The sequence below is a fragment of the Equus caballus genome, chromosome 21 (assembly GCF_041296265.1).
Source record: "Equus caballus isolate H_3958 breed thoroughbred chromosome 21, TB-T2T, whole genome shotgun sequence".
Lineage (NCBI taxonomy): Eukaryota > Metazoa > Chordata > Mammalia > Perissodactyla > Equidae > Equus > Equus caballus.
In genome coordinates, this window is record NC_091704.1 from 11,393,568 (window position 1) to 11,537,746 (window position 144,179).

Here is a 144,179-nt window from a genome sequence, read left to right on the forward strand (position 1 = left end):
GCATGTCCTATAAAATTCTGGAAAGACATCCGGAGTTCTTTGGTGGCAGCCTGGCCCCCTGTGCTCCAGAAAGGCAGTGGATTTTAAAGATTACCCATTGTCCTAAATGGTCGTGTGAGGGTGCACTGCGTTTTTTTCTGAAGCTGATTCTCATTCCAACTCCCCTCCCCATCGGCCTTGTCAGGCACCTGTGATAAAGATGAACTGAACGACTCATTGTGAGGTATATACATGCATGCAACCAACACCATATAACCTTACATATGTCAGCGCTGTTCTTTGTGCTTCTCATCAGTAATTCACTTAATCCTCCCAGCAACCCTCTGTTGAAGGCACTCTTTCTTATCTTCCCCATTTTACAGATGGGGAAACTGAGACTGAGGTTAAACGACTCACTCAAGGTCCAGCAGGTAGGAGCAGTGCAGTCCGAATTTGAACTTGGGCCGTGGTTCCAGAATCTGCTCTTAACCATGACTTTTTGTTTATAAGTCAGTAAAGGAGAGCACCGAGCAGGGGGACAGGGGACAGCATTTCTCCTGGCTGGCTTCACGTAGACGAGGCTGGAAAAGCTGCATTGGTACAGGTAGCCCAGACTAGACAAGGAAACTGAGTCAGTGCTGTCCAAGTCGTGACGTGAAACCATTTCGACCTGCACTGGTTCTAATCGCACTCCAGCTATAACACTTGGTCATCTCCTCTTTTCCTTTTTGGTGGTTGGCGTGGGGCAGGGGCTGGCTAAATGTTATAGATTTTGTTTCTTATTGTAGTTTTTTCCTTCTTGCATTAGGCTTATTTACTCTCTTGTTCTCTATTGAGTTACTGAATTCAGTTTTCCTGAGATGCCCTGAAAGTGTGAGATCACACATAAGTAGGAAGTGGCCCCTGGGTCAGACCCAGAGCCCCTGTGCATCCCCTGTCTGGACTCTGCCATGTGAGTGAGCCCCAGAAGAAGCAAGCACGCCTGTTCCGTGACATCAGCTGCTGAGATGAGGACTTGGTGCCCAACACTCCGTCTTCCCGTCCAACTCAAGAGCTAATCCTGTGCCTACATCTGAAGAGTGTTTTGCTCCGAGGCCATGCCATGGATTCTCTAGTTGGCTGCACTGTGTGAACTGCAGCTTCCTCTTACTGGCTCTTTAGTAATAGAGATGAGGGATGCCCTGCCGCACTGATGAGTACGTCATAAAGTTCCTAAGTCAAATAACTGAGTCTGGCCTATCACCAGGCCCATCAGCCATCCAGAAGACAGTCTCAGAATGGACTCAGATTACATGAGAGTTTGAAATATGATAAAGGTAGCAGTATAAATCAGTGGAGAGAAGATGATGTACTCAAATAAATAGTGTGGGGAAAACTAGTTAGACATATAGAAAACAAATTGGATTTAATGACTCCTTATGCCAAAATCCAGATTAACTACTTACATGTAAAAACTGAAATAAAAATGACAGAAGAAAATGTGAGAGGATTTATTAAAACAATCTCAAAATGAAGACGTTCTTTTCAAAATTTAAGACTAGGACCCCAAATCACAAAAGACTGCCAAAATCGACTACGTCAAAATTTTAAAATCCTGCCAGCAGAAAACTATAGAAGCTAAAAGACAAAAGAAAAATTGAGATAAAATATTTTCAACACATATGACAAAGTTCCTATAAATCAGTAATAAGAAGTATTAAAAAAGTAAGGGCATAGGGGACCAGCCCTGGTGGCCTAGTGGTTAAGTTTGGCATGCTCTGCTTCAGCGGCCTGGGTTCGGTTCCCAGGCGTGGACATACACTGCTCTGTTAGTGGCCATGCTGTGCTGGTGGCCCCCATACTAAAAAATAGAGGAAGATTGGCATGGATGGTAGCTCAGGGTGAATCTTCCTCAGCAAAAAAATAAATAAGGGTATAGAGAGATGGTTCACAAAAACCAAATGCTTTTATAATTATTTGAAAAGATAAAAACCTCATTTCTAATAAAAGAAATGTAAATTAAAACTCCAGTATACCATTTCTCATCTACCAAATTAATGAAGATAAAAACTGTAATTACTCACTTGTTGGTGAGGGTATGGGGAAATGGGCACATTTGTGCAATTTTCATAGTAGGATAAATGGGCACTTTATTTGGAGTATCTATCAAAACATGTACAAATATTTTTAACGGGGAAAAATGGACCTCCTGAAAGTAATTCTGCTTACAATGGAGAAAAAAATTTCATGGAAAGCAGATTTGATTAGGAAGTTACTTTGAAAAATAACAATAATAGTTAATGAAAATAAGATTATCCTATATATGCTAAGTTGTTAGACTGCAGGTATCTACTCTTTTTAGGAAAAAAAGGAATTGAGGTTCTGGTATGATGTTTGTATAACATGATATGGTCATCTTTTCTTCCTAATGGACTTTGGCAGCACTTTCACAGAGAAGACCATTTTTGTAGAAGATTAGGGCTTCGTGGCTTTGCCAAGGGGCCACCCTTAATCCTTATTTTTTCATTTTCTCTCCTTTGAAATGCTTCTCTAGGCATCAGCCCTGATTCTCTCTTCAATTGCTAACTGCTTTAACTCTGCCTAATCTCCTAATCTCTGTTAGAGAGATTCTTCAATTTCACTTCCCTTAACTTCATGAAATCTCGTATCCTGGCAAGATTTACAATTCTTCTTTATAAGTGATTTACTTTATATTGTCCTTGTTTGATAAGAGACTGCCTGGAAAGAGAGTCAGTCAACGGAGATGGAGCAGGGACAAGACGGGTGGGGAGAAACAATAGTGTTCAGTGGGGAGGGATGTTTCAGAGGGACTAATTTCATAAATGGGCAGTTCATTAGTGAATATTTGAATGGTTAATGGCTGTCTTTAGCTGCCCTATACATCCGTCAATAGGGGACTTGTTCCGTACATTATGGCACAATGGAATGCTCTGCAGCTGTTAATAAAAAGGAGACGCGCTAGATGTCTTAATATAGATCCATCTCCAGAACACACAGGCATCTTCCCTTTAAACGCTGCATATTGGGGCCGCGTGCTTACCAAGAAATGAGAGGGCTCACTCAGTGAAAGCTGAAAGGTTTCCTTACAGCATGACGCCTGCGAGACAGGTCCCAGCACAGTACACTGGCCAGGGCTCCATTCTCTTCAAATGCCCTGGGGTTGCTTCCTGCCCACATCATATGCCTCCAGGCCACTGTGCATGTAACTGTTGGGCACCTCCTGCCAGATGCAGTGTTGCCCTTGGAATGCTCAGGGCCTTAATCAGGCCCTAATGAGCTGCCCATCCCTGCATCGGCTGATGGAAAGCTCACTGATTAACACCCAGCATGACATTCCTTAGTCTTCTTACCCTCCTGCCCCACCACATCCATGCCTCTTTCAGGTGGCCTAGGGCCCTGTGTTCACCAGAAATGGAACCAACGCCAGAAAGACTAGAGCTACACAAGCACCATCCCATTCGGGGCAAGCCCAGCCCAGTGGGCTTAGAGCAGAGACCATGTTCCTTCAAGTATCCTGGAAGCTCAACCACAAGAAAGCAACACTTCAGCTACAGCGTGCCTTGCTGTCACCTGTTAATGCATGTACACATCCATATGGGTGTGCGCACAAAACACCGTGAAATAAAAATGCCTCTCAGATGTACTGCCCTATAATGAATCAATATTGTCTGGGCAGCTCAAAAAGAAGTATGGCATACCTATTTATTAAGTCCAAAAAGGCAAACTGCAGATAAATATATACAATATGTTACCACTTGTGTGAAAAGGAGTATATATAAGTATACACACAGACATATTTGTTCATATAAAACACTCTGGAAAATATAATAGGCAACTGTTAACAGTGATAACCTTCTGGGAAGGAGATTTTGGAATTAGGGGTTGGGGTGGGACAGTCTGATTTTCCCCATATTCCCTTTTGTACTCTGAGTTTGTTTTACTGTGTGCATGTAAAGGCTACCTTACTATTATTGTTTTAAAGCACATTCTAATATGTAGAGAACGGTGTGCTGCAGAGCATGCAGATGTTCTGCCAGGCTGTGAATGAGCGGCCCTCCACGCGGGGCCGGGGCGGCCGGTGAGAGGCGGCTCCCGCCGCATGGTGGTGTGGGCTCTGGTTCATGTCACTCCAAGGAGCAGGGGCTGCTCCGGCACAAAGAAGTTTTTGACAGGGAGAGGCAAAGCGGGAGTGAGAGCAGGCTCTAGGCAGGCTCCCAGGGAGCCCCTCCTCTCAATGAGAAGGGGTGCCCTCCACCCATCTGCGATCAACAAGGCTCTCCTAGGAAATGAAACGTTACGTATGTTTTGTCACTGCAGAATTTCTAGAGGAGTGATTTTTAATGAAATGTACTGGTACAGCATGTTCTCACTGCTGTGTCTCATTAAATATTTAAGTTTTTAGGTAACATTTTTCCACTTTCAAATAATCTTTGATTTTGATTAGTGCAACAATGACAGCACTTAATATATTTTTCAATTGATTTGCCTCATGTTGCTATTAATTTAACTGTTTTCTAATGCATATTCACGTTCTAAACCCTTTTTGCAAACTCTACCTCAGAGCCCGGTTTTCCTGCGCGCTTTACATTGTCAAAGCTCCGCTCGGGGGAGGGCAGGTTATCTTCACTTCTGAAACAGCACTGCTTTGGGAGCTGGCTGGGCCCTGGGTATTCTGGGGAAGTGACACAATGTTGACCTAGGAGGGGGCCCTGATCCCTCCCCAGTGGAGCACCAGCTCCATGGAGAGGGAACGGAGGGGAAGATGAGGCTGGTGGGACTTGGGACATGCCACACCCAGCCTCTCCAGGGGCTCTGCCCTGGGCATCCCCATCCCCCACCTGGGCATGGGGAGGCCTGGCCACGCCGCTGGCAGAGAAGCTGGGTGGGAAGAAGCAGGCCGAGCACCCGCCACTGTAAGAGGAAACGAAGAGAAACAGCTCTAGTCAGCCCCAGAAGCGAGGCCTGGAAAAACTCTGCAGCTGGAGCTAACACAAAGGACTTTTCAGACCCTGTAGCCAAGGTGCCCAGTGAGCGTTTTTTTTTACAGCTATTAGGGTAACAAGCCTTTCCAAAGGCCAGCAGTTGGCGAGGGTTTCCAGGAAGCTGGTCTGGCACCAGGCTAGGATTGGAGCAACTTTAACGAGTTAACTTCAGAAGGAAGGAATCATCAGGAAAGGTTTAAGGTTCAACAAACTTTTTGAATTATTTTGCAAAAAGTTCTGGCTTTCAAATTCAAAGGCATGTTTTGCCAGGACTGTGTTAAGCCAGAGCCTATTTCAAAGGCAACGCAGCCCGCACGTTTCTGATTCATTCACTCTAGGTATTTGTCTTAACTCCTCCGGACGGGCTTTGCAAGTGCCATCCAGTGCCGGGAAACACTGGGGTCACCTTACACACCTCGTCAAACACCCCTCCACCCACATGCCTCTCCCTCTGCCAGCCCCCGTGCCGTGTGTGCACGCGCACACACACGCGCACACCTTCCTCAAGCAGGAAGCTGCTCTCTGCCAAGAGCGAATGGAATTCAGATTTCCAGAGGGTGCCCTTGGCCTCCAGCTCCACAGCCGCATGCTGAAGAAAGGTTCTAGTGTGTGTGGTGGGGGCTGAGAGAGAGGGGCCTCCATCTCTGCTCACGTCTATCTGGGCCCCAAGAAAAACCCACCACTGGCTGTGCTCTCCTCAGCCACACCCGGCCTCAGTCACATTCCTTCCCTTCCTGAGCCCACACTGGGTGGCCCCAGCAAACCAGCTTCCACACCCCCCTCCCCATCAGCGGCGAGACCTAGGCCAGGCCCTCGGGGGGGCAGCCAGCAAGTACAGATGAGAGGCCGCACCCCAGGCCCGAAGCAGCCGGAAACCACTGAGGGGCCCACAGGGCTGGGTATCCCACCCATGGGAGAAGACTACACTCCCCGTTCAGCACACCCTGGGACTGAGCTCACTATAGGAAGTCCCTCTTCATATCCAACCCTCACTCTCCTTGCTGCAGCACTGGTGGGCCTGTGGCAAAGACTGACACTACTGTTCCCCACCAGCGTTCCCTACCAGCAGGTCCCCACATACTAGCAAGAAGGATTGCCCCCCGCCCCCGCCCCCCGGGCTTCCAAGCCGAGATCTGCATCCTTGGGAGTTAAACATTTACAGGCAGAGGGGCCAACACCAACCTGGTAAATGAGAGAAGTTCGTGATCAGCCACGCACGGTGGATAGGCTGGTCACGCTTAGCTTCTCTTTGGCCCAAGTCATTGGGTCCTTGCACCTGTGTGGCCAGGTAGTGACAGGCAAAGAGAATGCTCCTTCTGCAGGGCATCAGGTCAATGAGGACTGTGCTGGGTAGGAGCATTTATGGCATTTCAGGTGCTCAGCAATCAGGGAGCCCTGGCACCAAGCTAGGATGCATCTGCCAGGGCTCAGGGCCCAGGCAGAGTAGCCACTGCTAAACGAAGGCCAAGCTACACCCCACTGTCAGATGGTTCCTTTTGTTTGTTCATGAGACTGTTTTCAAAAGTGGTGGCTCCTGGTGGCCTGCATTTCTGCCCAGGGAGAAGGTTGTGGCTTTGCAGCCTGGGCCTGGAGTCTCCAGTTTGGCTTCTGGCCCTGCTCAGGGCTACTCTGACCCTCCTGCTTGGGTTGGGATTGGTAGTCCCCCTGCCCTGGTCTTGCTCACTGGGGTCTCCTGACTGAGTACCATGAGGTCCTGCTGTGACAATAGGCCAACTTCACTGCCCCTTCTGGCCAGTCCTGACCCCATGTTTTGGTGTTCATGCAATGCCTCAATTCCATCAGCCTTTCCTTCCAGGCATTGCCTGCATAGGACTCAACTGGGGAACACTGTTATTCCCTGTCCCTGGGGAGGGCCTGCATGTGGGAGAAGCAGCATGATAAGGAGCAGGGTGTGGCCAGGCCCAGGGCCTCGAGGAGGTACCTGTGCTGCTCTCCTAGCAGTTCGGTGACTGGGCATGGTGCTCAGGGAAGTGTCCCAGTAAGCCACCAGGATTCGGGTCACTTGGCCCAGACCTGATGAAGGGGCGGTCTGGGCCTGGTGCAGGGGAGAGCATTGGCCTGCTAGAGAAGACAGGCCCTGCTGAGACAGCAAAAGAGCACAGGATTTAAAGTCAGGAGCCTGGGGCCTGGCCCTGGCGCTGCCCACAGCTAGCGTGTCCTCTGGGTAAGGTCCTCTTGTCTCTGGTCTTGGGGCTCCCATTTCCCAGTCTATCCATCTCCTGACACCTACAGGGATATTTTCCCAGCCCAAACCCAGGCCAGGTGGTCTGATGAAGTCTACTTCCTGGTGCCGGAGACAGGCAGGCTCCCAGGTACTGCCACGGACTGTGGGGATCACTGGGGAGAACATCTCAAGTGAAGCCCTCTGAGCCCCTGGGGACGGTCTCACGCTGCCCCCACACACATACACATACACACCAGCCCAAGCTTAATCAAGCTGGAGCCAGTTTTTCTGAGCATTGCTCCATCCAAGTCCATCCCTATCTCGTGACCATGGCCCCCCTGCTCTTATGTATTTCTGATAAATGACTCATATCCAGGATATGTAAAGATAGAAATAACTACAAATCAATAAGAAGAGACAACCCAAAATAAAACAGGCAGAAGATGTAGGCATTTTACAAAGGACAACATCCAACTAAATAATAATAACATGGGAAAGGGTTCAACTGTCTTAGCCATCAGGTTACTGCAAATTAAAATCATAATTTGATGCCACTAGACAGCCATCAGCACGGCTAAAAAGAAATGATGGAAAATGCCAAGTGTCATTGAGGACATGGAGGCCAGAATCCGCTATGCTGCTGGTGGGAGGGAAAATGGGCCCACCTACTTTGGGAACTAAAAGTGAACATGGCCATCCCGCGACCCGGCAGGTCCACACCTAGGCATATCCTCACCAGAAATGCAGCCCATTTGTTCACCAAAAAGCCTGTACAGAATATTCCTCACACTGATGATAACAACCCCACACTGGAAACTGTCCAAGTGGCCACCGACAGTAGAACGAATAAACAAAGTGTAGGCCGTTCACACGGTGGAGTGCCAGCTGGCAGGGGAGAGAGAACTGCTCTCCTCAGCCATACGCTAGTCTCATAGGAAGTCAGACATGCAGGTGTGTGCCTGTGCGAGTCCATCTATAGAAAGTTCAAGAACGGGCGAAGCTGAATCCTGCTGCTAGAAGCCAGGACAGTGGTTACCCCTGGGCATCACTGACAGGAAGCGGGAGCACAAGGCCTTCCTGAGAGGCTCTGCTGTCTCACTTGGGTGCTGGTTGCATGAGTCCTAGGGGGTGAAATGCATTGAGCTGTACACTTGAGACCTGTGTACGTGTTTGTATGTACTTCATGCTTCAACAAAGAAGTTGAAAACATAAAGCTCTATATACGAGGACAATCCTTTCTAAGCCTAACTTGAGAGATGGACAGTGTGGGCCTGGAGAGGGGCTGGGTCTGGCCCCCAACTCTCCCTAACCCCTGCTCAGGGGACCTGTGCCTCTGGCCTGCGGACCAGGCTGCCTCAGGGCTCAGTCTCCTCTTCTAGGTTTAGGCAGAGCACACACGGGAGCTGTGTGGGACCACCCCCCAACCACCAGAAGTGTCTCCATAGCAACACCAGTGCAATTTGTGAAGTCATTTTGTCCTCCAGCCACCTCTAGTGTATGGACGTTGTCCTCTGCCTAACATCCTCCAACACTGTTGCCAGGTCCAGGCCATTCTCACTGAGGATGTGTGCACAGTGGAGAGGGCTGAGCCCGGGTCCCAACAACGCCTGGGCCTGGGGTTATTGTGATGGCTGCTGAGGAAGTAAGGAGCCTGCTAGTTTTCCTCTGGGCCTTCTACCTAGACAGCAGGCCCACTCCCTGGAGCAGTGGCCCCACGAGGCCAGCCGCCTCCTCCTCACATGCTCAGATGGAGGAAGTGAGGCTCCCCGAGGTTAGGGGGCCTCTGGGGGCTGGTTCGCAGCTGGGCCAGTGCAGGCTGGGACCCAGATTGAGGGCATCCGATTCCCAGTCCCGTCTCTTTCCCACTGAGCCACTCCGCCTCGCTTTTAATTTAATTAGGAGAACATTTAATCCCCCCGTGCATTTCAGAGATGGGTTTGAGCCTGGCTGGGACTGTGAGGCTCTGACAGGGAGCCTGTGACTCATGCAGCTTCGCATAGCCCTCCCGGGCGGGCTCCCATGGGGCTTCCTTGGCACCTCGTGCAGACAGAGGTGGTCTGCAGCTCCAAAGAAGACGGGACAATGGTCTGGAAAGACAAACTGGTCTCATCTGTTCCTGGCAAGCCCCCTCCCTTGTCCCCCTGGACACTGGCCCCAGAATGGCCTCTCCATCCTTTCCCACCAAGGTTTGCAGGGTGAGAAACAAAGTGAGGAGCTCAGGCTCTTGCAGGGGTACAGTGCCTGGTGCCTCCTTGGGTCCGGGGGGTGGGCTGCAGTGGGCCCTGGGTATGTCTGAAATGTCCTAGGCAAAGCTGGTCTCATCAAAAGAGCTAGCCCTGGGTCCACGGAGCCAAGAGCGGGGCTGAGCTTTGTGACATTTGCCCCCATTTCCAGAAGGCATGGGGCCGGCCCTGGCCTCGCTGACAAACGCAGAATTCAGGAGACATTAGTAGTGATGTGGATGAAAGCCAGGCCACAGCGGCCTCGCTGGAAAAGAGAAACTTGAACGTTTTGGCGTGAGATTCTGCAGGGTCCAGGAGAAAGTGGAAGACATGGAAATTCTAATTAACGCACACAGGGCTGGTTTTGCTCAAGGATCTACAGGCTGTCATGTTGCAGGAGGCCCGCAAGCACATGCTTGCTGGGGAGGTGCTCACGGTCACCTGGTGGGGGCCCTGCAGTGCCCTAGCCTCGGCCCTGCCTCCCATGCCTGCCTTTCCTGGAAGGCCCCTGGCCCTTCCCGGGCCCATCTCAGTGGACAGGGTGCTGCCCTACACTCTCCGCCTGCAGAGCAGAATGGGGAGTGGCTAATAAACATGAGCTGAGTCTCGCCCATCCAAGATGCCATGACAGAAGAGATGGAGGGGACCAGGGACCAACTCTTCTGGGGGGACCCTTTTGGGAAACCATAGGCTGCTGTGCTCATGGAGGGCCTGGCCTCTTGCACCATCTGTCTTGGGCATCCATGTGCAACTGATGGGGCAGATGTGAATTCCAAGCCAGTCCTCGCTGACTCTGCAGCTGGGGAGGGGACTTCATGGAAATGGCTGCAATCTCCCAAGGTTGCTGGGAGAAGGGTACCCAGGCCACTTCCGCTAACAGCCCAGAGCTCAGAACCACAGATCCTCATGCCGAGGCCAGTTCTAACCCTGCCATCCCAGGCCCTGTGTGCTAGCACCCATGCCGAGCTTGCTTCATGTCCCCCTTGGGAGGGACTGGCCAGGCTTTGGCTGGGGGGATCCTGTCTGCCTTGGGCAGGAGCAGCAGTCTTAGAGCTCCTTTTGGCCTGGGACTTTATGGATGCTGGCGAGGGAGAGGTGGAGAGGAGCCACACACTCCCTGCTCCCTAGGAGCTGAGGGCCAGGCAGGGAGACAGACCCCCAAAAAGGGTCCCAGGCGCCGTATTGAAGGCTCAGGGAGCTGGTACCGAGGGCCTCTAGAGCTGGAGGAGGATGCGGCTGCCTGGCCCGCAGGCATCCTGGCTGAGGCAGGGATGCCTTAGCAGACATCGGAAAGATGAGTAGGAATCTGATGGCTGCAATGAGTGACAAGGGCGTTCCAGATAGGGACACCATGTTCAAGGCAAGGGATGCACAAATGGGTGGATGCCCCCCCCACCCCACCACCACTATCCTGCCAGTGACTCTCCGTGGGCAGAAGACTGTGGGTGAAGCAGGATCCCCGGAACTCATCTCAGCTCTTATTGGGGTACAGGGCTCTCCTCCCCTGGTGGGGAGCTCCCTTGGTCCCCCATACTGTACTCTATATGCCCTGTTTCTACCTTACACTTGCCCCTTGGAAGCCCTGTGGCAAGGCTCTGGGTAGGGAGGACAGAGCGCAGGGAGCTTGAGGCAGACGGGCTCCCTTCTGGCCCTGCTGGACCCAGAAGACTATCTCCCTGAAAGCTGTGTGGGAAGCTGCATGTGCCAGAGCTGGGTGAGGGCCCTGGGACTGCACAGGGACACTGGGATTTGCCTACAGAGCTGGCGTGGCTGAAGCCACCGTCTCCCCAGCCTACTGCACCCTGGCCCCTGCTCGCTGGCGGCTCCCTAGTTTTGCACCATGCTTGCTTGCAGACCCCGGGCCCCCCACCCCTCACTCCACCAATGGCCAACAGGCCCCGGAAAAAGGAGCTTCGCCCAGCCCCAGGGACCTTCCCGTCATCAAGGCTGCAGCGACCTCACCTCCCTGGGGCCCTGCGGGCAGGGAGAGCTTGAGATGGAAACAAAATGTGTCTTTATTTATGCTTTTAATTTGAATTCTGGAACTGGCCCAACGTGGTAATACATTTAACATCAGTAAAATGCTGAAGAAAAATGGATCTGTTTTTCAGTAACTGCCTCCCACCCACTCTGCCCCCTGCAAGACCCCCATGCACATCCCTGTCCCTTGCACACACACATCAGGGCGTGCACCTCTCTTCCTCTCTTGGGGTCCACAGAGCTGGGCTGCTCGTGGGAGCCGTGTCACTGAGCAGCTGGAGCCGAGTTTAATTAGGGGCATCAATCACCAGGTCGGCCATGCAGGAGGCAGAGGAATGCGGCCCCAGCGTAGGCACAAAGGCCTGGCCTGCCTTCCCGCCCCAAAGGTCGGTGCAGCCTTGAGTAAACACAGTGCCCACCGGGGCTACCTCCTCCTCCAGCCATGGTAGTGGGCCCTCTGCTCAGCCTGTAGCCCTGGGGGCAGCTGGGTTCTGAGGCCCTGACACCACTTTCATTGGCCTGCATCCTACCGTTCCGACCAGAGCTCCTCAAGGGACGGTACCCCAACTACTGAGGACGCAGGCTTACAGATCCCCTGCCATCTCAGCCTTGACTCTGCCCTGACCAGACCACAGTGCCTCCAGGTGGCCCCTCAACTGAAATCTCAGTCTCTCTGCTCCCAGCCACAACCAAAGACCCCTCATCCGTGCACCACGCCTGGGCTCCTTCCTACCTTGCTCACATCCGCTGCTTCTGGACGGGTCTGCACTGGGAAAGACGTTCGCAGGTTAGGGTGGGAACCCAGTCAGGTGAAGACTGGTGTTTTGGCCTTACCTAGGCCCAGCCAGCGCTGGAGGTGACAGAAGACACTCCTTTCCTCTAATCAACTGGCCAAAGTGTGGGAATGCTGGCCTAAGAAGTCCCATAGCAGGCTCTCTGGATGAGGATGCAGCAGGCCCACTGCAAGCAGAGAGCTTGGGGCGTTTCAGGTCTGATGGCCTCTGTCTCATAGGAGGAGGACAAGAAGTGGCCAAGCGCCCCTGACGATGCAGCTACACTGGCTTGCGTTCCCTCCTGGGGCTCCCTGGGCAGATGGGAAGCCTCTGGCCCCAAGAAGCTTGGTGTGTGCCAGCGTGGACAGCCCTCACCTCAAAAGGGGTGACTGCCCAAAGCAGCGGTGGGCCATCTCAGACTCCAGTCTTTCACCACCCTCACCCTGGGCCTCAGAGCCCAGGGAGCTGATGAGGCCTGACTGCTCGGCTGGATGGGTGGTGGGTGACAACCCTGTCCTCCCGGGGTGCAACTCCTTGTATCTACAATCTGGGGGCTGGGCCACGGCTGAGAGAATGACAGAAAATGAGCTCTGACAGGAGAGAGGCCAGGAAGACAAGAAGGGGCAGGCTGAGGCCTGGGTGGTGTCCAACCACACGAGGGTTGTAGTTCTCAGCGGGCTCTTGAGTGCCCTTGCTCTGAGCAGGCACTGCCACCTGTGTTGCACACAATACCAGCTACAAAACTCCAACTTTTGCCACTTTGGGGTCTCTTCATGCCCTGGACTCTGTACAGGCCTCAGCCAAAGTGGTAAGCTGGCGTCTGCCTTCAGGCGCTGACACGTACCTGCACAACCCGCTGCTGCTCACACCTCTGCACTGCCCATTTATCAAGTAAGCCTGGCAGGTCATCTCCAGGACGGACCCAGAGTTCAGAGCCCCATTCCTTGGGGTAACTCAGAAGCCTGCTCTGGTGCTGAGTCCACGAGGACAAGTCACCCCTGCTTCCCAGTGATCCGGTTGGCTCCCACCAAGACCTGTGAACACTTCTTATGTACACCCTGCCAACCACGGGGTGCTGCCAACCTCTCTGTGAGCCTGGGGGACCTGGAAAGATGGCGAGCGGGTCCTGTCTGGTCAGAATACCACCTCGAGACAACCCTATCCTTCCCTCATTCTGCTACCTGACTCTACCAGTCCTCAGGTCACATGAGCAGCCAGGAGACCCTGTAATTCGGGTCCCAACTTCCTCAGTTACCTACCAAGCAAAAGCCACACCTGGCTGTCAGCAACAGCAGCAGGCCTAGGGCCTCACTCTGACACAGGCACACATGGTTCAGGACAACCTCAAGACCCCTAGAAAGCCTGGAGAGCCTGACACCCTTTAGGGAGCTGTCTGTAGAGAGAAGGAAAGAGTGCCGGCAAGTGCCCCTGGGAAGGGCTGAGAGTGCCGCTTACACATCCCGGAACAGAAAGACTTCTCGGGATCCCCAGTGGGGTGGCAGCCAGAATGGGCCCGCATGCCCTGCTGACCCCGCCACAGGCTATCACCGCTGGGTGCCCTGGCAGGGAGTACCGAGTCACATGTCACAGGGGAATCACACCACGGCCGGGCCCCGGGAATTGGCCTGGCGATGCCGTGACGGGGGGAGGACAGGCATGCATCCCAGGCCAGCTGTGCCTCCGGGGAAGGCCAACTGGAAGGTGCAGAAAATCAGCCATTTCCTCCACCTGAAGGAGCCCCTGAGGACAGCAGCGGCAACTGGCAGACAGCACTCGGCATCTGCCCCGTGGCTTGGGCCAGGGTTCCACGGGGAAGTGCTGAAAAACAAAGTCATCTCTTTTTGGGGGGCGTGGGAGGGGGCTAGGGGAGAGAAAAACAATCTTCTCAGACGCTCGAAGCACGAAAACAAGTGGAAAATGATCAGTCTGGTTTTCCATAAGTCAAAACAAGAGGATCATGTTCCCAGACTCGGCGGGAAATGCCCCTGCTCCCCTCCTCGCCTGGTGCCCAGGCACTGGGGCCAGCCCATGGTGGCTGGTAGCCCCAGGTTGCTGAGGGCAGGCAGCAAGTGGTGGGTGCTGGGTGAGTAGACCCAAGTCCCACCATTGAGCCCTTTGAGCCCTATACCCCTCTGCCCATCATCCACGGGCAAGTGGGCACTCACTGTGACACGTGGGTGATGGGAGCCAGCAGCGTCTCCCCTTCCAGGTCCAGGTCCTCAGCAAAGCTGTTGGTTCTCATGAAATGGGCCGTGCTCACTTCTAGCAGTGTGGGGCTCTTCTTCACTGCGGGGAAAGTTGTGGCCATGTTAGGCGTCTGGAAGGCTTGATGGCAAAGGGGCTCAGGGCTGGCTAGAGCTGGACTCAGGTGCCCACCCCAACCTGCCAACCTGGCCATGGGACAGACCTGTATACCATGACCCTCCCCACAGATGGACAAGATGCCCACTCGCAGGGCCAGGTGAGGAGTAGAGATGGTGCACGAAGCCTCAGTGCCGAGGATCTGGGCAGGCTAAGATGACCCCCACGTGCCTGAGGCCTCAATGGCTGAAGAGCAGTTGAGGGCCAGTGATGCCTCCTCAGAGTGAGGACTGTGCCTGGGCTGAGCTCAGCTGTCCAGGTGTCTCTCCAGGTTCACACTTGACATTTCAGGTCAAGAATAAAGCTACTGACCAGCATAAGTCTGGTAAGAGAAACTGATTCCCACCACCAGGCCATCACTCATGTGGACAGAGGGTTTGCGACGCCCCAGTGAAGACCCAGGGTGGTAGGACTACTGCCTACAAGGAATCACAAGCCCGGGAGGGTGGGACAGCCACAGAGCTCCTGGCCCCTCACTCAGGCCACGATGCCACATCCACCACCCACACCCCAAGGGAGGCACAGGAACCACCCCAACAGCTGCTGTAACATTCAGATTCCTGGGCCCACCCTCAGCAATCTGACGCTGGTGCTCAGCGGTGACTAAGAATATGTTTTAGTCCCCTGATTATCAATCTGAACTTTTTTTTCATATAAAAGTTTTATTGTTAAGTATTAAGTACTTGTAAAAAGTGAAACAACTCAAAGATTTACGAAGGCCTTCCTCTGCGGTCACCAGTGTTAACTGCCACCTGGATTCCTAGCTCATCCCTCTCTGCTCATCATAGCAGCTGACACCAGGTAGGACTTGCTTTTATGCACATGTGATGGCTCTGTTCTTGTCACTTTGTTCCTGTCACTCTACAACATGCTCATCTCATTTTTCTACAGGTATACAGACATGGACCTAAGTCTTATTTTAATAGTTGTGTAGAAGTCCGTAGTTTAGATCTCCCACAGTTCTCTCAACCATTCCATGTTTGATGGACACTCAGGCTCCATTAGCTTTAAGCCACTGCTTTAAGATGACGCACCACCCATCTTTATGAAAACCTGACACTGCGGCAGGTGAGCGAGTGCTTCCCTGGTAATTTTAATAGATGTTGCTGGATTGTTTTCCCAAGAATGTAGCAATTCAGATTCCACCAGCAGCGTGTGAATGTGCCAGCTTCCCCACATCCATGACCTAACCAGCTGTTGGCAGCCTTTGCAGGGCCCGCCAAGCGTGGATGAAGACTGGGATGCTGTTTTTCCTTCTGCGCTGAACGCCTTTTATGGCTCAGAGGCTGTTTGGATTTCCTCCTATGGAATTGTCTGTTCATATCATTTGCTCATTTTTGCTTGTCGATTTGTAGGAATTTTTTGTATATTAGAGATGTTACCCCTGTGTCACATGAGGCCCAGATCTCCTCCCCAGGCTATCTTTGTTATTTTAACCTTAATTATTTGGTTGTTTCTATCATAGAAATGTTTTCTGTTTTTAAACTGACACCTATTTTTTTGCATTTTTAAAAAGGAAGGTTTTCTCATCCCAAAGTAATACAACTGTCTCTTAAATTTAGTTGTAATATAAATTTGTGAATGTGTGTGTGTAAATTTTAAAACATTTACCATTTCTGCCTAATATTGTGGGAGATCATCAACAATCAGAAGATGAAAGTGTAAAAGGTATTGTATACAATCTTACTAAAAAAACTAAAGTAAAACAAACTATAAAATTTCGAAGAAAACATAGAAGAAAATCTCTGGACCTTGGATTTGGCAATGAGTTTTGATGTACGACACCAAAGGCTCAGTCCTTAAGGGGAAAAAAAATTGAAAAATTGGACTTTATCAAAATTAAAAGCATTTGTTCTACAAAAGACACTGCTGAGGGAATGAAAAGACAAGCCTCTGAGTTGGAGAAAATGTTTATACGGCACCTCTCTGGTCAAGGACTTGAATCCAGAATATATAAAGAACTCTTGCAACTTGACAACAAGAAAGCCAATGACCCAATTTTAAGAAGGGATTACAAGTAAGCACGTGAAGAGATGCTCAATTCAATCAACATCAATTATTAGAGAAATGCTATTGAAATCCACAATGAGCTACCACTACACCCATATAGAATGGCTAAAATTAAAAAGTGGTGTCGATTTTAGATATTTGGAAAAAATAAAGTTAGAGCCTTACTTCTCAGCTTACATTAAAAAAAAACAAAAGAAAAAAACGTTGAAGCCTGATAACATCAAACACAAGGATGCAGAGCAACTGGAACTCTCACATGTTTGCTGGTGGGAGTGCAAAATGTGCAGCCATGTGGGGAAAGAGTGGCAGTTTCTCATAAAGTTAAACATACACTTACCATGTGACCCAGTGGTCCCTCCCATATATTTACCCAAGTGAACTGAAAATTTATGTTCACAAAAATCTGTACATAAATACGTATAGCAACTTCACTCAAATTCCCAAAACCTGAAAACAACCAAGATGTACTTCAATAGGTGAGTGGATAAACAAACTGTGGTACATCTATACAATGGAATACCATCCAGCAATCAAAAGAAATGAGCTAAGGAGTCATGCAACAATATGGATGAATCTCAAATGCATTTTGCTAAGCAGTGAGAGAAGCCAGATGCAAAAGGCTACATATTATATGACATTCTAGAAAAGGCAAAACTACAGGGACATAAAACAGGTCAATGGCTGCTAGTGTTTAGGGGAGGGGGAGTACTTGACTTCAAAAGGGTTGCATGAGGGAACTTTCAGAGCTATGGAACGTCTCTGTATAATGCTGTGGTGGTGGATATGTGACCTCAGGGATTTGTCAAAACTCACAGAACTGTACATCTCCAGGAGCGAATTTTACTGTGGACAAACTAAAAAAAATCAAGAGGCCGTTGGAGGATCCTAGGATGGAGAGTAGACTGACGAGTGAATTCTGGGTTAACGAATGTGTGACAGTGCTGAAAGGGGAGGGGAAGAAGGAGCTGGCCTACAAAGCCTCAGTAACAATCTTTTGACCAGACACGGTATGGCTAAAGTTAACAAACTATCATAAACCCACTATTGTAGTTGGTAGGTTTGTTTCTCATAGGGGTACTACATGTTCATGCGGGTTAAACAAATAAATCATAGATAATGGGAGCCAGGTTTCTCACTGCTACAGAAAACAAGTAACAGACTGAGTTGGGGGGTATGAATAAACTCTGTGATCAGAAACAGCATATGAATTCATATTTAGCTTAATGTAGACACAGAAATAAATATAGATATGTGTGTATACTCAGGTTATGTACATACATATATTTCCTAGCTCTGTCCACTGACAGACCCTAGAAGTAGTGACAACCCTGGAGCAATGGGCACACCCAGTGCCCAGATCCTGGCTTCTAAATACCATTCTCAATCCAATGGCCAAAGCTAGGATAATGTGAGCAACAAAATAAATAATAATAGCATTGGATTATAGCTCAAAAAAGAAATATTCCTGAGTCCATACTGATTCAGGTTAACAAATAAATAATTGGAGGAGCAGGACCAATCTTCCTTACGGAAGAATTCCAAATAATAATTGTAGAAAGAAGGAGAAAAATAGAAAACCACCATGAGGACACCACAGTGATATTTGCTGCAGGCAAGATCCCTGGATCAGTGCTAAAATTAGTAGGTGAAACTTTAACAGGTAATTTCAAAGTTTCTCCCCTCAAATATTTATTCATTGCTATGTTGGTTTTAACATAGGTACACCAATTCTTTGATACTCTCTCTTGCTGGAGGTAGACTATAACTCTCCTCCCCTTGAATGTCAGCTGGACTCAGTGACTTGCTTCTTACGACTAGACCATGGAAAGGAAAAAAGTAACTTGATGGTGGTGGAACCTAGCTGACATCGCCTTAACCAAGCGTGTCAAGGTTAACATCACCAGTGACGAACCATGTTGATGTCATGTACCCTGATCCAATGCAGTGAGAAAAGCACCTCACTTCTGTGGCATTCTTCCCCCAAACCCATAACCCCAATCTAATCCTGAGAAAATATCAGACAAGCCCAAATCGAGAGACATTGACACCTGACTAGTATTCCTCAAAAGTGTCAAGGTCATGAAAAACAAGGAAAGATTGAGAAGCTGTCAGATCAGAGGAAACTAAGGAGACCTGCTGACTAAATGTGATGATGGATCCTACAAGAGAAAAAGGATATTAGCAGTTAAATTGGGGAAATCCAGATAAGTTAATTAAACTGTAGCTTACCTAATAGTCTTGACACAATGTTAATTTCTTAGTTTTGATAATTGTACCATGGTTAAATAAGATGCTAATGTTAGGGGAAGCTGGTGAAAGGTATATGGGGACTCTCTGTACTATTTTTGCCTCTTTTGTAAGTCAAAAAGTTATTTTTAAGTAAAAAGTGAAAAAAACCTGTGTACAATAGTACAAAAAAAATCCTTAGTATGTAATTAAGAAGATGCAAGAAGTCTAAGGAGAAATGATAAAATCTTAATGAGAGACATTTAAGAATACATAAATAAATGGAGAAATATGCTTTTGTTCCATTGACTAGAAAACTGAATATTGAAAAGATTGTCCCCAAATCTTAATAAAAATCCCAAGGTTTCTGTATTGGAACCTTGGACAAGCTGATTCTAAAATTGATCTGGAAGTGCAGAAAGCCAAGAATCAACAATATTCTTGAAGAACAACAAGGTGGAAGAACTCACTCTCCCAGCCACCAGTACTTGTTACGAAGCATTGGTCATTCAGACGTTGTGGTGCTGATGCAGAGAGAGACACACACACCAAGGGGATAGGATTGAATGTCCGGAAATAGCCCACACACATTTGGATGCTTGCTGTGTATCAGACGGGGCCTGCAGATGGTGGGAAGAGGATGTTCAGGGTCAGTTGGCTGTCCACATGGGAAAGACAGTACATTGGACCCTTACCTCACACCATACACCAAAAATTCACTCTTGACATTCCACGCAACTGAAGACTAATGAAGAGAAGCAAAACTATAAAGCTTTTATGCTTGAATCTAAAAGAATGCCTTTGTGACCTCAGGGTTTGGAAGGATTTTCTAAAACTTAAGCAATAACCATAAAGGAAAAGACTGCTTAATTTGACTACGTTAAAATTAAGAGCTAATCATCAAATGACACCTTAAAGAGTGAAAAGACAACCACAGAAGAATAGTATCCACAAAATATAAAGAACTCATACAAATCAATAAGAAGAATATAAACAACTTGGTGAAAAACGGACAACAGACAAACAGGCACATTACAAAAGAGGAATCCAAATGGCCGATGACTACGTGGAAAGGTGTTGTGCCTGACTAGTAATCAGAGAGATGTAAATAAACTCAGGGAGCTCACAGCCCATCGGGGCGAGGGGCAGACTTCCAGCAGGAAACCGCACAGACATTACTTAGTCACACCCGGGAGAAGGGCTCGGAGTGAAGGGCTCTCTGCCCGTGACAGTCTCAGAAAGCACAGGAAAGTAGCCGGTAAGCCTTGAAGAATGCATGCACATTCAAAGGCTCACAGGTCTGGGACCTGGCGGGAGCATTTACTGTCCCCATTTTAGAGATTCGGGGCAGAGATTCAAGTACCCTGGGTTATATTATACAGTTGTCAAGTGACAGAGCTAAGACTTCGTCCAGGATTCAAATGTTCTTTCAAGAAAAAGGAAAGGAAAAAGAACACAAATACATATTTTTATGTCTGCATCACTTGTATACAGAAGGAAGGAATGGTGGAGTGGTGACTGGAAAGCAGGGCTGCTTTCCAAACACCCGAGATGACAAGTGCCATCTCTAAAGCCCATGAGCCAAGGGTGAGCCACCTGACCCCTGAGAAAGGCTCAGCCTGGCCTTTTAGGAAATTAAAATGTGCATATCGGTTGGCTGCCCAGAGCGGGTGGGGCCTGCACCTGCCAGAGAAGAATGTGTGCTGTTTGGTTTAATCCTGGGAACGGCACATGGGGCCCCACAGCAAAGGGTGAAGAGAGGGGCTCCGCAGGTTTGTTTTTACAAATTAACAGGAAAGGCGCTGCTCTGCCCAGCTTCTGTGTCGGAGGGTGGGGGTCTGCCTCCTCCACCACGGGCAGGTGGTGAGCAGGGCTACAAAGCCCCTCCCTTCGCTCACCTGCAGTCACAGTCTGGTCAGGGACCTGCAGGAAGCTGCAGGGACTGCTGGATGGGGATTTAGATCCTTGGCCAACACAGTGGTACACTGCTTCCTTCAGGCAAGGGCTTTGGGGTAAATGCTGTGTCTCAAGAGACCCAACTTGTCACCCCCACCAAGGAGCCTGAGGTTGGTGTTTCACAAAGATGTGAAAAGACAATCAACAGCCCTGGCCTCCCAGCTGCATGGCAGGCCGAGCCCATGGTGGACTCGACAGGGCAGCTCATCTGGACACTGGGCCCCAAGGAGGGCAGCAGAGCCACGCCAGGTGAGCCATCCAGAGTGCCAGACCTCGGGGAAAAAAGAGCACTATGTCCTGGCGACAGTGAAGTCACACTTTCATAAGACAGTCCCAGTTTTCGATGCTTTAATTCCTTGGCTGCCTTTGCCTTGTCAAGGCCAGAATCTGGGCCTAAGTGTTCAGGGCAGAACAAAACAATTTTGTTTTCTAGGAAAATGGGAGGTCTGGGATGGCGAACACAGCCTCTGGCGTGGCGACTACCACAGCTGGCGACACTGGCTGCCAAGTCTCACCCTCTCTCCAGAGAGCAGGAACCAAACAGCACAGCATCTTCCATTCCAGCCAGAGGCCCTGCTTGATAGGGTGATTTTAATTTTCTTTAGAAAAATACACGCACAGAAAAATGACTAGAAGGAAATAGATCAAAATATTAACTGTGTTTGTCTTTGGGTGAAGAGACCGGGGGTGATTTTCTTTTCTTTCCTTATCATTTCCCTATTTTCTATCTTGGATGTTCCCTTTCCAAGTCAGGAAACAATAATTTGTGGCAGTCTCCCATATCTGTGCCTCACTCTCCATCCCACGGCCCTGCACGTCGTGTCCTGGAGTTACCAGAGTCTGTCGGAGCATCCTGCATCCCTCCGGCCAGCCTGCAGCAGTCCACGTGGCTGCAGAGAGCCTTCTCTCGCCACAAACGTCCTCAAGGCCCTCCACTCCCAGGAGCGCCTGGTCTCACTTACTTTGGTTCCTTATCCAGCCCCTGCCCCCTGCCCATTCCAGTCCCTCGCTCTCACAGCAAGGCCAGCTCATCCCCAGCACTGGGACACACTTGGCTGCCCTGAAATGCAGGAAGGGAAATCCCATTTCTCCACCTTCTGCTTCAACTGTGACCTCATTTCATTTTCACAGCAGCCCTTTGGAGTGGCAGCTTTGATCCCCATTTCTGGATGAGCAAACTAAGGTTCAGAAAGGCTATAAATCATGACCCTGGTCACACAGACTAGGCCAGGACTCCAGCACTAAGTCAAAGTTGCTGTAAGGCCCCCGCCCCCCCACCCTCACCCCCCCTTGCCCTCTGCCCTTTGCCCTGGGAGAGTCTCTCCGGTTTCTGGGCCCTCCCTGGTAACTTCACCCGGCCCACCCTGCCTCGTGACTGATTAAAATCCTGTCTAATCTCCCAGGTGTAACCCAAGTCCTCCACACAGCTTTCCAAGGCTCTGCAGATTTCCCCCGCCCCTGGATGGGTGCAGGGCTTATTATGTGTGCCTGCCCTCAGGTCTATGCCAGATCCCCAGCACGGGGGCCTCGCCTTCCACCTCCCCCATGTCCCTCCAGGGCCTGGCACAGGCACGTTGCCTGAGCCAGCTCACCCCACAGGGATAAACAGAAGCTTCCCATGTCCTTCCCAAGTCAGAGCCCCTTCCCTGGCTGCCCCCCCACCCCCGAGAAATCCACCCAGCTCTTGGCAGACTTGCCAAAGCCCTGCAGATCCTGCACCGTGAACGAGAACCCCCTCCCCAGGGCATCCGGACAGCTGCAGCCAGGCCCTGCGTGACATTGCTGAGCTGCGGCCCCAGGCCTATGCCAGCTGCCCATGCCCGGCTCACAGTCCCCAAGCCAGCATGGCCACACTGCCACCTGTGTCTCCACTCAGAGGCGAGAAGTAAGGGACATGGACAGAAAGTGTAAAAGCCATTCCCACAACAGCTGCCAGGAGCAGGGCAAAGAGTGGAGTGAAAATGTATGGTCACAGCTGGCACCCAGTTCCGCTCAGGAAAATACCTTGTTTGAGTGGACACCTGTTGTTTTTGCCTGTCCAGCAGCCAGGCTTGGCTTCTGGGAACAGTTTCTCGAATCTTCCTGAGAGGGTACAGCCTTCCCCCATCAGAGGCTGCAGGGTTCAGGTACCCACTGGCCGTTCCCAGAGGGGGCCTGTGGCCCAGGCCTTGGACATCAGAGGCAGGTCTGAGGACGGCTCATACCCTGCTTGGGGCCAGTGTGAGCCTGGCCTCAGGCTCTGGCAGGAATGATGGGCAAAGAGAGGGCCTCTTTCTGTTGGGTTTGCAGAGCTGGCAGCCATCTTGCCTCCTTTGGAAAGTGGCTTTCTGAGGACAAAGCCATCCCAGGGGCCAAGAGGGAGAGGGAGAGGGGGAGGGGAGCAGAAGAGAGAACAAGGCGGGCTGGGGGAGAGTGAGAGCAAGCAAGCAAGGTCATCCCAGCCTGGAGTCCTGCTGTGCCTGAAACAGCTGGGTCCAGATGTGTGAGCTAAAAAAAAAAAAGTCTCCTTTTTGCTTCAGCTAGTTTGATTTGGGGTTCCATCATTTGTCACCGAGAGAGTCTTTAGGAATGTGTGTGACAAACTTGGGGGTGAGGCATGAGCCTGAGGGAATGGGTCTGGGGCGACAGGGTTACACAAGAGCTGAACTACTCGAATTTCCCTCCCTGCGCTTTGGGGAGCACAGGGCAGAGGACGAAAGCTGATGGGAAAGAAGTTATCTCTGCAACCCGCCAGGGAGCTCTTGGGGAGCGGCTCCCTAAAGCTGGTGACCTGCTTTCTGCTGTGATGCCAACCCCCTCTCCACACCTTGGGGTAAGAGGATGTTTGAAGCAAGCTGCAAAACATGCTGGATCTCAGCCAGTCAACAGCCTGCAGAGTAGACTTGACACGAGCACAAGCAACAGTGATGTGATGGTCAGTGGTGACCTTGGGAATCCTGACCAATCCACACCGCCAGAGATGAGGGCACTAAGGACCCTCAGCCCCAGTGCTGCCCCTCACATTGGGGCTTACAGGGTTCAGAAAATGCAAATCTGAGAGGGAACGGAAATGGTTCTGTGGGCCCAAGGGTTGGGTCCAAATAGCGGGGGCGCTGAGGAGGACAAGCAGTGACAGAGCCAGGACAGGATCAACCCTGAGTGAGTGCAGGAAACGGAAAGGGAGCAACACAGCCACCCACACAAATCGGGCGACCCTCCGGGGTCTCCATGCTCCAGGAAGTCACTGTCCAGGTCTCCCAAGACACAGTTCCAGGGGACGGTTCCCGGCAGCAAGAGCAGCCCCAGGAAATGTTAATATACAGTGGAATCTGGGTTAAGCACTGTCTTCTCCAAGAGTTGAGCTCACAGGACATTCCCAAGAAACCTCTGGAGAGGTGGGGAGGAAAGTTTCTGGAGGTCTTTGGATGAAGAAAACAAAAAAGTGGCCTTGATTTTCAAGGCGAAATTACAGAGGAAGAAAAAAATGTTTTTAATCTAATTAAGAACGATCTTTTCACCTTCAACACAACATCACGGAAATGTGCCAGTTCTTAACTTCACACAATAATCAAAGCAATTAGTGAGGGAGAACCCTTGGAAAGCAGTGCAGATGTTCTCAGAATGTTTAATGGGGAAATGAGTTGCAGGCCTCGTTCTCAGCATCCGGCTCCAGGCCCTGGCCACCAAAGCCAGACATCTGCTTGGGCCCCACCCCCCAGGCCCCGAGGGCGCGGGCTCGAGAAACACAGGTCCCTTCCCAGGCTGCCTCCAAGCCAGGCCAGATCCGGGGCTGAGAGGCTCCCATGGCTCCCCAAGCTGGAGCCTGGACACAGTCAGAGCCACCCCAGAGCTGGGGGGAGGCTTAACGTCAAAATTATGTTAACAACTGATTGTCAAAAATAATCAGCTCAGCCTGGCTCCCCCACCCCGTCCCTGCTGGTTACAGGAGTGCTGGGAGGCAAGGAGAGGGCAAGGGGCCCGGAGGGGAGCTCTCAGCTATGACACCCCCAGTTTGCATAGACACCACTTTGTGAAAAGACAAGGTGGCATCTGTCTGGCACGGCCCTGTAGGCCCCATTCCAATGCTGCTGGCCTCTTAATGGGCCCAGGAGTCAAACTGTTTGGACATGAGGAATTTCCAATAATCAGAGGAAATATGGAGAAAAGAGGACGACACTACTTAGGAAATCGCCTGTTCCAGAGAGCAGAGGGAAGAATGGCTGTGTTAACTGGCTGTGGAAGAGACTGAGACTGCGGGTGGGTCAGGCAGCTCAGCAAAGCACCTCAGGGTTGTATGGCAGGCACAGGGGACACAGAGGTAAAGAACACATTGTCCCTGTTCTCAAGGAGACGCAGGCAGCACAGGGGCCTCACCCATGTGCCCTCAGCACTCACGTTCCATACGCACCAAAGGCTTCTTAATGCAAACCTTACCAGATGCTTTTGTGAGCACTATCTCTGACCTCAGGGCTCTGCTCAGCAGCACACAGGGACAGGCCAGAAAGGATGCAGAGTGAATCCCCTGAGGGGCAGCCTCAGCAGTGGGAGATAAATACCCTAACTCCCTTAGCAGCTGGTGGAACGACTCTGAGGACGTCTCTATACAGCTTCTCAGCTGCCTGCCATGGAGTTCTTCCTCAACAAGTGACCTGCACAGGGATTCCCAAATTGGGCTCTGTGTCCAGTGAAACTGACTCAAGACAGTGTGACAGGAAGCCGCTGGAACATTTTAAGGAGGAGAACAGCAAGGTCTACTTTCTATTTAAAGAATTCTCTCTGGCTACTGTGCGAAGAATGGAGGAAAAGAGGCAGGAGTGGGAACAGATCAGGGAAGAGGGAAGGGCAACAAGCGAGGCAGAGAACTGGTAGTGGCTTTGACTAGGGAGGTGGCTGGAGAGAAGGCAAGGAGGGGGCAAAGTCCAGAAGGGTGACAAGACCTGCTGATGGATTAGACAGAAGCACTAAGAAAAAGGCATCCTTTTAGAAGATTTCCAGCCAGGTTTAGAGAACAATGGCATGCTGCTCCCCATCCCCTCTGGTTTCAAATTTCCCTACTCACCTCCTCCAAAACATAAACCCAAGAAGAAGTGCAAATAAAAGTGTAGACAACCTATGCCTTCAGCACCACTAGGAAACAGAATACCGTGGCCTTCAAATTACCTGTAAATGGCAAAATGAACCCAATTCCAACCGTGCTCTAGCCACCTGCCCACCACTGCAAGCCTCTGAATGCAGTCAGGAGATGAGGCTTAAGATGCCCTGTCAACAAATGTGAGAAAGTGAGTGACCTCAGCCAAAATGGTGGACTAGGTACATCTGAGGGCCTTTCCCTTCACAGAAACATTGAAAGATCAAGCAAAACCTTTGAAGTGACTCCAGAATCAACTTCGTCAGAACTCCAGAAAGCAGGCAAAGGTTTAAAGCAAGCAAGTGAACACCAAACCAAGAAACAGGCAAATGAAAAATTGTAGGAGAGCTCTGTGGCGTTTTTATTGTCCTTGCAATACTTTCTTCCCTAGCTCAGTGGCAGTCTTGAAGACGGCAGCCCACATTCCTACTTTGGGGCCCTGCTCCCTGGTTCTGGAGGGAGCAGAGCAGATCTCATTTTCAAAGAACTGTGTTCTGTATCATCTGGGGGTTGCCTAAAGGACTGACACAAGGTGATTGCCTTTGTTTCCTCTAACATGGAACTCACTCAGGGTGAAAAATGGTGGACATTCCTTGAAAATACTATAAGGGGGTCAAACAAATCATGGCTACCTGTGGAAAAAGGATACAGTTTGAGGCATACAATAGAGCACAAAGTCTGGAAGGAAAAGCTGGGGAGAGAGTTTCTTCAGGAAATCAGGCCATTCAAAAGCACCTGTGTATACTGAGGAATTGAGAAAACCAAGAGCACGCACAGGGCAGGATGCACCCTCAGAAAAGTCCTGAGCACACACTAAGCTTTCACCTCTGACTGATCTCTGCCCACCTCAGACAGGAAGAGTTGCAGACAGCCTGGCCAAGTCTTAAAGGATTGTCCCAGCACAGAGCTAACCTGCAAAGATTGGGAGAGTTCTGTTACTTTTTTTTTTCCCTCCCTCTCCTTCTCCCTTTTTGTATTCCTGGCACTCAAGAAAATCTCTGTCAAAACACCAGCTGAACACAAGCTAGAGGAACAATAACTTCAGAGACCACACATGACAAAGAATATGGATTTCACAAAAATAGTTTAGAAGTCACTAAACAAACAGCTTCAACTCACATCAAGAAAAAAAAAATCCTGAGAAGGGAAAAGAATCAGATGTCTAGAGTTACTACATATAATATCCAAAATATCCAGTTTTCAACAAAAAAAATTATGAGGCATGTAAAGCTTCATGTAAAAAAACTATGAAGCATGTAAAGAAACAAGAAAAAGTATGGCCCATTCATAGAGGAAATTAACAGAAACTGTCCCTGAGGAAGCACAGACATTGAATACCAGACGGAGACTTTAAATCAACTTTGTTAAATATGCTGAAAGAACTAAAGGAAATCATCAACAAAGAACTAAAGGAAACCAGGAGAACAATGTATGAATACATAGAGAATATCAGTAAAGATACAAATTGTAAAAATGAATTAAACAGAAATTCTGGAACTGAAAAGTATAATGACTGAAATGAAAAACTCACTAGAGGGTTTTATTAGCATATTTGAGTGGGCAGAAGAATCAGTGAGCTTGAAGAGAGATCAGTTGAAATTATCCAGTCTCATGAGCAGAAGGAAAAAAGGACAAAGGAAAAATGAATAGACCTTGAGGGACCTGTGAGATACCATCAAGCTTAACAACATACTCATAATGGGAATCCCAGAAGGAGAGGTGAGAGAAAGAGGCGGGAAGAATATTTGAAGAAATGAAGCCAACAACTTCCCAAATTTGATGAAAGATGAGTCTATGCCTCCAAGAAGTTCAATGAACTCCAAGAAAGACATCATAAATCAAATTGTTGAAAAAGACAGAATCATGAAAGGAGTGAGAGAAGTGACTCATCGTATACAGGGATACTCAATAAGATTAACATCAGATTTCTCATCAGAAAGGATGGAGGCCAGAGGAAGTAGGATCGAATTTTTAAAGTGCTAAAAGAGGGGAAAAAAACTTGTGAGTCAAGAATTCTATATCTAGCAAAATTATCTTTCAACAATGAAGGAGAAATTAAGACATTCCCAGATAAACAAAAGCTGAGGGACTTTATTGCCTGTAGACCTGCCCTATAAAATTCACTAAAGAGAGTCTTTCAGGCTGAAATGAAAGGACACGGAGAAAGTAACCAAAGCTATACCAAGAAACAAAGAATTCCAGAAAAGCTAACTCCATAGGTAAATATAGAAGCCAGTATTCTTGTACTTTTAGTTTGCAACTCCTCTTTATTTCCTATGTGACTTAAAAGACAAATGCATAAAACAATTATACATCTGTGTTATTGGGAATACAATACACAGACTGTACAATACATATAAAGATATAATTTGTGACTATAACAACTTGAGGGAGATGGAACTATACAGGAGCTGACTTTTTGTATGCTATTGAAGCTACGCTAGTGTCAGTTCAAACTAGATTTATAAATTTAGGATGTTAAATGTAACATTCAAGGTAACCACTAAGAAAATACCTAAAATACATACACAAAAGGAATTGAGAAGAGAATCATTATTATATACCAACAAAAAATTGGTTAAACACAAAAGAAGGCAGTAAAGGAGGAAATGAGGAACAAAGAAGGTATAAGACGTACAGAAAACAAAAAGCAAAATGGCAGACATCCTTCCTTATCAGTAATCACTTCGAATGTAAATGGATTAAATTCTCCAATCAAAAGACAGAAATTGGCAGAATGGATTAAAAAAAAATTACCATAAAAAATACCATCTAGGTTTGTGAAAGTACATTCTGATGCACAACAATGAAATCGTCCAACGATGTATTTCTCAGAACATATCCCTGTTGTTAAGCAACACGTGACTGCATATACATCAAACAACAGAACCTCAAAATATAAGGAGCAAACATTGACAGAACTGGAGGGAGAAATTAACAGTTCTACAATGATAGTTGGAGATTTCAATACCCTACACTCAGTAACATGATACAACAACCAGACGGAAGATAAATAAGGAAACAGAAGACTTGAACAATACTATAAAACCAACTAGACCTAACAAACTCATATAGAAAATTCCACCCAACAACAGCAGAATGCACGTTCTTCTCAAGTGCACATGGAATATTGTCCAGGATAGATCACATGTTAGGCCATAAAGCAGTCTCATGAAGTTTTTTTGAATTAAAATCATACAAAGTATCTTCTCCAACCAAAATGGAATGAGGGTAGAAATCAATAATAGGAAACTCAAAAATCAACAAATACATGGAAATTAAACAACACACTCTTTAAAAACTAATGAGGGGCCAGCCCCAGAGGCCTAGTGGTTAAGTTTGGCACACTCTGCTTTGGTGGCCCAGGTTCAGTTGCTGGGTGCAGACCTACACCATTCTGCTAGCAGCCATGCTGTGCTCGCGGCCCACATACTAAAAAATAGAGGAAGATTGGCACAGACGTTAGCTCAGGGTGAATCTTACTCAGCAAACAAATAAATAAAATTAATGAGTCAAAGAAGTCATCACAAGGAAAATTAGAAAATACTTTGAGATGGAAAGAAAATGAAAACATAGCAAACTTAGGGGATGCAAAGAAAACAACACTCATAGAGAAAACTATAGTTATAAATTCCTACATAAAGAAAGAAGAAAGATCTCCAATAACCTAACTTTATAGTTTAAGGAACTAGAAAAAGAAAAGTAAACTAAACCCAAACTTAGCAGAAAAAAGGAAATAATAAATGTGAAAATGGAGAAATGAGTGGAACAGAAAAACAATAGAGAAAATAAACTAAACCAAATTATCTATTTTTGAAAAGATCAACAAAACTGACAAACCTTTAGCTAGATGGTCTAAGAAAAAACTAGAGAATATGCAAATAGATATCATACGTGAAAGTGGGGACATTACAATCGACCTTACAGAAATAAAAAGAATTATAAGAGAAGACTATGAAAAATTGTACTCCAACAAATTAGATAACCTAGATGAAATGGACAAATTCTTCAAAACTCATGAACTACAAAAATTGACTCAAGAAGAAATAGAAATTTTGAACAGACATATAACAAGTAAAAACTTTGAATCAGTTATCAAAAAACTCGAAGAGAAGTCCAGGACCTGATGGCTTCACTGGTGAATTATACCAAACATTTAAAGAAGAATTAACATCAGTACTTCTCACAGTCTGACAACAACAACAACAACAACAACAACAACAAAAAACAGAGGAAGAGAGAACACTTTGCAACGTATTCTTTGAGGTGAGTATTACTCTGATATCAAAGCCAGACAAACATGCGCATGAAAAGAAAGCTAGATACCAATATCCCTTACAGATGCAAAAAGCCTCAAGAAAATACTAGTAAACCAAATCCAGTAGCATATTAAAAGAATTATAAACCATGAGCCAGTGGGTTTTATCTCAGGAATGGAAGGGTGGTCCAAAATTTTTAAAAAATTAATTAATGTAATAAATCACATTAATAGAATTATCCCAATTGACACAGAAAATGCATTCAACAAAATCCAACAATCTTTCAGGATAAAAATACTCACAAAATTAGGAAAAGAATGAACCTTCCTCAACATGATAAAGAGCATTTATGAAAAACCCATTGCTAACATCATATTCAATAGTGAAAAGAATAAAACCTTTTACCCTAAAACCAGGAAGAAGACAAGGATGCCTCTGTTTTTCACCTCTGGTTTTCAACAGTGTACTGAAGTTTCAGCCATAGCAATTAGACAAATAAATAAAAAGCATCCAAATTGGAAAAGAAGACGTAAAACTACTTTTATTCACAGATATCATGATCTTATATATAGAAAATCCCAAAGAAGTGACAAAAAAACTACTAGAGCTAATAAACAAGTTCAGCAGTGTTGCAGGGCACATGTTCAACGCACAAAGATCATTTCTGTTTGTATACACCAGCAATGAACAATCTGAGAAGGAAAATTTTTAAAAATTTCATTTACAATAGCATCAAGATGAATAAAGTACCTAAGAATAAATTTAACGAAGGAGGTGAAAGACTTCTATGCTAAATACTACAAAACACTGCTGGGGCCCAGCCGGGCCCAGCCTGGCCCTGTTGCCAGGTGGTTAAAGTTCCATGTGCTCTGCTTCGGCAGCCTGGGGTCATGGGTTTGGATCCTGGGCATGGACCTACTCCACTCACCAACCATGCTGTGGAGGTGTCCCATATACAAAAAAAAAAAAAAAAATAGAGGAAGATTGGCATAGATGTTAGCTCAGGGTTAATCTTCCTCAAGCAAAAAGAAACAAAAAAGAGGCTTGACAACAGGTGTTAGCTCAGGGCAGATCTTCCTCAGCAAATAAATAAATAAATAAAATCAAAAAGAAACCACTGCTGACAGAAATTAAACACCTAAATAAATACAATGACATCTTTTGTTCACGGATTGGAAGACTTAACATTGTTAAGATGACAATATTGCCCAGTGATCCATAGATGGAATGCAATTCCTATCAAAATTCTAACGGCCTTTTTCGCAGAAATGGCAAAGTTGATCCTAAAATGTTTATGGAATTGCAAGGGCCCCAAATAGCTAAAACAATATTGAAAAAGAACAAAGTTGAAAGACACATGCTTTCCAATTTCAAAACTTACACAGAGGTATAGTAATCAAAACAACGTGATACTGGCATAAGGATAGACACATAGACCAATGGAATTAAATAGAGAACCTAGAACTAAACCCTCACATTTATGGTCAATTGATTTTCAACAAGGGCGCCAAGACCATTCAATGGGGAAAGAACAGTCTCTTCAACAAATGGTGCTGGGACAGCTGGATAGCCACAGGCAATAGAGTGAAGTTGGATCCACACCTCACACCATATACAAAAGTTATCTCAAAATGGACCAGCAACCTAAATGTAAGACCTAAAGCTATACATTTCTTAGAAGAAACCATAGGAGTAAATCTTTATGACCTTGGATTTGGCAATAAATTGTTAGATATGTGAACAACAAACAACATTGTGAATGCACTAAATGCCACTGAATTGACTTTGAAATGATTAGTTATGTTATGTAATTTCACCTTATTAAAAAAACGTGGAGGCACAGAAGACTTAAACGAAGCAGAGCTATAATCACCCCATAAAAAGAAAGTCCAGCGTTAAGTGTCAAAACAGAGAACATAATGGAGATCAGGAATAGGCAGTTGGTAGCACCAGCTACAGTGAAGGATCTTGAAGTGACTGGGATTAGAGGTGGCAGCCTTAGAGAATCACTTCCTGGGGAGGCTCAGACATATAGAGAAGTGGCATAGCAGTGAAGGTAAAGAAGGTAATCAGGGGGGAAATGAAAGAATCCTGCAGGAATTAAAGAAAAACAAGATGTACCAATTTCCTCAGACACACCCGCAACAGTACTATCTGGAAAAGAAACTGCCTAAAAGAGGACAAACCTGACAGAAGAGAGCATTCTTGAACCAGGAACTCTGACCACTAAGTACAGAATTTAAGTAAGCAGACTACATCCATATGATACTACTGCGACAAAAAGAAGAAAAACTTTTCTGATATGAAAATTCTTCTCCACAAGCCAACCATAAAGCTAGAGGAAACTATAAACAATATTCCAGACTGAATTAAATATCCTCAACATTTGGGATATGAAAACATACCTCGAATCAGTAATAAAAAACACTTAGAAAAGAAACACACACACAAAAATTAAAAACAAAAGAAGAAATGACAAGAGGTAATTGAACTGAAGACAGAAATAGAATAAAAGCATGAAAACAGATAATTAAAATGAGATAAAGATAGAAATAAAAAGAGTCAGAGTAAGCATGGTTGAAATGGCAGATGGGCAAAGGAGGTCCAACATGCATATAACTGAAGTCTCTTAAGAAGAAAAAAATAATACAACATAAATAATATCTTAAGCCATATATATACAATAAATTCTAACTCTTACATTGAAAGAACCCACAGGGTACCAAGGAAATTGATCTGGAAAAATCAACTCTGAGACATTTCCTAGTAAAACTATTAGACTTTAAAAATAAAGAAGAAATCCTTAGGGTCTCCAAGCAAAAAGATGAAATAACTTACAAAGGTAAAAGAATTATCCTGCCAATAGACTTATGAAAAACAATACACAAAACAAGACAGCAGTGGAGCAAAATTTTCAAGAAACTTAAGAAGTACGAACCAAAGATTTTATATCCAGTCAAGCTGACATTCATGAATCAAAGTGATAGAAAAGCAGTTTTACATATTTACAAAATATTGTATGTATGAGCCCTTGTTCAGCAACTCTTAGAGAATGAGCATCATCCAACAATGAGAAGACTGGGAAAGCTTAGCAAAACAACTGATGGTGAACATTTTGTATATTTAATTATAGAACTAGATGAAGACCCAGATAGAATCATGGCTGAATAATATATAAACATAACATGTCCTGACAAAATAGAAAGAATACAAATATGAGGGGAAAAGGAAGAGAGAATGAGAAAGTATATTGTAAGTATGTATTAGATATAGTATATAGAGAGTCTGACATATACATAAGAGATAGGAATCCACTGATACAATTAAAAGTGGCACACCAATTAGTATAAGGTCAAGTAAGCAAAAAGGGGATTAAACCACAACAAAATTAGTAATGCAAAGGAAACCACTAGTAAAAAATATAATAAACATTCTTAAGTACCAAAATAATTTATGAAAAAGCAAAGCAGACACACAGAATAGACCAGCAACATCGGTGTGATGCAACACAGGTAATATTTACAATATGTGATAATATAAAGGAACAGATAACACGTGTCAGTTATATTAATAAATGTGAGTAAAAAGTACGCATCTTAAAAAATATATTCAAACCGGCTCATAAAACAAAATCCAATTCTATGCAGTAAAAAAAAAATCCGACATCTAAAATTCAGTGATTGAAATGACTGAAAAACACAGGAATGGATAAAGATTTGCCAGGGAAATGTAAACACCAAGAAATGAGGGGTTATGATTCTGATATTTAAAAAAGTAGACAATACTAAAAAAGCATTAAATGAGACAAGAATACTTTAATAATGCTAAAAGCCACATTTCATAATGGAGTTAAAACAATTATGAATAACTATGCAACAAATACCACAGCAACCACCTATATAAAACAAACTACTGGATATGCAGGGGAAAATATAAACACATTAATAATAGGAGAGTCTAACATTCCACTTTCATGTGAGAGACAAAGCGGACCAAAAAATAAGCAAGGATATAAAAGATTTGAAGAACATAATCCATAAAGTAGATCTTTTGCATATATATAGAACACTACAACATGAGAATAGAGACTATTCCTTCTTGAGCACACATTTATAGGTCTAAAAGTATATATCAATAAAAAATAAAAATACACAAATTACCAACTCAAAAAGCTAGAAAAAGCACAGTAAATGAAAAGAGAATACAAGGCAGGAAATAAAGATAAAAGCAGAAATTAATGAGGCAGGAAACAGTAAAATGGAAGACTAAATTAATAAAATAAAAATCCTGGTTATTTACAGCAGAAAAACCCAAAACAGACAAACTACTAACTAATCTAAGGAGAAAAGAGAGAAAACACAAACATGAAAGAAGTGACAAGAGAAAGTAACTATTACTGTGGAGGAAATTTGAAAAATCATAATAGATTACTTAGTACACTTCTATGCAAAAAATTTGCAAAACCCAGATGAAATAGATAATTTCCTTGCAAAATACAGTTTATCTAAAATTAATCTCAGTAGAAATAGAAAGCCTGGACACACCAATTTCCAAAAAGTAAATAAAAATATTTTCAAGAAACCATCCTAAAAGAAAGCACCGTATCCAGTACATTTCACAGAGGATTTCTACCAAAACCTTTTAGAGGCCAGAGAGTTCTAATTTTACATATATTGTTTCACAGCACAGAAAATGAAGGAATTATTCCAAATACTTTTTATAAGCAGGTGTAACACTGATATAAAAAACCTGATAAAAATAGAACATAAACAGTAAATAAAAGACCAATATTATTTATGAATGCTGATGGAAAAATTCTAAATCTTTCCCCCATATTAATAAGTTAAAGAAGAAACATGAGTCCTCCAAGAATTTATCAACTACTCCTAATAAAACTCTTGTGAAAATACAAGTGAATAGGTACTTCCTTGATATAACTACACAAATATTAGAAGAAAACAGGACTGAATTCCTCTATAAACTAAGCATAGGAAAAAGGCTTCCTAACTATGACTAAAAATGTAGGTGTGATAGGAGATCAATAAATTTGACTACAGATATATTAAAATAAACCTCTTGCATAGAAAAATACTTTAAGCAAAATCAAATGACAAAATGGAAGGAAATCTTTGCAACACATGTTACCAACAGAAAGCTAATGGCTATGATATACACAAAACTTTTAAAAATTGAGGGAGTAAAGGACTAAAATGACTGTAGAAATATAGGCAAAAGATATAAACAGACAGTTTAGGAAATGATATCTAAAAATGAACCATAAACTTATGAAAAGATTGCCGTTTCATTCATAAAAAGATAAATACAAGCTAATGCTAAACTGAGATACCATTTTTCACCTATTAGAGCAAGAAAAATTCAAAATCTTAATAACATACTCCAGTAAGGCTGTGTTGAAACAGTCTCACACTATTGGTGTGAATGCAAAATGGCACTGTCCCAATGGAGGGGAATTTGACAATATTTAACAAAACTAAATGTGTATTTATTTCAACCTGGCAATCCCAGTTTTAGGAATCCCACTTTTAGGAATTTAGGAATTCAACAATATGCAAAAATATGCATAAGATTATTCAGTGCAGTATTATTTGCAATTACAAAATATTAGAAACTAACCAAAGCACTGGCCACAGAATGGTGAGCACAGCTGCCCTCCAAAAACTACCTACACATATAAGCACGGGAGACTGGTTGAAAAGACTGCAGTACGTACACACTGAGGAACACCATGCAACTGTAAGAAAGAATGAGAAAGCTCTCCATGAATGAATATTCAGTGATTCCTAGGAGATGCTGTTAGGTGAGAAAAGCAAAATACAAAAGGGCACATAGAGAATGCTACATTTGTGTGTGTGTAATAAACAAGGGGAAATGAGAAAATAACTATATATGTTTCATAACGTACACACCACACACAATTCATACACTATCATACACAAATAAAACAGAAAATACTGTAATTGGTTACCTATGAGAGGTAGGCAGAATTAGGATGGAAGGGTTACAAGAGGGAGGCATATTTCAGTAGACCTTTCTGTGTAATTTTGATTCTGGAAGTATATTAGTGTTCTATATATACAAAAAGTAAAATTAAATCAGCAAGATGTAGGACACCTCTGGAATGGTGGAATGAGGACTTTGGAAAAACTGCTCCCTAAAAAACAATGATAAAACTGGACAAAAGTGTCAAAAAAACCCACTCCATTTAAGAACTTCAGAAATTAACCAAAGGCATATAACAAATTGAAAAGTGCTTATTCAAGAAAACGCTAAACTTTGGTAAGAACAGCTGGGTCTGTGGCGATTTAACTGGGGGCTGTTCCCATCCCCCCACCTAAGCTCAGTGGCACAGTAGCCTTGAGGACCTTCAGCCTCAGTGCCAACAAAGAGGGCTAACCTGATTTGGAGCTCCACGGAAAACCCTCTGCACTATGTCAAACAATAGTGATCTTAGTGGCAAATAATTGGGGAAGACCAACATCACAGCTACTGAAGGCTGCAGTACTGGTTTGGGCAAGCAATAGACGAGCAAAAATTTCAGAAGGGATTCTTGAGATCTGGAAGACTGCACACACTCTCAAGAGAGACCAGAAAAGACCCCTGTATATACTTATCCTTGGCTGACTGTGAGACCCTGAGCAAGCAGAAAGGAAAAGCCAGAAAAGATTTATAAACTGCTGAAATTTGAATGAATATCTCAGCTCATACACAGATCACCTCAGCAAATGGTAGAAGCCTCATTGGCTCAAGATATTTAAACAAAACTTCTGACCGATCAGCCTGACTGCTAGGCTATGCTGATCCAGGAATGACACCAAGGAAGCTAGGCTTAGAAACAAAAACAGGAACAATAATTTTTTAAAAACTGAGCAGAGACATTAGTTGACATACATTGCAGGAGACAAACTGAGGAATCAGTACAGGCAAGGTATAAACAAATCAACAAACAAAAAACCCAGCAACGACAATCACCCCTGGTTAGGGAGAAGAATCACAATCCAGAGTGCCTGCATTATACAAAATTATCTGTTTTTAATCAAAAATTTTGAGACAGACAAAGGAACATGGAGTGTAACTCTTAAATAGGAATAAAGAGCATTCAATAGAAATGATCTCTGAGGGGGCCCAAATGTCAGCCTCCTAGGCCAAGACTTCAAAGCAGCTATTGTAAATATGTTCAAAAAACTAAAAGAAACCACGTTTAAAGAATGAAATGAAAGTAACATGACAATGACTCATCAAATGGAGACTATCAATAAAGAAATATGAATTATAAAATAAACTAAATAGAAATTATGGAGTTAAAAAGTACAATAACTTAGATGAAAAACTAGAAGGGATAAACAGTGGATTTGAGCCAGCAGAAGAAAGAATCACTGAACTTGAAGACAGAACCAGAAAAATGATTCATTCTGAAGAACATTAAAGAGAAAGAATGCAGAAAATGGAACAAAGCCTCTGAGGCCTGTTGGATACCATAAGAATAACAACCTTGTGTAATTGAGTCCCTGGAAGGAGAGGAGAGAAAGGGGCAGACAAGATTATTTGAAGAGATAATTTCCTGAAGCAGATTGTTCTCAGTTAAGATGCTTATTTTAATTCCCAGATTATATTATTATGAAAAATAAGAAAAAGAATCTAACAAAGGAATTAGAATGGTATACTAAAACACCTATACAATGCAACAGAAGGCAGTAAAGGAGGAAGAGAAGAACAAAAGAGACTTGAGACATAGAAAATGAATTCAAATGTTGAATTATTTGACAAGGACTTTAAATAAGTCAGCATAAAAATGCTTTAATAGAAATTATAATTTTCTTGACACAAATGAAAAAATCTTAGCAAAGAATGAGAAGCTATTAAAAAATGAAAATTATAGGACTGAAAAATACACTAACTGAAAATAAAAAAGCTCGCTGGCTGGACTCAATTGTAGAGTGGGGATGACAGAAGATAGAATCAGTGAACTTGAGGGTAGATCAATGGAACTAACTCAATCTGAATAACAGAAAATAGAATGCAAATAAGAAGTGAAAAGAGTCTCAGGGACCTGTTTGACAATAGCAAAAGAGCTAACATTTGTATCATTGGAGTCCCAAAGGAGAGGAGAGTGAGGGAAAAAATTGCATTCAAAGAAATAATGGCTGAAAACTCCCCAAATTTGGTGAAAGATAGAATCCTACAGATTCAAGAAGTGAATGCAAAAGCATAAATCCCAAAAACATCTATTATCAAGATAACACTATAAATTTCTGAAAACTAAAGCTGAAAAAATTTTGAAAGAAGAGAAATGATGCATTACTGATAGAGGACCACTAATTTGAATGACAGGGGATTTCTCATTGAAAACCATGGAAACCAGAAAGAAGTGGCATAACATTTTTCAAATACTTAAAGAAAAGAATTGTCAACTGTGAATTCTATAACCAGCAAAAATAGACTTCAGGAATGAAGGGGAAATAGACATTCTCAGATGAAAAGAATTTGTTGCTAGCAAACCCACCCTTAAAGAACAGCAAAAGAAAAGTTTACTATCTAATGAGAGGCTCAATGGATGAGGAGGAAATACTTAAAGACAATTGTATTTTAAAAGTGGTGAGGAGAAAAGAAACTAAATGGAAGTAGGTTTCAACACTTCACTCATAAAAGTAAAGCACTGAGACCAGTAGATTACAATAAGTTACATATTTATGTTGTAATATCTAGGGTAGTTACTAAGAAGATGACACAAAACTACTTACTCAAAAACACAGCAGACATCAAAAGGATAATACGGGAATGCTTCAGACAGTTCTGCACACATAAGTTTGACAACTTAGATGAAATGGGCCCATTCCTCAAAAAAGACAAACTACAACAACTCACCCAGTAAGAAATAGATACGCTTTATAGCCCTATAACTATTAAAGAGATTAAATTTGTCATTTAAAAATTCCCAAGTAGGAATCTGCAGGCCTAAATGGTTCCACCGGAGATTTCTCTCAAACTTTTAGAGGAGAATTAATGATAATGCCAAACAATCTCTTCCAAAGAAACAGAAGAGGAGGGACTACTTTCCAAGTCATTTTATGAAGACAGAGTCCCCTGATGACACCACCAAAGACGTTACAAAAAGAGAAAATTGCATGCCAATATCCATCATGGATAGAGATGCAAAAATCCTTTTAAGATATTAGCAAGGCATCATGTTCCCTGAATTCAAACTATATTACAAAGCTATAGAAATTGAAACAGTATAGTATTGGCATAAAGACAGACATATAGATCAACAGAACAGAACAAAGAGCCCAGACACATATGGTCAATTAATTTACGACAAAGGAGCCAAGAGCATACAATGGAGAAAAGACAGTCTTCAGTAAATGGTGTTGGAATATTGGACAGCCATATGCAAAAGAATGAAAGCCAACCACCATATCTTACACCATATACAAAAATTAACTCTAAAGACTTGAGTGTAAGACCTGAAACCATAAAACTCCTAGAAGAAAAACAGGTGGTAAGCTCTTTGGCATCGGTCTTGGCGATGAGCTTTTGAATCTGACACCAAACTAAACACCAAACAAAACAAACTACACAACAGACTACATCAAATTAAAAAGCTTCTGCACGGCAAAGGAAACCATCAACAAAATGAAAAGGCAAGCTAATGAATGAGAGAAAATATTTGCAACTCATATATCTGAAAGGGGGCTAATATGCAAAATATATGCAGAACTCATCCAACTCAATCACAAAAAACAGTCAGATTTAAAAATGGGCAGAAGATCTGAACAGACATTTTTCCAAAGAAAACATACAGCTGGACAAGAGGCACATGAAAAGATGCTCAACATCACTAATCAGCAGGGAAATGCAAATCAAAACCACACTGAGATATCACCTCACACCTGTTACAATGCCCATCACCAAAAAGACAAGCGATAAGAAATGCTGGCATGGATGTGGAGAAAAGGGAACCCTTGTGCACTGTTGGTGGGAAGGTAAATTGGTGCAGCCACTATGGAAAACGGTAGAGTGGTTCATCAAGAAATTAAAAATTGAACTACCATATAATCCAGCAATTCCACTTCTGGGTATTTATCCAAAGAAAATGAAAACATTAACTCAAAAAGATATCTGCGTTCCCATGTTCATTGCAACATTATTTACAATAGCCAACATATGGAAACAACCTAAGTGTCTGTCAATGGCTGAACGGATAAAGAAATTGTGGTATATATATACAATGGAATATTAGCCATAAAAAAAGAATGAAATCGTGCCATTTGCGACAACATGGATGGACCTCGAGAGCATTATGCTAAGTGAAATAAGTCATATGGAGAAAGACAAATACTGTATGATCTCTCTTATACGTGGCATCTAAAAAACAAAACAAAACCAAAAATACCAAGTCCATAGATACAGATAACAGATTGGTAGTTGGTGGTTGTCAGAAATGGGGGGGGGTGGGGGTGGGAGAAATGGGCAAAGGGGATCAAAAGATAAAAAATAAAATAAGAATAAATACACAAAAGACAAAGTATTCATCCAGGAGATACATCCAACTAACAGGAATTCTAGAGAGGACAGAGAAAATAAAGAGAAGGAAATTAATAAATAAAACAGTGATTTCTTAGAGTAGAGATGTGTCTTCAGATTAATAGGGCTCACTCATCAGGGGTCCAGCAAAACAGATGGGGGATAAAACATCCCAGTCTGGGCTGATCACTGTGACATTTCAAAATAGTAGGTATTAATTTTTTTTAAATGTAAGTTTTTAGAGGTAGGGAAAACAGGTTGCCAACAAAGGAATGAGAATATTAGCACCCTCCTCCCCAAAATAAAATATAATCAAATAGAATTCAGCAATTTATGAAAGAATTATACACCAGGGCCAGTGAGATTTATCCTAGGAATGCAAAATTAGTTCAGTATTCAAAATTATTCAATGTAATGCACCATATTAATAAGTAAATAATAGAAATCACATGATCATATTAATTGATGCACAAAATGCATTTGACTAAATCCAATGCCTTTTCATAATAAAAACTCTCAGGGAAAGTAGAAATAAAAGGGAACATCCTCAATTTGATAAATACTGTCTACCAAAGAAAACCTATATGTAACATTATACTTTATGGTAAAAGATGAATTATTTTCCCTTAAGATTCAGAAGAAGAGAATGTTGTTCACTCATCATTCTTATTCAACATACTCCTGGAAGTTATAGCCACTGCAATAACACAAGAAAAGTGAACGAAAGGCATACATATTGGAAAAGAAAAAATAAAAATGTCTCTATTTGAAGATGACGTTATAGTAGAAATGCTGAAACCCAAAGACAAGGAGAAAATCTTGAAAGTAGCAAGAGAAAAAAAGGGAACCCCAACAAAATTAACAAGTTCAAAAAGCGTTAATGAAGAATCTTACACTCAGAAAGATGTGATTTTTCAAAGGAAGGCAAAGTAAAGACGTTCCCAGATAAAACAAAACAGAGAATTTCTTGTTAGCACACCCACTTTATAAGAGCTACTGAAGGAAATTTTTCAGGCAGAAAGCAAGTTATTCACACATAGAAAACAAAAAGTACACATAAGGGTAATTATGTAATTATTCAAGAAAATATAAATGCATATTTCTTCTAACTGAATCAGAAAACAATTGTATAGAACAATATCTAGTTGTACTGTTAGGCCTGTACCATATAGAAATGTAACATATTTGCCAATACCAACTCAAAGGAGGTTGATTGTTGCGAGCTGTAATGAGCTAAGGAAATGCCAAGAGTTAGTCATTTGGATCCAAAGGAACAAAGGAAGAGGATCAAAAATGTTAAATAAGGAGGTTAATAAAACTAACACTATAAATATATATTTGCTTTCCTTTCTATAAATACATATTTATATATATGTGTAAAAATTAAAAATTATTTATATATACAGTTATATAATAATTTTTACCATGTATTGTTAGGTTTATAACATACATAGATATGTTTAACAATATTACCACAGAAATGGGTAAAACAGAATAAAGCAATATAGGAGTAACTTTTCTGTCTCTAACTGGGATTAGGTTAGTGTAAATCTGAAGTAGATTCTGACAAGATGTAGATGATAACTACAAGAACCACCACTAAGGAGATAACTCAAATAGCCAAAAATAACTAAAGAAACTTAAAATTTATATCACTAAATGCAAAAGGAAGCAGTAAAGGAGAAACAGAGGAACAAAAAATACATGAAACAGCAGACAAAACGTAAAACCGCAAACATAAATCCAACTATATCAATAACATAATATGTGAATGGATTAAGCAATGAAAAGGCAGAGCTTATCAGACTGGATAAAAACATAAGATCCAAACTATAGGCTGTCTACAGGAAGCATACTTTAGATTTAAAGATAGAAACAGATTGAAATTAAAAGGGTGGAAAAAGATAGGTCATGCAAACAGTAACCATAAGACACTTGGAGTGCTATGCTAAAAGAAGACAAAGTAGACTTTAAATAAAAAATGTTACTAGTGTTAAAGAGGGACATTTTATAATGATAAAAAGTCGATTTGTCAGAAGATAATAACAAGTGGAAACATATATGCACCTGACAATGGAACACTGAGACACATGAAGCAAAGACTCACAGGCTTGGACAGAGAGCCAAAAGAATAGTTGGAGACTTCAACAGCCCATTTTCAATAACGTATAGAAGAAATAGGCAGGTCAGTAAGGAAATAGAAGATATGGACAATACTATCAACCAACTAGACCCAACAGATATTTCTAGAACCCCGCAGGCAACAATCATAGAATATACAGTCTTTTCAAGTGCACACGGAACATTCCCAAAGATGGACCATACGCTATATCAGAAAACAAAGCTCAATAAATTTTAAAGGATTGTTCTAATTCAGAGTATGTTTTCTGAGAACAATGGAATGCAAGCACAAATCAATAACAGAAAGAAATTTGGGGAACATATAAATATGTGGAATTTAAACAACATACTCTTAAACAACCAATGAGTCAAAGAAGAATTCACAAGGAAAATTGGAAAATACTTTGAGATGAATGAAAAAGAAGGCACAATATATCAGAACTTCTGGGATACAGTTAAATCAGTGCTAAAAGGGAATTTTATGGCTGCAAATGCCCACATTAAAAAAGAAAATCAACCTCAAATCAATAACCTAACTCTGCACCTTAGGAAGTTAGAAGAAAAAAAACAAACCTAAAACAAGCAGAAGAAATGAAATACTAGAAACTCGAGTGGAAACTAATGAAATAGAGAATGGTAAAATAATAAAGTCAATAAAATCAAAACTTGGTTATTTGAAAAGATCAACAAATTTGACAGACTTTTAGCTATATTGATGAGATAGAGGGGGGACTCAAATTACTAAAATTAGAAATGAAAGAGAGAACTTTACAGCTGACCTTATAGAAATAAAAAGGATTATAAGGAATGCTATGAACAATTTTATGCCAATAAATTATACAACATATAAAAAATGGAAAAATTCATAGAAAGTCAAAAACTACTAAAACCGAGTCAGAAATAAGTAGAAAATTTGAATAGACCTATAACAAATAAAGAGATTTAATTCGTAATCAAAACACTACCCACAAATAAAATCCCAGTGGGCCTAGATGGCTTCATTGGTGAATTCTACCAAAATTGAAAAAAAAATACCTATTAATTCTTTACCAACTCTTCCAAAAAGATAAATAAATAAATAAATAGAAGAGGAGCAAACACTTCCCAACACATTCTATGAGGCCAGTATTATCTTGCTACCAAAACCAGAAAAAGACATAAGAAGAAAAGAGAACTCAGACCAACTCTTATGAAATAAATGCCAAATGACCAACAAAATACTAGCAAATAAAATCCAGCAATAGACAAAAAGGATTATACACTATGACCAAGTGGGATTTACTCCAGGAATGCAAGGTTGCATTAACATCTGAAAATCAATTAATCTGATGCACCATATCAATAAAATAAAGGACAAAAACAAGATTATCAGTAGAAGAAAAGAGAGAGAAAAAGCATTTGATAAAATTCGACACCATTCCATGACGAAAAAAGCATTCAAGTATAGTACGAATAGAAAGAAACTTTCTCAGCCTGATAAAGGGCATCTATTAAAAAAAAACCACAGCTAACATCATACTTAATGGTGAAAGACTGAATGATTTCCTCTCAAGATCAGGAACAAGACAAAGATGACTACTATACCAGTTCGATTTGACATTGTATTGGAGGTTCTACCCAGGACAATTAGGCAAGAAAAAGAAAGAAAAGGCATTCAGTTTGGAAAGAAAGAAGTAAAACTATTTCTATTCACAGATGACATGATTTTATGTACAGGAAATCTCAGGAATCCACTAAGAAACTATTATAACTAATAAACGAGTTCAACAAGGTTGCAGGATATAAGATCAGTATGCAAAACTCAATTGTATTTCTACACACTTTCAATGACCAATCAGAAAATGAAATTAACGATTCCATTTACCATAACATCAAAAAAGAATAAAGCACAACAGTGTGAATGTACTTAACGCCACAGACATGTACACTTAAAAATGGTTAAAATGATAAATTTTATTTTATATACACCTTACCGCAATAAAGGAAGAAAAAATACTCGGGAGTAAATTTAACAAAAGAAATGCAAAATGTATACTCTGAAAACCACAAAACATCATTGAAAGAAAAGGTCTAAATAAATGAAAGATATCCCATGTTCATGAATTGGAAGACAATATTGTTAAGATGGCGGTACTCCCTGAATTGATCTACACATTGAACACAATCCTTATCAGAATCCCAGCTGGCTTCCTTATAGAAGTTGACTAGCTGAGTCTAAAATTCATTTGGAAATTCAAATGACCCAGAATAGTGAACAATCTTGAGAAAGAATGAAGTTGGATGATTAACACTTCCTGATTTCAAAACTTATTACAGAGTAACAGTATTCAAGATAGCATCGTATTGGCATAAGACAAGACATACAGATCAATGGAATAGGAGGAGAGTCTAAAAAATAAAGCTTTACATCTTTGGTCAATTGATTTTTGACAAGGATGCCAAGAGCCTTCAATGGGGAAAGAACAGTCTTCTAAACCAATGGTGCTGGAACAACACACAAAGAATAAAGTTGCACCACTCCCTCACACCATTTATAAAATCAACTCAAAATGGATCAGAGACCTAAATATAACAGACAATACTATGTAAAGCTCTTGGAAGAAAACGGATAAATCTTCATGACCATGGATCTGGCAGTGCTTTCTAAGATACAGCACCAAAACCACAAGCACCAAAAGAAAAAATAGGTATATTGGTCTTTATCAAAATTAAAAGCTTTTCTGCTTCAAAGGACATTAGAAAGAGAGTAAAAAGACAACCTATAGTTGGGAGAAAATATTTGCAAATCACGTATGTGGCAAGGGACTTGTGGCTAGAATATATGAAGGACTCTTACAACTCAAAACCAAAAAGACAAATCTCCCAATTTTTAAAAATGGATGAAGGATCTGAATAGACATATCTTTAAAAAAAAAGACACACAAATGGTCAATAAGCACATGGAAAGATGCTTAACATCGTTAGTCAGGAAATCCACACCACAATGAGATTCCACTTAACGCACACTAAGATGGCTATAATAATAACTTTTAAAAGACAGATAATAACAAGGATCGGTGAGGATACGGAGAAAATGTACAGTGCTCATCCATTGCTAGAGGGAATATAAATGGCACACTCACTTTGGAAAACAGTTTGTTAGTTTCTCAAAAATTAAACATAGTGTTATGACTTGACTCGGCATTCCTCTGCCAAATATTTACCCAAGAGAAATAACATCATATATCCACGCAAAAACTTGTATACAAATGTTCGTAGCAGCATTATTCATAATAGTCAAGGGGTTGAAGCAACCTAAATGCTCATTAACTGATGAATGGATAAATAAAACATGCTATATCCATACAATGGAATATTATTCAGGTATAAAAAGAAATGAAGTACTTTTACATACTACAACATGGATGAATCTTGTAAACATTATGCTAAGTGAAGGAAATCAGTCACAAAGGAGCACATATTGTATGATTTCATTTTTATGAAATGTCCAGAATAGGCAAATCCTTTGAGACAGAAAGTAGGTAAGTGTTTGCCTAGGTCTTAAGGGGATAGAATGAGGGGTGGGGAGGTAATGTTTCAAGGGTACTGGGTTTCTTTTCTGGGTGATGACACTTCTAACACTGATTGTGGTGATGGTTGCACAACTTTGGGAATATATTAAAAACTACTGAATTGTATACTTTAAATGGGTGAATTGTATGGTACATGAATTTTATCTGAACAGTTATCAAAAAACTATGAGAAAATATTCAGGTCTAGGGTTAGGCAAAGAGTTCTTAGACCTGACATCAAAAGTACAATCCCTAAAAAGGATAAATTGGATTTCATCAAAATTAAAAATATTTGCTTTGTGAAGGAACCTGTTAAGAGGATGAAAAGGAAAGCTACAGAGTGGTTGAAATATTTGCAAACCACATATCTGACTTAGGACTAGCATCTAGAATATAGATAGACTTCTCAAAACTTAATAGTTAAAGGGGCTGGCCCCGTGGCTGAGTGGTTAAGTTCGTGCGCTCCGCTGCAGGCAGCCCAGTGTTTCGTTGGTTCAAATCCTGGGCGCGGACATGGCACTGCTCATCAAACCACGCTGAGGCAGCTTCCCACATGCCACAACTAGAAGGACCCACAATGAAGAATATACAACTATGTGCTAGGGGGCTTTGGGGAGAAAAATGAAAAAAATAAAATCTTCAAAAAAAAAAAACTTAATAGTTAAAAAAAAAATCCAGTTGGGAGGCTGGCCCCATCGCCTAGTGGTTAAGTTTCGTGTGCTCTGCTTCAGTGGCCCGGTTCGGCTCCTGGGTGTGGACCTACACCACTCATTGGCACTCATGCTGTGGCGGTGACCCACATACAAAATAGAGGAGGATTAGCAACAGATGTTAGCTGTGGGCGACTCTTCCTCGGGGAAAAAGAAAATCCAACTGGAAAATGGGCAAATGATGTGAAGGAACATTTCACTGAATAGGAAATACAAATGGTAAATAAGCATATGAAAAGATGTTCAATGTCACTAGCCATTGGGAAAACGCAAATTAAGACCACAGTGAGATATTGCTACAAACCTATGAGAATAGTTAAATTAAAAATAGTGTCAACACTGGATGCTGGCAAGGACACAGAAACTGGATTGTTCCTACACTGCTGGGGAGAACATCAAATGGCAAAGCCACTTGGGAAAAGTTTTGCAGTTTCTTAAAAAACTAAACATACAACTACCACGCAACTCAGCAGTAATACTCTTGGGCTTTTATCCAAGAGAAATTAAAAATTATGTTCACACAAAAACTGGTACATGGATGTTCTTACCAGCTGTATCTGTGCACAATCATGTGCCGAATAACAACATTTTGGTCAATGAGGGACCACACATACGACAGTGGTCCCATAAGATTAGTACCATAGAGCCTAGGTGTGTAGTAGGCCACAGCATCTGGGTTTGTGTAAGTACACTCTGTGATGTTCACACAATGATGAAATCACCTAACAGTGCATTTCTCAGAATGTATCCCCATCATGAAATGAAACGATGCATGACTGCATCAGCTTCGTATTGCTGCTGTAACAAATTACCACAAACTTAGTGGCTTAAAACAACACAGATTTCTTTTTTTATAGTTCTGGAGGCCAGAAGTCTGAAATGAATCTTATGGGACTAAAAGTCACTGGCAGGGCTGACTCCTTGTGGAGGCTGGAGGAGAGCATCTGTTTCCTTGCCTTTTCTTCTGGGAGCCACCGGCACTTCTTAGCTCAAGACCCATTCGTCGCACAGCATTGAATTTTCTCCCCCTGCTTCCAATGTAACACCACCTTTCTCTTCTAAAGTCACATCTCCCTCTGCCTCCTTCTTCTAAGGACACTTCTGATGACCTGGGCCCGCCTGGATAATCCAGGATCATGTCTCTATCTCAAGAGCCTCAATTTAAGGATCTGCAGAGTCTCCTTTGCCATTTAAGGTGATAGTCACAGTTCTAGGAATTAGGACCTGAATACTCTGGGGGCCATTATCCAGCCTACCACAATCTATAATAACCCCAAATTGGAAACACCCCAGATTTTCTTCAGTGGGTGAATGGCTAAACAAACTGTGGTACATCAATATCATGGAATTCTACTCAGCTATAAAGATGAGTGAACTACGAATACAAAAAACAATTTGAACGAATCTTAAGAGACTTAGTCTTAAGAGACTAAGTCAAAAGAGACGATCCCAAACGTCATGTGCTGTGTGATTGCATTTATATAACATTCCTGAAATGACAGTTACAGAACTGGAGAACAGATTAGTGGTTTCAAGGGATTAAGGAGGGACGGGAGTGGGAGGAAAGTGGGTGTGTCTATAAGAGAGCTAACACCAGGGACCCTTGTGGAGATGGAAATGTTCTGTATCTTGGCTGCCTCGATGTCGCTCGCTATCCTAGTTTTTACTGTGGAGTTTCAGAAGATGTTACCACAGGCAGAAACTATGTAAAAGGTGCATGGGATCTCTCTGTATTATTTCTTATGCTTGCATGTGAATGTCTGAAAACACAAAGTTTAATGTTTAAAAATGGGTAAAAGAACTGAATATACATTTCATCAAGAAGATATATAATTGGCCAATAAGCACATGAAAAAGTTCTGAGCAGCATGAATCACTGGGGGAATGCAAATCAAAACCAGTAGGGCGAAGCCCCTAATAGGATGGCTGTAACAAGGGAGACAGACAATAACAAATATTGGTAAGGATATGGAGAAATGGGAACCCCCACAGATTGCTGGGCGGGGTGAGGGGGGGAATGGAAAATGGCGCATCCATTCCGGAAAACAGTGGCCGTTCCTCAAGAAGTTCAACAGAGAGTTACCATTTGACTCAGCAATTCTCCTCCTAGGTATCTGTTCGAGAGGAATGAAGGCATGTGTTCACACAAAGTCTTGCACGTGAATATTCATAGCCGCATTATTTATAATAGCCAAAAGGTGGAAATAATGCAGATATCCTTTAACTGATGAATGGATAAACAAAGTGCTATATCCACACAATGGAATACTTTTTAGCAATAAAAAAGAACGAAATACTTTCATTTGGTATGACTTGGATGAACCTCAAAAATATGCTTAAAGAAGCCAGAGAGAAAAGATTACATTTTATGATTCTGTTTATACGAATTGTCCAGAGAAGGCAAAGCTATGGAGACCACTAGAGAGTAGATCAGTGGTTGCTGGGGGCTGGAAGTGGGAACAGGGATTAACTATAAACGGGCACGATGGATCTAATGCTGGGGTGGGGGGTATTCTAAACCTAGATTGTGGTAATGATTCCACAAGTTAGTAAACTGCTAAAATTACACTGAAAATGGATGAATTTTATGGTATGTAAATTATACCTCAATAAAGTGGCGTTTTAAAAAACAAGTTAAAAATGAAATGTACCCAACTAATTTTCAAATGAGTAACATAACCACATTGAAAGGAGAGAGAGGGAGAGAAGGAGAAAATCACTAATGCAAGTAATTGGAGACTCTAGCTAGTATTTGACTGTATACCCTCAGTCTCGAGTAGGGTGAGACCGAGAATTACAAACAAATCTTGGACTCTTTTCAGTAGGTTTGATTTTGTAGTGATAAGGACGAAGCAATTAAGAAAAGTATTTTAGATGCACTGTAGACAGCAGTGAGGCTGTGCGCTGATGTGGCTGGGAACCAAGCATCTCGTTGTGGACGAAGGGACTCCCAAAGAAGGAAGAACCCAGTGCCGTGGGGGCGAACTAGACATGGGTGTGAACTCAGGAGTTCTGGTGGGAATATATTTCTGTGTGTGTGCGTCTGTGTGTCCGTGTGTATGTATGTAAGTACAGTGTGAATTTACATGTGCATATATATGCATATATTTCCTTAGCTCCATGCACAGAAAGGGCCTAGAAGAAAAGAGACCTAGTGGCAATGAGCAGACCCAGTGACCAGACTTTGGTTTCTAATGATTTCATTCCCCATTAAAAGGAACCAGTACTCAGAAAATTGGCTCATTCGAGGGCTGGGGCAGAGTGGGTATAAAATGAGCCTGAATCTTGTTATTCCAGAACATAAAGAAATGCTTAAAAAAATAAACAAATAAGCGAGCATGTCACAAATACACAGAAGCCAGCTTAAAGGGGCTTTCACTGGCCACATCTGGGACAATTTGAATATCAAAGTAATTAAGGACGGTAAAAACTTATAATAAAAAATTCAGTAGCCTATGCATATAGATAATAAATTCCATGGAAATAAATCACTGGGAGAGAAAGAAGGCCTTTATCACAGTAGAATGTTGAGATATTTTCTCTTGGAATACCATTCTAGCTGGACGGCATTTTTTTCCCAGTACTTTTGTGGAAGGGGTCTGGAGTTGGAAAGCCATTTTGCAACCACTAATAAAATCTGGTTCCAGAAAGCCTCTAAATCTGGGAGACATTTTTTGATAAGGAGCAGGATATTTGCATGGCCTTAAAGTATCTCTCCCAGACTGTTTATTGGTTACAAGGCAAAACAAAGTAACTGCTCAGTGGAGCAAAAGGACAGTGCCTCCACTGGGTGATTAAAGTAACAGCACCAATTAGGGGCAGATGGCATCATGTGCCTCGAGTCGTGATACCCCAAGAGGTACAGAGTGTTCCAGTTGGGAATGCACACCTGAATCTAACCACCAGGAAACAGAAGACAAACTCCCCCCTCCACCGCCCAGGAGGTGGTGGGAACGTATCCTTCAAAATGTCAATGTCAATGTCATAAAAGATAGACATTGGAAATGTTCCAGATTAAAGGAGGCTAAAGAGATGACAACAAAAGGCAATACTGACCCTGGAATGGATCCTGCATTGGAGGAAGAAAAGCTCCAAAGGACATTGCCATGTCAACTGGCAAAACTGGAATATAGATGGTGGATTAGGTAAATGGACTGGATCAACATTTAATTGCAGAGGTTAACCATGTTGTAGCTTTAAAGAGTACTTTTATTTCTAGGAAATACAGAGCAAAACCTTTAGGGGCAAAGGGCTATAAAGTGTGCAATTTACTTTCAAATGGTTCAGAAAAAAAGTGTTGCGTGAATATACATATAGAAAAGGGGTACAAATTATAAAATAAATGAAGCAGAATGTTAACAATCAGTGAACCGAATCTTAGTCAAGGGTATTTGAGTGTTTTCTACCTCATTCTTGCAGTTTTTCTGTAGTTCAAAATTATTTCCACATAAACAGCTTTTTAAAAAACTCTAAGTGATCACTTCAGTCCAGTGGTTCTCAACTAGGGGTAATTTTACCCCCAGGGTACTTTTAGCAATATCTAGAGACATTTTGGGTGTCATAACCAAGGGGATAGTGCTGCTGGCTCCCTGGCAGAGACCAAGGATGCTGCTAAACATCCCACAATGCATATAATAGCCCCCTCATCAAAGACTGATCTTGCCCCGAATATTGATAGTGCTGCAGTGGAGAAACACTGCCCCACCCCGCTGACAAGGTGGAAAATGGCTCTGCTGACGGTGGCTGGCAGGGATGTCATGAAGGGAGCCCTGCCTGTGGGAAAGCAAGTTCAGACTGCCCTGGAGAAAAGCAGCTTGGCAACATCCACTGAAATTAATAACGCACCTCATACCTGTGTTACAGGCTGAGTGGTGATTTCATTTTCGTACTTGGACACAAAGAAGATCTTCATTTAAAACAAAGGAGAGATTGGGGCTGGCCCCGTGGCCGAGTGGTTAAGTTTACGTGCTCTGCTGCAGGCGGCCCAGTGTTTCGTTAGTTTGAATCCTGGGCACAGACATGGCAATGCTCATCAAACCACGCTGAGGCAGCGTCTCACATGCCACAACTAGAAGAACCCACAACAAAGAATATACAACTATGTACTGGGGGGCTTTGGGGAGAAAAAGGAAAAAAATGAAATCTTAAAAAAAAAAAGAGGAGAGATTTCACAGGCCACATCCTCTTACTGTAAGCTTGTTAAATTAGAAATAAATAACAGTGATAAAAAATGTACTGCTCAAAAATGAAGAAAATATTTCTTACACGAACCCTAGATTAAAGAGAAAATAAAAATACAAAGTAAAAACCATCCAGAAAGCAATGAAAAGGAACATATTTCATTGTAAGATTTATGTGTCACAGCTAACGCTACAATCAGAGGAAAATTTATAACCTTTAAAACGTCTTTTAGAAGAAAGACTTTAAATAAACGAACTAAGTTTTACTCTTAATTAAATTAAGAAAATGAAGAAAGTTAACCAGGAAGAGGGAGTTAATAGTCATAAAAGCCCCCGTTGGTGAAATAGAAAACAAAAACAGCAAAAAGGTAGTTTTCTGATAAGATAATAAAAGCATAATAAATAAAATGAAATAGATAAATCTTTCATGAGCTTAAGAAAAAAAGAGAAAGCTATAAAAGCTCAGGCAAGAAAAAAAGAGAGGCAGTGACGGAAGACATTAAACCACTAAAGGAGAAAATTAGTTTCGACCAAGCGGTGACATAAATGAAACCCTGGCGGAATTAAATAGCAATGAATAAATTACCCCCAAAGAGGCAGTAAATTTACTTAGAACAAATTACCATAAAACAGACTAAGAGGAGATTAAAGTTCTTTAAAACACGTACCAGCCCCAGATAGTTTAACCACTTAGTTCTAACATTTAACTTTTAAAGAGAAGATCAATCCAATGTTCTTCGAAGTGTTCCGGCACACAGGACAAGGCAGACAGATCTCCCTTTTGTAAAATGTATTTGCGCCCACATCACGGCAGCTTTCCCACTCTTCTGAACCTGAGACACTGTTATTTCTAGAATCAGATATCCCGGATGTCTTTCATCAGCACCAAGAGGACAGTTTCACAGTTTTAACGACTGGTTCAATGGATATGCGATACTTTCTTTAAGGAGAGCTCCACTGATGGATATGTCCGTGGTTTACCATATTTTGCTATTTAACAATTGCAGAAATCAGTATCCTCATAATGGATCATTTTGCAAATGTGCACTGTCAGTGTAGAATAAGTTTCTGGAAGGGTTGAAGGGCATATGCTTCTTAATTTTCATTGAAATTGTCTCATGCGTCTCCGCAGAGGTTGCATCAATTTATTCTCCCAACAGCAATCACTGAAGTGGAGGGTTTCCCTGTACACGCGCGCCCATAGAGTGTCATCAAACGCTTTAAAATTCAATAATCAGAGAAGTAAAAAAGTCCCATTGCTTTAACTTGCATTTCTCTCATCATAATCAGGGTTATCTGCATCTTTTCATGCTTAAAAATTCTTGGCATTTCCTTTTGTGAGAACTGTTTTTATACCTTTTTTCCTTTTATCTTTATGATTTACAAGAGCTTCTTAATACATCGATGAAATTAGGCCTATGTCTGTGATATAAGTAGCAACAATTTTCCCCAGGTTATGATTTTTTTAAATGATTTTTGGTATTTTTTTGCTATGTGAAATGTTTTTATTTTACATATGTTTTCATGGAGGCGTAATTGACCTATAATAAATGCACACGTTGAAAGTATACAATTTGGTAACTTGTGACACGTGAGGAAACCATCGCCACAATGAAGATGACGAGCATATCCAATGCCCCCAAAAGATCCTTGTGCCTTTTGCACTCCTCCTCCCGACGCTGTCCCCACACTTCCCCACCTCAAGGGAACCAGTGATCTTTTTGTCACTCTAGATTGGTCTACATTTTCTAGAGTTTTATATAAATAGAATAAGACAGTATGTACTCCTTTTTTGTCTGGTTTCTTTCACTCATCATAATTATTTTGAGATTCATCAAGGCTGTTGTGTGTATTAATAGCTTATTCCTTTTTTTATTTTTGAGTAGTATTCCATTGTATGGATACACTACAACTTTAAAAAAATTTATTCAAATATTGATGGGCATTTGGTTGTTCCCAGTTTTCATTAAACAGCTATGAACATTCCATGCACAAGTGTCAGTATGTGCATTTGCTCTTAATTCTCCTGGACAAATACCTAGGAATAGAATGGCTGGGTAACATGGCAGGTCTATACTTAACACTTTAAGAAACTGCCAAACTGTTTTCCACTGTTCTGCATTCCCATCAGGAGTGTATGAGAGTTCCATTTCCTCCACATCCTTGTCAGCACTTAGTATGGTTAATCTTCTTAATTTTAGCCAATATAATAATTGTGCAGTAGTATCTCGTTGTTTTAATTTGCATTTCCCTAATCACTAGTGATGTTGAGCATCTTTTTACGTGCTTAACCACATAACCACATATCTTCTTTGATGAAGTGTCTGTTCAAACCTTTTGCCCTCTTTTTATTTTTTAAAGATTGGCACCTGAGCTAACAACTTGCCAATGTTTTTGTGTTTTTTTTTTTTTTTTTTTTGCTTTTTTTTCCTCCCGAAATCCACCCCCCAGCAGTTAGCTGTATACTTATAGTTGTGGGTCCTTCTAGTTGTGGCGTGTGGGATGCTGCCTCAACATGGCCTGATGAGCGGTGCCACGTCCGTGCCCAGGATCCAAACCAGCGAAACCCTGGGCCACTGAAGCGGAGCGTGCGAACTTAACCGCTCGGCCACGGGGCCGGCCCCCTGCCCATTTTTCATTTGTTGTTTGTCTTCTTCTTATTCAGTTGTAAGTGTCCCTCATATATTCTGGGTACAAGTCCTTTATCATATGTAAGATTTGAAAATATTTTCTCCCAATTGCTGGTTTGTCTTCTCATTCTTTTAATCATGTCTTTCAAAGAGAAGGTTGTAATTTTCATAAGTCTAATCTATTTATTCTTATTACGGCTTGTGCTTTTGGTGTCAGGTCTAGAAAATCTTTAATTCAAAGTCGCAGACATTTTCTCCTATGTTTTCTTCTATAAGTTTTAGGCTTTAAATTTAGGTCTATCATAAATTTTGAGTTAATTTACATATATTATGCAAGCTGTAGCTCCATGTTCATTTTCTGGTATATGGATATCCAGTTGTTCCAACACTACTTGTTGAAAAGACTATCCTTCACCAAGTTCTCTTTGCACCTTGTCAAAAATCAGCTGTCCCTGAGTATGCAGGTCTGTCTGGACTCTCTATTTTGTTCTGTTGATCTCTTTGCTTATTTTTATGCTCATACCATGCTGCTAGTGCTATCCTCCAACTTTGTTCATTTTCAGAGTTGTCTGGTATTCTAGGTTGTTTCATTTCCTATGAATTTCAGAATCAGCTCGTTAATTTCTCCAGCACGCCTGCTGGGATCCTGACTGACGCTACATTCAATTTAGAGATCCACATCGAGTCTTGTGATGCGCCATGGGCCCCTCTCCGTTTATTTAGACCTTCTCTAATTTCTCTCAGCAATGTTTTGTAGTTTCAGGGTACAACCCACATCTTTTGTCAGATTAATCTCTAAGTATTTCATATTTGTAACGCTACTGTAAGTGGTATTTTTAAAATGCCAATTTCAGATTATTTGCTGCTAGAACATAGAAATAGAATTTACTTTTGCATATTGATCTTGTATCTGCCAATTATATTATCAATAATCATTTAAATCCTTTAAATATATATTATAGGATCCGATATGAAGTGTTTCTGCTATTATTTTTCTAAATTTTCTGTAATTTGAGATTTTATTTCCTCTTTGACAGAGGAAGAGTTACGAACCAGGAACGTCAACCAAAACAGTAAAGTGCTGACTCCAGTTCCGACAAAACCAGAAACGTGTCCCCACTGTAGTTCCAAAATAGTCCACAGGTCCTTCCTAATGCAGCAAGTCAAGAACATGAAGCCACTGGCATTAATATTTGACTAGACGCAACAAAAAATCAATTTAAAAAGAATTTCAAATGCTTTGTGGTAACAATCACGTAACAAGTGAAAAAGCAGGAATAGTACTGAACGATTGGGGTGGAACCAACCCGGGTGTGTATGTTCATTAAAACTAAGGTGGGGGGGACATATGTCAAAACCCTAACAGGTGCTCCCTCTGGGCGGTAAGACAACAGGCAACTGTTCTTTCTTCATTATTCTCTTCTGGATGTTTCATGTGCTCTATGAGAAACATATACAACTTCCCTAATCAGAGAAAAAGTGTCTTTCAAAATTTGAGAGTGGACAAATTGAAGAGGTGAGCAGTGGTGGAAAGTCCGCTGGGCAAAGGTTACCAGGTGGAAAAGCCACCTGTGGGTGGGGACAGGGCCTGGTTAGTAGGGCAGAGGTGTGAGCTCGAAATGTGAGGCAGGACCAGGTCTCACGAGACTCAGAGAGACTTCCGGACAGTGGCCTGGAGGGGATGGGGAATTCCTAGGGTCTGAGCAGCGCCACAGCCTGCCTGGACCTCTGTGTGAGGTAGACACATTTGTTAAGCTGTTCACTGGCCGCACAGAGCAGAATAGGGGGAGGCAGTGAGGAGGGTACAGTGATATCCTCCTGAGTGGAGGCCCGAAGGCTGGAAGAGAACCAAAGCCACGGGGGTGGAAAGGAAGGGACAGGAGTGAGCAGTTGGGGGCGGGGGGCAGCATCAAGAAGGTTCTGATCCAGGAGCTCAGGAAACAAACGAGGAGCCTGGTCCAGCCTGTCCTCCTGCTCCGCCGCATCCCTGCACCCACACAAGGAATCCCAGGCCCTCAGCCTGCAAGACCTTGTGGGGGCCGCTTCCCCAGGACCCTGAGACTGGCATGACTGATGTTTGGCACCCAGGATGGTCACCAGACGTTATAATCAGAAGTCGTCTCCAGAGCCTGGGCCAACCTCACACCCTGAGACCAGAGCAGGGGTAGAGATGCCAGGAGGGCGCCTGGGACCCTGCTCTTGTCCCGAACAAGGAAACTTTGACCCGGGTGAGACCAAGGACGTCACAGAAGCCCTGCTCTGGCTTCCCTGCGACCCGGTGCTGGACCCCACACTCTAGGTCCCCAGTGCCAATCCAAGGGCCACCCTGCTTCAGGGTAACCTGGGGGGCTCGTTACAGACGCACATTCATGGGCCTCCCCAAAGGCACTGTGGCTCAAAATCTCGGGTAGGCTTCTGAGTCTGTGTTAAAAGTAAAATTCTCCAGGTGATTCGGGGGACCCCCAGGAAAGTTCCAACCTGCAACACCGCTGCCTGGCCATCTGCCAATGGGGAGCTCGTGGCTGCCCTTGTTTTCCTGCCACTAAGCTGAGGACTTTTGTTTCTGGCAACAAGTGGACCTGATGCCATGAAAAGCCTCTCCCTACAAGTTCCCTGAGAGGCTTGCTGAGACGAAAGAAACGTCCCTCCACGGCACCAATGCGCTGGCCTGGCAGGGAGGGGTCCCCACGGGCCAGGGAGGAAGCAGCTGCAGCAAACAGACTGTGCTGGTCTTGACACGCAGGCGCTCCTGGGAGTTTGCCCCCCTGAGGAGACGCAGTGTGGACTTTATTGGCCCCCAAGAAGAAGAGGCAGGGCCTGGAACCAGCACGAGGCAAGAATCGGTAACTGAGGCTCCCTTTATAAACCTGGGCCCCTAGAAAGGCTGAGCCAATAGTAGCCCCAAATCAAACAAGGAAAACCCGTGCATTGGCTACGGAGGAAAAAAGGAAATTCACTAGTCTTGGCCTATTTTTTGGGAGATAAGTCAAAAGTCTCCTCTTCGTATGTGTAGCTTAGGCTCATTCTTACAAGAGGTTGGGTTTGTATTTATGCTAGACAGTTGTCTAGAAAATCCAAAGCTATAAACCAACACCACAGAGGTTCTGGATTGGTTCACTGGGTCACCCTGTACAAGCAAAGGGACAACTTCTCCAGAGAACCTGGTCCCCTCCATCAGGGCACACAGGAACCCCACAGATAACAACCGCCACCACAACCTAAGCTTACAAACCCACAAGAAAACAAGCCACCATGAGCAAGAGTCAGGAGAAGCCATGGTGAGCAGAGTTAGACTCTGAGAACCACAGATGGTGAAGCTATAAGACAGAGGCGATGAAATAAGCATGTTCAAAGGACCTAAAAATTCAAAGTTGTAATGTAAATTATGAGGAAGACACAAGATGCTAAGATCAAGCAGATTAACCCCACATACAAGTACAAACAGAAATGAAAAAAATAAGTGGTAATTGAAATTAAAATCTCAATGGATGGAGTAACCATTGGATTAGATACATCTGAAGTTAATAAACCAGAAAGAAGCCACTGAGGATGCAGCACAGGGAGATGGAGATGGAAAATACTGGAGACAGCCAAAGAGGGCAGAACAAGATGGCCAAGTCGAAGCTTCTAGGAGAGACTAGAGCGATTAGGGGAGGCAATATTTTTAACAATCCATGACATGATGGGGTTGATCTTCCACACGATGAAAGATATAAACCCTCAGATTCAGAAATCACAACAAATTGCAGGCAGAATAAATAAAAATAATTCACCTTGATTCACTGTAGAGAAATGACAGAATATCAAAGTCAAAGAGAAGGTATTCAGAGTCGCCAGAGGGGCGAGGATGCCCTACTTGTCAGTTATCTCCACAGTGCACAGAAGCCAGGAGACCATGGAATATCTCCCGAGTGTTCAGAGAAAATACATATCTCAATCTATAACCTTCTCCCCAACTAAACCATCATCTGAGAGCACAGGCAGAATCCAAACATTCTAGACAAACAAATACTGAGCTGCCTATCGACGAACCTTCACTGAAGAAAGCAAAGGCTTCAGGAAGAAGGAGCTTAAATCCAAACTGTGAGACGGAAAATTGGCAAATCTGTTGGTAAGTATAAGCAAGTCTCAACTGTATACAACAACAACAAGTGACTAATTCAGAGGATTGCTGGGAAAGGTGAAACCCAAACACAGGACAGCAATGGCCCATGAAATGGGAGAGGCAAGAGGCCATGGGGTTTAGAGCACGCCGGGCCCCAGTGAGTTTCAGGGGCCATGGATCAACTGCGGATGGCAGTCAGCGGAGCATTCAGGAGAGAATCCTGTGGGACCCACCAACAATGCAGAATCAGCACGCACAGCCTTGAAAGGGGGAAGAGGCTAAAGGCAAGGCCGGGTGGGGTGGGCAGCACAGAGAGTGAGCTGCAGGTGGCCGCTGCAGAGCACCCCGTGAGTGGGCTCACAAGAGCTCACCGACGTGAGTGGTGAGTGGGAGCAACAGACCCCCAGTGCAGGCTGGGGCCTCTGTGCATTGGATGCATGTTGCCCCAGCACTTGGGCTTTTGGCACGTCATTCTCTGAACTTCATTGTTTCCCTGAAATGTTTTGTGATGACAGTAAATGGCCTCTCTCTTTCCCCAGTAGCCTATCTTAAACTCCGCTTTGCCCTCCGTTGTTGTACCCGGGGTCTCCGAGTCCCCAGATTCCACCTCCCGCTGGTTTCTAGCTCCTCTTCCTCCCCAGGGTCCCAATGTGACAATATCACTTCAGGTCCTGGACTGGCCTGCCACCATGTCCTGCCCATGGTCCCTGACCTCCCCCATCTCTGCTCCCCCAGGGGAGCAGTATAGCTCACCCACAGCCACTCCTGCTCCGTGGACTTCTGAGATCTGGCCCATTCAACGCCTGTGGGCTCCTGGTCACTCCACACACCCGAGACCTCGAGTCAGGAGCCAGGATGACCCAGACAGCACTGAGTGCGCCGGGAGCCCACATGGGCCTCTCCGTGAGGCAGCAAGGTCAGCACCCACTTTACAGATGAGGTTGCCTAGCCACCGTGTGGAGATGCGCAGAGAGCAGCTGGCCCCCTCCGCGCCTCTGTCCAAGCTGCTCTGCTGCTCATGCCCTTCCTTTCCCTCCCCAGCACTGGTACTCAGCCCTAATGTCACCTCCTCCAAGAAGCCTTCCTAGGCCTGACCAGGCCAAGCCAGGTGCCCATCCCTCAGAGGCCCACACTCCCTGCCACACTGCCGCTTCGCCCATCTTCCTCCTGGGATGGCAAGGACACCCTGCCACCCCACAGGACCTCACTCAGGCCCTGCACAGAGCAGGCCCTCATGAACAGTCACTGGTGAGCCAAGACAGGGTGAGCAATGGAAGGACTAGGACTTGCAAGAGGATAGAAACTGTGAAGGGGGCGCTCCTGCTGCCTGTGCCATCCCTCCCCGTGAGCAAGTCCTCCAGCTGCCAGTTACATTTTCCTGGAACATGGGGATCCATCCAGGAATTGCAGCGGCTCAGACAGGCTCTGGAACCCGTCAGGAATGAGAGTGGGCAGCTCTGCCTCAGACACTGGGCCTGAGGGTCACAAGACAGAAGCCCAGAGACACCGTGAGCTTGAGACACAGAGAGAAACCACCGAGGTTGGCGAGAGGCGGGCAGCGGGCGTTGTGCATAGGATGCGTTGCTGTGGGCACTGTGGACAAGCACTGTGCTGGGATGGGGATGACTCCTGCCTAACAGGCCCCTTCACGCACCCAGAAAGTGCTCCCTGGCGAGGTTCAGCTTCGAGGCCTGGGTCTGGCCTGATGGTGGAATTCAGCATGGCTGTCGTGCCCCACCACATGGGAACTGGGGCTGCAGGCCTTTCCCAGTGATGGCATCTGCCCTGGGATTAGCACCCTGTCTCCCCACACCAGGGCTCTCAAGGGCCTCTGGGCGAGGAGGACTCAGGAGTATCAGGTAACCCACGGGGCGGGGGCCACTCTGAATCCCTGGGGGCCAGGGCGACAGCTCAGGCTCCAGAAAGCCAGTGGCTCCGGGCTGGGCTGACTTATCGAGTTGGCAGGAAAGGAAAAACTCCTCCGTGCGGGAGCATTCCACAAAAGGCGCCTGACTCTCCCTGCACTTGTGCCTCATTAACATTCCGCAGATGTCACTAAGGACTCAACACCAACAGGCTGAATGGACAGCATCATTTAGGGCTGCTCCGTATTCAGCAAACAGCAAATGATGCTTCTCCCCACGCCCGACCTGCCCATTAGCATTTGCAGAAAGCCCCCATTTGCATTGCGACAATGGTCTGCCCCTGAATCCGGAGTTGTGGGGGCACTGGGCATTTGTTGGCACAATTGTCCTTTGTGCCCACTCTAGTGGCCAGGCGGGGAGCACGTCCCAGGGGCTCACCAGTGATGTGGCCGGGTCAGAGCCAAATCTCAATGGCATGTGATGAGGCCACGGGTAGCCCAGCACCCAGTGAGGTGGGTGCTCAGGCTCGATCTTGCCCAGCCAACTCCCAAGGAGGATGTCCACCAGTAGCCCCAAGAAGCAGGGAGTGGCTGCAACCCCTCTCCAGAATGCTTTCCGCCCTTCTGCCAGGGCACAGTGACCAGACGCAGGACCCATCATGGGTCAGCCGCCTGCAAACCAAGAGCTTGGCGGGCCAGGCGCCAGCTGCCCATAAGCACAAAGGGTCAGGAACAACATGAACTTGTCATCCTCTGCTGTGCTTGAGACAGTGACATTATCCTCACAACTACGAATAAGCTGGAATGTTCTGGTGGGTGCTGGAACATTCTGCTGGGTGCTGGGAAGAGGTCCAAGAGAGGAGGGATGGACACAGAAATGACAGAAGAGCAAATGCACAGAGCACTGAGGAAGGGGACAGCTGCGGGCACACGCAGTGCTGGTTCTGGACCCCCGGTCCCCACTCCACCAGGAATGGGGGGTCAGCATGTATGTGCTGCTTCCTCTCTGCCAGACTTGGGGCACCAGACACACAGTATGACCAAGGCAGGGCCTGGCTCTCAGCAGCCCAGAGTCTGGAACAGAACAGGAAGAGGGGTCCCTCCAGGGTGGGGGCAGGCCTCCTGGAGGGACATGCCATGGGTGGAAGGAGCCCTAGGACTTTGACAGGCAGATGCTGGGCCAGCAGGAGCCAATGCAAGGCTTGGAACACCTGACGTCCATGGGACCATAGCAAGTGGTCTGGGAGAGCAGTGGGCATCCTTGAAACCCCAGTGGCCCTGGCCAGCCCTGGTGGGTCGGAGCTGAGGGTCCAGGCCCTGTCCCCACTCCTCATCCTATATGAAGGCTTCTTACCAGAATTGTCACAGCACTCCACCAAGAAATGGTCTGGCCTCCGCTCCTCTGAGACGAGGTCACACGTGATGTGAGGGACCATGAGAGTCCTCTCTCCGGGACTCACTCCATTGTCCTTGTCCAGTTTGAACTTTTTTTTCTTTACCTAAAAAAAAGACAATGAATTGGCGGTTCCTGGGCATCCTGTGCCAGGCCCTCCGCCGGCCCCAGAACACCCACCCAGGGGCAGCACCAGCTGGGCCCCTGCTCCAGCACCCTCACACACAGACGAGGTGGGCAGTGGCTTATGGTGCTGCCAGGGTTCCTGTGGGGCTCAGCCCAGTTGCTGCCCTGGGAGTTCATGGCCAACATGGGCAGGTGGCAGGAAACTGGCAAACATAAATATATAAGAACACACCAGGGCAGGTGGTGACAAAGGCTGTGGCCAGCAGGGGGTCAGAGCCTGTGATGAGAGGGTCAATGGGGGCCAGCAAAGACTTCTTCGAGGAGAAGACTTGAAGGAGGTGAGGGAGCAGGCCATGTGGGAATCTGGGAGAATAGTCGAGCATAGGGAACAGTGGGTTCAAAGCCTACAGAGGCAGCCAGAAACGGGCAGAAGCTGCCAGCCAACCTCATCCTTCATTCACTACTCCAGTCAAATCCAGAGTCTCTCGCCTCAAGCCTGCTGGAACTCCCCCGCACTGTGACCTCAAAACCCTCTTCCTCGAGCTGGGATGCCACCTCCGTCCCCTGCCGCCTGCCATACCCAGCACGGAAAGCCCAACATCAAGCCCCTCTCAAGAGCCTTCTCTCCAGCAGCTGGCCAGAATCCAGCCTGTCCCATTCCTGGGGGCTTCCTCTGGACCTCCCAAAGCCCCGGCCTTGGAGCAGCCAGTCCCACATGCTCCGGAGCCTGGGGACACTGGCATGGCGGGGGCCCAGCACAGGGTGTACACCCTCAGTGACTAGAATGGTGCTGACGTCCACTGTGGGCTACACTGAGCTGAAACACCAGGGTCAAGTCCTAGCCGGGAGCTGTGGCTCTCACGGCCTCCCCACCCACTAGTGAGTGCCCCCGTTCTGGTGGCAGGTGGGGGCTGGTTACCATGGCAGACTTCTTGGGCTTGGGGCTGGGGGAGAGCAGAGCGTGGCTCCGGGAGGGCTTCCGCACGTAGATCTTCCAGGTGGAGGAGTCGGGATTCTCAGCTGCGTAGCACCTCCACACCGTCTGAAACCAGCAGAAGGGAGAGGCTGTCCCCTGCTGAGCGCCGGACGGGGCCTCAGGCAGAGAAGTTGCAGCCCACCCCGAATCCTGCCCGTGCATCCCTCCTGGCAGGACAGCCAGGCATCCTGTGTGCCAGCCCCGCCTCTCCCCAGGCTCAGGGCATGGCCCCTCACCTCCCAGAGCCTATTCATGCCCTAGACAGCCTGGCTTGGCCCCTTCCTATGTCAGGCAGCTCATGGCCTGACACACTGACTGTCACTTGCAGCTCAGACACCACAGAGGGCTTCCCCTGTGAACCGCAATCCATCTGCCACCACCTCCACCCACCAGGCCCTCCTGCACTCAGGCCCCGCATAAGGCCCTGGAGATGCCTAGTTGTCTGCCTCCTCTCCAGGCATGCACGGCAAGTGCACAGGCAGGTGCAGAACTGGACAGCGGGGGTCCATCCAGTGAGGACGGGCTGCAGCAAAGAGGTTGGGGGGGCGCGACCAGGCAGAGTGTGAGGAGCAGGGCCCCTGGGGCTGGTGGGAGGAGAGACTGAATGGCCAGGAAGCAAGGCCCCTCTCAGAGACACAAGGCAGGGCCCACGGGTCCCAGCACCATCCTGCAGTTGGGAGGAGCCTCCGGATGGCACATGGGTCCATTCTAGAGGCGACTACCATGCAGGGGATGACCCAGAGGAGGAGATGCCATCGGCAGGGGACCTGAGGGGAGGCCGTGCCACATCTAGGTGGGCAGAGATGGGACAGTAGGGGGTGCCACGAGCTTCCTATGAGGATACATCCTGGGGGTCTTGTCACTGCTGGCGGCCATGGGAGTCTGAGAAGGACGAGGTAGGGACTGTGCTGGCACGCTGGCAGGGTTCCTGGGGTCAGTCATCTCACCCTTGTGATGGGAACCCAGGCAGACATGGCAGCCAGTGGGGGGCATGTGTAGCCCTCACATGCACCCAGGACAATCAGGAAAGGGCCACAGGCCCACTGCCACATCCATGCCAAGCTGCCTCCACATCCCACGGTCCCAAGCAGCCTGTGCATGTCCTACCCGCAAACACGACATCACCTGGCTGCCTCGTGCTTCCTTCCTTGGTTCACACCATGTGCGCTGACCTAGGCCCCAGCTCCAGTCTTTCTGCCGTGGGTACATCTGCACCCCCTGAACTCACCGGTAAACCTGCCTTCTAAGAGATGCTCATTCCCGAGGTGTGCGATTCCTGGGAGCAGCCCAGGGCTCCTCAGGACAGCCACCCGTGTTCCCGTCCTGCAGGCGGTCTGCCCATGGCAGGCTGGGCCGGTTTTACGGGCCTGATTTATGGTCTCCCCGAAAGGAGAAACTGTGGGGTCATAAAACTGGGCCTGAGAGGGGCCTGGCCCCTCAGCTTTATGGCGACTTTTATTTCCTTCCCGTCCAGGTATAATGTCCAGGCCCCAGACGGTGGGTTCCGGAAGGGCTTCAGAGGAGCGAGCAGAGACCCGGGCTGAGCCACGGCTCTTAGGCTGAACAACGGACAGCTGCCCACCCCTCATTGGGGCCCTGCCGGAGGCCCCTGGGGGGCATTCAGCTCTGGGTGCGCGGGGCGGGGGCCACATGTGCGCTGCTGCTGCCCCGCTAGGCAGAGGGCCCCACATCCACGGCCAGATACATGACGACGCCCATGCTCCAGAAGCCCCTGCCCGGCTGCTCCTCAGGCAGGCCCTGGGCCCACTTAGCCCCTGCAGGGGCCAGCGACTAAGACTCTCAGAGACAAGATTTTCAAATGGGTCTTGTGCGTTAGTCTTCGTTTGCATTAAAAGGGCTGCCCAGTTCTCTGGTGTGTTTTAGGAGCCTGGGGTCACAGACCAGAGCTGAGTGTCTGGGGGCTCAGGGCCACCTGCCTCCTCGCCCATCTCCAGAACCTTCCTTTCCCCACTGCTCTCAGGCTTTGCCTCCTCAGGTCCCCCAGCCCGGGAGCCTCTGGGAAGGTCTCCTTACAGCAACCTTGGGGTGAGGGGAGTGAGAAGCTGACTTGCCTGGCTCCTCACCAGGCAATGAGAGGCCTCAGGGCACATGGAGCCCCTTGCCCACCACCGAAGGCCTGGCACACTGAGCCACGGGCCCTGTGGGGGCAGCTGCTGGGTCTTCTGCAAGCTAAGCGGGCACTGTGAATGCAGAGTGCGGCCCGTGCTGTCAGATCGCTGGTCCTCACCTCCCGTCACCCAAGAGCATTGAGCCCCGTGGGTGCTGGGAGTGGCCCAGAAGGCACTGAGGCTTCACAGGCAGGGCCCTGACCCCTGTGGGGGAGGGCCACAGGGGGACCCATTGCTCCTCCCTTCCAGACTTGCCCCCATGCAGAGCAGGGGCGGCCATAGAAAGAGGAAGAAGATGAGGGAGAGAAATGACACCAAGGCTGGCCTCTGCAGCCAGGAGGTGAGGGGCCCAAAGAACCAGCCACACCAAATCCAGGACTGGCCAGGCCACCTCCTTGTCCCCCAGCCCAGCCTGCAGAATGTGACCCTCAGTGGGAGCTGCAGTGGATGGTGGTGGACTCCCCCGACTTCTGGGCCCACCCTACCAGCATTGCTGGATGGTTCCCGGCAGCAGAAGTTACGACAGGTGAGCACGTCTGTGCTGCGAATGTGGTTCTTCCATGTTCTGGAGAGATCTGAGCACACGGTCTCGGGAGCTTCATGGGTCGGTCACTTCAGGGCGGAGAGTGGTTCCTGACTGCCAGAATGGACGCTGGCTTGTATTTGCCCAGACGGACACAAGGCAACACGATGGCCATGTGGGAGGACAGCAACAAGGCCGCCGCGGTGGGTCACCTGAATGAGCGAGGCTGCCGCCGGAATCTGCCGGTTGAAGTGTTTCTGCCTCTGCTTCTGCTGCACCTTCAGGGCAAAGCCCGAGCCGAGGATCCCCTAGGAAGGGACAGAAACCAGGGCTCGGGTCACACAGGTGACCACTGGTCGGGCCTGGCCTGTAGAACGCAGGAGCTGGGGAGACAGGGTGGACACTGGGTCACTGGCTTGGGGAGGCCCGGCCCGCTTGGCACCGCAGGCCCCACAAACGAGGCTGGCACCTCTGGCTCAGTCAGTCTGCCTGGGCAGAAGGCAGCCCCATCCAAGGGGGCTGCTGCTGCCACCTCAGGATTGCCCCTGTGATAAAGAGGACTAGCTCATTGGGGAGGGAGCTCCCCACCTGCAGAGGAGATCAAGTCATATACCTACACTTGCACATGCATGTGCATATACACACACATACTATCCTATGTGATGTATTTACACATGCACATACACTACACACATATACTGGACAGCACACACATGCCTAGACACACACAATACACATATACACATATGCCATACATGTACTGCACAGAGACAGCACATATACACATCCATGATCTATAGACACACATACATATGCCAATACACACCCCATGTATACCTATGTGACACATATACACACATACACATGCACACACGTACACACACTATGTGGTCTATAACACACATGCTCATACTATGCACATACCACACATATACACGCATAACACACATGCCGACATACATACATAGTGAACTAGAGGATTCTAACACACACAGTCTATGATTTCTGGAAAGGACATGGATGGAAGCCCCTCCCAGGCAACAGCACAGGACCGCTCCCTCCCTCACCAGGCACATGGACCCCACCTCCGCGGTCATGTTGAAGCCACATTGGCACCTCCTCCCTACCCTCAGGGACCAAATAAGCTAGGCTGCACCCCACCGTCTGCCACGAAAGACCCAGCCATCACCATCAAACCATGCTAGGCTGCCTCCTACACTTGCTACAAAGGACCCCACTGGGGGTTGGGAACAGGAGGGCAGGTGGCTTCCAGAGGCCCTGTGGCAGGTGAGCTGGGTTCTGAATGTGCCGCGCCATGAGTGAGTCTGTTCACCGGGGGACCCCTAGCCAGCCCCAGAGTGTAGAGGAAAGCCAGAGAGCGGTGGAGATGCCACGCAACATGGAGCACCTACCGCCGGGAGTGCGAAGAACGAGATAGCGAAGATGGAGAAGCAGGAGGCAATGGTCTTCCCGACCCGCGTCTGGGGCACTTTGTCTCCATAGCCAATGGTGGTGACAGTGACCTGCAAGGAAGAGGGGCAGCAGTCAGCAGTCAAGGCCCCAGAAACTCAGGATGAGCATCTGTCCAGCCCGAACCCACCTCCACTCAAGACCTGCCACCTTGTGAATGGAGGCCAGGGAGACATCTCATCACCAGATGGCCAAGTGGCTTGGCCAGAGGACCAGTGCCAGAGCAGTGGACAGTTGTGTCTCCCAAACTTAACACTGCAAAGGAAGCACGTCCACCGGGCTGTGCACAGGAGCTCAGCACCAATGGAGGACCAGGGCCCGCCAGCCGGACAAGCAGGCCAGGAGGCCCACCCCATGGGAAGGCCAGGCATGGCCTCCCTGCTCCACCCGTCTGCCCCATCCCCAAGGAGGTCCACCACCCAGGCCACCGACGTCGCTCTGCGCCAGCCCTCAGAAGGCCGGAAGCTCCCACTGAGGCTGGTCCTCAACAAAATGCCAGGATGGGGATGACATGCCACTTCCTGGCGCCACTCCGGGCACCAGATGTTTCGTTTGTCCTTTTTTTTCTGAGAGAACCAGACGCAGTTCGATCCTTCTTCTCGGTGGGGGAGGTGTCCATCCAGGGTGTGGTGGGACAATGGGAGTGAGGGGCTGCTCCCACCCCGCCCCCACGCCCACACCAGGCTCGCTTCCTACTGGCATCTGAGGTTTGCTCTCTGGGGCCTCTGCCGGCTGCAAATGCCCCAGAGTCTGGGCTGTGGGGCTGCCTGCAGGGTGTTCAAGGTGCCAGCTCCGAGCCTGGCAAGGGGACTTGGGGTGGCCCAGAGTCACAGCTTATCCTGTCACACACTCACATCCACACACCAAGGCAGCAGTCACGGTGGTCCTGTGAGCAGGCAGCCTGGCTGGCACCCGCCTGCCCCATGGGCTTGCCAGCCTGGCTTCTCCTCTCCAGGGCCTCCAGTCCTGGCTAAGAACTGCCTCTGGCAGGCCCAGGAAGGTCTGTACGGTGCCCTCATTCCGTCCCCTGCCCCATGAGGCTGGCACAGGGCGTGGGGAGGCCATTTGACAGACTCTGACGGAAGACAAGGCCCAGAGAAGAAACAGTGAGTTCTACAGTGGTGACCACCCACTCACCCCAGCCCCCCAGAGCCCTGGGTCCTCGGGCCTCCCTGAGCTCTCCACCAGCCACTGAGGGCAGAGGGAGGGAGCAGAGAAGCCCAGTGGCCACAGCTGGGCAGGGACACACACATGTGCACATGGACAGAGACAGACAGGCACACACGAATCAGAATCACTTGAGCCACCCAGGAAAGGCCCGCGGGAAATGGGAGCCACGGAGGAGCCGGGCAGCAGGAAAGGGCGTGGCGCAGAAGACTGAGTTACACCAAGGGCAAGTCACTTCCTGGGGAGGTATGGCCACGTGGTGAGCTCCCATGAGCGGGGATATTACAGGCTGGCCGCTGCTGAGCCCCCCAGCCCGACCGTGCGTCTGTTTATGGTCCCCCTGCTTCTGAGAGCCATCTCCCACAAGTGCCCCCATGGAGCATTTCCCTGCCATGTCAGTGTCCCTCAAACACACATCCCACAGACAGACGCTGAGGGCACCGGGCCTCCTACTACTGGGCCTTTTAAAGGGATCCCCGAGCCTGTGCACGTGGGTGCACACTCACAAATGTGCTTCACACACGCGCGCTAAGACATGCAACAGCCTGATGTGCTCAGGCAGCAGCGTGGCACACACAATCACATGCATCTCAAACACACACAACACAACAAGGTCACATGAAGGGGGGCTGGCACACTCGTCAAGCCCAACTCTCTGGGCACGCTTAGGCCCAACAGCTTACACGCACACACAGGCATGCACCCCGGACCATGGCCTAGGCACCTGCAGGGTGCAGCAGGGGCCACGGGCAAGGCCACTGGCAGGCTGGCAGACAAAGGGGCCTGGGGAGCCCAGAGCCCCCAGAGGGCCTGCACCCCACACGTGAGGCCCGGGTGCATGGAACCAAGGCAGAGGGAGCTGCCAGCGGGGCGGGGCATCCAAGACACCACACCCAGCCCGCTCGTGGAAAGCACAGTCGTCTTTCATAAAATTATTTTATTTACATAATCATATGATGGGTTTCCTATTATTTTAACGAATGAATATAGAAACCTTTTTAAAATTTCTCAGTTTTATTTTCTAATGTGGTATCAATAGTTAAAACCCACATAAACAAAAGCTCTCTGGGGTCTTCAATAATTGTTAAGAGTGCAAAGGGGTCCCGAGACCCACAAGTTCAAGGATGGCGCCACGCGGGGAGTGAGAGGCAGGGTGGCCTCCGAGACGTGCAACCAGGGAGGCGCAGGAGGCGCTCCCACGGGGGGAGAGTTTAATGGGCGCCTGAAACTCAGGCCTCAAGACAAATAACATGTAACGTAACATTTTAAATTACCAAAATTAATGCAAAAAAACCCCCACGATGACTGGGAACCGGATGTAGGTGGGGGAGGGAAGGGGCTCACATGGAAGGCCCCGAGGGCAGAATGGAGCCTGCGCCCATCTCCCCCAGCAGACAAGAGCCCTGGAGGGGGGGACCCCCATCCGCGTCCCCTGGCCCCCATGCCTGGTCCCAAGCTGCCCAGGAGGTGCTGGCACTCCCTGCTGGCCGGGCGGTGGGCAGAAGTGGGAGAGCCCCGGGCCAGGTGTCCCCCAACCCCTCCGTGGAGGGCTAAAGCCCAGAGCTGGGAACCTCAGCCTCCCCTCTCAGACCCTGTCACAGACCCTCTTTGTCAAGTTAAAGACATCCTTTCAGCTCTTTGAGGAAATGGCCCATCCCCGCAGAGCTGTTTGTTTTTCCTGAATTCACAGACACAAGCAGCTCAGGAATGGGCTGTTTTATAGCTGCTGTGCTCAGAACTTGCCCTCGATGGCGGGCCATCCAGAATGCAGATCTGCACGTCCGTCCCCCAGGCCCACAAACTCGGGGAGACACAACCCAGCCGCTGCAGCACACACTCCCCCCGCCCGGTGCCGCCCGGGCCATGGCGCACACAGGCTGGCTCACATGAACCCATGGATGGCATCCTGCCCATGACAGGACCATGGAGGCGGGCGGGGGGGTGGGGGCAGCCAGGCCATCCTTGTCCTCCCGGGAGTGGGAGCTGGAGTATGTCCTGCACCGTTTGTGTCTCTCCTTTGTGTCTTCACTCACATTTTGAGGACAGGAGGCAGGAGAGAACCTTCCAGTTCCCCCCCACACACGTTCTGTCCTGAAAAGCTGGCACTGGCACCATTTTATTCTCTCCTTTGTAAACAGCCTTCCCTTCAAGGGAGATAAGGGCCTGCCCGGAAACCCCACCTCCACTGTGGAGGCCGTCAGCCTGCGGCCACCCCAGACCAGGCCCACCTGGAGATGTCATGGTTGTCCATCCAGAGGGAAAGGGCAAGAGGACGATGCCAACGCAGACACTTAGGGGCTCACATCACAGGTGGCACCTCTGATGGGCAAACTTGAGATGATGCCATGCGTTAGGCACCATCTTACAGAGGGGAAAACTGAGGCTGGGGGTCAGTCACTGTGCCTGAGATCTCCCCACTGGTAAGTGACCGAGCTGGCACTGAACCAAGGCCCACATGACCCCACAGGCCATGCCATGCCATGACGTCAGGAGGCCTGCAGAAGAAGCCTGAGGCTGGAGGCTGCTGCCCCGTCACAGGCCCAGGCCTTGCGCAGCCTCCGGCCACCGACCTGCCCGGACGAGGCTGCAAAGACAGAGCCAGGGAGAGGGCAGCCTTGGGGAGGAGAAGCGTGGACAGAGGGGCAGGCTGCTGAGAGGCAGGGCTGTCTCAGGGCAGCGAAGGAGGAGCAGCGGTCCTGGGCTCTTGTGCCCAGGGGACGCCCAGCCCCGGCTTGTCGTGGGGCTGCCCCAGGAGACCCCAGCCCAGCTGGTGGAAATTGGCCGTGAAGGGGGCAGACGCCGGTCCGCAGGGGCCGAGGGAGCAGCCCAGGCCAGCTTGCAAACTACGAGCAAAAACAAAAGCTGCCCCAGACCCCAAAATAAACCCACTTCCTTTCAGCAGGAAAAAGGAAATCGATGAACACAGATCCGTGCTGGCCCGGGGCTTCTCGTCCCTTGAGTTTATCTTCTCCCTCACAGCAACCTTGGATCCTGGGCCCGGTTGAGTACCGTGGCCCCGCTCAGCGTGGCTCACAGGCCCTAGCACCCCTACACGGGGATACGGACTACAAGGACTGATGAGAAGGGCCGTGCCCAGGGTCGTCCTGCAGAACCACTGGGTGGGGTCAGGACCTCCCTCACCCCTCCTCCTGAGCGGGAGCCCCAGACAGAGGCTGACATGACGCCGTGGACACCCTGGGTGCCGGCCAGGCCACGTCTACCCCGCAGAATGGCCAGGCTCAAGGACCCACATGTTGGATGCCCAGGCGACTCTGCCTTGAGAGCTCAGTTCAGATATCACCTCCTCAGGAGGCCCTCCTGGATTCCCAGGGCGGGCAGAGGAGGTCCTCCACGGACCCAGCAAATCTCTGTGTGCAGACCCCGACTGTGACTCCGAGAGCACAAGACCAGGACTGCCCAACCCCTGCTGTACCCTAGTGCCATGCAGAGCAGCCTGCAGCGACATGCCTGACATCACATCCAAAAGTAAAGAAATGTGCCCTCGTACCAAGAGCCAGCCTCGCCAAGAGGCCCGCGGCGTCCAAGGAACGTCTTCACAGCAACAGAAACAGCCGCTGCCTTCCCGGGATCACGGCCCACTCAGTGAGCCCCACAGTGGCCCTAGGAGGTTGACCTGTTGTCTCTCCCATTGTACAGATGGGGAAACTGAGGCACAGAGCAGTCATACGCTCTGCCCTGGCCCCAGAGCCAATGTGGTGGTGCAGCTGTCTTTGCACCCCAGGAAGCTGACTCCGTGGTCTGCCCTCCCCATCTCTGCCTCACTGACCTGCTCTGTCATTCATTCATGAGCCCCTGCCCTGCTGCCAGCCTTGCCCAGGCCCTGGGAAAGGGAATCAGACACACAAGGTCCCTGGGACGCTGGAGGGGCCGCTCTGTGAGGAAAGTGCTGCAGGCAGGTTGGGGGGGTGGGGAGGCAGGGGCAGAACAGGACCCTCAAGACTAGCAGGACTAAGAGTGTGATTGGATCATGGCAGCCATAAACACTTGAGTGTGAATTAGCTTGCTGTAGGGTCATCACCTGGTGTCTAGCTTTGGGGAGCACCAAGAGAACCACGGCTGGTAGCGGCCCTCTAAAATTTACTACAGCCTTTACTTTGTCCTCGTCCTCTCTGGGTGCCTGGCGCCCAAGGCTTTCTGTGTTCTCACGGACAACTCTCCAACAATCACGGAAGTAGGTACTCACACCCATTTTACAGATGAGCCCAGAGATGTTGGGTAACCTGCCCAGGGCCACATAGCTAGCTGGTCGGTGGTGAAGCTGGGACGCAGTACCACGTCTGACTCCAACCCCCAGCTCCTGACCACTACATTACCCCACTGCCTCCTGTTTCACTGCTTCCTGATGCTGACCATGTTTCTTCCCCTCAGGATGAAGCTGGAAAGTTCTTACCCTTGCTGACATGAGCTGAACCCCACCCCAGAGGAAACCAATTCTGTACACCACCCTCACGGGGCCTGCCTTGGCCATGTAAGAAATCCCCCCAGGTGTCGGTCAGTGGGCAGTAAGTACAGAGAGATGGACCTGCTTTGTGGACTCCTACTCATCCTGCAAAACCCAGCTGTAAAGGCCTTTCTCTGGCTGGGCTCCCAGAGCCTGCATTTCTCACGCCATACACTATAGTCTACAGAGGAAGGATCATACTGGGGTGGGCAGTGGCCTGGGGACAAGCAGACCCTCTGTTCTCTGCTGCCCAGCACTCCCAGGCCTTGTGCGGAGCTCCCGGCAGAGAAAGAGCCCTGGAACGGGTAGGGTCTGGGTGCTGGGGGGCTGGCCCACCATACCCAGGCCCACACAGCCTCAGTTTCCCCAGCTTCAGACGAGGTCCTGACACTGGCCCTACCCACTTGGCGGTGCTACCAGGGCTTACATAGGAATGTCTGGGAGGCCCTGTCCTCACCCAGGCCCCACTCAGCCCCTAGACCCCTCTGGCCTCCTCCTGCCAGGATGCCGTACAGCCTGGGAAGCCAGGACCCTCTGGAGTCGACGGCTAGGGAGAGAGGGGACAGGAGTCAGACTCTATTTTAGATGGTGGCTGAGACGCAGAGCCGGCTCCCAGCCTTTCACTCTCAATTCTAAATTTAGACGCAGGGGTAAACAGAGCCGGGCAGGCTTCTGATTTGAGAGACCCCCAGGCGCTAAACAGAGGAGCCCGTGTGTGCAAAACTGCCTTTCCCTCCACTCCGACTTTCATACAAACAAACGCAGTTTGTTCCAAGGGCAAAGAAAAAAGTCTTAAATCCTCCCCAAACACCTCAGCAGCCAGGTGTGGGGCGCCACATGTAGGGGAGCAGGGAGCCCTCACACCCGAATCAGGCGTCCCCACCCGGGGTGGGGGGACATCGGCCGCTGACCTGGCACCTTTGCTGGACAGAGTGGAAACTGAGGCTGTGAGAGGAGGGACCTTCTCATGAAGTCCACCTGGGCCACCCACCGTCCTGGGCTGAATGGCATCCCCCCGAAATTCTTGTCCACCTGGACCCTCAGTATACAAGCTTGTTTGGAAATAGGGCCTCTGTGGAGGTGATTAAGTTAAGGAACTCGAGTTGAGATCATCCGGGGTTACCCAGCTGGGCCCTAAATCCAACGACAAATGTCCTTATAAGAGACAGAAGATGTGGCCACAAGCCCAGGAGCACCTGGAGCCCCCAGAAGCCGGAAGAGGCAGGAAGTATGATCCCCTGGAGCCTCCAGAGGGAGTGTGGGCCTGCGACACCTCGATTTCAGGCTGTCCTCCAGAACTGGAAGAGAATACGTTTCTGTTGTTTAAAGCCCCCTAATCTGTGAGACTTCATTGCATCAGCCCCAGGAGACCCCAACACCCACTGTCCCGGGTGCCATGGACAGAACCGTTCTACGCACATCAACTCACTCATTCATTCACACAACAGACACCCACCGGCTGAGCCCAGATGCTGAGGACACCTGGGGCCACACCTATGGCACCCACAGCCCAAGGGGCTTGAGAGCGTCTCCACATGGCGGGTCCCCAGCAGGATTCGCCACCGCTCTCCAAAGGAAACCCAGTGGACGGCACTTCCCATACCCCAGCCGCCCAGACGCTCTATTTTAGGGTCCATCTCTGAGAAGCTGGGCTGGCTCCTGGCTGGCCCCTAGCCCAGGCCTGGGGAGGCGTGCAGACCCAGCAGAGATCGGATATGGCCCAGCTTCCAGCCCTCGCTCCCGTTAGGTGCCCTCTGGCAGCACCCCCCATTGAGCAGACCTCCTCCTCGGCCTGCTGAGGCCGGGGAGCCGTGGACAGTGTCGGGTAGGGGGGTGGCGTCACTCCCCCTTGGGGTGAAGGAAGCCAAGACAGAGGAGACAGAACAACTGCCGGGGCGCAGTTGCAGTTGGCAAACTGGCCCGAAGCCCCGATCGGGGCCGCCCCGGCTTGCGTTTCTTGGGCTCTGTTTGTCCGAGACACGCCAGGAACACAGCCCATAACTCAAGGCTCGGGCTGCTCCCGACCGGACAGCTGCAGGGGCAGCCGCTGCTATGAATGGGAGCCGTTTGCCCCGGAGCCCCGGCAGAGGGGGCCCAGGCGGCCCAGGGGCGCAGGGCCCGGCAGGAACAATGGCCAGGCCAGGGCCCGTGGTGACCGAGGCTGGGGCTGCAGCTGACGGCGCGGGCCGGGGCACCCGTGCCAAGCTGGGCACAAAGGGGCCGTTTTCCCGGCCGGCGGGCGGATGTTTGCACAGGTGTGGGAGTGGGAGCGCCCCGGCCGCGGCCAGGGGCAGGGAGCAGCCCGCGCCCTCAGCCCCGGGCGCCAGAGGCAGGGAGGGCAGCGCCGGCCGAGCCCGCTTATCAGCGCTGTGGCGGGCAGTGCCCCACGCGCCTCCTGCAGCGCGGCGGGTCCCTGGGAACCCTCCCGACTCTGGGTAGCCTGTTCCTACATGGGCCCTGCCTGTCGCTAGGACAGGACCCCTCCGCCAACCACGGGCAAGCTCCCTGCCGGGGACTGAGCCCGCCCACCCAAACCTGCTGGGGCCTGCCACGCCTGGGCTGCGGGGCACAAGCCTGCAGGAGGGCAGGCGGGCAGACAGAGCTGGAACCTGGGCCTTCCCCAACCCAGGAGCTTAGTCTTTGCCCTCCCTGAGCAGCCTGGCATGTTGGAAGCTTCCAGAAAACACGCTGACTCAGCCAACATCAAGAACCCCGCTGCGTGCCTGGCCTCACAGGGGTGGGGACGCAGAAACGGCAGGGGCATGTGCCTGCCCAGGGAGCCACAGAGTGGCATCCCGCCCCGCCGAAAAAAGTGGGGATGGGCCTCCCTCCTGGAGGAGGGCGGGGAGCCCCAGGAGAGAGCCTGGCCTGCCCCTTCTGGAAGGGAACGCATTGGGGACAGACACAGCTAGGGCCTGGCACAGCCGTTGTCCCCCACCCACTGCCCCTTCCACCCTGCGCTGCCCCCAAGGCCTCGGCGCTACCTCATGCAGGCTGCAACCCTCTCCTGCCCCAGCCGGAGTGAGCCTAGACATCAGCCAGCCTGCCCCCAGCTCAAAGGGACTCCCCCTCGGCCTTGCACAGCTTGTAACCAGGGCCAGTGCCCCACTGTTGTCACCCACGCCACCACTCCAGGCTCAGTTCTAGAGCGTCCTGGGGTACTAGCTCCTTGCACCCCGAGAGCATGTTGAAGGAGGTAGTGTTGCGTGTGCCCCACGGGACAGCCGGGGAGTTCCGGGGCCTGGCTGTGCCCCAGAGACAGCCCACACCCCTGCCTTCCCCTACAGCGAGCAGCCTTCCCAGGCTGCCTCAGGGCCCTGCACTTGCTGTTCCCCATCCCTGTGGGTGGTAAGCTGCCGGCCACCCTGCAGATAATTCCCAGGATCTGCCTCCTCTCCGTGAGGTCGGAGATGTGAGTGGCAGGTTTGGTGCCCTGAAAACTTGCTCCGCGGGCCCACAGTCCAGTGACGCCAGGTTCCCGCCAGCAGCGGCACCCACGTAGCACGCAGTCAGACCTCCTGCAGCTGGCTGAGGCCCCCGGACCATCCATGGCAAACCCGAGTGGTGTTCACCTTCTGCGGGATCATCTGCTTCTGCTTTCCATCCACCTCTCCTGCACAGTGGCAGCTCAGGGGAGCTAAGAGCCACCCAGCCTGGGTCCCAGCCACTTCCAAGCAGAAGCTGGGTGGTTGGTGGAGGGGGAGGGAGCACACCAGCCAGGCTCTGCCCTCAGCTCGCCCAAGGAGTCCCATCTTCGCAGCCAGGGGAGCCCCTGTGCCCCTGGTGCAGAACCCACACTTTTCTGGACTACTTTGCCTCTCAGGGCACAGCCCGCTCTGGCATTACTGCTGCCCAGGGCCAGCTACCAAATTCACAGGCATGGCGCATGTCACCACGTGGGAGACCTCCTCCATCGGAGGTCCTCCCACCTGTCCTGGGTGCCTTGTTTGAGACATAATGTCAAGCTCCTTGACACAGGGGCAGCTGTGGGGCCAGCACAGGCCCTCAGAGATGCAGGGCACACATCTGACCCCACCGTCCCACATCTGCACCCAGGGTGAAGGGCGGCCGGGGCCTCAGGGCCGGGGTACAGGCGAGGGGACAGGTAGCGGAGGACTCGGGCCCCGGTGGGGCGGGCAGAGCTGGGACCCAGCGTGAGCTGAGGCTCCAAGTGCCCCGCACCCACTCCAGCACCTCTGACTTCCCTCACAAACACAGGTTCAAAGACAAAAAGGTTAGGACGTCAAGTGTGCAGCCACCGAGGGTGCGGCCTTCTGAGTGCTGGCACTGTGCTTAGCCGCTGGCCCACCACACCTGGCCACAGCCAGCTTCAACCCCAAGCCTGCAGGAGGGGTTTTGAGCATTCGGGCAAGGAGTGCCCCTGTTGAGGCACGAAATCTTCAGAACCCAGAGCCCCCCAGCCCATGGGCAACGTCCTGCCCTCTGCTGTCTGTGGCCCTGCAGCCCCCACACTGGACAGCCCTGTCCGAAGTCCCAACTTACTACCCCCCACCAAAGGGCATCTGCATAGCTGCCAAACTCGACACGGCCCGACTCGTTCACGGCGTCCTTCTCGGCCAGGCACACGAAGTAAGAGGAGAAGATGAGGCCCAGGAAGCCAATGTACAAGGTGGTTATCAGCTCCTGGAAACAGAGCGAGCAGAGAAGGTGCCCGTCATCTGGGCTCCCGGGCATCCAGCGGCCTCTGCGAAAATGCCTGGCCAACATCACAGGCAGCGGGGGCCTGCCCAGCAGCAAGTTCCAACATTTACCAGAAAGTTCTACGTAAATTCCAGCATGTTTTACATGCAGACATCAGACTTCAAAATAACTATTTCTCACAACTCTTGTAAAAGGCCAGTGCTGGGTCCTGCCCCCAGGAGTGAGGCGGGCCCCCAGCCCTGGCCTGGACAGACGGTCTGGGCTTCACAGGCTCTGCTGCTGCGGCTCTCTGTCCTGCAAAGCCGTGGTGGGAGGAACGGCTAGGCCCTCTTGGAGGGGAGCAGGTGGGCCACCTCCACCCCCCCGGGGCTATTCTTGATCTGCCCAGTTCTAGATTTCTGAGTCTCCTGGACCTTTTTCCACCTTGCATTTCTGTCTTTTCATTTGCCCCATAGTCTCTTGTCCCCAGCTTGAAGGAACATCATTAGCCTGGCAGGCCAGGGATGCTGGCACCATTGGTATGGACAGAACGGCCCACCTGGCTTGGACTAGGGCTTGGCTGAGCCCCTGCACTGCACCCTGTCTGTCCCTATTCCAGGCCCCTGCACCTCCCCCGGACCACCCACCTGACGGTGGATGAAGACCACGGAGCCCAGCAGCCTCCAGGTGCCTCCCTGGCGGTCGACATGCAGCATTCTCAGGATCTGAAGGAATCAGATGCCCCTGCGAAAGAGAAGTCTCCATGCCCCGTCCAGACCACTCCACCCAGGCACCTCAAAGCCTGGCTCCGAACCTACCCACTCACCATTGTGCAACCCCCAACGCCCCTCACCCCCTTCCTCAAGCACAGGCTGAGGGCTAGGGGCAGACTGCTTCTGGGGGAGGCCCCGGGATCACCCCAGTTTACAGAAGAGCAGACTGAATCCTGGAAATGAACTAGTGCTCGTTCTGGGTCTGGAAGCCAGGCAGCCTAACTCAGCAGGGGCCCCAAGCCGGCCGCCCACCCCAGCACACCAGCCCGAAGCTCTCTCCCCTCCCAGCCAGGAGAGCTGCAGCCCAGCTGTACCTGATGGCTGAGGTGGCAAACACCTGCCCTTTGGAGCCCACGCAGAGGACAACCATGGAGGCCACAACCACAATGAGGTCTACGGGGGACAGTGTGACACCACCATCACCAGCCAGGCAGCTGGCTCAGGGCAAGGAGCCTGGCAGTTGGGTGGGACAGGGCCTGACAAAGGGGAGACAGAGATACCTTGGATGGGGAGACTCAGCCCTCTGTCTCGGGCACATGCAGAGCCCACCTGGCCCCAACGCCCTGGCCCCGGCTCACAGGCCACTGAGGGCAGCAGACACTGACGCCGTACTAAAGCACAGTCAAGACCCCCGCCCGTGATCAGCATCTGAGGACAGGGGACCCTGGTGTGGAGGCTGGCTCCCGTGCTGGGGGACTTGGGATGTCACCTTGCTGGCCTTGGGGTCCTGCCCCATTATAGGCAGGGTAGCCTGGGGGTCTCTCTCTCCTCACGGGTACCCTGCTTGCTGGTGCTCATGATAGGCGCCCGCCCCACAGAGCCCCCTTCCTGGGGATGGGGCCAGCCCTTGCCTGGGAACCTCGGGGTGAAGTTTCCGTGGGGGCAGGCATGACTCACCAATGATGGAAATGGGCTTCCGGGCAAAGCGCAGCCACCCCCAGATGCCCACGTACTTGCTGCGGCAGCCTGCTGACCAGAGGCGGACGGCGTACTCTGTCCCAAAGAACACCACCAGGACGATCTCCTGCGGGGCAAAGGGGCACGAGCTCACCACGCGGCCAGCCATGACACCTGTTCAGGCGGGGCTACTCCAATGGGCAGGCCCCCAATGTGGGAGCCTCTGTTGAGAGACGTCGCAAGAGCAGCCGGTCAGGGTCCTGGTCTGCATCGCCCCTCCGGAGAGGCCAGCGACCCAAGCCCAGGTTCCCTGCTGGTGGACACCAGTGAGGCCTGCTTCTCTTCAGACCAGGGCTTGACCATGCCCAAGGGGACATCCATGCCAGAGCTCAGGAGCAGCTCTGGGTCTTGTGCTCTCGTCTGGCCCCAAGAAATACGACATCTGAAGCCCACGTTCTCCAGCCAGCACTCATTTAAACCACTGAGTCCCCAGAGTGCAGGCCATACATCCCAATTAGGGGGTTGGAGAACATCTGTCCTCATGGACAATCCCTCTGTCACCTCACATGGCCACCATGCCACCAGGGACACAGTGTCCACCACTTGGCAGCCTTCAGTGGGGCGCAGGTGCAAGAGCTCCCTGGGGCAGGGGAGCTGGGTCACAGGAGAAAGCAGGGTCTCAGAGGGCGTCACAGTCCTAAAGGGAAGGGCAGGTACAATGTCACCTGTGAAATAATGCCCCCTAGAGGGCCTTCCCATGGCCCAGGCCTCCAGCAGAGACTGTTCCACAGATGAGCCCTATAGTCACGGCACTCTGGGGAGGTGAGGGGAAGCCAGAGAGCAAGGACCAACACCTGGTTTACGATGGACAGGCAGGTGGGTGGAAGGAGAGATGGAGGGACGGAGGAAGAAAGGGATGGGTAGATGGGCCAATGAGGATGGATAGCGTAAGAATTAATTCAAAAGGAAAGTGCTGTACACCAACCAATTGGATACCCGAGACGAAATGGACAAAATCTTAGAAACGCAAAACCTACCAAGACTAAATCATAAAGGAATAGACAATCTGGGGGCTGGCCCCATGGCACAGTGGTTAGGCAGCCCGAGTACGTGGGTTCAGATCCCAGGTGTGGACCTACACTACTCATCAGCTATGCTGTGGCAGCATCCCACATATAAAGTGGAGGAAATTGGCACAGATGTTAGCTCAGGCTAATCCTCCTCAAGCAAAAAAACCAAAAAAACCAATCTGAATGGACCCATAACTAATAAAGAGACTGAATCAGTAATCAAAAATCTCCCAGCAAAGAAAAGCCCAGAACCTAATGGCCTCACTGGTGAATTCTATCAAACATTTAAAGAAGAACCAATACCAATCTTTCTTAAACCTTTCCCAAAAAATTGAAAAGGAGAGAACATTTCCTAACTCGTTCTATGGGGCCAGCATGAGCCTGATACCAAAGCCAGACAAAGACATTACAAGAAAAGAAAACTACAGGCCAGTATCCATTATGAATATTGATGCAAAAATCCTTGGAGCCGGCCCCGTGGCCGAGTGGTTGCGTTCGCACGCTTCACTTCGGTGGCCCAGGGTTTCGCTGGTTCGAATCCTAGGTGCGGACATGGCACCACTCATCAGGCCACGCTGAGACAGTGTCCCACATGCCACGACTACTAGTACCCACAACTAAAAAAATATACAACTATGTACTGGGGGGATTTGGGGAGAAAAAGCAGAAAAAAAAAAAAAAAAGATTGGCAAGAGTTGTGAGCTTAGGTGCCAATCTTTAAAAAGTAAAAAAGTCCTCAACAGGATACTAGAAAACTCAATTCAGGACCATTTTAAAAGGAGTATACACCATGACCAAGTGAGATTTATTCCCGGAACGCAAAGAGGGTTCAACATACGAAAATCAATCAGTATAATACACCACATTAACAGAATGAAGGAAAAAAACCACATGATCTCAATCGATGCAGAAAAAGCATTTGACAAAATTCAATACCCTTTCATGATAAAAAAAAAAAGACCAGTAAACAAATTAGGAATAGAAAGAAATTACCTCCACATAATAAAAGCCATATATGAAAAACCCACAGTGAACATCATATCAATGGTGAAAGGCTGAAAGCTTCTCCTCTGAAGAACAAGGCTCTCACCACTTCTATCTGACATAGGACTGGAGGTTCTAGCCAGAGCAATTAGGCGAGAAAGAGAAATAAAGTCACCCAAATCACAAAGGAAGACGTAAAAGGATCTCTGTTTACAGATGATATGACCTTATGTGTAGAAAACCCTAAAGATGCCACAAAAAACGGTTCAATCTAACAAATGAATTCAGCAAAGCAGGATACAATGCCAATGCACAAAAATAAGTTGCATTTCTATATCAGTCACATTGTTTCTACAAACAATAAACAATCTGAAAAAGAAATCACAAAAACCGGGGTGGCCCCATGGTGCAGCAATTAAGTTCGCACGTTCCGCTTCTGCGGCCCAGGGTCCGCTGGTTCAGATCCCGGGTGCGGACATGGCACCGCTCATCAAGCCATGCTGTGGCAGGCGTCCCACATATAAAGTAGAGGAAGATGGGCACAGATGTTGGCTCAGGGCCAGTCTTCCTCGGGGGGGAAAAAAAGAAATTACAAAAACAATTCTGTTTAAACTAGCAACAAAAAGAATAAAATATTTATAAATTAACTAAGAAGGTGAAAGACTTGTACAATGGAAACTGAAAAATGTTGCTTAAAGACATGAAAGAAGACAAATCAGTAGAAACATATCCCATATTCATGGATTGGAAGACAGCGTTGTTCGGATGTCAACACTACCCAAAGTGATCTCAGACTCAAAGCAATTCCTCTTAAACTCAGGATGACGTGTTTTGCAGAAAAAGGAAAAAAGCCGTCTTAAATTCATATGGAATTTAAGGGACTTTGAATAGCCAAAACAGAATGTGGTGCATCCACTCAGCGGCATATTACAGAGTCTTGTAAAGGAAGGTGACTCTGCCACAAGCCACGCCGTGGATGAGCCTCGAGGACGTTGCACCGAGTGAAGTAAGCCGATCAGGCCTGCTTCCAGCCCCCTGCCCTGTCCTCCCCCCGGGAGCCTGGCCCTGGCAGGGGACTGCTGCTTCCACTGGGTGACAGTGGCAGGCCCTGCTCCCACGCCTGACCTCTGCCCTCCAGGGAGCCCACCATGAAGGGGTGGCCAGACACTGCTCGCTGGCTCCCAAGTGTCCTTAATTAGGATGAAATACTACTTATATCATCCAGCTTGTGTTTGGGGCAAGCTCAGTGGATAATGGGAGAAAATGTGGGAGAGTTCACCTCTTTCCTTTGCAAAAAAGCTCTCAGTTCATAATACTGAATCCATGCGGGGGGTGTGCATGGTTGGGGACACATGGGAGACGGCAGGAGAGCAAGGGAGTGTGGACACCTCAGGCTCTGTGGCCTCGTGGGGAGGGGGAGCACAGGGTCCTGATCCTACCTCTGTCCTCAGCTCCGAGGGCAGTGGCCTTGGCTGGGGGCTGGCTGAGCCCACCAGAGCAGGGGCCACATTCATCTGCCGAGCCCCCTCGCCCTGGGCCCAGAACTGTGCCTGCCCTGGTTGGCACTCGATATGGATCTACCGAATGAATGAATGAATGAATGAACAGATCACCAAGCAGGCTGAGAGCTCCCTGGTAACAAAGACTTTGTCCTGTTCATTTGTTTTCCCGAGAATCGGGCCCTGACACGTCTCGGCAGGTGTGACGATGATGAGCGCGGAGGTCCCAGCAGTGACAGGACGAGGATGGGGAGGGGCTGGCTTCCAGGGTTTGGCAATCATGAGAAGGGCCACAGAGCCACCAACCTCCGGGTCCCCGAAGCTGAGACATGGGCGCTGGTGTCCTTACGGAGGAGGGGTCATCTGACCACTAGTGGCCCCGAAGGGGACGAATAGCAGCCCCCGCAGAGCAGTCCCTGGAGCCTCCATCCCAGCTCTGGAGACCCAGGCGCCATGGGGCTGACAGATCACTGAGCAGCTGTTTTCTGCCTTCGGTGCCTTTGTTTATCACTTAAATACCTTCTTCAACTGCGTCCTAAGCAGGTTTGAAGCTACTTCTAACAGACCTTAGAAGAAATAATAACTCATAGGGACCGCTGTTGACGGCTGCATGTCCCCCCAAATTATCCTGGCCTCGCACTTCAGGAGAACCAGGCTGGGAGCTGAGAGCAACCCGTGCCCTCCCGGGTCCGGCACTTTGAGACCGCGGACGCCCCTTCTGGACAGCTGAAGTGTAGGAAGAATTTAAAACAACGCAAATCCCCAAATATTGTTTGGGTCTGGAATGCAGCTTGAGGCCCTGCCGGCCACGCGGGTGCTCCCGCGTCTGAGCCCCGGCCCAGGCCGGGCTGCGTTCATTGGGGTGGCACTGCGGGCACACTGGGAAGGGCAAGAAAACGCCCTGTTAGCGTCTCGAGGCCTGAGATGGGCGAATGAATGTTTGCTCGGAGATAAGATGATCTCTTCACCGTCAGCCTGGAGCACTAGGCAGGATGGCAGTTGAGTCAAGGCCACAGCGAGGACTTTGGGACTGGGCCCCGCTCGTTGGGACCCTGTAGCCCAGGCACTGCGAGGGGACAGATGTCCCGGGCAGCCTGGCCTGTCTCCATCTCTTGGAGCCATCTGTCCACCGACCTGGGCCCCGGGAGGGCTGGCAGACTGGCCTGAGGCTCTGAATCGGCAGAATTCTTTCACAAGAGGGGCCTTGGCCACCCCGGGCTGCGGGCTGCCACGGGGGCATTGACTGGGCTTGACCGTCCGTTTGTGGAGGCTGGGAGAGGAGCCGGGATAGGGCCTCAGCCAGCCTGTGGCGCCACCCCCGATTCAGGGGACAACATCCACAGTCCAAAGTGGGCTCGTGGAACGGCAGGGCCAGCCTCCAGCCTCAGTGGTCCAGACCCAGGAAGAGGGACCCCGGCTGCCCTCCACGCCCTGGGCTTTCTCTGCCCCACAGGGACAGGTCCGAGGCTCACCTGCCTTTGCAAACCAGGCCCTGAGCAAGCCCTGAAATGAACTAAAGGGGCACCACAGCCCCCCAGAGACTGCCAACTGCCGCCACCTCCCCCACGCTCCTGCTCAAGCCACCCCATGGCTCCCCACTGTCCACACAGTAGGGTCACGGTCTGAGGCCCCTTCTCATGGACTCAACCCAGCCCACCCTGAGAGCTTCCTACTGGCCCAAGGCACCACCCCCCCGATGCTCCTTCCCTGCCGCCCCCCAGTGTTCTGTGTCTGGGATATTCTTCTTCCGGTCCCTCCCCTCTACCCACCCCCTCGAGGGCCTCACGCCCTTCTCAGCCCAGCTCAGGCACCCCCAACCCGTCTGCGGAGCCACCACCCACCACACCTGTGGAGGCCAAGGACCTTCATTGGCTCCCCCACTGATAACGGAGACAGCCCAGAGGCCCCTCTCGGTGAGCAGCACGTGGTGCCTGCACCTCAGCTGGTATGTGCATGGGTCAAGGATGCAGGCCGGGAGGCTGGAACATGGACGGCGCATGGCCCTGAGTCTGCCCCGCAGAGGCAAGAAGAGGGGCCGTCAGGGATCTCTGCTGAGACCACAGTCAACCAGATGGACAAAGGGACCCCTCCCGCCCTGGCCACTGTCCCTCAGACAAAGCAAGGCCGCCTCCTGGCTGCAGCCAGCTTCACGGATGAGGGACTTCTGAGCCGGGCTGGGCACTGAGACTGGGGTACAAACTCAAGCATTTACCACCTGCCAGACGCTGGTCAGACACGCAGAGACAGGGACATCCAGGGTCCAAGCAGCCAACTAGCCCTCCACCCAAAGGCCTGAGTCCTTCCATGAGCTTTAGTCCAGGCTGACGCTGGGCTCCTCCTGTGTGTCCTACAACTTGTAGGCGCTCGGGTGGCTCTCAGCAGTGTTCTTTGCATGATTTAGAATTATTTTTAAAGACAGAGTTCCTAACAAACAACCCATTAAAAAATGGGTAAAGAACTTGAACAGGTATTTTTCCAGAGAAGACATACAAAGGGTCAACAAGCCCATGAAAAGATGCCCAACATCCTCAATGTCATGAGGAAAATGCAAATCAGCCTCAGAGAAACACTGCCTCACACCCATCAGGGCAGCTCCTATCAAAAGACAAAGTAAGTGTTGGCGAGGCTGGGAGAAACTGCACCGTTGGCGGGAACGTCAAACGGTGCAGCTGCTGTGGAAAACAGTATGGAAGTTCCTCGACAAAGTAAACGTGGAACTGCCAGCTGATGCAGCAGTCCCACCTCTGGGTCTGTCCTCAAAGGAACTGAAAGATGCGTGCCCACCCATGTTCACAACAGCTCGATTCACAACAGCCACAAGGTGGAAGCAACTCAAGTGTCCATCAACAGACGGATGTGGTCCATCCACACAGCAGAATATTACGCAGCCTTAAAAAGGAAGGAAATCCTGACACCTGCTACAGCACAGATGCCCCTCGAGGACACCATGCTCAGGGAAAGAAGCCAGACAGACACAAAAGAATAAATACGGTAGGATTCCATTTCTATCAGGACCCAGAGGAGTCAAATTCATAGAGACAGAAAGGAGCGTGGTGGCTTCCCAGGGCTGGGGGAGGGGAGGGGGTTTAGTTAATGGGGACAGAGTTTCAGTTTGGGAAGATGGAAAGTTCTGAAAATGGATGGTGGTGATGGTTGCACAATAATGTGAACGTGTTTAATGCCACCAAACTGTACACCTAAAAATGGTTAAGATGGTAAGTTTTACGTTCTGTGTATTTTACCACAATTTTAACAAAAAGAAAGCAGATTAGTGGTTGCCAGGGGCTGTGGGCGGGAGGAATGGGGAGTGACTGCTGACGGGTATGGCACTTCCTTTTCAGGTGATGACAAAGTTCTGGAAGGAGATAGAGGTGACGGCTGCACCACAATGTGAATTACTAATTGTCACTGAATTGTCCACCTGAAAATGGTGAATTTTATGTTACGTGTCTTTTACCACGACACAAACAAGTGCCGTGGGGCACGTGGCAGAAGCGCCAGGGCGCTCTCCGCCCGGGCCTCTGTCCTGGACCTTCAGGGCCAGCCCTGCCCCGCCTGTGGTGGGAGAGTCGCCCCCAGCTGTCCTTGAGCATCTCCTTCCTAACTCTCGCCCACCAGTGTTAGCTCAGCTTTGAGTGACCTAACTAAGCACAGGTAGTGGCCACAAAGGCCACGTGGGCCCCAGCCAGCTCTCCTGAGGGGACGGCATGGGGTGGAGTGCACGGGGATGGGGGGAAGGCAAGGGCCAGGCTCTGAATTCCCTGTCGCCTGGGTCCACGGCCAGCCTGACAGAGTGCACGTAGCACTGCACAGAGCTCGGTGGCCCCTCCACGGAAGGCTCTGCATGCTGACACAGAGACACTGTGGCACCATCACGCCCCATGCTCACATCCTGCTGTTCGGCAGACACACACTAGGACCCTCCTCGAACTCGACCCGGAGAAAGCTCAGGGCCACAAACAAGGGCCACCAGTCCCACAGGCACGGCGTCCTGCGCCTGCACTCGGTGTTCTGGGGTAACGGTGGGGCAAGAGCAGATCTGCAAACCCCAAGAGTCAAGGCAAAGGTTTGCAAAAGCGGGGGCTTATCTGGGGAGCTTTCTACCCTGAGCGCACAGGGGGAAAGGTTGGCGATTACTCAAACATTTCGTAACTCTGTGGAAAGATTGCTCACAGGGAAGGGTGAAGGTCGACAAGGCTGTCTTACCTGCGGTTGTGTTTTTATCAGCCAGCGAATCCTCATCCTGGGAAGACCGTCTAAAACCCAATGTGTTTGGAGGGCCAGCGCTGGCGGCATCGCATGATTTAGAAGCGCTAGGCACGGCCCTGCCGTGAATTGCTCCCATGTGACAGATAGCAAGATGGCCTGAAGGCTAACGTGCTGGGATTAGCTGTGCTCAGCCTGACGTCGGGTGGAAGAAATTTTTTCTGTTTTTTTCCTAAACAACAAATAAGTCTCTTAGATCCTTATCGTTATTATTCCAGTGGTCTCTGATGTTACTGCTCCACTATCTTTACGATAAAAAATTAATTCTAAAGAGGGTGAAAGATTAACTGCAGAGGAGTAAGCACTGAGGTTTGCGGGGTGGCGGGGCTGACTGAAAGCAGGAATCAGGGTCAAGGAAAAAAGGCATGGCAGCCTCCCTGGTGGCCCTGTGGATGCCAGACATGGCAGACTTGGGACACAGCCTGGGGGACCCTTTTTAGGAGCTCCTGGTGGCCTCGAAGGCCTCCTGGGCAAGAAGGTGCCCCTGCCTTCCCCGGTGAATGGAACTTCACCAGGCGAGAGGGGGGCCCGGAGACCTGGAGGGGTGGACGTGGGGGCCACACCAGGCTACCCATCAGGGCCAGGGGTTCGGGCGACCAGGGGCAGGGGTTTGCCCTCCTGCCATAAGCCTGGCAACCCTGTGGGCCCACCATGCTCTGGGCCAGGAGGCGTCCCCAAGGGGGCTGTGGTCTCACAGCACAGAACTTGGCTGGGGGCTCCAGAGCCAGCTGTCCCCCTCCACGTGGGACCCGAGAAGCCGCAGAAGGAGCGGGTCTGGGCATTCCCAGGAGGGTCAGCTGGCCAGAGAGCATGAAGCAGGCACGGGCCCCTCAAAGCACCCTTTGTTCAGGGGCCTGCCTGTGGCCAGCTGCTCCCAGCCGCGCACCCGTGGTGAGGGCTCATGGGCCTCCCGGTGACATGTGCTGGGCACAGCTGGGGCCCTCAGTGCAGGCTTGCTGCCTGGCCTGCACAACACCAGCCCCCACCCCAGCAGAGCTGCCCCAGCCCGGGGGAGGCGCCACAGTGTGGCGCTGCGGAGGGGCGGGAGGAGGACAGAGGCTGGGAGGAGGCAGAGGGGCCTGAGCAGGGGCGGGTCCTGTCTGCTGGGGTCCCGCTGGGGAGCTGATCCCCACCTGCCTTCCCTTAGCCGTGGGGAGCCCTCCTGCTCAGCTGCTCCCCCTTGGCCCCGAGCCCCGCTGAATGTGCAGCCCATGACACTGAAAGGGCCTGCCCCCTGCTCCCTGTGGCCCGTGGGCCAGGCCCTGCATCAGGCACCAGGAGAAGAGGGAGGGGTGGCCCTACTGCCCGGGGAAGCCCCACTCCCCAACAGGACAGCGAGATACAAGATCACCAAGCCCCCAGGGTGGTGACCAGGGTCGGCCGTGCAACCCTCCAGGCCTCAGTGTCTTTGTGTGTAAAATGGGGGTGCTGGCAGCACCCACCTCCTAGGGCAGTGAGGAGGATGGAATGAGTAGAGCTCCCTCAGGCCTGTGGAAATGCCAGTGGAAGGGTCTAAAGGACAGGGTGGTATGGGATGGCCCTAAGAGAGAAGTGGGAAGGTGGGAAGGTGGGAAGGTGGGCAGGCCTGGAGGACGGCGCCATGCAGAGGGGTGGGGAATACCAACCCTGTTGGGGCCTGCATGCCACACTCCCACCCCTGCAGGGGCCTAGGTCCTGCCCTGCCCAGACCTGTCTCAGGAACCCCACGCTGCCCTCCTGACCCCATATGATACACCCTAAGCCCTTCACCCCGCCATGCTGGACCCAAGCTGTGTCTTCCTGGCCTCCCCTCCCTCCTGCAGAGGCGGTGGGACTCATCCGAGCCCAGGGGACCTGCCCCCCACCCTTGGCTGTCTCCCTGAGGCCAGGGTCTGCCTATCCCACCTCAGAAGCCCAGCCCAGTGCTGAGGCCCAGCATGGCACCCGCCTGGCAGTCAAAGTGCCACATGGGAAACTCCAGGTGGACGAGACTCTAGCTCCTTCCACAGCTGCTGGAGGGGTACTAAGTTCCAGGAGGCTGAAGGGGCCCAGGAAGACCCACAGTACCCCTAGGGTGGACACTTCTTCCTGTATGGGTCTGGGGTCACCTGCCTGAAGTCACTGGGGCTTTGGGGTCCCCACTCCAAAGCCTCTCCCAACAGGCCAGCACCCTGAACTCCCATGAGGCCCCGTGAGTCGTAAGACCCCGAGGGACGCAGAAGCCCCCAGCCCCGAGACGAGAGCCGGGAAGGGCCAGCAGCTCAGCGTGCCAGCCCCACCTATCAAAGGCAGTCACGGGTTTCAGGGTGACCCTGGAGGCACTGGGTCCCTTGCACCCGAGAACCAGTCCCACTGGCCAGCTGTCTGGGCGGCCATTCTGCAGACCGAGCAGGAGAGGCCGGGAGGCTTGCTCCGTTGCCCTCAGGCAGCTCGAGGCCTGGCTGTAGGGCTGCCCGCTTCCCCCACCCTGGGTTCCACACTCAAGCGGCTGCCTGGGGGTGCCAGGGACATGGGGGGGTACGCTCCAGGGGCTCCTTTTTCCTTGATGGGCCAGTGCCACCCCCTGGCTGGGGTGGGGTCCCCTGTGCCACCCCTAGCCTCACAGGAGCCATGTTCAAACGTTTTGTTACAACTCTACAGGCTTAGTGGCCAACAAGGCAGGGCCATGGGCCACCCGACTAGCAGAGAAGGCACCTTCTCCATGTACGGCTTCCCAGGGCACCGCTCCGGAGGCGCGGATGGCCTTTCAGGGAGCAAGAAAAACGCAAAGACGCCCCTTGAGCAAACCCTCCCTGCAGCTGAAACTCAGGCCACCCCGCTCCGTGGAGCCTCTGGAGCTCCCCTCAGGCCTCCAGCCTCCCCCAACACCCCCAGGCCCCTCCGTCCGAAGTTCTGCAAGTAACTGCAAACTCCTAACACCTGTCACCCGCCTGTCCCCCCAGCACTGCAAAAGGGCCTGAGCCCCATGGGAATGCGTTTTGTGGGGAGACGGGGAGGGGATAAGCCAAGACAAGAGACTCGGACCACACAGCGGCTCGAGCACATTCTCCAGCCCCTTATCATCAAGGCCAAATCCTTCCCAGGATCGCAGGCTTCCGGCCCCAGCCTCAGCATAAAGGCTGCCCACCCACGGTGGGGAGGAGAGCTGGGACCCTCGGTAATTTTAACTTCACATGGACTGCCGGTGCCGTACCAAGGCCGACTAGAGTTACATGAGATGCGGGGTTTAATGAGGTGCCTCCAGCCCTGGGACCCAGCTTGCTGCAGCAGACGGCGAGCCAACGCCTTGGGGGTGCAAGCGCTGCCCACTTCCTCCCCACCTGGGGGTTCCCAAGGTCAGGAGGCGGACACGGGCTTGGCAGCCACCGACACCTGGCCAGGGAGGAGGAGGCAAATGCGGCCAGGGAGAGGGCCTGCGGGCTGACATCTCCCTCCCAGGCCGGGGCTTATCAGCAGATGCTGACGAGGCAAAGACTACACGGGCCCCAGATACCACCAGAGCACCTGGCAAAGGGCTGGCGTCCAGGAGGCATTTGACAGATATATGCCTGTGTGTGTTTATGCAACAGATAATGTATATATTTTATCTCACTATTCGCTTTTAACGAGCAAATTTCAGCCTATGTGGGAGACAACACGTGCAAACACAACGAAGTTGCTAGCAAGCAACAAGGTCAAAAAGCAGCAGGGAAATTACAAGTGTCCAGGTGGCGTGGGGGCGGGGGCAGGTCCCAAGACCACTTTCCCACCACGCAGAGGGGTCCACTTTCCATAACTCTCTGTGTAGCCTGCACACTCCGTGGTCATCTCCTCTTCCTGAGGGCGATTTACAAGAGCATTGTTTAATTTCCAAATAGTTATTAAGCCTTTTTTGTAACCTCATAATTATTTATTTCTGATTGTATTAGGTTTTGATCATGGCCAGCTACATCTCAATTTTTCGAAGCGTGCTGGGTTTTTTTACAGCCACATAAAACAATTGGTTTTATAAACGTTCCATGGGCACAGGAGATAAAACATCTTTGTCATCACAATCCTTAGTTACAGTGCTGGTTTTAAAACGTGGTCCTGACATTCCTTACCACTCCCCACACTGCATCTCGGCTCCAGGAATGCTAGACCAAAAGACAACGGCAAAATGACGCTGCCCAGTCTCCAGGCCTGTCCACTGCCTGTCTCCTGAAACCAGATGTGAGGAGGCCATGTGGCCCTGGAGAGACCTTAGGGAAGAGTACTTTGCCACTAGGTGGGTCCGCCATCCTGGAAGTGGAGCCTGCAGCCCCAGCTGACACTAGGCAGAGCAGAGATGAACGGTCCTTCCAGAGCCTGCCCACAGTGCCGGTCAGTGAGCCCCTTGTGATGGTTGTCTGAAGGTGCCAGATTAGAGAATGCTTATTATGAGGCTTTAGATAATAGAGACACTTCAGATTACTGTTAGGATCTGGAATTGCTCACAATTACAGTATGTAACTATCCGTGTCCTCATTCAGATTGTGTCTGCTACAATTGTCCTAATCTGAGAGAGGTGCATTCACATCTCCAGAGATGATTACATTTAACCCATTTTTTCTTGAATTTCCAATAACTTTCACTTTACATTTTTTGTTATGTTGTTTGATGCATAAAAGTTTACAATTACGTCTCCTCTAGAAATGGGATTGTCTCAGTGCCAACAAGAACACTGTCCATCCCACTTTTGTTTTTCCTTTTGTCTGCACTTGCTTCACAATTCTTTGGCTAACCTTTTATTTTTCAGCTGTCCAGTATCAGTCTGATTGACCAAATTCCTCTGATCAATGTATTTGTTAAAAATAAAAATCCTCCTAACTGTCTTCTGCCTTTTAATAGAGGAATTCAGGCCGTTCGCATTTAGTGTAAAATTGGATATGTCTGATTTGATTATTTTCATCTTCCTTGGTATTTGCTATTTTACTTGGTTGTTTCTTTCATTTTCCTTATAGTTGCAAAGTTGATTGACGTATTATCCATTCCCTTCTTATTCATAAATTTGGAAGTTTCACTGAATTCTTCCATGCCACCACTGTGATCCTTCAGATCTTTAAACTTCAGTTCCTTCAAACCTGCTCTGATCTAAAAATGGTTTTCACTGCAGAGTTTCCCCTACAGTTTTCTCCCCAGTATGACAGGAATTTGTGTACGACTTCATTTTCTCCCTCTCCCTTCACCCGCATCAATGGCTCTGTGGGTGAATAAAGCAATCTCCAACATCGCCTTTACAGACTTCATGAAACACTGCACCTTTTGCAAGAATGCTAACGTCACTTTGCAATCAACCAGCATACCATGGTGAGACACAGCCAGAGGGGATGGAGCAGGGGGCAGGGTGCAGCAGGCCAGGTCTTTGGGACAAGACCGATGATAGGAGATGATGTCATTAGGGGATGTTTGCAGGCCCTGATGGTTCTGCTGTCCCTGCTGCCTGTAACCACAGGCATGTGACAATCACGAGAGCTGGAGGGATCTGCCAGGCTTCAGAATCTCAAAAACTCTGGAAACTCAAGGTCAAGTTATTTGATTTTGCTTCCACATTTCAAGAGATGAAACTCTTCACTCACCTGCACTTAGGCGTGTGGAAACATCTTTCTCCCAAACAAATAAAAACAAGGAAAAATACCCATCCTTTCTTCCTTCATTTATTCATCCTGTACCCAGCATGGTGACCCCTCATCCCCCAAAACTTCTGGGCCAGCTTCCAATGCTGGGAACACCAGAGCTCAATCATTTGTCCATCTAGCTGCACCTACCAGGTGCCAGGCCTCCTGCATGCCAGGCCCTCCTGTGTGGGGTGCATACTTAATGCTAACTCCAGGGCCTGTGACAGACAGCATCCCGGACCCAGGCCCACGGCCACTTCTGCGAGCCAGGGGAGGAAGAGTGTCCTACTCAGCACAGCCCTGCCAGGAACCTGGACCTCCAGCCACTCCCAAGGCCACCTTCCTCCTGAGGACCCTGCATCACAGGTCCTGCCCTCAGGGAAAGAGCAGACGAGGCCGTAGCAGCAACTCTGTCCACATAGCCTCCTTTCTGTCCCCCACTGATCACCCCTTTCCTGCCTCGGGCCTTCATTTTTGCAGTTCTCTCTGCCCCTCAGACCCCTTCTCTCTCCTCGGGGCCAGCTCCACCACCACCTCACAGGGTCTGCTGGTCCATCCCCAGCCACCAGCGTTCTCTACCACCGAGTTCCCTTATTTTCTTTGTGGTGCTCATCAGTATTGGAAGCTACCTCGTTTCCCAGCTCACAGGACCACCATCCCCACATCCAATGGAATGCAAGGCCTGAGCCCAGGGACTTCTCCTGTCTTGCTCCAGCTGAGTCCCTGGCTCCGAGCACAGTGCCAAAGCCGGGGCCTTGGGCCATTAGTACAATAGGTAACAAGAGTCACCAAGGGCCACTCACCTCTCACTACAGAACAGGGCAGATCAGAATGATCCCCATATCACTTGCTCCACAAGCCCGTCCCCCTCCCCATGCCTCGGGCACCCTTCAGGGTCCACGTGTGTCGTCCGCCAGCCAAATTCATATGTTCAAGTCCTGACCCCCAGCACCTCAGAATGTGGCCTTATTTGGAAATAGGCTCACTGCAGATGGCATTAGTTAAGATGCAGTCACTAGGGTGGGCCCCTAATCCACTATGACTGCTGTCCTTATAAACAGGGGACATTTGAATAGACACAAACCCAGGGAGAACGCCATGTTTGGATGGAGCACTGGGGTGATGATGCCACAAGCCAAGGCATGCCACTGATCAGCAGAGAACCCCAGAAGCTGGGGAAGATGCCTGGGCCAAATGTTCCCCCATGGCCCCCAGAGGTGCCAGCCCTACCTACACCTTGACCTCAGACTTCTGGCCTGAAGGGGTAGCACTGGTGCCCGGGGGTTCCAGGTTGTCACCAAGGTGAAGCCAAGGGCTGGACAAGGGTACCTGGGGATGTCCAGACCACAGGCCCCAAAGGTTTCTCCTGGGAAGGCGTCCCACAAGCCTTCGAGAGACAGGGCCATCCTTTTTCCTTGCAGGGGAACATCGGCCTGCCCCTTCCCCACTCCATGGAAAAATCTGGACTCTGAAGATAGAACTCAAAATGCTGGAGGCAGCATTCCAGGCTGATGGCCAATAGAAGCCAAGGCCCAGGGACAGGAGAAGGTGGGTATAGGGGGAGGGGCATCCAGGGCTCCGAACCCTTTGAAAAGGCAGGTGGGGGCTTTCCAGAAAGCAGGTCCTGACACCCCCGAGCCCCACTGTGTGGCCTCAGAGCCTCACGCACACAGGAGTGGCCCTGACTGGCCACCCTGCAATTAGTGGTGGAGGAGCGGGAGGCCCAGAGAGCACCTGTGCCCGCTGCAGACACCAGGAGCCGCCCAGCAGCCAGCTTTACACGTATTTAAAGCAAATCCTCCGTCTTCCCCAGGCAGGGCTATTTCCATCTATAGGCCGGTAAATGGGGTTTATTTTCAGCGCAGGAACCCCACTGCTGAGGGCTGTTAACCTCAAGGAAGTCCCAGCCCTATGATCGCCACCCCCACGGCCGGGATGGGGAAAGGAGGGCGGAAGGGAGACAGTATTTTTATCTGCCGAGAGCCCAAGCTTCCAACAATGTCTTATTTAAGAATTTACCCAGAACTAGAAGTTTACCAAACCAAAAGAGACTTGGGGATGAAAACCCCTTCTAAGGACCTGGCTGACACGCCGAGAGGGCTCTGCCCGCCGGCGGCTGGAGTGGCATTGGCTGTGGCAGGGGCTCGAGGGCGGGAGGCGGCCGCGTGTGCGGGGCGCGTGTGTGCGGGGCGTGCGGCCCGCTCCTGCGTGCTCACTGCCAGCCACCTCGCTCCCGTTCTACACATCTAGAGATCTTCATGACAGGCGGTGAATTTAAACAGCTTTTTTTCTTTTCTTTCAGGGATGTTTTAAGGGATTGAGAGGAAATTGTGCACAGATTTTGCTGTTTTAAGAGCTAATATGTGAACAGCTTCAGAAGGATGTATGTTGTTTTAGGGCTGAAGTTTACAGAGGAAAAGTGTGGGACAAAAGCAGACCTGCCATGGGCCGGAGGGCCACCTACTTGAATTTCATCCCTTGGAGAGGGGCTGCCTTCCCAGGGGGCGAAGCTGGAAGGAAACAACGAAAGCCTGATCTTTGGGCCCCCAGGCCCCCCGACGGTGTCTTGTCACCAGAGCGCTGTGGAGGGGATGTCAGCTGCACAGTGAGCAGCAGAGGGGCCTGGGAAGGGCCTGAGCAGTTCTGGGGCCAAAGGCTGCCAGCCCGTGTCCCCTGTGAGGAGGGTCCCCTGCATTTGGAGGGCTGGGTGCAGATGCTGCAAACCCCACAGTCCCCAAACTGTCCGGGAACGACGTCCCAGCACAAGACGGTCTTGTTTCCACCTCAGGGCTGGGGCCGTGCCTCCTCGGGAACAAACACCTTCCAAGACACAGACACGCGGAAGTGATCTGAGAAGGAAGATAACCCGACTAATGAGAGAAATTGAATTTCCAATGAAAAGCTTTCCCACAGAGAAAACTCCAAGCTTGATGGCTTCACATCCTATCAAACACTGAAGGAAGAAATCGGCAATTCCACACTGACTCGTCCTGAACCAGGAAGAAGGGACGCCCCCCCACACAGTCTACCTAATGCCTAAAGAAAAGATGCCGTGAGCAGACAAACCACAGACAATGTCCCCTGTGAACACAGATGCAAAAATTCTATACTAAATTTTAGCAAATCAAATCCAACAATATGTATTTTTTTAAATGCATCATGACCGAGTGGGCTTTATATTAAGAATGCAGGGTTCGTTTACTATTTGAAAGTCAATGAGTGTAGTTCACCATATTAACAAAGTAAGAAAGGAAAACACACATAATTATCTCAATAGATGCAGCACAAGTGACAGAGTCCCACAGCCTCGCTCGATACACACTCTATTCCCAGCAAACTAGGAAGAGAACTTCCTCAGGAGATAAAGGGTGCTCCTAAAACATCACACTTATTGATGAGACCCCAAATGTCTCCCCTAAGATCAGAAATGAGAGGAGCACGAGCGCTCGCTCCTCGCTGCTAACTGTCAGCGTGGAGGTCCCAGCCAGCGAGGCGGGCAAGAACCGGAGATCAAAAGCACAGAGACTGAGAAGGAAAAGATAAAACTGGCTGTGTTTGGGACAACATAACCATCTCCACAGAAAATCCCAAAGAATCTCCTCAAAAGAAGCTTCCAGAACGAATGTTAGCAAAGCCACAGGATACAAGGTCGACATACCAGCAACAAATAATCCAAAAGTAAAAATAAGGAAACTATACCATTTCCACAGAGTCAAACCCACGAAATATTTAGTAACGACTCTCACAAATTACATGCTCTGAGAACCACAAAACACTGCTGAGTGAGATTTTAAAATATCTGAATAAGCACAGAGATATACGGTGTCCCTGGACCAGAAAACTCTATTAGTAAGACGTGTGTGATGTCTAAATTCACCTACCCTTTCACCACAGTGCTAGTCAAAATTCCAGCAGGATTTTTTTGGTAGAAATTAACAAATTGATTCTAAGATTTACATGGAAATGCAAAGGACCTAGGATTGCCAACATACTTTTGAAAATGAGCAAAATTGAGGGATTAACACAGCCTGATTTCAAGGCTTACTATAAAAGCCACATTAATCAAGACAGTGTGGAAGTGGCAGAACAGATTACAAAGCCTAGAAATAGAGCCACGCACATGGTCAACTGATTTTCATCAAAGGTGTCAAACTAATTCAATGGAAAAAAGGCACTGGAACAATTGGATAACCACATGCAAAAAAGATTTAACCTCGATCCATACCTGTCACCATATATAAAATTAAACCTGAAATGGATCACAGATCTAAATACAAAATGTAAAATGATGAAATTTCTACAGAAAACATAGAAGGAAAATCTTTGCAACCTCGGATTAGGCAAATATTTCTTAGAACACAAAAAGCATGAACCTTAAAGAAAAAAAAACACTCCGAAAAACTGGACTTCATCAAAGTTAAAAACTTCTGCTCTCTTGAAAGATACTGTTAAGAAAAAGCAAAGAGAAGCCACGGCTTGGGAAAAAAATATTTGCAAAACACAAATCTGATCATCGAAATCTATTATCTAGACATATCTAGAATACATAAACAACTCTCACAACTCAGTAATAAGACAAACGACAATTACTAAGATGGGCAAAAAGTGAACAGACGCTTCGTCAAAGATGTACGAATGGCAAACAAGCACAGGAAAAGATGCGCAACGTCATTAGTCACTAGGGAAACGCAATTAAAACCACAGAGAGACGCGGCCACACACCTATGGACTGGCTAAAATGTACAAGTCAGGCAAGATTAAGTGGTGGTGAGAATGTGGAACAACCAAAACCATCCTCCAGAGATGGGAGGAATGGACGGAACCGTGGAAAACAGTTTGCAGGTTCTTAGAAAGGTCAACACGCATCGACCACATCATCCAGCCGTCCCACTCCTGGGGACTTACCCAAGAGAAATGAAGACATACGACTACTCAAAAACCTGTATGCAATAATCAGAGCAGCTTTAATCATAACAGCCGAACACTGAAAACAGCTCAAATGTCCATCAGCCTGTGAATAGATAAACAAACTGTGGTACATTTTATCCTTTCCAATTAAAAGGAAACAAAGTACTGAACGCAAGCCACAACATGGATGAAGCTCAAATGCATTCTGCTAAGTGAAAGAAGCCAGACACAGAGGCTACATAGTGCAGGATGCCTTTCCTATGACGTTCTGGAAAAGGCAAAACTACGGGGACAGGAAACATCCGTGATTACCAGGTGCTGGGGACGCGGGGGCTGGGGGAGCTGCCAAGGGGCACTGAGGCATTTCTGGGGGTGACGGGAGTGCTCCTGGTCTTGATCGCAGTGGTGGCTATACAACTGCAAACATTCGCCAGGACTCATGGAACGGCACACCTAAAGAGGGGCGATTCCCCTGGACGAGATTCAGACTGCCGTAAAACCAGATCGAAAATAAGAAGTCAGAAAAACCATGAAACCAATCTAAGAGATGGATGAGCATATGGATCATTTTTTTTTTTTAAGTTAACATATGAAAAGGAAAGATAAGCTAAATCAAAGAGCTGGTTTGGGGAGATTTTATATAAGAAATCCCTGAGTCAGAAATCAGCCCCTGTCTGCCCACAGTGGACGCCCGGCCCTCCCAGACCCCCGAGCTCTGCACGGCCTGCCTCTCCCTGCTGACCGCAGTCCTGTGCCTCCAGGTGTCAAACGCTCCCTGTCACTGGGGACGCACGCTGCTGCACCCTGCTCAACCCCCAAGAGGTCTCCCCCACTAGCTGTTGTCTTCAGTGTTCCCCCTCTGGGAATGAGGGCAGCATGCTGTCCCTCGAGTCTTCTTGGCCACCTCGCTGTCCAGTCCCCCTCTCACACCGTGGCGCACACGGGAGATGCTCAGGAAATTGGTGCTGACGAAGCCTGAAGTCTGGCTAAAGTCTGAACCTCATGCCTGGGACCCCAACTCTATTTGCAGCCCGGTTCTGGGCTGAGTCCAGGGATGCCCGCCACCCACCCTGCAGCCAAGGGAGCCTGTCAAGGCCAGCTCCCCCTTTAAGGCTCCTTCCAGAAGCCCTGACCACCCCTACCCAGAAAGCTGTCTCCATCAGCCTCAGACTCGCTGCCCAAGCTCCATCTGCCCTGGGGGGACCTGGGCTCATGTGTAGGTTTGGGTCCCCTGGCACTCTGACCTGGGAAAGTGTGTCCCAGGCCCCTGTGCGCCAGGCACCCAGCTCACATCAGGGTCCTTCCAGCGCCTCTGCCCCCACGCACGCTGCAAGCTGCTCAGTGGGGAATGTGCAGAGCGCTGGGCCTCCTGTGGCCTTCAGAGTATGTAGGCTTCTTCTGCCTTCTGCCCACACCACTTAATCCCCAGAGCAACCTAATGAGGGGCAGGGGGGTGACAGTGAGGGTAGCCCAGATGGAAGAAGTCCAACTGTGGCATCATGAGCTCTTCCCCTGTGAAGACCCCCAACACCATGACCGAAAAGGTCCCCTCTGGGTGGGCCCCAACTGCCTGCAAGTTAGCAAGGGCAACAGGCCGAGGGGGAAGAGTGGGCCTCCAGGGATGGGAGAGGCCAGCTGTAGCCAGAGGGAAAAGGAGGAACGCGCGGTGAAGGCCAGATCGCAGGGAGGCCACATCTGGGAGGCGGGGCTGGCGGAGCCGAGCAGGGACCTTGCCTCGAGAGCCTTTGTGGGTCACAGGGAGGGGTACGGGGGTCCCTTCACAGCCGTGGGAAGCTTCCGGGGGGTTCTAAACAAGGCAGGGACCGAATCTGATTCGTCTTTTGGAGAGGCCTGTCCTGGTCGCCACGTCATGGGTGTTGGTGCAGCCGGGCCAAGGGAGGGAACAAGGTGGGTGGCCAGCATGCTCTGGACAAGGGGGAGCAGAGCCCAGAGCAGGGACAGAGTGAAGCGCAGGTCAGAGGGTCTGATCTCTGACCCCTACACAGCCAAGCGCAGACCTGTTCCCAGGAGGACTCAGGGGACACCCTCATCGTAGGGATGCTCAGTGCAAGCACAGCCCAGTTCACAGTGAAGGAGCGTGAGCACTCACGGGAAAGAGCAAGAAAAGTCACAGCTTCGGGCCACATAACCACAGACAGGTAGGGCCCAATCTGCCTCTGAGACGGGGACCTGGGCCCAGGGCCCCCAGCTTTTAGATGGCTCCCGGGGGCATCAGCTGGCAGCCCAGGCCTTTGGCCCAGGGAATCCCCGCAGGCCAGGCCCGAGCCTGCAGTGAGGGCCATGTGATGGGACAGCATGGCGCCCCTCGAGCTGTGCGCGGGGACCCCAGGGAGGAGCACGTGGCTCCTGGCTCCTCCCCACGCTAAGGTCTGAGCCAGGAGCCTCATTTCGCCAAGGCTGAAGGCAGCAGCTGTCTGCTTTTGCTGATTCTAGAGATAGTAAAAAGAGCAGTGGGGGGCCAGCCCAGTGGCATAGTGGTTAAGCTCGTGCACTCCACTTCGGCAGCCTGGAGTTCACAGTTTCGGATCCCGGGCGCAGACCTACCCACCGCTTGTCAGCCCATGCTGGGGCAGGCGTCCCATATAAAACAGAGGAAGATCGGCACAGATGTTAGCTCAGGGCCAATCTTCCTCACTGAAAAAAAAGAGCGGTGGTGGTTGGGGCTCAGAGAGGGAGGGATGAGTAGAGAATATTGAGGAGGGGCACAGAGGATCCTCAGGGCGTTGAAACTGCTTTGTGTGATCCTGTACACACCATTCCACATTTGTCAAAACCCACCGAGTATATAATCCCACTAGTGACCCCCAAGGCGAGCCGTGGACTTGAGTTCGTAGCACTGCCTCAGGTTGGTTCGTCAACTGTAACAGACGCCAGCACTAAAGCAAGAGGTTAATAACGGGGGACCCTGAGCAGATTGGGGGGCTATATGAGAACTCTCTGTACTTTCTACTCAATTTTCCTGCAAGCCTAAAAATGCTATAAAAAGTAATCTATTCATTTAAAAATTTTGACTTAAAAATGGAGTTCTGTTGGCACAGACCACGCCCACTTGCATCCACACGGTGTCTGGCCCTCTCGCTCTACACCAGTGGAGCTGGGAGCCGTGTGTGGCCTGAGAGCCTGAGACAGTGACCTTGGGCCCCCAACAGAGATGCTTGCCGACCCCAGTCTGTGCCACCGCTGGGACACACGGCGAGCGACACCACGCTCACATTCCGGTTCCAGTCTGTCCCTCCCCAGGCCTGAGGGAAGTCAGCCCCCTGCATCCTAACCAGAAAGTGGCACCAGGGTTCCCCCCTGACACCCCATAGAGTGGAGACAGAGGCACATGCTGGGTGGCACAGCAGGCAGCGGGCCAAGGCCCCTCGATTCCATCACACAGAAGGCCCAGCCAGGCCCGCAGAGGGCCCTCGCTATCGCCTAGAGCTGGCCATGTGCTGTCACTCATGTCTGTTGCCTGCCAGGTGTCCCAGACCAGCCTGTGGGAGCCTGGCCACCGCACAGATCACCTCTTGTTCTCATCCTGGGCACTCAGGGGGCAAGAGAGCCCACTCTCGGGGCCATGTGGACAGACGACAGGCCCCCAGGAGCAGTTCCTGGAAAAGCAGACAGCCCAGAGCCCTCCAGAAATGGGACCCACTGTGGCCAGGTCAGTGGGCACCACTTTGTCTCCATCAGGGTCCACCACACCCAGCCCAGCATCACGGATGGGGGACAGGGTGGTGCCTGCCCACCCTGAAGCCTCTCACAGCCTCTTGGGAACCAGCTGCCCCATCCTGGAACTGGCAACTGAGATGTCCCCTCGCCCAGGGTACAAGGGCTCAGGACATGGGTCAGACCCTGGGAGCCTCACACCAGCATCTGAGCAAACTGGTGAGCGGTGATAGAAGAGGGCACCCACGGAAGAGAGCAAGGTGTGGGTGGGGAGGGGGCACAAAGATGGGGTGAGGGTGAGAGAACCAGCAGCTTCCGGCCAGTTCAGGCTTCACCTGCACCCAGGGCTGTGGCGACCCGGCCAAAGGGCAGAGGAGGGGCAGAGGGTCCTTGTGCCTGCCATTTCAGGGACTGGCCACCACACACACACATATCGCTGAACATACAGACGAATGTGTGTGTGTGCACACAGACAAGCTCTCACGTACATGCCGGCACGGGCCAAGCTGCCTGTGATGCAGCTGGATGACCTCACCTTGAAGTGGGTCATCGTGCTCCTCCTCCCCACACAGCTGCAAACCCTTCTTTAGAAATGTTGTCCCCAAGGGATTTGTAAACTCCAGAAACGTCTTCGCAGAATTCAGCCATTTGCAGACACGTACCCGTGACCCCCCAGGACGTCAGGGTGCCCCACTGCACCCACAAGGCTGAGAAAGGGCATGTGAACTGCCACTGAAAATTCTCAGCTATACAGAGATTTTCCTTTGTTTGTTCACTATGAAGTCTTTTAAAGAGACCTAAGAATACAGCAAATGACGCGACAAAAAAAATGTGTGTTCCAACCCCACCCCTGCTTTATTTTTCTCCATTTCGCTACACTCGGTGCAGACATTTTTGGAGAAATAAAATGCGTCAGAATCAGTAAGAGCCTTCTCTGACCCATCTCCCCAGAAGGAGCCATTATTTGGGGGTGTAAATGCTTTCTACCCATGTTTCTATGCTTGCAAGATGTGCCATCAAATAAAAACACGTGTCCACGGGACGTCCAGGGCCGAGCCACCGTCCTCCATCACCAGTCGACAGCGCAGCTGCCTCCCCTCTGCTGCCCACCTCTGCTCGGCCTGTCCCCCACCCATCAGAGAAGAGGCACTTCCTGAGCCCCCGCGTCATCACAGAGTCAAAGCCATGCCCATAGCAGCCCTGAGGCCCCGCGCACCAGGCCCTGCCCTCACCCTCCCACCCTGCTCTGGGCCCCTCTTGACCCCTTCCACACACACCATGCACACACTTGCTCAGGGTCTTGATGCGTGCTATCCCCTCTGCCCCGAAGTATCTGCAAGACTCGGTCCTTCACCTTCACACTGACACCACAGTCACCTGCTCAGCGAGGCCAACTACGACCCCTAGCCTGAGGACGCCCCTCCACCACCCACATCACTTAGCACTTGTCACCCTCTGAGTACTCAGCTGTGCATCCTGGGTTTGTGCCGCCTGAAACTCATAGAAGAGGAAAGAGGAATAAGCTCGTTGTTTGCAGCACAGGACAAGGTGGGACTTGGGGCATATTGATACAAACCAATAAGCCAGGCAGTGAAGGGTTAAGTGAGAAGATAGGCATTACAGGAATCTTAAAAGGTGTAAGTACAAAGTAACTATTAGAACAAAAGGACAAGACTTCCTCAATAGCAAAACATTTTTAAAGAGCAAAGAATACATATCCTGTAGCGAAAACTCCCACAGCAAGGATGACAAATTACACAATTATAAAAGACCATGACAGAGGCGAGACCAAGAACACTGGTCAGGTTAATAAACGCAAAGGAGCTTAACTTATCCTTTAAGAGAAAAATATTTTAATTTGACTCACAAAATAAGACAACGATATGCTCCACAGAGAAACAAACTTTAAATAGAAAGACACAAATAAGTTAAAAGTAAAATGAATGAAAAAGATATACCATACTAACACTAAGGAAAAGAATTTGAAGTGGCTATATTAACATCAGACAAAGCAGATTTCAGAGCAAAGAATATTACCGGAGATAAAGAAGGCCATTTCATAATGATAACTGGGTCAATTCATCCAGAAGACATTAACAATCCTAAATATTAATGCACCGAATAACAAAGCTTCAAAATACATCGAGCAAAGACTACAAGAACTGGAAGAACGAAAAGACAGATCCACAATTACGACTGGAGATTTTGATGCTCCTCTCTCAATAATCGACAGAACAAGTAGAAAACCAGCAAGGGGACAAGAGCCTGGACGACACCATCAACCACAGTGACCTAACTGGCATTTACAGAACAGTCCTACCAACAACAACAGACTACACACTCTTTTCAACTGGAAAATGGAATATTTACAAAGAGAAACCATATGCTGGGCCATAAAACAAGTGTCAGTAAATTTTAAAAGATGCAAATCATATTAAGCATTTTCTCTGACCACCTGGGAATTAAGGTAGAAATCAATAACAGGAAGGTATCTTGAAGATCTCCAAATGTTTAGAAAGTAATACACAACTAAATAACTCCTGCATCAAAGGAGAAATCAAAAAGGAAATTAGAAAACATTTTGAATGGAATGAAAATCACATGAAACACTAAAATCTGTGGGATGTGACTAACGTGGTCTTTAGAAACAAAGGTATACCACCAAACACCGAGAGCAGAAGAGAAGAGGGCTTGCCAATCAATGACCTCAGCTTCCACCTTAAATAAACTAGAAATGAGAGCACAAACTAAGTAAGCAGAAGAAAAGAAATAAAAATCAGAGCAGAAATCAACGAAATAAAAAAAGAAAGAAAAAATTCAGCAAAATCCCAAATCAAAAGGTGATTTTTTGAGATCAGTTAAGTCGCTAAAACTCCAGCCACATTGATCATATATATGTACATATATATATATTAAAAAAGAGGCACAAATTACCAATATCAGGAACAAGAGAAGAGACATTACATATTCTACAAATGTTAAAAGAATAATAATGGAATATTATGAACAACTTTATCCCAATAAATTTAACAACTTAAGTGACATGAACAAATTTCATCAAACACACAAAATACCAAAGCTCACTCAAGAAGAAATAGATAACCTGACTATATCTCCTAAATATGTTCAAAATCTAGTTAACAACTTCTCATGAAGAGAAGTCCAGGCCGAGACAACTTTACTGATAAATTCCACCATACACATAGGGAAGAAAGCAGACTGGTTCTACACAAACTCTCCTCCTGAGGGGAGAGAGAGCACCCCCCAGCTCAGTCATGCCAGCCTTACTCTCACACCAGGAGCAAAAACATAAGAACACTATGGACAACATCTCTCATGAACTTGGATGCTAACGTTCTTAGCAAAATTTTAGCTATCTTTAGTCCAATTTATATTTAGTCCAATTTAGTCCAAAATTTAGTCCAATAATATATATATATATATATATATATATATATATATATATATATATATAAAAGGTGAAACAACAGACCATGTGGGGTTTATCCAGGAGAATGCAAGTTTAGTTTAACATTTGAAAATCAATCAATAGAATTCACCATAGGAAGAGAGTAAAGAAGAAAATAAGTATAATCATCTCAAGAGATATAGAAAAAGCGTTTGACAAAATTCAACATCCATTCATGTTAAAAAAAAAAAAAAACTCTCAGCATTAGTTTTGGAAGGGAATTTCCTCAACCTGATAAAAGGTATTTACAGAAACCTACTAACATCACACTTGATGGTGAAAGACTAAATGCGTTTCCTTCCAAGACTGGGAACAAGGCAAGGATGTTCACTCGTTCCACCGCTATTAAACAACATACTGGAGAGGCTGGCTGGCACAATCAGGTAAGAAGAATAGTAGGCATCCAGATTGGAGAGAAAGAGGTAAGACTGCCTTTATTTGCAGACACTATCACCAATGTAAAAAAAAATCAATGGAATCCACAGAAAAAGCTACTAGAGCTAAGAAGCGACTTAGAAAAGTCTCAAGATGTAAGAAAAATATATCAAAATTAATCACAGTTTAAATGCTAGCAATGAAGAATCAAAATGAACAAAGAAATTTTTAAAAAATGAAATACTTAGGTTTCTGACCACTGATGTGCAAGACGTCTACACTGAAAACTACAAAACATCTCTGACCAAAACTAAAGATCTAAATAAATGGAAAGATATACAATGTTCATGGTTCAGAAGATTCAATATTGTAAGAGATCAACTCTCTCCCAGTTGATCTCTGGGTTCGATGCTGTCCCAAACAGAGTCACACCGCGCTTCTTTACAAAAATTGTCAAGCAGCTTCTGAAGTTTATACAGAAATGGGAAGGATCTGGAATAATGAAAACAACTTGAAAGAGAAGAATAAAGTTGGAGGATTTACCTTATTTCGAGACTTCTAAAGGTACAGTGATCAAGGCAATGTGGTATTGACATAAAGACAGATTTTGGCATAAAGAGATCAATGTATCAGAATAGAGCATCCAAAAATACATCCACATTTTTATGACAGAGTTTTTAAAAAGCCATCAAGGTGATTCAATGGGTAAAAGATATTCTTTTCAACATACAGTCCTAGAATAATTGGACATTCATATAAGAAATTATAAACCTCAACCCAAAATTCACACAGTATACAAAAATTAACTTATGGACCTAAATGTAAACACTAAAATGAAACTACCAGAAGAAAGTCTTACTAATCATGTGTTTCGTAAAGATTTCTTAAAGATACCACAAAAAGCATGAGCAGCACAAAAAAGGAAAAAGCAGTAAATTTGACTTCATTAAAATTGAGAACTTCTAGTCTTTAAAAGACATTATTAAATAAATGAGAAGGAAAGCAACAGACTGTGGGAAAATATTTGTAAAACATGGATCCATGTACCTAGACTATACAAAGAACATTCGCAACTCAGTAATAAGACGACAACCAGCTCAATTTTTAAACAGGCAAAAGATTTGAAAAGATACTTCACCAAAGAAGTTACACGGAAGCCGCTTAAATTGCACATGAAAAGATCCTCAACCTCATTAGTCATTAGGAAATGAAAATTAAAACACAACGAGATACCGCTACCCACTTTTTAGAGGGGTGGGGAAATGAAAAAGACCGGCCATACCAAGTGTCAGTGAGGATGCTACGCAAGATGGTGCAGCCACTTCGGAAAACAGTTCGTCAGTTTCTTAACTAGTTAAATAAACACCTACCATATTCTCCAGCCACCGTATTCCTAGGCATTTACCCAAGAAAAAAGGAAACACAAGTCCATCCAAAGACTTGGACACAAACATATTTATAAATAGCTCAGAACTGGAAACGGCCCAAATGCCCATCAACATATGAATGAATAAACCCACAGTGACTCATCATACCGTGGAATACAACTCAGGAATTAAAAAGCATGGACTCTGACACACGCAGCAACCTCTGATGCTGAGGGACGGGAGCCAGACAGAAAGAGTACCAGCGGATGAGTCCACTTGTAGAACACTCTAGAAAATGCAAACCAATCTATCCTGACAGAAAGAGACCAGTGGTTACCTCCAGAATGGGGAGGGCAGGAGGAAGGATCTCAAGGGCACAAGGACACTTTCGGGGTGATGGGTGTGTTTGCCATCCTGATGGCGGTGACGGTCTCACGGTGTTGACACGTGTCAAGGTTTATCAGGTTGTGTGCATTAAATATGGCGGTCTATCACGCGTCAATGATACTCCAGAGAACTGGCTTTGGTTTAAGTGAGCAGAGGAAATAAGCCGGAGGCCACAGCGTCTTGTGTAGATCCAGGCACACGTGCTGCCACTGCAGACACGGGTCTGTTTGTCCGTCTCTCCCCGTTGGATTTCCACTCAGGTGCTTCAAATAAACCTCTCGTTGAGGTCACTGGCTCCCAACCCGGCACCTTGCTGTGTATGGATGGCCCTCCCACCCACCTCCCCAGCACCCCCACCCTGCCACTCCACCCTGCCAGGAAGAGGATGCCACTATCCCCCACTGTCCCTTTGGCCCTCAAGGCTGTCAGCTCTGGGCTGAGAACCTCCACCACACCGTACATGCCCACTCCCACAGCCCGGAGAGGGGCGGGAACGTGTGCGGGCCAGCCAGGCAGTCTTGGGGTCTGGACCCCACCACCTCCCAGGAGTCTCCCTCTTGTACACAACCCGGCTCTGGGCCTCAGAGAGCCAGACCCAGCACAGTGCACCTCTCAGGTCCCAAAGCAGGAACGGTGGAGCCCTGGGGGCCCCAAGCCTGCTGCCCCACTGCCACCCTTTCTCAAGTGGGGTACAGAGGCCTCCAGGGGCCCCCCGAGCCACCTTGGCTGCCCGTTTTCGTGGGGACCAGTGACGGAACCTTATGACGGGCACTGTGAACACTGGGGAGAGATGGGAAATTCTTACATACTCCCCAGATGAGAGGGCGTTGTCCCAACGTCCCAGGGCCACTACTGGTCTGACAGATATCATCATGACAAAGAAAACGACCTCGAGCCTGAGAGGAAGACAGAGACCCCGAGCATAAGGAGGGTGTGTGGGGAAAGTTCAGAGGATCTGGACAGCAGGGACCCTGAAAACAGTGAGGTCACCAGGGCGGGCGGTTGTGGTCAAGGCCAGACTTCCTCAGCAATCGCCAGGTCTGGGGACCTCAGGGCGTCAGCAACACTGAGAAATGAGGAGCCAACGGATCCCAGCCCAGTCCCCACCCTCCCCAGCCGGGCTCCGAGAACAGTCAGGGAGAAGCCACACAGGCCCAGCTCGAGGAATTGAAAATGAAATAAAGGCACGCGCCCTCCCCCAGGTACCCCCGCGAACCCTGCTCTGAATGCACAAATTCTTCTCAGCTCATCGTGCTCGGAAACTGACCAGATCATCGCCCGCCAGGAAGGGGGCAGGCTGCGCCTCTCAGCACACACTTGACATTTTGTTCTCGTCCAGGCTTCCCGTGCTGACAGTTTCTGGATTAAATGTGCAAATGGAACGTGGCCCCGAGGGGGGTCTCCCTCCTGCTGGCCCGAAGCTGTGGGCTGAGCGTGCTCGTGTGCACGTGTGCATGCAGACACGTGTACATGCCTGAACGTGCATGCCACGTGAGTGTGTCCACACGTGTGCCTCCGTGTGCGCCTGTCCCCGTGTATGTGTGTGTGTACCTCTGCTGCATCTGTGTGACTGTGTGTGCTGAGTCTGTACGTGCCTCTGTGTGCATGTCTGCGTAGGCGTGTGCCTCAGCATGCTTGCCTCTCAATTAGGCATCCAGGCTGCACCAGGCACGTTTTCCCCAACCTGCTACTTCAGCTGCCTTGACCTTGACCAAGCTGGGAAAACAGCTCGCAGCCACCCCAGCATGGTTTTCACCACAGGAAGCTTCTCTTAGCTCCGTGGTGGTTGGATCCACTTTAAAATGCAAATGTGGAGCCGGTCACCATGAGCCTCAGGCTGAGGGTCTCTGCCTGCAGCCACTACCCAAGGGGCGGTGACGCTACGAAGGCCGAGGCCCAGAGCCTGCCTTCCTTCCCAGGCACCAGGAGATACGCAGGATCCAGGACCACCACCTGCAGTAGAGGCCCATGCATTCGGGGTGGGGACCATCACCCCCAACTCCCACGACCCTAAAGATGCTAGAAGGGCTTCTGGGCCTCTTCTGCATTTACAGGTGTCACCAAGTCCTCTTGAGCCCCGCTGGGGCCAGCCCAGGGGCCAGAAGGAGCTGACGGGCAGTGGTCTGGGCACACTGGGCTGGCGTAGGTCTAGGGCATCTCCCTGGGGGACACCCACGGCTCCCTTTGCCCCGCTCGCCCACGTGGTACACCCAGCCATCACGCCAAAATACAGTGGAGGAGTCTTAGCGCCCTGCCCCGAGGTCAGCTTAGTGAGGCAGGGGCTGGGGGCCTGGGTGCACGGGAGGGCAGCCCTCATCCCCACAGGGCTGCACTGAGCCCCCTTCTTTCCGCCCTGAAGTCACACAATGACACACTTCAATGGCTGCACAGCCGGGGCCTCTGGTTTCCATTCTGCATGACCTGGGGAGGCAGAGAATGTGATTATAACCCATCTGAATGCAGTATCCTGGGGCGATTATTCTGGCACCTGCACAGCCTCCAGCCCCCGCTCAGCGACCAGCCACTCGGTCAGCTCACTCATCCGGCTGCGACAGCTGGCGGACCCCACTGCGCCGCGCCCCACGGCCACGAGGCCCTGCGGGCTCATCCTATTATCCCTGACGACTTCTCCAGGGCAGCCCTCCGGGAGCCCCCACGCAGAGTGTGGTGCCAGGCCCCCACCCGCACCCGGCGACACGGCTGCCTGCTCAGCCCAAGCCCCGTTATGTTATGTCAGCTGTTATCCCGTGCTTAAAACAAGGCACTCCAGCTGGCCGGGGTCAGACGTAAAAACGAAGCCCCAACAAAACCCAGCCCTCCAGCCAGCCTGCACCGGAGACCCCACTGAATGTGGCACTTAATGACGAGCTTCTCTCCAGCCCTCAGGCATAAAGGAAACACCTGTCCCCCGACGGCACACTCTAATCCCGCTCCATCCCGAATGCAGGAGCCCATGGGGCCCACAGCAGCGCCCCCCCCCACACAGCGTCTGACTTTTGTCCTGGGCCTCAGGGAGACATTGACAATGAGCGCGCCCAGTTTTGGCGGGCGGGGCGGCAAGAAAACCCGGGAGCTGGGCCTGGGAGCGCCGGGAAGCCATGGCCTCCTTCATGGCACACACCTTCCAGTCAGACCCACAGCGCAGAGAGACAAGCGTCATGAGGGGCCCCTCCTCTGGGGGCGGCTGCTGGGCAGCCACAATGCCCATGACGTCTCTAACTTCTTATGTAACACTCCCCGTGGTTTCTTTGACTTCATGTTTAACACTCAACCTGGCAGCCTGGGTGCATGGGAAGAGCCCCCCTCCTTGGATAGTCGTCACCTTCTTGAAAGGCAAGAGGCCCTCCTGCGTCTGGCCCTGAAGGGGCCTTCCTGCCAACACCAGAGGCTGAGCTGAGCACCCGATGGACTAGAGCCGGTGGTGCCCCTCTACCCCACCTCGCCAGCACCCTGACCGGGGCGGCTCCACCTTTGGTTACCAACCTGGAGCCCACTCGTCATGATTATGAAAAGAGGAAAGCAAAGAAAAGAGGGGGCACAGTGGCAGAGGTGGCAAATATGAGACCAGCCAGACACTTGGGAGTGTCAGGGAGACAAGCCTGGAAACTGCGCACCCCAGGTGCCAGGAGAGGCCGTGGGGCCCGCTGAGCCGGTACCTGGGTGATCCCACCCTGTGCTCCTCCTGCCCAATGGGACATGAGGCCACCCCGCAGCTCTGCCAGGCTCCCCCGGGGCCTGTGCACCAAGACAAACAGGCTGCAGCAGGGAGGGTGAGGGAACACGGCCGTGGCCGACAGAGCCATAGGGCGCGGGCCGGGGGCTCCCCCCAGGGCTCCCGGCAAAGCCCCCCGCACCCACAGGTGGTCTGAGATGCCGCATTCACCTTGTGTCCCTTGGTTTTACAGCTTGAAAACAGGAAATACCAGGGAAACAAACAGCCAGGGCCAGCCACAGGCGGCTCACAGAGCCGGGAGCCCTGCCGGCTCAGCCCTGGCTGGTCTCGGGGCCTCCTCTTGGCCATCCTGGAATCTCCCCGGGACCCGAGAGGACCCTCCTCCAGGCACAAGCCAGGGCCACCTCCCCCTTTCCCTCCGGAGGCGAGGCTGGAACCGACAGCCCCAGCGGCACCGGTGGGGGATGCGGGAGAGGTGTCTGGTGGGGGAGGGGGAACAGACGCCCCCTTCCCAGGTGACCTGGGGCTGCAGGTGGACGTGCCCCTGCCCCCCAGGACTGGGAGCACTGCGGGCCGAGCACACCCACAAGCTCCTCCATCCCAGGGGGCCTGTGTTCCTCCCTCTGCACGGGCCCCAGCGGACAGACACCGCCCCGCCGGCCGGCCGGGAGCGCGGCCCTCAGACCACTGGCTCGGGATCCGGTTACGTGTTTATTAGGGAAGTTTCCAACATTTTCCGCAGTTTCCTCTCCCTCCTGCGCAAGTCCCCCATGCCCTGTTCGAACAGACTTGATGGATAGGACAATTCTGGCCCGCAGCAGATAATGTGAGGCCCAGTGGGGGCTTCACAGAGGGCGTCTTTGTTACAGAAACGAGTCACCGTAGGACCCCTCCACACACAGGGCCCGGTGTACTCATGGAAGGTTCCGGTTGCAGCTGAGGATTCCCGTTTTCACGGCTCTGGGCTGAGGGCAGACCCCGCATGAAGGAATGTCAGCTGTCCCCCTCAGGAGCAGCTGCCTCCAGGCCAGGAACGCGGCCAGCCCAAACCCTGCAACCCCCACTGAGGATGGGGGACCTGCGGGGGGGCGGTGTAAATTACGTCACCCATGGTGGGGACAGCCTGAGCCACCGCCCTGGGCCCCACAAGCCTCAAGCCCTCGGCCTTCTCCTGCTCAGACATCCTCAGGGCCCTGGGGACTGTCCCCTTCATAAAGTGGGACAATGGCATTTGCCCGAAGCCCAGGAGGGAAACCACGAAGGGAGGAGCAAAGTCGCTCTTGGTCAAGGAGGCCAAAAACCAGTGACAACCACACACGATGACAAAAAGCCGCTCCAAACACAGGGATTCATCATGAAGCACGCCCACTGACCTGGGGTGGACAGCAGAGCGCTCAGGGGTCCGAGGGAGCAAGGGGCTGCAGTGCGTGGGCAGGCGGCGCCAGGTGGCCCAGTGTGGGGGCTCTGGACATGGTGCAGGCTGCTGGCCACAGACTCACCAAGGAGGGGCAGGGCTTTTGTTCTCAGGGGCCCCAGCCTGCACGGGGGCTCTGGCAAGTTGGCTGAGTTTCCTTGGGGGCAGTGTTTTCAAATTCTGCTTGGTAGCCCCTAAGACTCTGTTCACAAACTCACTCAGGGACCCAGACCCGGGGGGAGCTGCAGCGGCTGCCTGGGTCTCCCTACCCCTGACATGGCTTGCGGGGGTGGCCCCACACAGGCTCGCCCCCACCAGACACACACTGTCTACGCCAGTCCCTTCCTCATGGTCTGAGGAGCAGCCATGGACCCCCATGTCCACCCCAGACCCCTCCTCCTCCTGGAGGCCAGGGTCCCTCCACGCTGTCTCCCTGGGGTCGGCATCAGTGGGGCCTTGGGGCAGATGAGCAAGAGATTCCTTCTTGCAGCCTCACACGGGGCCACCCTAAGTCCTGCTGAGCAGAGCTGCAGGCCACTCGGCACCATCGGGCTGTGCAGCCAGAACCCCACACCCACTGGTTCCAGGCAGCACCGCTTGTCCCTCTACCTGCCAGAGCCACCTGGAGAGAAATCCTGCCCTTCTCATTTACCAGCACAGAAACATCCGGAATACGGTCTTCGGTTTAGGGCACTTCTTAGCTCTTAGTGTTTCTCCCTGAAACCAGCGAGGCTTGGCTTGCATGGAAAGTCAGCTCCCCAGGGGGGCAGCTGAGACCGCCACCCTGCAGAGGGACAACTAGACGCCTGAGCCAGCAACAGCCCGACTGTGGCCTAGTGGAACACGTATGTGCAAATGCAGGTGTGCAAGCAGGAGGGTGCGTGCGCCACTGCCTTCCAACGCCGGGGGTGGGGGGTCAGTCCCTCCCCCATCTTGGGCACTGGCCCCCTCTTACACAGGGCCCTGCAGTAAGGGTCCTGGGGGTGCAGACAAGAAGCCCAGGTCCTGCCCCCGAGAGCCCAACCTATTTGCACACAGACCTGGCACATGGTGCTTAATAAATATTTGCTGGCTGAACAAATGTAGGAGACAGCACCCCAAGCAAGAGTCCACCGGGGTGGGGGGGCTACATTCCGGGGCAGAACATCAGAGAAGGCCGGGGTGGGGGGAACCAATTCTCGCCACGCAGCTCTCATGTGCCGGGGACAAAGAGGCAAAGGAATTCAAGCCTCCAAAGCAGGGAGACGAGCGGAGGACGCTGAGGTCCAGGGGAGGGAGCAGGCGACACCGCGGTGGGGGGGGAGGGGAGCAGGAAGGTGTCCCACAAGCACCTCTGCAGGAGCAGGGCTCTGTTGCAAATTTAGGAGTTCACCAAGCAGGGAGGCAAAGCCTGGGTGAGCGGAGCAGTGCCAGCAGGAGTCGGCCACAGAGAAAATAAGACCTTGGGGTTTGTTAGTGGAAAACCTGGGCCACCCGCCGGTGCCTTGACCTTGGGCAGAAGTGACTTAAGTCACTCAGCCCCTCGTGAGTCGCAGCCCCTCGTGCGAGAAGGACATTGCAGAGGGCGTGCACAGGCGAGCTCTGGGTGATGGCAGCGGCCAGCCCTGACATTAACACAATCGTCTCCACCAGCATTTGAAGGATGTGGAGAGCAGACACTGGAACCGTGTGGTCTGCAGGGGCCCATGCAAATGTGAGCTGGGCTGGGGGACCGGGGACAAAGCCTGCATCTTGTTCCACAGAAATGGGGGACCCACCAAGGGTTTCTTGGGGGGGCCCCAGAGTCTCTGTGGGGCCTCACTTTGCAGCTGAGAAACTGAGGCCCAGAGAACCGGAGGGTCAGGCTCTGCGCTTGGTGGGGGGGTGGGGCGCAATCCAGCTGGCGGGAGGGCTGGGTGCCGGCGGCGGGGCTGAGGGAGCCTCAGCAGCGAGGGAGGAAGCCGCAGCGATGACCTCATCCCCCAGGCCTGCGGGCTGCGGCTCCGGGGTTTTCAACCACAGGCATCGCAGGACAATCCCCGGTCTGCTCTCCACCAGCAGGCACGGAACACCCTGGGTTCGTGTTGTGCTTTGAGTGCCTCTCTCTTTGTGTGGGATTTGCAAAAAAAAAAAAAAGGCTTCCATTTGAGAGACACCTGGGCTGGGGTAGGGTCTGTTGCTGCAGGGAGTGGCGGGGGGGGGGGTTTCTGCCACCGTGGCAGGGCGGGGAGTCACACAGAGGGGCCACCCAGACCCGGAACGCGCTCCCAGGGTGCGCGGGCACACACAGAAACGCAGGCGCAAAGCGCAAAGACGCGGACACGCACTGTCCACGCGCGCACGTGGCAATGTGCACAAGCAGTCAGGCACACAAGCACACGCGCACACACAGGGCTTCCTCTTGATTCAGGAACCGTATCGGGAGCCGTCTTGGCAACCCCAGAAGTGGCCCTTCTCCCCAGGCAGCCACAGACAAAAGCTCAGATCTCTCACATGCCTCTTAACAGTTCCGGGATGGACCCGAAGCAGAGATGAGATTCCTCCCGAAATGGCTTTTTCAGGCCCACCGAATATCCCTGGTTCAGCAGAAAGCTTAATCCCTCCGAGGCCGCCCCGGGCCTTCCTTGCACGGAGCTGAGAACAGCTTTCTGGCACCATAAAAGCCGAGCTAGGGAAAGAAATGAAGAAATATGGGTTCTCTGGGAAAAGACAGCGCTGAAGGACTTTTTTCCACCATCTAAACATCACGCTGCTCTCCGAACTCTCGCGCGGAGCCCACCTCGCCCCTCGGGGGCCCCGGCTGCGGTCTGGCTCCCGCGCTCGCTCCGCGCTCTGGGCCCGGGCCAGTGGCGCCCGCATTAGGCAGACGGCAGCGCCACCTGGTGTCCCAGGGCGCAGCGCCGGGCGCGCCCCACTCCGGGGGCTGCAAACTCCGCTTCTGAAGCCCACTCCTCATGCCCGCACCGGTCTCCCTCTGCCGGGGGTCAACACCCCCTTCCCGCAGGCCGAAACCCCCCCAGGAAGCCCCCGATTTCCGCCTGGGCCTCAAGCCCCAGGGCCTGTGTGTCCAGCCCATCCGGGAGGCTCTGAGCTGTGGGCGGGCTCCCTGCCTGTCCTGTCCACCCCCCCGACACCCACTTACTCCTCCTTCTCCTTCCCCTGGGAGGGGGTCCCCTCCTCCGGGAAGCCCTCAGCATCCCCACAGACACATCTCACTCCAAGTCCCTCTTCACCTCACACCTCCTTCCTAGCCCCACCACAAACATAATTCACACCGGCCCCTGGAGGCTGGGCCCCATGGTCGCCTCATTCCTGCTGTGACCCCAATGCCCCCTACCCCCATGGCCGTGACTCTCCAGTGGCAGCCGGACACAGCCAGCTCAAACCCACCTCGAAGGATCCGTCTCCACATGGTCAACGAGTTGGAAAGTCCTTGGAAACCCTGGCAAGGCCATCGGAAGGGTAATTCTGAGGTGGTCCTGCCTACCCCCTCCATTTTAAAGGTGGGGAAACTGAGGCTCAAGGACCACACAGCAACTGGGAGTGCCCCTTGGGAGCAGCTCTGGGCACATGGGCTCAAAGAAGGGGGTTCCAAACCTGGAGGCACCAAGCTGGGCATGCGGCGTGAGCACGGCCCTGGGCCCCTGCCTTCAGGGAGCGTGGGATGGAGTGAGGAGATGGAACACCTTGAACCCACCCACAGAGCCCCTGTCACACCCAGATTGCTGAGAAATGAGCGGGGTGCGATGGGAGGGAGGGATGGGGACCCCACAAATGGCAGGTCAGGGAGGGTGCGCCAAGGAAGTGACGACCAAGGCGAGGCCTGAAACTGGACAAGAAGCTGGTCCTGTAATATGCCAGAGAAACAGCTGGGCCACTAGGAGAGCACGTGCAAAGGCCCTGAGGCAGCAGGAGCATCCGAGGGTCAGCAAACAGTGTGCTGGAGTGGAGGGAGCGAATGAGGTAGAGGGAGGTGCGGGGGCAGGGTTCCCTGAATGTTGGCACTTTGGGGCCCGAGAGAGAGAGGCTGAGTTGGTTCCAAATGCCATAGGGAGCTTCTGAAATGATCAGATGTTTGTTTTAGAAAGCTCCCCGCCCCCAACCAATGGCCGCTGTGTAAGGAGGGCGGCTGGTGGGACATGAGGGTGGCAGGGAGATGGCTGATGTGAGAGAACCGGGGACAAGGGAGGAGGCACAGGATCTCCGCCCTCACAGGGGTGGAAAGGGAGACGGGACCGGAGCAGCAGTGGGCTCTCTGCTTGGGGTAGGGGAGCTGTTCACTGCACACTCACCCCGGGTCCTTGAGGGATAGGGAACTGGGCCCAGGACCTGCACCCCGGTGTCCCCCAGCCCATGTTGAGCCCCATCCTCAGCCTGGGAAACGGTGTGCGCAGTTCAGAGAATGGTCACCAGGTGGCAGACAAGCCTTAAAGATGTCAGGCCGGCGGGAGAGGTTGGTGCCAAGGAGGGAGACAGTGGGCAGGCGGGCAGCTGGGAAGTGACAGGGGCCCTTGGCCACCTCCCCAGCTCTGGGCCCCACTGTGCCATGAAACCTCGACGGCGAGCTCTGTCTGAACATGAGAAGGGCTTCTGGCCAGTTTGGGAGGAGAGTGCAGGCCGAACCACCAGGTCCCTAGTCCCCAGGTTGTCATGGGGGTAACCCCTCCACTGGTCTGGTTTCCACCCCCCGCGCGGGGCGTGGGATCTCACAGGTACATCAGCGGTGATTCCTGGGAGCACAGGGCAGGTCCGTGGAGGTCCCCGCCTGCCGGGCCGCTGCAAGTTTGATCCCCTCTCCATCCCACCCTCCCAGCTGCACCAGGACGTGGTGAGTCACCACCTGAACTCAGGAGCCTCGGTGCTGACAGTGCCTGGATGCAGGGCCCAGGAGGGGGCACCTGGTGCTCTTCACATCAGTCCAGGAACTAGGTGTTGTCGGAGCCACTCAAAACCCGAGGGTGAAGCTCCCAGCAGTGGAAGGACTGACTGAAGACATCCAGGGGTTATATGGGCTGAACGGTGTCCCCCTAAAATTCATGTGTTGGAGCCCAAACCCACAGCACCTCAGAATGTGACTGTTCTCGGAGAGAGGGCCTTTTAAAGGATTAAGGTAGAGAGGGGTCACTAGGATGGGCCCTGATCCAGTGTGACTGGGGTCCTTCTAAGAAGCGATCAGGGCACAGACACGCACACAGAGGGACAGCCATGTGAGGACACAGGGAGGAGACAGCATCCACACACCAAGGAGGGAGGCCTCAGCGGGAACCAGCCCTGCCCACACCTGCATCTGGGACGTCCAGCCTCCAGGACCGGGAGACACTAAATGTCTGTTATTTAAGCTGCCCAGTCTCGGGCACTTTGTTCTGGCGGCCCCAGGACACTCACACAGAGGGAGCAAGGCCAACCAGGCCCCTGGCCCCACCCAGGGCCCCAGCAGGTACACACAGCAGGAGGGCAGGCTTGGAGTCTGGGCCCCACTTGGCAGGGTCCCCCGGGCGCCTTCCAGCCACTGCCTCCTGAAGCCTCGGTCTCCAGCGGACAAGGAGCTCAGCAGCTGCTGTGAGGAGAGGACCCGAGGAGCAACTCGCAGAGTAGCCGTGCTTTATGGGGTCCAGGCTGGCGCTCGAAGCACTACATGAAATCCCAAAGCACCAGAGACGCCCGCCCCACCCCTGCTGTCCACCATCCAGCGCCTCCTTTGCTGTCTGGCCAGCGGGAAGGGCGGTCCCCACTCCAGGAAGCAGGCACAGGGCTGGCGAGGGCACCTGGGACACCCACGACAGACAAAAGCGTCAGTTCTGCCCACCGCTCACCTGCAGGGGAGATGGACCCGCCCGGCCTGCCCCATGGCCCACCCAGAGCAGGGGTTTGGGGACATTTCTCTCTAGGCCAGTGGTGGCCGACACACCACCCAAGTGCAGGATCGGCCGGCCTGCCCCATGGAGCTGCAGCTCCCGGGGCCTCAGCAGGGACCCGGCTGGCACCCTCGGCAGCTTCCACAGGTTCCCACGACCAGAGGGAGGGGTGACGCAGGCATGACCCAAAGGCGGTCCCTCTCACTAGGATGGCGGCTAGCCTACTTTTTGCCGTTAAGTCTGTCCCTGCTCTTCCATGAGAACGTATAACCTGATAGGACAGCAGAACAACACACCGGGACCCCAGGGGGTCACCCAGGGGACGTGAGAGGACCAACATCAGGACGTCCTCAGACCTGGCCATCTCCACGGATGCAGCAGAAGCACCGGACAAGAGGCAACACCGTCACGTTAAAATCAGGCCTCACGTCGGACTCAAAGGACGCCTCCCGACCTGAGCAAACACATGTCCCTCCGCCCGCCCGAGGCCGGCACGTTCCTTGCAGAGAAGCAGGAGGAGCCGCCGTGACCGACGGAGGCCGCCGCGCCAAAGCCCCACGCGCTGCAGCACGCACCTGCTGGCCGGCTCCACACCCAGAAAACCCTAAAGGCCCAGAGGAAAGACTACGGACAACGATGGCAGAGTGTAGTGACACCCCAGGCTATGCCAGGGACAGAAACCCATGGTGTTCACGTACACCAAAAACCTCCAGAAAACATAATGGAAGAGAAGATGCCATCTGTGAGGGCCACAAACAATGATTCGTAGCATTAGGAATAAACCTAATGACAACTATCGAAAGCCTGTGTTACGAAACCATAAAACCCTCCAGATGGACAGACCACCATGACCCTGGACAGGAAGACCCCACACCAGAGAGGTGCCCGTCTCCCCCAGAGCCCTTCACCAGATTCCATCCGATTTTTCCCAGGAGCCAGACAAGCTGACTGCAAAGGTCATTGGGAAGAACAATCGAACCAGACGTGCCAGGGAGCCCCTGAACACAGCCGTGCGCAGCGATCACGTCCCGCGATCACACAGACCTAGGACACACATCATCAAAGCAGCGTGGCCCTGGGGATGAGCCCAACAGACAGTGGAACAGACCTGGAGGAGCCCGGGGGAGACCCACGCGCATCTGGACAGTTGGTTGACGATAAACACAGCCCCTCGAGCCGGGGAGGAGAGCCAGACTCTGAAGGAGCGGCACTGGGTGACCGAAGGCCAGGGGCACGGAACAAGAGCGGGTCTGTTCCTCATGCCACATGCCGGGACGTTCCCAACTGCCAGCGACAATTTAAAAACACGAGAGTAACCCACACAAGCGCCGGAAGAAATCATGGGCGAGGTCCTCTATCCTCTCGGAGAGGGGAAGCTTTCCTGTAAACCGAAGTCCAGAAGCACGAAGGAAAGACAAACTGGGCCCAGAGGATCCCAGCCCAGGAGTGGGTGCAGGCGCTGCTTGTGTAGGTGGTGGGGACGTCGCAGATAAGACACAAAAATGCAGAGACAGAAAGATGCCGCCGTCCCACAGGCCCCATGCCCACAGCTGTCAGCGTTCAGGCCGCCTCCTGGGGACAGGAACAGGCCCCTGTGCCCCATCTTCTCCACAGCTTCACAGCCAGGCCACCTTTGAGGTGTCCCCACTGCACCTGGCCCAGCGTAACCAAGGCGGTGTGAGTCCTTCTCAGTGCTGGCTCCCAGGCCTTGCCAGGGCCACGCTGACCCGAGGCTGTGGGGACCCCTCCCAGGCCCTGTCGCTCGGCGCTCAAGGCTGGTTGCAGGGAGAAGAGCCCTCAGACCCCACTCTCAGAGGGAGGGGCTCGGACAAGTGGGCAGGGTCGGGGCGGGGCCGGCACTGGAAACCCCTTCTGTCCTCGAGCCACCTCTGAACACCTATTCTGGGGCCAGGGACACAGGCACGAGGGCCGAGAGCCTCGAAGGCCTGTGGAAGGAGCCATCAGGTGGCCAGGGTGGGGACACTCTGGGTGTAGGCTGTGGGCAGGGGCTGGGACATGTGCAGGGTCCGGGTACTAGCCATAATCCAAGTCAGGAGTCACCCAGACTGGAGCCACAGTGCAGGCCCCTGCTAACCCCAGTCCCAGCTCCTCGTGCCTACATCCTCCTGTCCTTCCTTCCCAGCCCAGCTGCCTCCTCCTCTAGGAAGCCCTCCCAAATCACCAGGCCCAGGTGCCTCTCATTCTGAGGCCCTGATGGTCACATCCTGGCAAGCGTGGGGGATCTCCACACCGCCAGTCCCGGGTATCAGAGCAAGCCCACAGCTGCCGGCCAGCAGGGGCGCTCCAGCACAGGGTCATCGTGCAGGCGAGAGAGGCCAGGAGACCCTCACTCCACCCACAGCCCCCACGCCTGGGACACGAGGAGGTCCAGTGTGGCTGTGACAGCTGGCTGGCCCCTCGTGCTGCTACTTACCATCCAGAAGAGGGTCCCTGTGGCCAGAGTGACATACTGCTCGTTGGTAGACAGCACGCTGAAGATGAGGCAGGCCAGGACGATGAGGAAGCTGCGAGACAGGAGGACACAGCGGTCAGCCCCATTGGTCAGCTCCTGTGGCCAGCGTGCCCCCTCTGCCCCTGCCACAGACACAAGCCCAGGTCCAGGGAGTCGAGGGGCTCACCCACCATGCCCAGCCCACCCCACCCAGCAGGACCAAGCCCCGCCCCTCCCCAGATGGAAGAACTCAAAGGGCCACCCAAACCCAAGTGTCCAGCAGCCGGTGAATGGATGCATGAGGCACAGCCCATCCACACAGCAGGTGTTGTCATTGGCAGAAAAGGAGGACGTTCTGACCATGCTGTGGTGGGTGGACCGTCAACATGGCGCCAAGAAGCCGGGCACTGAAGACATGAAATGCCCAGAACGGGAAATCCACAGGGACAGGAATCCGACTGGGGGTCACCGAGGGCCAGAGGGACAGGGAGTGACGGCCAGTGAGTATGGGGTTTCCTTTTGGGGTGATGAAAGTATTCTGAGCTTAGACAGTGGTGATGTATGCACAACCCTGTGAATGCACCGAGAATCAGTGAGGCACACACTTTATGAAGGGAGCTCTCAGGGTGGGACCACGTCTCCATACGTGACATCTAATAAGATCTGGTATCTGTTCTTACAAGTGCGTCCACAGGGCAGCCAAGGGCCCAGGGGCGACAGGAGCTCCCGGCCCCCACAGGGCACCTGGTGGTTAGAGCACCGAACCCAGCCTGCCGGGGAGGGCGGGCCGACTCCTGCTAACTGGGTTAACTCCTGCTAACCTGTTAACGGGGTGTCACCAGGGCCCCGGGCTCCCTGAGGGGCTGAAGCCTTGGAGCCTGGGCTGCTCTGACGGCTGTCTGCTCTCTCCTCCCCAGGGCCATAGCTGGAGCCCAGGAACTCAGCAAAGGGAAGGTGGTAGGATGGCCCCCAGCCCGCCTGCACACCAATACCACAGACGGCAGCTCTGACCGAGCCCCAACCATAAAGACAAAGAGCCCTTGCTTCCTGAAGGCCCCTGACCCTCCAAGGCCCTTCCCCGTCCCTAGATGTCACCGAGCCAAGCTCCCAGCCCTCCTCCTGCCTGGGGGAGAGGGACCTCTAAGGGGACATTCCAGGGTCTGCAAGCACCCTCTCAGCGGGTTCTCAGGGACAGGACAGCAGAGGAGCAACCGTGTGGCCCCAGGGACACAGGTGTGGAGAGACTGCTGGCCCATGACTCGGACCCCCTACCCAGCACCGGGAGCCCAGGCTCTCTCCCCACCCCAAGACCCTGCTTCCAGGTGGTCCAGGATGACCTCCCATATCAAGATCCTTCGCAGAATGACACTTGCAAAGCCCCTTTTGCCATGTAAGGTCACAAACAGGGTTAGGGGTCTGGACATGGGCATCTCTGGGGCCATCTTTCAGCTGACCGACAGTCCCCACTCCAACAAAACCGGCCGCACCTGTCACGTGCCCCCCGCCCCACATCACTGTCCCCAAGCCTTTATGTCCCACATGTAAAGAAAGTGAGGCCCAGGAGGGAAGGGGTCTCTTTCGGGCCAGGGCCAGGCCCCAGGGCTTCCCAGACCCCACAGCCAGGTTGTGCTCAAAAAGTTCTAAATTCTCTACGTCTTCTGCCTCCCAGAGCAGAGGCAGTAAAGAGAATGGCCTGTGGCCTCTCCTGCCCTCTCCAGGGCATCGTGGTGGCAGCTGCCTCACACCGGGCTGTAACGTGGCCATCCTTTGGGACCCAGGAAGGGAGCTCGTCTCTCTTCTCCAAGACCACAGAGTCCAGCGCGTTCTTTCTGTATTTTGGATATTAACCCCTTATCCGATATATGGTTTGCAAGGATCTTCTCCCAGGTGTTAGGTTGTGTTTTGGTCTTGTGGATGGTTTCCTTTGCAGTGCAGAAGATTTTTTTGACTTTGACGTAGTCCCATTTGTTCATTTGGTATTTTGTTTCCCTTGCCCAGTCAGACGTGTTACTTGAAAATAGGCTGCTAAGACTGATGTCAAAGAGCATCCTGCCTCTGTTTGCTTCTAGACATTGCATGGTTTCGGGTGTGACATTCAAGTAAAACCTGAGGAGGCTGCAGTTCCCCGAGAGCGAGCATAGCGGGGAACGTGCGTCCCTGTCAGCGCACCTTGCAGCTCCGCGAAGGTCCCAAGCAGCGAGTGGGCGGGGCCCCAGGAGTTCTCCCAGGAGGGTGTCCCCTGTCCCTGTCCGCAGTCCACCGCCCCGGGGGGGCGGGGCAGCGGCCTGGGAGCGTCTGGGCGGCGGCGCGCGCACGCACAGAGCGCGCGGCTGCTGGGCCGCCGTCCTGGGAGGCGTCAGCCAGCCGCGCCTGCCTGGCCAGAGCCAAGCCCCGCGGAGTCCAGCCGGACCCGCTCTGCTGCTCTCTCGTGGGCCTGGCTCGTCCGTTCCCCCGGCGTCAGTGGACGCCGCTCCATGTCCCCGCTGGGCACAGCAGCCCGGGCCCTCCACAGCCACGGCCGCTAGCCTGAGGAGGCCCTCCTTCAGCTCCCGCTCTTCCTGCACGCCGGACACGGACGACCAGGGCGCCTGCGAAGATGATGCCATCTGGGAGAGGTACCTGGGGGCGTGGGCCTGGGGGCTGGTGGGAGGCGAGCGAGTCCCTGAGGAATAGGCTTGTGCGCCAAGAGGTGCCCGACAGGTCGCGGGACAGCTGTGCGGCGCGCGGAGCAAGGGGCGGGGGGGGGGGGTCTCTCCTGCGCGTCGCAGGTTCATGGAACGGGCGGTGTGTGCCGGGCACGGGGCCAGCCTGGGGACGCGGTGCCCGGGATTCGGGCGCTGAAGCGGCCCCCGGGGACTTGGCTTCTTGGAGGGACAGACGCGAAGTCGATAAGGACACTGGTCTCGATGCGTTCTGAGGAGTGCAGGTCTCCCTCCTTTAGAGGCTACGTTCCGATGGGGTTTTCATGAAGCCTGTTGTGCCCCTGAAGCTCAGGCCGGTTCAGGGGAAGTGGCCTGTCGAGGGCCACGTGACGTTTGTGTGCAGAGCCAGTGCTTTCCAAAGCCCTTGACTGTGGGGAAGTCTAGCTGTTAGGGGTGCAGTGGGGGCTGTCCGGGGAGCATTGTGAGCACAGGTATGTGTCCCACACTTGAAAGTCTGGCAGAGAAAGCGTGAGGCTCGAGGGTGCTCCGTTCGTTCCCTCCTTCCACAGAAAGTCTGGAGAGCTGACCTTGGGACAAGTCCTTCCTTTCCTCTGGTCGGTGCGTGTTCAGTGGTCTGGACACTTGGTGAGCAAGACTGACAGGGTGTTTGACGTACTGGGCCTCAAAGCCTAGTTGGAAAGGACAGATAGGCAGCGACTAGTTACCTAGGAGATACGTAAAAAACTATTTCGTGTTGGGTGCTGAGAAATACGGCATTTACTGATAGACTTTGTGGCTTAGGCAGTGATGTTGAAGCTGAGAGCAGATGCCTACAAGAAAAGGAGGACTTGTGCGGGAGAGCGTTGGGACGGGGCAAGGGAGGAGTATGGCCTGTCAGAGGAGCTGAAAGAGTGCCCTGGAGCCTGGGGCCGCGTAGGGACTGTAGGGTGGGGAAAACAAAACTTTTCGGTTAAGGCTGGCGCTTTCTATAGGTTTTTGGAGACTAAGCGTGGTGATTCGGAGCGTGGACTCTGGAGCCAGACTCTGTCAAATGGGTCCTGGCTCTGCCACCTACGGGCTGTGTGAACTTGGGCAAGTTAGCGTACCATTCTGTGTGTCCGTTTCCTGATCTGTCAAACGGGGATGATTATCATACACACTCCATAGGTGAGTGTAAAGGTGAGAGGATATTTCATAGCCGTAAAGTACTTAGAGCAGCGTCTGGCCTGTAGTAGGCGTTAGTAGTGGTTGATTCAAGAAATGGCTAAATGCATACATAAGTATTAAAGGCTCGGAGGCTGTCCCTGGTGAAACGTGTGAACTTGAATGGATTACACCCAACTTTGTTTCCTTTCCAGCTTGCAGTTGCTACTGACCGCATCTGTAGCACCGTGGAATTCGAAATAATCTCCCTCGACTTGGCTGCTCTTGGGAAAACAATCTAATGCTGTCAAAATTATCCCAGGGAAATAAACGCCTTTTCAGTAGCATAGTAGGGTTAGGCTTATTTAATATGTATTGTTTATATTGGTTTGTTTAGTATTTGTTGGTAACCATTTTTTTTTCCTCTTTTCTGCAAAGCTGTTCGGTTAAAAAGAGCAGATTAGCTATGAAATGGTTCAGACACAGAGAAAAGTAGAGAGTCGTGTAAGCAGAGCACGCCTTTCCCTGACTCTCTGTCGAGAGCTTGTGTGATTCCAGCTGCTCTCTGCCTCAGACACGGTGCCCTCTGCGTGTGCAGTCCTGTAAACAGTGCAGGGTCTGGAACCGTGGAGAATCTAAGGCAGTCCAGTCATGCTTTGCTTAACAGTGGGGATCAGTTCTGAGGAGTGTGTCACAGTCAGGCAATCTCGAGACTGTGCAAACACCACGGAGTTCCTAAACCTAGATGGCAGAGCCTCCTACACACCTAGGCCACATGGGACTAATCTTCTGGGACCCCCGTTGTTGACTGAAACGTCCCGATGTAGGGCATGACTGAACTGCCCAACTCCAAGGGCACGGAAGTGTAGCCTGTGGGGCTTTTTCCAAGAACAGAGACGCTCAAGGCCTCCTCTGGGCCCACTGACTCCGAATCTACTGGGATAGTTCCCGGCTTTAAAGACCAGACGTAGTCCTCCTCTGCAGACCTCTCATCAAGGGTTTTCCACACTGGGTTTTCCCTCATCTGAGAAAACAGGCCAAGAGATTGTGAGGATCCATAATTAGTGTTTTAATGCACTTGGCAGGACTCAGTGTTTTTCACGTTCTGTGATACTGGGATCTGCATCTTCACTGTAATGTGTTAAACCTTTAAGTCTTGTCCAAAAGTCACGTCATTACATAGAGAATCCTTCTGTGAATTCCAGGCAGATTGCCATCATTCTGCTTCCGTCTCCTCACCTTTAAAATGGGGAGAGTAGCGGTAACCTAGCTTTGGGATGTGAGGATTAAATGAGATAGTTGGTGCAAAGCAGTTAGCACAGGATCTGGCACAAAGTGAGGCCTTTGATAAATTATTATTATTATAGTAGTTTTGATTTTCCTCCGGTCGGAATATAATTTAGTTGAAGTTAGTGACTGTGTCACAGCTGTGTCTCAGGCTGGTGTCTGCCGCCCTGAGCTAAGCCGTAAAAATCCCTAGAATAACTTTTCAAAAGCCTGTCAGCCTCTTGAGGCTCCTACACTTCTTTATTGTATTATATTTTATTGTATTTTATTTTATTTTATTGCAGTAACAGTGGCTTCTAACATCATATAGCTTTCAGATGTACGTTGTAATATATTTCGAGTTCTGTGTAGATTACATCGTGTTCACCACCCAAAAACTAATTATAGTCCGTCACCTCCCATGTGAGCCTCATCACCCCTTTTGCTCTCTCCCCTCCCCCCCTCCCCCCATGGTAACCAGCAATCCCATCTCCGTGGCTCTGTGTGTGTTTGTGATTGTTTTTATCTTCTGCTCATGAGTGAGATCACACGGTGTTTGACTTTCTCCCTCTGATTTATTTCACTTCACATAATACCCTCAGGGTCCATCCAGGTTGTCACAAATGGCCGGGTCTCATCATTTCTTATGGCCGAGTAGTATTCCATTGTGTATACGTACCACATCTTCTTTATGCATTCCTCCCTTGATGGGCACCTAGGTTGCTTCCAAGTTTTGGCTGTTGTGAATAATGCTGCAGTGAACCTAGGGGTGCACGTGTCTTTCTGCATTTGTGTCTTCGAGTTCTTTGGATGAATAGCCAGCAGTGGGATAGCCGGATCATAACGGTAGATCTATTCTTAGTTTTCTGAGGATACTCCCTACTGCTTTCCATAGTGGCTGCACCAGTCTGCGCTCCCACCAGCAGTGCAGGAGAGTTGCCGTCTCTCCACATCCTCTCCGACACTTGTCTCTTGTCTTGCTACTTAGAGCCATTCTGACCAGAGTAAGGTGACGTCTCATGGTAGTTTTCATTTGCACTTGTCTGATCGCTCATGATGTTGAGCACCTCTCCATAGGCCTGTTGGCCATCCGGATATCTTCTTTGGAGAAGTCACTGCTCGGATCTTTTGCCCGTTTTTTTAATTGGGTTGTTGATTTGTTTTGTTGTTGAGGTGTATGAGTTCTTTCTGTATTTTGGGTATTAACCCCTTATCCGACATACGGTTTGCAAGTATCTTCTCCCAGGTGTTAGGTTGCGTTTTGGTTTTGTGGATGGTTTCCTTTGCCGTGCAGAAGATTTTTTTACTTTGGTGTAGTCCCGTTTGTTCATTTTGTATTTTGTTTCCATTGCCCAGTCAGACGTGGTACTTGAACATAGGCTGCTAAGACTGATGTCAAAGGGTTTGCTTGTAGACGTTGCGTGGTTTCGGGTCTGACGTTCGAGTAAAACCCGAGGGAGGAGGCTGCAGTTCCCCGAGAGCGAGCTTGGCGGGGACCCTGCGTCCCTGTCAGCGCACCTTCCCGCTCCGAGAAGGTCCGAAGCGTGTGGGCGGGGCCCCAGGAGTTCTCCCAGGAGGGTGTCCCTGTCCCTGTCCGCAGTCCACCGCTGGAGGGGGCGGGGCAACGGCCTGGGAGCGTCTGGGCGGCGGCGCGCGCCCGCCAGGAGAGGAGCGCGCGCGCGCGGCTGCCGGGCCACCGTCGCGGGAGGCGTGGGAGGCGTCGGCGAGCCGCGCCTGCCTGGCCAGAGCCGAGCCCCGCGGAGTCCGGCCGCGCTCTGCGGCTCTCTCCCGGGCCGGGCTCGTCCGTGGACGCCGCTCCGTGTCCCCGCTGGGCACAGCAGCCCGGGCCCTCCACAGCCATGGCCGCTGGCCTGAGGTGGCCCTCCTTCAGCTCCCGCTCTTCCTGCTCGCCGGACACGGACGACCAGGGCGCCTGCGAAGATGATGCCATCTGGGAGAGGTACCTGGGGGCGTGGGCCTGGGGGCTGGTGGGAGGCGAGCGTGTTTCTGAGGAATAGGCTTGTGCGCCGAGAGGTGCCCGTCAGGTCGCGGGACAGCTGTGCGGCGCGCGGAGCGTGGGGGGGGGGGGGGTCTCTTCGTGCGCGTCACTCGTTCATGGAACGGGCGGTGTGTGCCGGGCACGGGGCCAGCCTGGGGACGCGGTGCCCGGGCGTCGGGCGCTGAAGCGGCCCCCGGGGTCTTGGCTTCTTGGAGGGACAGACGCGAAGTCGATAAGGACACTGGTCTCGATGCGTTCTGAGGAGTGCAGGTCTCCCTCCTTTAGAGGCTACGTTCCGATGGGGTTTTCATGAAGCCTGTTGTGCCCCTGAAGCTCAGGCCGGTTCAGGGGAAGTGGCCTGTCGAGGGCCACGTGACGTTTGTGTGCAGAGCCAGTGCTTTCCAAAGCCCTTGACTGTGGGGAAGTCTAGCTGTTAGGGGTGCAGTGGGGGCTGTCCGGGGAGCATTGTGAGCACAGGTATGTGTCCCACACTTGAAAGTCTGGCAGAGAAAGCGTGAGGCTCGAGGGTGCTCCGTTCGTTCCCTCCTTCCACAGAAAGTCTGGAGAGCTGACCTTGGGACAAGTCCTTCCTTTCCTCTGGTCGGTGCGTGTTCAGTGGTCTGGACACTTGGTGAGCAAGACTGACAGGGTGTTTGACGTACTGGGCCTCAAAGCCTAGTTGGAAAGGACAGATAGGCAGCGACTAGTTACCTAGGAGATACGTAAAAAACTATTTCGTGTTGGGTGCTGAGAAATACGGCATTTACTGATAGACTTTGTGGCTTAGGCAGTGATGTTGAAGCTGAGAGCAGATGCCTACAAGAAAAGGAGGACTTGTGCGGGAGAGCGTTGGGACGGGGCAAGGGAGGAGTATGGCCTGTCAGAGGAGCTGAAAGAGTGCCCTGGAGCCTGGGGCCGCGTAGGGACTGTAGGGTGGGGAAAACAAAACTTTTCGGTTAAGGCTGGCGCTTTCTATAGGTTTTTGGAGACTAAGCGTGGTGATTCGGAGCGTGGACTCTGGAGCCAGACTCTGTCAAATGGGTCCTGGCTCTGCCACCTACGGGCTGTGTGAACTTGGGCAAGTTAGCGTACCATTCTGTGTGTCCGTTTCCTGATCTGTCAAACGGGGATGATTATCATACACACTCCATAGGTGAGTGTAAAGGTGAGAGGATATTTCATAGCCGTAAAGTACTTAGAGCAGCGTCTGGCCTGTAGTAGGCGTTAGTAGTGGTTGATTCAAGAAATGGCTAAATGCATACATAAGTATTAAAGGCTCGGAGGCTGTCCCTGGTGAAACGTGTGAACTTGAATGGATTACACCCAACTTTGTTTCCTTTCCAGCTTGCAGTTGCTACTGACCGCATCTGTAGCACCGTGGAATTCGAAATAATCTCCCTCGACTTGGCTGCTCTTGGGAAAACAATCTAATGCTGTCAAAATTATCCCAGGGAAATAAACGCCTTTTCAGTAGCATAGTAGGGTTAGGCTTATTTAATATGTATTGTTTATATTGGTTTGTTTAGTATTTGTTGGTAACCATTTTTTTTTCCTCTTTTCTGCAAAGCTGTTCGGTTAAAAAGAGCAGATTAGCTATGAAATGGTTCAGACACAGAGAAAAGTAGAGAGTCGTGTAAGCAGAGCACGCCTTTCCCTGACTCTCTGTCGAGAGCTTGTGTGATTCCAGCTGCTCTCTGCCTCAGACACGGTGCCCTCTGCGTGTGCAGTCCTGTAAACAGTGCAGGGTCTGGAACCGTGGAGAATCTAAGGCAGTCCAGTCATGCTTTGCTTAACAGTGGGGATCAGTTCTGAGGAGTGTGTCACAGTCAGGCAATCTCGAGACTGTGCAAACACCACGGAGTTCCTAAACCTAGATGGCAGAGCCTCCTACACACCTAGGCCACATGGGACTAATCTTCTGGGACCCCCGTTGTTGACTGAAACGTCCCGATGTAGGGCATGACTGAACTGCCCAACTCCAAGGGCACGGAAGTGTAGCCTGTGGGGCTTTTTCCAAGAACAGAGACGCTCAAGGCCTCCTCTGGGCCCACTGACTCCGAATCTACTGGGATAGTTCCCGGCTTTAAAGACCAGACGTAGTCCTCCTCTGCAGACCTCTCATCAAGGGTTTTCCACACTGGGTTTTCCCTCATCTGAGAAAACAGGCCAAGAGATTGTGAGGATCCATAATTAGTGTTTTAATGCACTTGGCAGGACTCAGTGTTTTTCACGTTCTGTGATACTGGGATCTGCATCTTCACTGTAATGTGTTAAACCTTTAAGTCTTGTCCAAAAGTCACGTCATTACATAGAGAATCCTTCTGTGAATTCCAGGCAGATTGCCATCATTCTGCTTCCGTCTCCTCACCTTTAAAATGGGGAGAGTAGCGGTAACCTAGCTTTGGGATGTGAGGATTAAATGAGATAGTTGGTGCAAAGCAGTTAGCACAGGATCTGGCACAAAGTGAGGCCTTTGATAAATTATTATTATTATAGTAGTTTTGATTTTCCTCCGGTCGGAATATAATTTAGTTGAAGTTAGTGACTGTGTCACAGCTGTGTCTCAGGCTGGTGTCTGCCGCCCTGAGCTAAGCCGTAAAAATCCCTAGAATAACTTTTCAAAAGCCTGTCAGCCTCTTGAGGCTCCTACACTTCTTTATTGTATTATATTTTATTGTATTTTATTTTATTTTATTGCAGTAACAGTGGCTTCTAACATCATATAGCTTTCAGATGTACGTTGTAATATATTTCGAGTTCTGTGTAGATTACATCGTGTTCACCAGCCAAAAACTAATTATAGTCCGTCACCTCCCATGTGAGCCTCATCACCCCTTTTGCTCTCTCCCCTCCCCCCCTCCCCCCATGGTAACCAGCAATCCCATCTCCGTGGCTCTGTGTGTGTTTGTGATTGTTTTTATCTTCTGCTCATGAGTGAGATCACACGGTGTTTGACTTTCTCCCTCTGATTTATTTCACTTCACATAATACCCTCAGGGTCCATCCAGGTTGTCACAAATGGCCGGGTCTCATCATTTCTTATGGCCGAGTAGTATTCCATTGTGTATACGTACCACATCTTCTTTATGCATTCCTCCCTTGATGGGCACCTAGGTTGCTTCCAAGTTTTGGCTGTTGTGAATAATGCTGCAGTGAACCTAGGGGTGCACGTGTCTTTCTGCATTTGTGTCTTCGAGTTCTTTGGATGAATAGCCAGCAGTGGGATAGCCGGATCATAACGGTAGATCTATTCTTAGTTTTCTGAGGATACTCCCTACTGCTTTCCATAGTGGCTGCACCAGTCTGCGCTCCCACCAGCAGTGCAGGAGAGTTGCCGTCTCTCCACATCCTCTCCGACACTTGTCTCTTGTCTTGCTACTTAGAGCCATTCTGACCAGAGTAAGGTGACGTCTCATGGTAGTTTTCATTTGCACTTGTCTGATCGCTCATGATGTTGAGCACCTCTCCATAGGCCTGTTGGCCATCCGGATATCTTCTTTGGAGAAGTCACTGCTCGGATCTTTTGCCCGTTTTTTTAATTGGGTTGTTGATTTGTTTTGTTGTTGAGGTGTATGAGTTCTTTCTGTATTTTGGGTATTAACCCCTTATCCGACATACGGTTTGCAAGTATCTTCTCCCAGGTGTTAGGTTGCGTTTTGGTTTTGTGGATGGTTTCCTTTGCCGTGCAGAAGATTTTTTTACTTTGGTGTAGTCCCGTTTGTTCATTTTGTATTTTGTTTCCATTGCCCAGTCAGACGTGGTACTTGAACATAGGCTGCTAAGACTGATGTCAAAGGGTTTGCTTGTAGACGTTGCGTGGTTTCGGGTCTGACGTTCGAGTAAAACCCGAGGGAGGAGGCTGCAGTTCCCCGAGAGCGAGCTTGGCGGGGACCCTGCGTCCCTGTCAGCGCACCTTCCCGCTCCGAGAAGGTCCGAAGCGTGTGGGCGGGGCCCCAGGAGTTCTCCCAGGAGGGTGTCCCTGTCCCTGTCCGCAGTCCACCGCTGGAGGGGGCGGGGCAACGGCCTGGGAGCGTCTGGGCGGCGGCGCGCGCCCGCCAGGAGAGGAGCGCGCGCGCGCGGCTGCCGGGCCACCGTCGCGGGAGGCGTGGGAGGCGTCGGCGAGCCGCGCCTGCCTGGCCAGAGCCGAGCCCCGCGGAGTCCGGCCGCGCTCTGCGGCTCTCTCCCGGGCCGGGCTCGTCCGTGGACGCCGCTCCGTGTCCCCGCTGGGCACAGCAGCCCGGGCCCTCCACAGCCATGGCCGCTGGCCTGAGGTGGCCCTCCTTCAGCTCCCGCTCTTCCTGCTCGCCGGACACGGACGACCAGGGCGCCTGCGAAGATGATGCCATCTGGGAGAGGTACCTGGGGGCGTGGGCCTGGGGGCTGGTGGGAGGCGAGCGTGTTTCTGAGGAATAGGCTTGTGCGCCGAGAGGTGCCCGTCAGGTCGCGGGACAGCTGTGCGGCGCGCGGAGCGTGGGGGGGGGGGGTCTCTTCGTGCGCGTCACTCGTTCATGGAACGGGCGGTGTGTGCCGGGCACGGGGCCAGCCTGGGGACGCGGTGCCCGGGCGTCGGGCGCTGAAGCGGCCCCCGGGGTCTTGGCTTCTTGGAGGGACAGACGCGAAGTCGATAAGGACACTGGTCTCGATGCGTTCTGAGGAGTGCAGGTCTCCCTCCTTTAGAGGCTACGTTCCGATGGGGTTTTCATGAAGCCTGTTGTGCCCCTGAAGCTCAGGCCGGTTCAGGGGAAGTGGCCTGTCGAGGGCCACGTGACGTTTGTGTGCAGAGCCAGTGCTTTCCAAAGCCCTTGACTGTGGGGAAGTCTAGCTGTTAGGGGTGCAGTGGGGGCTGTCCGGGGAGCATTGTGAGCACAGGTATGTGTCCCACACTTGAAAGTCTGGCAGAGAAAGCGTGAGGCTCGAGGGTGCTCCGTTCGTTCCCTCCTTCCACAGAAAGTCTGGAGAGCTGACCTTGGGACAAGTCCTTCCTTTCCTCTGGTCGGTGCGTGTTCAGTGGTCTGGACACTTGGTGAGCAAGACTGACAGGGTGTTTGACGTACTGGGCCTCAAAGCCTAGTTGGAAAGGACAGATAGGCAGCGACTAGTTACCTAGGAGATACGTAAAAAACTATTTCGTGTTGGGTGCTGAGAAATACGGCATTTACTGATAGACTTTGTGGCTTAGGCAGTGATGTTGAAGCTGAGAGCAGATGCCTACAAGAAAAGGAGGACTTGTGCGGGAGAGCGTTGGGACGGGGCAAGGGAGGAGTATGGCCTGTCAGAGGAGCTGAAAGAGTGCCCTGGAGCCTGGGGCCGCGTAGGGACTGTAGGGTGGGGAAAACAAAACTTTTCGGTTAAGGCTGGCGCTTTCTATAGGTTTTTGGAGACTAAGCGTGGTGATTCGGAGCGTGGACTCTGGAGCCAGACTCTGTCAAATGGGTCCTGGCTCTGCCACCTACGGGCTGTGTGAACTTGGGCAAGTTAGCGTACCATTCTGTGTGTCCGTTTCCTGATCTGTCAAACGGGGATGATTATCATACACACTCCATAGGTGAGTGTAAAGGTGAGAGGATATTTCATAGCCGTAAAGTACTTAGAGCAGCGTCTGGCCTGTAGTAGGCGTTAGTAGTGGTTGATTCAAGAAATGGCTAAATGCATACATAAGTATTAAAGGCTCGGAGGCTGTCCCTGGTGAAACGTGTGAACTTGAATGGATTACACCCAACTTTGTTTCCTTTCCAGCTTGCAGTTGCTACTGACCGCATCTGTAGCACCGTGGAATTCGAAATAATCTCCCTCGACTTGGCTGCTCTTGGGAAAACAATCTAATGCTGTCAAAATTATGCCAGGGAAATAAACGCCTTTTCAGTAGCATAGTAGGGTTAGGCTTATTTAATATGTATTGTTTATATTGGTTTGTTTAGTATTTGTTGGTAACCATTTTTTTTTCCTCTTTTCTGCAAAGCTGTTCGGTTAAAAAGAGCAGATTAGCTATGAAATGGTTCAGACACAGAGAAAAGTAGAGAGTCGTGTAAGCAGAGCACGCCTTTCCCTGACTCTCTGTCGAGAGCTTGTGTGATTCCAGCTGCTCTCTGCCTCAGACACGGTGCCCTCTGCGTGTGCAGTCCTGTAAACAGTGCAGGGTCTGGAACCGTGGAGAATCTAAGGCAGTCCAGTCATGCTTTGCTTAACAGTGGGGATCAGTTCTGAGGAGTGTGTCACAGTCAGGCAATCTCGAGACTGTGCAAACACCACGGAGTTCCTAAACCTAGATGGCAGAGCCTCCTACACACCTAGGCCACATGGGACTAATCTTCTGGGACCCCCGTTGTTGACTGAAACGTCCCGATGTAGGGCATGACTGAACTGCCCAACTCCAAGGGCACGGAAGTGTAGCCTGTGGGGCTTTTTCCAAGAACAGAGACGCTCAAGGCCTCCTCTGGGCCCACTGACTCCGAATCTACTGGGATAGTTCCCGGCTTTAAAGACCAGACGTAGTCCTCCTCTGCAGACCTCTCATCAAGGGTTTTCCACACTGGGTTTTCCCTCATCTGAGAAAACAGGCCAAGAGATTGTGAGGATCCATAATTAGTGTTTTAATGCACTTGGCAGGACTCAGTGTTTTTCACGTTCTGTGATACTGGGATCTGCATCTTCACTGTAATGTGTTAAACCTTTAAGTCTTGTCCAAAAGTCACGTCATTACATAGAGAATCCTTCTGTGAATTCCAGGCAGATTGCCATCATTCTGCTTCCGTCTCCTCACCTTTAAAATGGGGAGAGTAGCGGTAACCTAGCTTTGGGATGTGAGGATTAAATGAGATAGTTGGTGCAAAGCAGTTAGCACAGGATCTGGCACAAAGTGAGGCCTTTGATAAATTATTATTATTATAGTAGTTTTGATTTTCCTCCGGTCGGAATATAATTTAGTTGAAGTTAGTGACTGTGTCACAGCTGTGTCTCAGGCTGGTGTCTGCCGCCCTGAGCTAAGCCGTAAAAATCCCTAGAATAACTTTTCAAAAGCCTGTCAGCCTCTTGAGGCTCCTACACTTCTTTATTGTATTATATTTTATTGTATTTTATTTTATTTTATTGCAGTAACAGTGGCTTCTAACATCATATAGCTTTCAGATGTACGTTGTAATATATTTCGAGTTCTGTGTAGATTACATCGTGTTCACCAGCCAAAAACTAATTATAGTCCGTCACCTCCCATGTGAGCCTCATCACCCCTTTTGCTCTCTCCCCTCCCCCCCTCCCCCCATGGTAACCAGCAATCCCATCTCCGTGGCTCTGTGTGTGTTTGTGATTGTTTTTATCTTCTGCTCATGAGTGAGATCACACGGTGTTTGACTTTCTCCCTCTGATTTATTTCACTTCACATAATACCCTCAGGGTCCATCCAGGTTGTCACAAATGGCCGGGTCTCATCATTTCTTATGGCCGAGTAGTATTCCATTGTGTATACGTACCACATCTTCTTTATGCATTCCTCCCTTGATGGGCACCTAGGTTGCTTCCAAGTTTTGGCTGTTGTGAATAATGCTGCAGTGAACCTAGGGGTGCACGTGTCTTTCTGCATTTGTGTCTTCGAGTTCTTTGGATGAATAGCCAGCAGTGGGATAGCCGGATCATAACGGTAGATCTATTCTTAGTTTTCTGAGGATACTCCCTACTGCTTTCCATAGTGGCTGCACCAGTCTGCGCTCCCACCAGCAGTGCAGGAGAGTTGCCGTCTCTCCACATCCTCTCCGACACTTGTCTCTTGTCTTGCTACTTAGAGCCATTCTGACCAGAGTAAGGTGACGTCTCATGGTAGTTTTCATTTGCACTTGTCTGATCGCTCATGATGTTGAGCACCTCTCCATAGGCCTGTTGGCCATCCGGATATCTTCTTTGGAGAAGTCACTGCTCGGATCTTTTGCCCGTTTTTTTAATTGGGTTGTTGATTTGTTTTGTTGTTGAGGTGTATGAGTTCTTTCTGTATTTTGGGTATTAACCCCTTATCCGACATACGGTTTGCAAGTATCTTCTCCCAGGTGTTAGGTTGCGTTTTGGTTTTGTGGATGGTTTCCTTTGCCGTGCAGAAGATTTTTTTACTTTGGTGTAGTCCCGTTTGTTCATTTTGTATTTTGTTTCCATTGCCCAGTCAGACGTGGTACTTGAACATAGGCTGCTAAGACTGATGTCAAAGGGTTTGCTTGTAGACGTTGCGTGGTTTCGGGTCTGACGTTCGAGTAAAACCCGAGGGAGGAGGCTGCAGTTCCCCGAGAGCGAGCTTGGCGGGGACCCTGCGTCCCTGTCAGCGCACCTTCCCGCTCCGCGAAGGTCCGAAGCGTGTGGGCGGGGCCCCAGGAGTTCTCCCAGGAGGGTGTCCCTGTCCCTGTCCGCAGTCCACCGCTGGAGGGGGCGGGGCAACGGCCTGGGAGCGTCTGGGCGGCGGCGCGCGCCCGCGAGGAGAGGAGCGCGCGCGCGCGGCTGCCGGGCCACCGTCGCGGGAGGCGTGGGAGGCGTCGGCGAGCCGCGCCTGCCTGGCCAGAGCCGAGCCCCGCGGAGTCCGGCCGCGCTCTGCGGCTCTCTCCCGGGCCGGGCTCGTCCGTGGACGCCGCTCCGTGTCCCCGCTGGGCACAGCAGCCCGGGCCCTCCACAGCCATGGCCGCTGGCCTGAGGTGGCCCTCCTTCAGCTCCCGCTCTTCCTGCTCGCCGGACACGGACGACCAGGGCGCCTGCGAAGATGATGCCATCTGGGAGAGGTACCTGGGGGCGTGGGCCTGGGGGCTGGTGGGAGGCGAGCGTGTTTCTGAGGAATAGGCTTGTGCGCCGAGAGGTGCCCGTCAGGTCGCGGGACAGCTGTGCGGCGCGCGGAGCGTGGGGGGGGGGGGGGGGGTCTCTTCGTGCGCGTCACTCGTTCATGGAACGGGCGGTGTGTGCCGGGCACGGGGCCAGCCTGGGGACGCGGTGCCCGGGCGTCGGGCGCTGAAGCGGCCCCCGGGGTCTTGGCTTCTTGGAGGGACAGACGCGAAGTCGATAAGGACACTGGTCTCGATGCGTTCTGAGGAGTGCAGGTCTCCCTCCTTTAGAGGCTACGTTCCGTTGGGGTTTTCCTGAAGCCTGTTGTGCCCCTGAAGCTCAGGCCGGTTCAGGGGAAGTGGCCTGTCGAGGGCCACGTAACGTTTGTGTGCAGAGCCAGTGCTTTCCAAAGCCCTTGACTGTGCGGAAGTCTAGCTGTTAGGGGTGCAGTGGGGGCTGTCCGGGGAGCATTGTGAGCACAGGTATGTGTCCCACACTTGAAAGTCTGGCAGAGAAAGCGTGAGGCTGGAGGGTGCTCCGTTCGTTCCCTCCTTCCACAGAAAGTCTGGAGAGCTGACCTTGGGACAAGTCCTTCCTTTCCTCTGGTCGGTGCGTTGTTCAGTGGTCTGGACACTTGGTGAGCAAGACTGACAGGGTGTTTGACGTGCTGGGCCTCACAGCCTAGTTGGAAAGGACAGATAGGCAGCGACTAGTTACCTAGGAGATGCGTAAAAACTATTTCGTGTTGGGTGCTGAGAAATACGGCATTTACTGATAGACTTTGTGGCTTAGGCAGTGATGTTGAAGCTGAGAGCAGATGCCTACAAGAAAAGGAGGACTTGTGCGGGAGAGCGTTGGGACGGGGCAAGGGAGGAGTATGGCCTGTCAGAGGAGCTGAAAGAGTGCCCTGGAGCCTGGGGCCGCGTAGGGACTGTAGGGTGGGGAAAACAAAACTTTTCGGTTAAGGCTGGCGCTTTCTATAGGTTTTTGGAGACTAAGCGTGGTGATTCGGAGCGTGGACTCTGGAGCCAGACTCTGTCAAATGGGTCCTGGCTCTGCCACCTACGGGCTGTGTGAACTTGGGCAAGTTAGCGTACCATTCTGTGTGTCCGTTTCCTGATCTGTCAAACGGGGATGATTATCATACACACTCCATAGGTGAGTGTAAAGGTGAGAGGATATTTCATAGCCGTAAAGTACTTAGAGCAGCGTCTGGCCTGTAGTAGGCGTTAGTAGTGGTTGATTCAAGAAATGGCTAAATGCATACATAAGTATTAAAGGCTCGGAGGCTGTCCCTGGTGAAACGTGTGAACTTGAATGGATTACACCCAACTTTGTTTCCTTTCCAGCTTGCAGTTGCTACTGACCGCATCTGTAGCACCGTGGAATTCGAAATAATCTCCCTCGACTTGGCTGCTCTTGGGAAAACAATCTAATGCTGTCAAAATTATGCCAGGGAAATAAACGCCTTTTCAGAAGCATAGTGGGGTTAGGCTTATTTAATATGTATTGTTTATATTGGTTTGTTTAGTATTTGTTGGTAACCATTTTTTTTTTCCTCTTTTCTGCAAAGCTGTTCGGTTAAAAAGAGCAGATTAGCTATGAAATGGTTCAGACACAGAGAAAAGCAGAGAGTCGTGTAAGCAGAGCACGCCTTTCCCTGACTCTCTGTCGAGAGCTTGTGTGATTCCAGCTGCTCTCTGCCTCAGACACGGTGCCCTCTGCGTGTGCAGTCCTGTAAACAGTGCAGGGTCTGGAACCGTGGAGAATCTAAGGCAGTCCAGTCATGCTTTGCTTAACAGTGGGGATCAGTTCTGAGGAGTGTGTCACAGTCAGGCAATCTCGAGACTGTGCAAACACCACGGAGTTCCTAAACCTAGATGGCAGAGCCTCCTACACACCTAGGCCACATGGGACTAATCTTCTGGGACCCCCGTTGTTGACTGAAACGTCCCGATGTAGGGCATGACTGAACTGCCCAACTCCAAGGGCACGGAAGTGTAGCCTGTGGGGCTTTTTCCAAGAACAGAGACGCTCAAGGCCTCCTCTGGGCCCACTGACTCCGAATCTACTGGGATAGTTCCCGGCTTTAAAGACCAGACGTAGTCCTCCTCTGCAGACCTCTCATCAAGGGTTTTTCACACTGGGTTTTCCCTCATCTGAGAAAACAGGCCAAGAGATTGTGAGGATCCATAATTAGTGTTTTAATGCACTTGGCAGGACTCAGTGTTTTTCGCGTTCTGTGATACTGGGATCTGCATCTTCACTGTAATGTGTTAAACCTTTAAGTCTTGTCCAAAAGTCACGTCATTACATAGAGAATCCTTCTGTGAATTCCAGGCAGATTGCCATCATTCTGCTTCCGTCTCCTCACCTTTAAAATGGGGAGAGTAGCGGTAACCTAGCTTTGGGATGTGAGGATTAAATGAGATAGTTGGTGCAAAGCAGTTAGCACAGGATCTGGCACAAAGTGAGGCCTTTGATAAGTTATTATTATTATAGTAGTTTTGATTTTCCTCCGGTCGGAATATAATTTAGTTGAAGTTAGTGACTGTGTCACAGCTGTGTCTCAGGCTGGTGTCTGCCGCCCTGAGCTAAGCCGTAAAAATCCCTAGAATAACTTTTCAAAAGCCTGTCAGCCTCTTGAGGCTCCTACACTTCTTTATTGTATTGTATTTTATTGTATTTTATTTTATTTTATTGCAGTAACAGTGGCTTCTAACATCATATAGCTTTCAGATGTACGTTGTAATATATTTCGAGTTCTGTGTAGATTACATCGTGTTCACCAGCCAAAAACTAATTATAGTCCGTCACCTCCCATGTGAGCCTCATCACCCCTTTTGCTCTCTCCCCTCCCCCCCTCCCCCCATGGTAACCAGCAATCCCATCTCCGTGGCTCTGTGTGTGTTTGTGATTGTTTTTATCTTCTGCTCATGAGTGAGATCACACGGTGTTTGACTTTCTCCCTCTGATTTATTTCACTTCACATAATACCCTCAGGGTCCATCCAGGTTGTCACAAATGGCCGGGTCTCATCATTTCTTATGGCCGAGTAGTATTCCATTGTGTATACGTACCACATCTTCTTTATGCATTCCTCCCTTGATGGGCACCTAGGTTGCTTCCAAGTTTTGGCTGTTGTGAATAATGCTGCAGTGAACCTAGGGGTGCACGTGTCTTTCTGCATTTGTGTCTTCGAGTTCTTTGGATGAATAGCCAGCAGTGGGATAGCCGGATCATAACGGTAGATCTATTCTTAGTTTTCTGAGGATACTCCCTACTGCTTTCCATAGTGGCTGCACCAGTCTGCGCTCCCACCAGCAGTGCAGGAGAGTTGCCGTCTCTCCACATCCTCTCCGACACTTGTCTCTTGTCTTGCTACTTAGAGCCATTCTGACCAGAGTAAGGTGACGTCTCATGGTAGTTTTCATTTGCACTTGTCTGATCGCTCATGATGTTGAGCACCTCTCCATAGGCCTGTTGGCCATCCGGATATCTTCTTTGGAGAAGTCACTGCTCGGATCTTTTGCCCGTTTTTTTAATTGGGTTGTTGATTTGTTTTGTTGTTGAGGTGTATGAGTTCTTTCTGTATTTTGGGTATTAACCCCTTATCCGACATACGGTTTGCAAGTATCTTCTCCCAGGTGTTAGGTTGCGTTTTGGTTTTGTGGATGGTTTCCTTTGCCGTGCAGAAGATTTTTTTACTTTGGTGTAGTCCCGTTTGTTCATTTTGTATTTTGTTTCCATTGCCCAGTCAGACGTGGTACTTGAACATAGGCTGCTAAGACTGATGTCAAAGGGTTTGCTTGTAGACGTTGCGTGGTTTCGGGTCTGACGTTCGAGTAAAACCCGAGGGAGGAGGCTGCAGTTCCCCGAGAGCGAGCTTGGCGGGGACCCTGCGTCCCTGTCAGCGCACCTTCCCGCTCCGAGAAGGTCCGAAGCGTGTGGGCGGGGCCCCAGGAGTTCTCCCAGGAGGGTGTCCCTGTCCCTGTCCGCAGTCCACCGCTGGAGGGGGCGGGGCAACGGCCTGGGAGCGTCTGGGCGGCGGCGCGCGCCCGCCAGGAGAGGAGCGCGCGCGCGCGGCTGCCGGGCCACCGTCGCGGGAGGCGTGGGAGGCGTCGGCGAGCCGCGCCTGCCTGGCCAGAGCCGAGCCCCGCGGAGTCCGGCCGCGCTCTGCGGCTCTCTCCCGGGCCGGGCTCGTCCGTGGACGCCGCTCCGTGTCCCCGCTGGGCACAGCAGCCCGGGCCCTCCACAGCCATGGCCGCTGGCCTGAGGTGGCCCTCCTTCAGCTCCCGCTCTTCCTGCTCGCCGGACACGGACGACCAGGGCGCCTGCGAAGATGATGCCATCTGGGAGAGGTACCTGGGGGCGTGGGCCTGGGGGCTGGTGGGAGGCGAGCGTGTTTCTGAGGAATAGGCTTGTGCGCCGAGAGGTGCCCGTCAGGTCGCGGGACAGCTGTGCGGCGCGCGGAGCGTGGGGGGGGGGGGTCTCTTCGTGCGCGTCACTCGTTCATGGAACGGGCGGTGTGTGCCGGGCACGGGGCCAGCCTGGGGACGCGGTGCCCGGGCGTCGGGCGCTGAAGCGGCCCCCGGGGTCTTGGCTTCTTGGAGGGACAGACGCGAAGTCGATAAGGACACTGGTCTCGATGCGTTCTGAGGAGTGCAGGTCTCCCTCCTTTAGAGGCTACGTTCCGTTGGGGTTTTCCTGAAGCCTGTTGTGCCCCTGAAGCTCAGGCCGGTTCAGGGGAAGTGGCCTGTCGAGGGCCACGTAACGTTTGTGTGCAGAGCCAGTGCTTTCCAAAGCCCTTGACTGTGCGGAAGTCTAGCTGTTAGGGGTGCAGTGGGGGCTGTCCGGGGAGCATTGTGAGCACAGGTATGTGTCCCACACTTGAAAGTCTGGCAGAGAAAGCGTGAGGCTGGAGGGTGCTCCGTTCGTTCCCTCCTTCCACAGAAAGTCTGGAGAGCTGACCTTGGGACAAGTCCTTCCTTTCCTCTGGTCGGTGCGTTGTTCAGTGGTCTGGACACTTGGTGAGCAAGACTGACAGGGTGTTTGACGTGCTGGGCCTCACAGCCTAGTTGGAAAGGACAGATAGGCAGCGACTAGTTACCTAGGAGATGCGTAAAAACTATTTCGTGTTGGGTGCTGAGAAATACGGCATTTACTGATAGACTTTGTGGCTTAGGCAGTGATGTTGAAGCTGAGAGCAGATGCCTACAAGAAAAGGAGGACTTGTGCGGGAGAGCGTTGGGACGGGGCAAGGGAGGAGTATGGCCTGTCAGAGGAGCTGAAAGAGTGCCCTGGAGCCTGGGGCCGCGTAGGGACTGTAGGGTGGGGAAAACAAAACTTTTCGGTTAAGGCTGGCGCTTTCTATAGGTTTTTGGAGACTAAGCGTGGTGATTCGGAGCGTGGACTCTGGAGCCAGACTCTGTCAAATGGGTCCTGGCTCTGCCACCTACGGGCTGTGTGAACTTGGGCAAGTTAGCGTACCATTCTGTGTGTCCGTTTCCTGATCTGTCAAACGGGGATGATTATCATACACACTCCATAGGTGAGTGTAAAGGTGAGAGGATATTTCATAGCCGTAAAGTACTTAGAGCAGCGTCTGGCCTGTAGTAGGCGTTAGTAGTGGTTGATTCAAGAAATGGCTAAATGCATACATAAGTATTAAAGGCTCGGAGGCTGTCCCTGGTGAAACGTGTGAACTTGAATGGATTACACCCAACTTTGTTTCCTTTCCAGCTTGCAGTTGCTACTGACCGCATCTGTAGCACCGTGGAATTCGAAATAATCTCCCTCGACTTGGCTGCTCTTGGGAAAACAATCTAATGCTGTCAAAATTATGCCAGGGAAATAAACGCCTTTTCAGAAGCATAGTGGGGTTAGGCTTATTTAATATGTATTGTTTATATTGGTTTGTTTAGTATTTGTTGGTAACCATTTTTTTTTTCCTCTTTTCTGCAAAGCTGTTCGGTTAAAAAGAGCAGATTAGCTATGAAATGGTTCAGACACAGAGAAAAGCAGAGAGTCGTGTAAGCAGAGCACGCCTTTCCCTGACTCTCTGTCGAGAGCTTGTGTGATTCCAGCTGCTCTCTGCCTCAGACACGGTGCCCTCTGCGTGTGCAGTCCTGTAAACAGTGCAGGGTCTGGAACCGTGGAGAATCTAAGGCAGTCCAGTCATGCTTTGCTTAACAGTGGGGATCAGTTCTGAGGAGTGTGTCACAGTCAGGCAATCTCGAGACTGTGCAAACACCACGGAGTTCCTAAACCTAGATGGCAGAGCCTCCTACACACCTAGGCCACATGGGACTAATCTTCTGGGACCCCCGTTGTTGACTGAAACGTCCCGATGTAGGGCATGACTGAACTGCCCAACTCCAAGGGCACGGAAGTGTAGCCTGTGGGGCTTTTTCCAAGAACAGAGACGCTCAAGGCCTCCTCTGGGCCCACTGACTCCGAATCTACTGGGATAGTTCCCGGCTTTAAAGACCAGACGTAGTCCTCCTCTGCAGACCTCTCATCAAGGGTTTTTCACACTGGGTTTTCCCTCATCTGAGAAAACAGGCCAAGAGATTGTGAGGATCCATAATTAGTGTTTTAATGCACTTGGCAGGACTCAGTGTTTTTCGCGTTCTGTGATACTGGGATCTGCATCTTCACTGTAATGTGTTAAACCTTTAAGTCTTGTCCAAAAGTCACGTCATTACATAGAGAATCCTTCTGTGAATTCCAGGCAGATTGCCATCATTCTGCTTCCGTCTCCTCACCTTTAAAATGGGGAGAGTAGCGGTAACCTAGCTTTGGGATGTGAGGATTAAATGAGATAGTTGGTGCAAAGCAGTTAGCACAGGATCTGGCACAAAGTGAGGCCTTTGATAAGTTATTATTATTATAGTAGTTTTGATTTTCCTCCGGTCGGAATATAATTTAGTTGAAGTTAGTGACTGTGTCACAGCTGTGTCTCAGGCTGGTGTCTGCCGCCCTGAGCTAAGCCGTAAAAATCCCTAGAATAACTTTTCAAAAGCCTGTCAGCCTCTTGAGGCTCCTACACTTCTTTATTGTATTGTATTTTATTGTATTTTATTTTATTTTATTGCAGTAACAGTGGCTTCTAACATCATATAGCTTTCAGATGTACGTTGTAATATATTTCGAGTTCTGTGTAGATTACATCGTGTTCACCAGCCAAAAACTAATTATAGTCCGTCACCTCCCATGTGAGCCTCATCACCCCTTTTGCTCTCTCCCCTCCCCCCCTCCCCCCATGGTAACCAGCAATCCCATCTCCGTGGCTCTGTGTGTGTTTGTGATTGTTTTTATCTTCTGCTCATGAGTGAGATCACACGGTGTTTGACTTTCTCCCTCTGATTTATTTCACTTCACATAATACCCTCAGGGTCCATCCAGGTTGTCACAAATGGCCGGGTCTCATCATTTCTTATGGCCGAGTAGTATTCCATTGTGTATACGTACCACATCTTCTTTATGCATTCCTCCCTTGATGGGCACCTAGGTTGCTTCCAAGTTTTGGCTGTTGTGAATAATGCTGCAGTGAACCTAGGGGTGCACGTGTCTTTCTGCATTTGTGTCTTCGAGTTCTTTGGATGAATAGCCAGCAGTGGGATAGCCGGATCATAACGGTAGATCTATTCTTAGTTTTCTGAGGATACTCCCTACTGCTTTCCATAGTGGCTGCACCAGTCTGCGCTCCCACCAGCAGTGCAGGAGAGTTGCCGTCTCTCCACATCCTCTCCGACACTTGTCTCTTGTCTTGCTACTTAGAGCCATTCTGACCAGAGTAAGGTGACGTCTCATGGTAGTTTTCATTTGCACTTGTCTGATCGCTCATGATGTTGAGCACCTCTCCATAGGCCTGTTGGCCATCCGGATATCTTCTTTGGAGAAGTCACTGCTCGGATCTTTTGCCCGTTTTTTTAATTGGGTTGTTGATTTGTTTTGTTGTTGAGGTGTATGAGTTCTTTCTGTATTTTGGGTATTAACCCCTTATCCGACATACGGTTTGCAAGTATCTTCTCCCAGGTGTTAGGTTGCGTTTTGGTTTTGTGGATGGTTTCCTT

At 50.5% G+C, this 144,179-nt stretch overlaps 1 protein-coding gene across 1 annotated transcript; it reads right to left on the reverse strand.

Annotated features, from left to right (window-relative positions):
• Positions 1 to 13,966: 13,966 nt before the first annotated feature.
• LOC138919974 (potassium voltage-gated channel subfamily KQT member 1-like) lies at positions 13,967 to 120,655 on the reverse strand. Its single transcript, XM_070246834.1, is given in 11 exon segments — positions 13,967 to 14,407; positions 62,098 to 62,242; positions 63,182 to 63,304; positions 66,103 to 66,198; positions 67,303 to 67,413; positions 77,493 to 77,633; positions 78,278 to 78,374; positions 78,718 to 78,796; positions 79,301 to 79,427; positions 120,250 to 120,410; positions 120,628 to 120,655. Coding segments are annotated over 11 exon segments (1,233 nt in total). The 3' UTR covers positions 13,967 to 14,282.
• Positions 120,656 to 144,179: the final 23,524 nt, after the last annotated feature.